The 114,717-nt window shown below is 39.6% G+C and overlaps 6 protein-coding genes and 1 long non-coding RNA gene across 15 annotated transcripts; 4 read left to right on the top strand and 3 right to left on the bottom strand.

Annotated features, from left to right (window-relative positions):
* Positions 1-2,335: 2,335 nt before the first annotated feature.
* On the bottom strand, positions 2,336-10,195 carry LOC131298003 (uncharacterized). Of its 3 annotated transcripts, XM_058323253.1 has the most exons (5): positions 9,744-10,195; positions 8,900-8,986; positions 6,495-6,674; positions 4,562-4,677; positions 3,166-3,819 (listed from the first exon to the last, which is right to left on the bottom strand). In XM_058323253.1, exons 3-5 carry the CDS (start codon positions 6,646-6,648, stop codon positions 3,541-3,543), a joined length of 549 nt encoding a protein of 182 aa, XP_058179236.1. In that variant the 5' UTR covers positions 6,649-6,674; positions 8,900-8,986; positions 9,744-10,195; the 3' UTR covers positions 3,166-3,540. The 3 variants fall into 3 exon arrangements, 2 of the variants coding, with proteins under 2 accessions (XP_058179237.1, XP_058179236.1); XR_009190441.1 differs by lacking the exons at positions 8,900-8,986; positions 9,744-10,195 and adding an exon at positions 2,336-2,514 and having other exon boundaries at positions 3,164-3,819; positions 6,495-6,648; XM_058323254.1 differs by lacking the exon at positions 8,900-8,986 and having other exon boundaries at positions 2,877-3,819.
* A 2,553-nt stretch (positions 10,196-12,748) lies between these two features.
* LOC131336172 (uncharacterized) lies at positions 12,749-14,231 on the bottom strand. Its single transcript, XR_009202756.1, has 2 exons — positions 13,970-14,231; positions 12,749-13,129 (listed from the first exon to the last, which is right to left on the bottom strand). It is a non-coding gene; the product is annotated as an uncharacterized LOC131336172 (long non-coding RNA).
* A 3,111-nt stretch (positions 14,232-17,342) lies between these two features.
* Positions 17,343-23,878, top strand: LOC131336170 (uncharacterized). The gene is made up of 7 exons (XM_058371903.1): positions 17,343-17,810; positions 17,940-17,998; positions 18,128-18,190; positions 18,272-18,373; positions 18,758-18,823; positions 22,867-22,939; positions 23,094-23,878. Exons 1-7 carry the CDS (start codon positions 17,441-17,443, stop codon positions 23,570-23,572), a joined length of 1,212 nt encoding a protein of 403 aa, XP_058227886.1. The 5' UTR covers positions 17,343-17,440; the 3' UTR covers positions 23,573-23,878.
* A 3,196-nt stretch (positions 23,879-27,074) lies between these two features.
* LOC131336169 (uncharacterized) lies at positions 27,075-34,774 on the top strand. Its single transcript, XM_058371902.1, has 4 exons — positions 27,075-27,685; positions 30,756-30,980; positions 31,825-32,208; positions 34,083-34,774. The coding sequence occupies exons 1-4, from the start codon at positions 27,116-27,118 to the stop codon at positions 34,554-34,556; spliced, it is 1,653 nt and encodes a 550-aa protein (XP_058227885.1). The 5' UTR covers positions 27,075-27,115; the 3' UTR covers positions 34,557-34,774.
* Positions 34,775-45,768: 10,994 nt separating this feature from the next.
* Positions 45,769-51,504, bottom strand: LOC131336168 (homeobox-leucine zipper protein HDG11-like). Its single transcript, XM_058371901.1, has 10 exons — positions 50,660-51,504; positions 49,828-49,945; positions 49,462-49,656; positions 48,865-49,374; positions 48,529-48,630; positions 48,225-48,446; positions 47,914-48,094; positions 47,465-47,733; positions 47,005-47,094; positions 45,769-46,805 (listed from the first exon to the last, which is right to left on the bottom strand). The coding sequence occupies exons 1-10, from the start codon at positions 50,812-50,814 to the stop codon at positions 46,347-46,349; spliced, it is 2,301 nt and encodes a 766-aa protein (XP_058227884.1). The 5' UTR covers positions 50,815-51,504; the 3' UTR covers positions 45,769-46,346.
* Positions 51,505-61,610: 10,106 nt separating this feature from the next.
* Positions 61,611-82,380, top strand: LOC131336167 (bifunctional D-cysteine desulfhydrase/1-aminocyclopropane-1-carboxylate deaminase, mitochondrial). 7 transcript variants are annotated; one of them, XM_058371893.1, is made up of 11 exons: positions 61,611-61,989; positions 62,116-62,181; positions 64,304-64,498; positions 64,576-64,686; positions 67,455-67,546; positions 70,145-70,237; positions 72,923-72,980; positions 73,064-73,177; positions 73,398-73,495; positions 81,740-81,763; positions 81,939-82,380. In XM_058371893.1, the coding sequence occupies exons 1-11, from the start codon at positions 61,648-61,650 to the stop codon at positions 82,141-82,143; spliced, it is 1,398 nt and encodes a 465-aa protein (XP_058227876.1). In that variant the 5' UTR covers positions 61,611-61,647; the 3' UTR covers positions 82,144-82,380. The 7 variants fall into 7 exon arrangements, with proteins under 7 accessions (XP_058227876.1, XP_058227881.1, XP_058227879.1 ...); XM_058371898.1 differs by having other exon boundaries at positions 81,676-81,763; positions 81,939-81,963; XM_058371896.1 differs by lacking the exon at positions 73,064-73,177.
* Positions 77,502-80,436, top strand: LOC131336166 (uncharacterized). The gene is made up of 3 exons (XM_058371892.1): positions 77,502-79,643; positions 79,733-79,851; positions 79,942-80,436. Exons 1-3 carry the CDS (start codon positions 78,599-78,601, stop codon positions 80,335-80,337), a joined length of 1,560 nt encoding a protein of 519 aa, XP_058227875.1. The 5' UTR covers positions 77,502-78,598; the 3' UTR covers positions 80,338-80,436.
* Positions 82,381-114,717: the final 32,337 nt, after the last annotated feature.

Here is a 114,717-nt window from a genome sequence, read left to right as displayed (position 1 = left end):
CTCACTCGCAACAAACAAGTGGGTCTCATATACACAGTCCATGGTCCAAAATCCAAATACCCATTCCAGTCAACGAAAGGTCAAATATGAATTTATTAAATAATAGTCGCGAATTTTTAAATACGGGTCTCTACATATGGTCTTAAGTGAGAACATGCTAAGTAAATAATTTAAGTGCGCTCACCTAGGACCTTGGTGCAGGACAGGCAAGAGGAAGGCTGGACCCATGAGACGGTTAAAGTTAATGGATGTGGGATGAAAGGATCTTATGGAGAGAATCCTTAGATTTCATGTAAGCGAATAGATAGTAACTAAAAAGACAATGTGATACTATTCTGTACCTTTTTTATCAATTGTTATATTGTTGAACTGGCTAACTGTAAAGTACGGGGTTAGTAGGGTTGGTATTATCTACTGAGTGTCAAAACTCATTTTAGTGTCGTTGGGCATGGCGTTTATGTCAGGTATTCAGGAGACCAGATAGCAGAATCCTTCACATGAGAAGCAGTATCAGGGTGAGGATCTCTCAGCTGAGGAAGGGGAGTTTGTCGAGCATTGGACGTCTTACCCTTAGATGCTCTGTTAATTTAATGTATTGTTATTTAATTTTCAAAAGTGTTATCACATTTGTCGAACTCTGTTTTATTTTGTCGTGGTGTAAGACATAATTAAGTAACTTTAAATTTAATATTTGGGACTTTCCCTTCTAAACTCTGTTTAATGCTTATTATTTCTTAAATAAAATTTATAAATTATCAAATCAGTTAAAAAAGATTTAATTAACATTTTCAAAAAGTGGGGCATTACAGGGTAGTTTTGTACCATTATGGGGGAGGATTAGTGGCTCAAACCATTTTAATTCAAACAGTGGTGGTAATGGCATAAAGTTCCTTCAAACTTCACTCTTCTCTGGCAAGAATCGGAACTTTATAAAGTACTTGTCGTTTTTTTCCTGTTGATCTTTATCTTTTATCCAAGGTTGGACTCGAGAGGGTGGAGGAATAGTTCCATTCCAATCTTTAGAGAAGAAAAAACATAGTTGTTGGGTTCAGTGTTCCAAGGAGAGGGAGAGACAGAGCGATCGAGTTATAGAGATAGAAATTAACAACAAATCCTGAATTACTCAAGGCAAGGATTTGTAATTTTTGACGACACGCAAAATTATGGGATAGCATGGAAAATTTGATAAAATTCACTCATAATGTACACCTATCCTATGGCATGCTGCCACCTCAGTGGGGTCAAACCCCACCGCCCTTGCACGGTTGTGTAGTTCAATATCCGCAAAATTTTTAGTTCAGCTAAATAAGGTCATGAATTTGGTTCTTCTTCTTATAGAAGTAAACTAGTGTCACCATTCGTGCGTTGCACGAATCGCGTGCTCATTATAATGTGTCGACTTTGAGTTTTTCCTATGTGTTCGTTAGAAATTTATTAATGGTATAAGAAAGCTACTCCCTCCGTCCCAATTTGTTTGTCCAATTGTCGAAATACGTGTCTTTCAAAAATATACTTATATCTTACATTTTATAAATTTTTTTTTTGAAGATTTTGTATAATAAAACTAATTGAGATCTATCAAACAAGATCCTTATTGCATATTAAAAACATTACGAATTGAAAATTATACCCAATTCTTTGAGAGGTCAAACGCTCCCAAAAAGTCAAAAAAAGAACAAACAAACCGGGACGGAAGGAGTATGTTGTAGGGCAAAACTCTGCTCGGAAGCTTAACCCAAAGAACTCTCGATTCCTATCACCTTAATCAAAAGCGAAGATTAAGGTGTTGACTTCTATCTTCCTAATATAAGACTTGTTATAGAGAAAGATACACAAATAAAACAAAACCAATCTCCGAAAACCCAAAATTAAAGAACAAATCTCTATCGCAACCAACTTCATCATCAAAGGTAGAAACCAAGTCTTTGAGCCATGTCTTGCAAGAACAGCTCCCTCGTCTTCAGACAAGAAGTATGAACACGTTTGTAAGCATCCTTTGAACAAGTCAGACGATGAATAGAACATTCTCACCCACACCAAAGGAGAAAATATCACAAGCTTTCTTCATATGGCCACGAACAAAAGAATTCCAAATTTTTTCCTTCAAAAAGAAATAATGTTGCATCAAACACAAGAAGAAACCTAGTTCAAGGATCTCTAGAAAAGAAATATGATTTATATAACAATGGTGAGGTCTAAAGAAAGCTGCACTTTTGTTTCACATTATAAACTATCAGGAAGCCAATTATGAACACCACAGGATTCTGATGCAGGTGATTCACAAAAATAGCACAAACCCCTAAAATGAAACTAATGCAAACAGTAAGAAATCTCACCAAAATGCTTGCCGACATATGCAGCTCACCAGGTTGCAGCTACCGTCCTTTTCCACTGGTTTGTGACTCTTTGGACAAGGTTTTGTGTGTATAGTAATCCAATTAACTGTCTCAAACTCATCACGACACTTCTTGGTCCACAGCTCCCGCATTAAACATGAATAGGGTGAGTGTGCAACTGAAATAGATTGTAAACCACAAGAACATTCAACCTCGCTAAATTCATCATCTTCAACACGAATTGCATTCCCACAGTAGGGAGTACTTGGGCACCATATAACCATTTTATTATCCTCGATATACAACTCAAGCAGAAAACGATCAAATTTCCCCTCTCAATCACGATGCCTCATCCTAACAAGATTTCTGATAATAGCTTCGTCACATATAGTGTTAAATTTGTGAGCCATGCACCTAATATGCTTACTCTGACCCTCATTTATCTTCACAATAAAATGCTCCATCCAACCTAAAAGCAAGAACCCAAATATATGAAAGATAAAACATAAAACCCAACATAAATTATACGTTTCAGAATGATTTTTCCCAAAGAAGTTATATTTCTAAACAACCTAGTAGTAAACACACTTCCCAACAAAAAGTTAAAAACCCCTGAGGAAGGTAATTCCAAAGTATCAAATAGGTAGAACAGTAGCAGGAGCATAAATACAATAATTGGATCCTAAGCTTCATCTAAAATCTGCGAGATCTGTGGGCCTGTGCATTAAGGTGGCCCATAGGCTAGTCCATGGTTTCAGAAACTTCCTTAGATAACTACTATAAGGTAATAAAGCTAGCAAGCCAACAGACAAAAGAACCAAGCTAACAGTTGTTGCAAAAGTTGTGGCCACACTCTATTTTTATCACTGCAGCATCAGGTACATCCTCCATGCAAATATTGCATGCCACAGTGGCAAATGGAGATGAATCAAGATCGTGTTTTTCAACTACAGTTGCACCCGCTTCATCGAACAAGAAAGAACTTCTTGTTATTTCCTCATCTTCCTATCTATGCCTTCTCCACAAGCACCGCAAACAACTTCTCCACATCCCAGCAATAATGAATGAGTAGAGTCCAAGCGTGAAATTCTCCCAGAGACGGAAAATTCCTAATACATGACTAAGCTTACAGCCTTAATCCAAAGAGTGCCAGGTTCCAATCAATTTAATCAAATAGAAAGATTAAGATCTTCATATCTAGCCTCTAAATACAAAAGTCACGATCGGAAGAATACACCTCCAAAACAAAATCAATCTGCCAAAATACTGACGTCGATAACCAATTTGTATCCCAACTTGTTCCAAGTTCCTGAGGCATCTCTTCCGAGCCCAGCCATCTTGTCTTCAAACACTGGTCAAACGGTAAATAGGGAATACGCTTGAAAACACCGCGCCAATAACCGACGATTGATTGAAAATTCTCTTCGACGCCAACAGGCAAGTCACCATAAGCTTTGTAATTCATTGGCAGCACCCTATACTCCTAGATAACAAAAGAAACATTTGTACAATCTCAATAAGCAGCAGGGAAAAACTCTAACCAACAAAAGCAAGAAAGCGATCCCACAATTCTACTAAGACACAAATCACCCTCCGAAAATTGCGTACACATCTTAGGTAAATTGGCCGGCCAAATCAAGATCCCCAAAAACATATTTCGTCTGAATGATTCCTTATTTTTTAATAGCCTAGAACTATCTCAATCTGATTGGACCGAAGCTTTTTCTTAACATTTGCTCTATGAGTGATCCAACGACATCACACCATTTGCGGAATTTCGAGAAACCATTTTGTTTTGGCCTTTGATCTTATCAAGATCCCACACAAATGGGGAAAGGTGGCATATCCATGAAAACTGCAATAGCACATGTGATTTCAAAACAATATGCAAAACAATATGCAATTCGCTACGTGAGGAGCTGTAGCTCACCTAAACTAATTCTACCCTAAAAAGCATGGACACAGGTACGAGGTGCGGCTATGATATGATACGCGTACGACGACAGATGTTTTTTTTCAAAAGAATGAACCACGAGACGCTGAACAATACGTCTAATATAAAAAGTAAGGCAAAAACATATTATACATATAATTTTTAATTCTTCTAAAAACCCGTGCAAGGAAGTATTAATAATTTTAGAAATGTTAGCAAAAAGACAACCAAAAAAAAAAAAAAGCACAAAAACAAAACCTGTAAGCTGAAAGAAACCAAGAATATGCAATACCTTCCTATTCTTCATCTTTAAGCACTTTAAACACGATAGGCTAAGCAGCCGCTTTAGCTCGCTCACATGGAAAGAATGATATATACGAATCGGTAACTCGACATACCTGAAATGACCTGAAAGGTAACAATGACAAAACTTTAGCAGTCTTCCACATAACCACAGGCTGAAAGCATGTGAATGCATTTCTCTCAAACTTTTCATGTTGATGCTTTTCAAGCTGAAAGTGAAATCTCGATCTCAAGTGTTAAGTTTTTTGAAAGGAACAGAAAAAATGAAATTCATTTCATGGTGAAGTAGCTTGAACTACTGTTAGTTCTATTTCCCCAAAGTTTACGTAGTTTTGTTTCTCTCATACATGGCAAGCCCTTTGTTTGAGCCTTTATAATCTTATTGAAGGCATACTCTAAAAGAAATGAAAGAAAGCCCCTCATCAACAATTTGGGATGGAACCATAACAGGAATAAAATTTGGTTTTGAAACTTGCAAGGAAATTGTAAACCCATACACTCTCTAGCATCATTTGTTCAGAAAGGGTTAGCGGAGTTAGTTAGTTAAGCCATGCTACATAAAAGCTTTTTGTTTCCTCTGTTCCAAAAAGTAATTCTCCACCTTGTTTCTAACCATCAAGCAGCTACAAGGATTGAATCAGTCTGTGGTTTGCTCTACTTCATAACCAAATGTTCTAAAGTTACCATTTGATCGATAGTCTTATTTACATAATCTTCTAAAAAACTTCTAGCGAGATCATATGAGAAATCAAATTTCTTTGGACTTGGAAAAAGTTTTTAACAATTAGATTTTGCTTACATCAGCTATGAAGTGATCTCGTATCAACCTTACTAATTCGGAGCTTATGTGTTTTTCTGCCAATTCTGAATAGATTTTCGTAATATTCCTTATCTTTTTGTGTGTCTGTGTGCGCGCGCATTAGTGTGCATCACCCAACAATGACTTCCCTATAAGCCATGCTAGTCAGATTACAAATTCATTCCTTGGTTTGCCACTTGAACGTGGAAAATGTGAATCATTGAAGCTATCAAGTTTCACGTATTTTCTTGTTTTTTATTGGTAAATTACACTGAAAAGTCCACGAGAAATGCATTCACATGCTCTAAGCCTGTGATTCTGTGGAGCACTGCCAAAGTTTCATTACTCTTTCCTTTCAGGTCATTTCAGGTATATCAAGCCACCGATTCCTATATATCATCCTTCCCACGTAAGCGAACTAAAGGGGCTGCCCAACCTACCGTGTTTAAATTGCCTAAAGACAAAGAATTGGAAGGTACTCGATATTCTGAATTTTTTTCACCCAACAGGTTTTGCGCATCATCCAACAATGACTTCCCTATAAGCCATGCTAGTCAGGTTACAAACCCATTCCCAGGCTTACCCCATTAAACTTTCATCTCAGGTTACGAAACTAATGAAAAGTAAAAGAAAAGCTAATAAAATATGAACACATTAAGTTTTCACATTTTTTGTTGTTTATTACCGGTAATTATGCCGAAAAATCCGAAAGGAATGGCCCAGATATTCTGAGTTTCTTTCAGCCTAGAGGTTTGTTTGTTTACTCATCTTTTTAATCCTTGAACAAAAACCAAAGGGCAGCGCGTTCCCTATTCTGTGCTACAGATAGTGCTTGAACCTACAGAAATGATCACAAATTGTTGATATCAAAGAGTACAGAGATCATGGAATTGGTCCCCACACATCTCTCATTTTTTTGGAAACCTGATTTCAGAGCTGAAAAATGTGGCCTCTTTGGGGTTTCCCCCAAAGCATGAAATTGATTTCATAAGGAGCCAAAAATCTACGACCAATTAGTCGGAAGCATGGTTTTCTTTCCCCAAAAGTCTTACCGCATAAAAACCACATATCAATCAATTGACCAGACCTCAACCCAAAAGGAAATAAGGGGAAAAGGACTCACAGGATTTGCTAAGTTGTGAAAGCACCGACAACTCTATCGAACATATTGGCATCATCCTCGTATTTGCAATTGGCGCCGAAGATGACCCAGCAGCTAAGCTTCTCCCTAACCTTCCACTCCAAATCTTCTCCTCTTGCAGCTGATCGGGCGTCATCTGCTCTGAGACGCCTAACCGGCCGTCTGTCGGCGAGATGGTGTTGGACGGATGGATGAAAATGGGAAATGGGAAGAAGATGTGAACAAATGAATTGGAAGTGACAAAGAACCTGGATTCCAGGCAGGATTCCCGGATGTACAGTAACCTTAGGAGGCAATTTTACCGAGAAGCCCCCAAACCCAACACCACTACATGACAAAATAGTGTAGAAAAATCGGGACGCAAACGGAAAACATCAAAAGTCCGAAAACCCGTTAAAGTAATTCGTAAATAGCCCAAATAGTGTCTATGGCCCACCACTTTTGAGCACGAAATGACAAAAACACCCGAAACCCCAAAGAAGTAAATTCAATTGGCTAGTTTTTGAACTCGGGGGCATTATCGTCCGGAGATGGCCAAAGTGTAAGCCACATTTCGGAACTATGTTCCTTTATAGGCGCCTTGCGGAAACATGAAAAAGAGGAAAGACAGTGGTAAAATACATAAAAAATCACAGTGCATGTCAGTCTTTGTTCAAATCCTTCTCTTGTTTGGAACTTCTGAAATCAAAGAAGACAAGATTTGGACACCACTTCACAGTGATTCAAAGACTCGTAAAAGTTAGGGCATCTTTGGTGTCCATGGCTTTAAGCAAGCAATGGGGGTACTTGAAAAGGACAACTTCAGCACCAGAACAACATGATATTGTTCAACAAATTGTTCTAGATGAAGACTTTTGGAGAAAATCTGAGAGAGTACCTAAAATCACAAAGCCTATTTATAAAATGCTTAGGTTTTCGGACACTGACCAACCTATCATTGGGGAGGTGTATGAGCAAATGGATACGATGTTAGGAAGGATCAAAGACATTCTTTCTAATGATCCTGTTGTTTGTGACCTGATTCATGAACTTGTTGTGGCAAGGTTGGACAAAATGAACATACCATTGCATTGCTTAGCTTATGTCCTCGTTCCTAAGTACTACACCAATTCTTGGCTTTCAAATCCCGCGCCTGGTGGTGTGAGGAGGAAACCACATGTTGATTCTGAGGTTCAAAAGGGATATCTTGAGGAAATTGAGAAAATGGTTGTTGATCGGAATGAGGCTGCTGTGATAAGGCTGAATTAGCGATTTTGTGAGCAACAAGGGGTTTTTTCTCAACCTTAAGCGGTCAATGCATTGTCATGGTGGCATCTATATGGTAAAGTTGCACCAGAATTATTTTCTTTGGCTCTGAAAGTTTTGTCTCAAAGTGTGAATACCTCATGTGCTGAGAGGTGTTGGAGTACCTATTCCTATATTCACGCTGTGAAGAGGAACAAGTTGAATGTTGATCGAGCAGAGAAGTTGGTGTTTGTGCATTACAATCATAGATTGCTTTCACGGTACAAAGATGATTATGAGAACTTCAAGAATTGGGATGCAAATCTTGAAGAACCGAACATTGAAGAGGATGTTGCGGCTATGGAGGAACATGAGAGGGTTTCCCTTTCGGATAGTGAAGATGAGCCAGACTCAGTACCAGTTTCTTCACAGCTCACTATTGTTTCAAGTGGTTCAGCTCCACCATGTTCTACTTCATCTATGCTTGGTTCTTCAACTGGTCCATATCCAAGTAGCCAAGTATCTCCCATGGAGCAAGGAAAAGAGCAAGCACAAAGGAGGATTGAAAAAGCAAGAGGGAAGAGGCAGAGAAAGTGAAGATTGTTTTGTTTTGGGGAGAGATGATGTCATGAGTCTTGTTATTGTCTATCATGAGTCTTGTTATTTTCTGTCATGAGTATAGTTACTGTCTGTCATGAGTCTAGTTACTATTGTTTGTCATAAGTCTTTTGTTTTTTTTGTTTTTTTTTGGGTGAAAGCTTGCCAAGGGTTTTCAGTATCAACGATGGGAATGAGAAGTTAATTTGTTTTTGTTGGGATATGTAATGGGGAATATCTCTATCAATGGGAAGTAAGGTGTCTTTTTTGTTCAATCTATAGTTTAAAGCTACTGTCATGTTTTTAATATTCATCTTTTAAATATTTATTTTTATATTTCTACTGTATTTTATATAGACGATCCTAATATAGACGCTTCTAACCTTAGGAGCTTCCACATATCCCCGCACCCGCACCCGCTTTGTGCAACTTAGGATGAACCAATTGATGATTGATAGGTAATCTACAGACTACACTAAGCCAGACCACCGTCGAGCTAAAAAATACTAATAATGGAAGCGAACGTGTGCAAGGATGCACAATTACTCAGTTATCAGAAAAAACACCTGACAATAAGCCTCCTCAAGAACTCTCCAAACCACGGCACTAAGGTAAAGCAATAGTGATGATCACCTTCATGAAAATCAACCGACCTAGTGGCCAAATGTACATTAATTTCCGAGAATACAACATAAGAACATATTGTAAATCCATCTGCTAATTCTGGTGATACCGTCCAACCAGCAATTTTTCAGGACAACTCAAGAATGAGACAATGTAATAAGTTAAAACTAAGACTATGCAAAAAGATGAAAATTTAACAACAATTTCCTTCTTCGTGAAAAGTGAAAACACTTCTGACGAAAAAGAAGAAGGATTGCTCATGCGAATATTTTTCACTGTCTGATACTCTGATGCAAGGATTTACTGGAAAAAGGTATGCTCATCCTATATTTTTCCTACTATTACTTTACCTAGGCTTTAATCCAACTACTTCGGTAATCTGTACTGTTTTGGCTCTCTTTTTTTAATTTTTTCAACGTACGCCTACTTCTGTATCTATTTCTTCTTTTCTTCCTTCCCAATTTCTTCGAAGTGTTCAAAGTCCTACCTAGAAACAAATTGGGTGGTTTAATCTTGAAAAAAATTAGTAAACAAATTGGGGGTTTCTTTTGTCATGTCACCAAATACGAAAAAAGACCAAAAAACCTAATATGGGAAAAAGAGAAAAAGAGCAGAGAGAGAAGAGAGAATTGGGAAATCCTGTGAGGTTTCCCCCACCGTGTATGTGTGTTTCCAGAATTCACATCCTCTTAGAACCCTAATTTCAAAAAAAATCTCTAATTTCATGACAGCACAGAGCCCTAATTTTTGAAACACACAGCGGGAGAGAGAGAGAGAGAGAGATACCTTGATGTGGCGTCGATTGTATTCGCCAATGCTGGGCCGAGCAGATTTCGGCTCCTGCGGCGGTGGTCGGAGGTGGAGGTGGAGGTGGAGGTGGAGGTGGAGGCGGCTCCGCTAGTTGTGCTCGCCGATGCTGTTGGTCGATGGGAGTGGCGAGTTCGTCGCCCTCTCACCATCTCTCTCTCTCTCTTGGAGACAAACGAGCTGGATTCCAGGAAAAATTCCAGCGTGCACAGGGGCCAGGTGAGGTGATTTTACCAGAAAGCCCCCAAGTCCAAACCACTATGTGACAAAATAGTGTATAAAAATCGGGACACAGAGGGAAAACATTGAAAGTCCGAAAACCCGTTAAAGTAATCTGTAAATAACCCAAATAGTGGCCATGGCCCACCACTTTTGAGAGCAAAATTACCAAAATACCCTTATGCAAGAAGTAGCAAACTAAAATCTCAGATGTTTGAAGCCAGGGGCATTTCTGTCCGGAGCTGGCCAAAGTGTAAGCCACATTTCAGAACTACATTTCTTTATAGGCGGCCTGTGGAAATGTAGCGTATATTGACCAGTTTAATTATTTTGGTTTTTCCTAAGGGTTAAAAAATTCTTGTGGGATGGATTAAATCTATTCGAGCTAGTGGTGGTTTGTGGATGGCTTGGGTTGATATGTTAAAGGTCAAGTTGATATGTAAGGATCACCATCTTCTTCTTCTTCTTCTTCTTGTATTTGGGTCGGATGGTCATGAATGGAATCTTGTCTTATCGTAATTTTTTTGAACGGCAGAAAATTTGTATTGAACTTCACCATGAGAAACATCTCCAACCCATAACTGGGATAGCTGGGGAGTGGGGGACAGATGCCCAATTCACTGGCAGAGCACCCCTCGAAAAAGCAGAAGACAAATGCTTGGACCCCAAGAGTAATTACAAATAAAGTAGGGTCGGCCCAAGAGATTTGGATGCCCAATGCTAAATTGTGAGATGGTACCCTACGTGTTTTTAGAATTACACAATAATGATAGAAATGTTTTTTTTATATTACTACTTTAGACTTTATAATGCATGTTAATTATTTTGTTACTAACGGCCAAAATGGTTGGCTAGAATTCTGTTTGACTTGGTTTCGAAACTTGGCAGTTACAATAGTATTATTTTTGGGGGAAAAATCATTTCAAAAGATAAAGCTGTCTATCTAGTAGACTCGAACTCAGACACTCCACATAGACTAAAATCAAATCAACTTACCATTGAGCTATAAAATGAACAATTAATATATATACTAATTTACAAGTAATATTAGAATGCTCCTAAAATTTGAAATTTTTTGGATACCCAAGTTCCATGCCTTTTGAGTTTAGGGCCAACTGGGCACATTCCATGGGGTACGTAACACTTTAAGAGCAAAGATGGATAATATGTTGGGTCGTGACCCCGACCCTCTAATCCGCACTCTCAAGCACAAGCACACAATAAACCAAGCATAAACACAAGAGATGCGAGGGAAAACTCCGTATGTGTATTAATCACAAAACAAATACAATATACATAAAAACAAACTTCTCCGGCACGTCACAACCCGACTGCCATCACTCCTCTCTCTCTCTCATTCCAATGGCTCTCTGACAGTCTCTTCGGACATCTCCGAGGAGCTCCGCGCCCCCACTGGGAGAGCTCTCCGCTCACACTCTCTCTGCCCTCTCTCACAGTCTCTCAGCCCACACACGCACACTGCCCCTTGGCAGTCAATACAAATACCAAAACGCAAGGGGGAGTAATCCCCTGCACTCACATCCACCCTACTTGGGTGTACCCAACACAACACAGTAGTGCTGTTGTTGTCACTTTCAATGATGGCATCCGATCGATATGTAGTTCACTTCTAGCAACTGTCTCGCCATCCTAGCCGCAAGAGCTTCTCCCAGCCACCCAAGAGGTCCTGCCATACAAAATCCTCCTCTGATTAACAGTACTACCTCTAGCTATAGCTGCCTTAGCCACATCATTAATTCTTCAAAGCTACTCCACATCACAATTGGCTTTAACTGATCGATCCTTGAAGTGTAGGAGAGGGAGACCAGCATGCAGGTGGGTCTTAGGCTTAATTTGGGAACTCTCCTGAGTCGAGGATTATTGACAGGGATCAAGCTAGAAGATAGGAATATAGTCTCTATAGAGTGGGATTTTGTAACAGTCCTAAATTTTCAACTAGAAGAATAACTATTGGTTCGATCGCTTTTTTTCTTTCGTCTTTATTTATTTATTTTTGTCTTTGTTTACATTTGTTAGTTGGATTCAGCTCCTCTTTAGTCCATGCAAATGGATTGGAACGTCTAGTTGGGCTATTTGTGGGCTCTTACCGGGCCGGCTTTAATGATCCAAACCGTTCACGTTTTGGAGTTTGTCGAGAACATCAATTACATCGAAAATTAATTAACTTGTCTTAGAATGTAACAAGATTACAGTACCGAATCGGAACTCATTTAACTTATTTATCTCAAGAAAATTGCGTTATGAAATCATGTAAAAAGGTTTCCAATCAACCTATTTTTTGACCTACTGCATGTTTTAGATGAGCTCTAAAATATGAACCGTTTGAATTTTAAAATGGGTCCATATTGTGTCGTATCTGTATCGTATCTTGAAAGATGTGTCTCAATGTATTTTCTAAAAAATTTGATAGAGTTTCCCTTGTTTTTAGTCTAGCTTAATGTCACAACGTCTTAGTCAGCTGTAGCAACAAAAAAAAAGAGCAAAATAGCAGTTCAAGGCAAAACAGCATGCCCATTAATAAATGTTCAAGGCAGATAGAACTTTGCATGGCTTTGAAGAAGAAAAAAAAAATCAGGCCTTGCCTTTAGAGCTTCGGGACAATAACTAAGAAAACCTATGTAGATAAGCTCCAGGAAGCTGACACCACAAGAAGTAGAGCTATAAACCCAGAGTTATTTGAATTTCATAATGTATCACTCATTATCTCAAATTGTACCACTCTGAAACCAATGAAGCAACAAAAATGGAGTACAAACTTGTATATTTTCAAACAAGCCATGAAACATTGTCAAATTGAAACAAAGGCCATGAGCCGAACATCATCATCATTGTCTCCCCTAAGCTATATTACAAGCCAAATGAAAAAGAAAAATCCTAAGTGTTGCTAGCATCTCTTCTTGGCTTTGTGCTCTCCCTCTTGCATAGCTTTGTGCTCACCCTCTTGATGATATGAGGCTGTGCACTAACATGAACCAAAGTAGGTAGCAGATATGCTAAAGTCTTTTCAGCATCTGTCTCAGCAATGCCAATAAAATCACTTCCTTTTAAGGCCATTGGCCATCCTTGTGACTGATTAGGCGTTGGCTCAACAAAGCCCAATATGGTGATAGTCTACGAGCAATAACCTATCAATCATATAAGATCAAGAAGTTAATCAATAACACATCTTCAAAAGTTGGGGCAAGAATCTACACATTGAATCCAAACTCCAATACATGACAGCTGATGCATTAACAATCTTAATGCGCAAAACTAAGTAGGAAGAGAAATAATGCAGAAGGGTCTGAAGATTTTCTAATTCTATGTTATGCTACATCTTTAAATAACACAAATAGATTTTCCAATCCAGGAAGTCCTCTCAAGACCAACACCATTATGCCAACCAAAATGATTTTCAGCACATAATTTTCTCTTTTTTTCACAGCTTCATAACAGAGGACATTTCAACCCAATGATGTATAGCAAGCAAGTACATGTTCGCATTTTTTGCTTGCACCACGATAGCCAAAAAAACCAAAGATATCTACCACAAGAATCCAAGCAAACAGACTAACATACACTACAAAAAGCAAAATTATATTCAATGCATTGTGCCCTGCTCCCTTCCTTTTCACAGGTCATGTGATGGTATCCATATCAAATTCATCGGTCTACGACCTCCCTTTAGGCACTTCGAATATATTCAACCACGCCAAGAACAAAGCCATACCTAAACTTCCTAAACTCCCATTAGGCATGTAACCATACATAAGCAGCCTTGTGATTTGGTTCCAACAACAACCCAAAAAATTTCACAATGCATTAAATGCCCCAAAACTAAACAGCCAAAACTGATTGAAATTGGAACACTAATTAAAACCCTAATTTTTTGTGCCAAAATCCCCAATTTTTATGAATTGAAATTGGAACCCTAGTTCGATCAATACCAACGTTCGAGAGAGAGAGAGAGTTCGCGAGAGAGAGACCTTCGGCGGCGTACGGCGGCGGCGGTTGTGGTCGAGACCTTCGTCAGCGTTCTAGATCGATACCATTGAAAGTGGTTCGAAGCTCGTCGGCGTACGGTGGTGGTGCTGGTCGGCCGTCGTGGAGGCGTTTTCTCCATCGGTGTTGACAGCAGTGGTGGTGCTTGGCGGTGGGTTGGGTTGGATGTGGTGTCCCCCTCTTCTCTATCTCTCTGTTTTCTGACAAGGGGTGAGTAAAAAATCAATCAAACCACGAATCCAGTCCAAATCAATCCAAATCGAATGATTTGGTTTGGTTTTTTAGTAAGGCAGAAACTGCGTTAAATGGTTTGATTTGTGGATTTACGTTAATAATTTTGATTCCAAACCGATCCAAACCGTATAATTACATATCTCATTTAATTTAAATACACCAAGTATACATGAGAATTATATATAGTCAACTAATTTCTTAAATTAATAATCTATTCAATCTACCATCTTATTCAGTATTTATTTATTGTCAAAATTATTTAGCATAAACTTCTATGTATCACAACTTATTCCTATAATTAAATTTTCCATTTTACGGGTTGTACTCTGCCCGCGCTTAATTCTATTTTGATTAATGACTTTTCCTAGTTTTGTATGTTGTAATCCAGTGACGTTATCAAAAACAAAAAACAAAACTTATTCCTATAATTTTGGTACACCAAAAGTATGGTATATAAATATATAATGCCTCATTTAGTGAATAGTGGTTCCACGGTTCAATTAATTCCTAAATTTTCCTATATTTCTATAAATAAAAATCAATTGTCAGTTATCTCCGCAATTTTGAGTACTTTAAATAGCTTACGAAGATGATATTTCACTTTAAAGTAAATCATGGTTCGAAACCGAATAGTTATCTAATGGTTTGGTTTTATACTTTTTGTTGGTTGGTTTGGTTCTCCAAATTCATGTTCCGTAGGTAGTGGTTTAGTTTGGTTCTCGGTTTACTATAAAACCGAACCAATTGAGTCCATGCTCACCCCTAGTTTTGATTTTGAGAAAAAAAAATTTGGACTCTCCAAAACGACATCTTGTTGGAGAGGTAGTGGATGGTGTAGTGTAAGAGGTAGTGTACGTATCATTCCTGAAGAAAAGCACGGCAATAAAAAGAGTGTGCCACACATTGCATATACACGGTCATAACAAAAAGAAATGGTGTGCGACGGCAGTGGAGAAAAGATTGGAAGCAACTGGTTGTTTGCTATTCCAAAGGGGTTTTTATAGGTTTTGGAAGGCGTGTAGATTCAAGGTTATTGACGATCAAGATTATTGGGTGCAGTGTATGTATGACACGTTGTGAGGATTTATATCTTTTTGATAGGTATATTTATAACTGCATAATGATTATAGTGATTTGATTCATTCACTTGATTTTTATCCATTATGGAGGTTTTCTATGTATATCTCTTAGTTGTGTGATTGATTGATTGCATAGTTATCCATTATGGAGGTTTTCTATGTATATCTTTTAGTTGTGCGATTGATTGATTGCGTAGTTATTGTTGATAGTTTTTACTTAGTGATTCGCGTTCATACTGTTAGGGTTTTTTAAGGATTGTTAGGGATCCCATTTTTTCATATGTTCTTTAAGCGATCTAAAAGCGAATGGTTTGAATTATTGATAGAGACATGGAAAGTGCCCAAAAAAGGGGTCAAAACTGTCCATTTATTGGAGGATCGAATTCCAATTTATATCTTATAATTTAAATTTTTTTAGGTAATTTTTAAAAAATTGTTTGAAAAAAAAAATAATTGACAAGTATCAAAAAGATTTATATTGTATATTAATTAAAAAACATAGGGTAAATTTCACTTACCTCCCCTGAGGTTTCTAACAATGACAGACACCTCCCCTCACGTTTCAAAAATTGCACTTACCTCCCTTCTGCTTTACTTGTCGGCTGCAAATTCCCCCAGCCGTTAGTCAACTGTCACTAAAGGTGACGGAAAATGGTGAGGTCAGCCAAAAGTGAAGATTCATTTCTCATTTTGCCTTCATCTCTTGTCTTTAGCCTTTTATACCCTCTTTTTCATTCCAAAAAATGCAATAAACATATACCAAAACACCATATGTTGATGATATATGTTCAATGAATATCAACAATAGAAAATACATGTTCAACATTTTGGGCTAGCCAAAAGTGAAATTTTTTTTTTGTCTTTTCTAATTTTTTTAATTTTAATTTTGGGAAAAAAATTATTACTTCTTTTAGTTTCTCTACATAAGAGGAATCTATGAAGTAGAAAAATATGGACCAATTTAAAAATTTTAATTTAATACCAAATAAATAAAATAAACAAGATAAATCAACTTGTTTTAATTATTTTGGGTTTTTTTTTTCTAAAGTTTGAAAAATATGGTCCATGGTGTTTTAATTTTTTTATTCTACTCATTGAGACGAACCTAAAAATTAGAATGGGTGGTTCTAAGATACGTGGTGGTTGTTAATTATTCTACTCAAAGTTTAAAAAGGTTCACTAATGACGAGAAAAAAACCAAGAAAAATAGGATTCATAGATTTGTAATAAGCGAATGGGTGGTTTTAAGATACGGGGTGGTTGTTAATTATTATTCAACTACTTATTTGATTTTTTAGTTTCAGGCTACACATAAACATGTATAAATCTTTGGCATTTAAGTGAAATTAAGCTTAGTTTGGCATGAACGAACATTTATTTCTTTGTGTTTTAAGGAAAAAAACTTCCTTGTATTCTCAACTTGTATAAATATAAATAAGTCTCCAAAAATAACCCAACATAACTCTTTTAAACCCACCTTAAAAGCTCTGCGTAAGTATGTTAATTTTTTTGAGCCAACGAAAAAACAAAAAGAATATTTGGCATCTCAAATTAATTTTTGCTACAAAGACAAAAAAAAACTACTAAACAAGTTTTTTAACTCTATAACTTCTTTTCTTTTCTTTTTTGATTTTTTAGTTGTTAGGGAACTTTTACTATCTTTGGTTCAATTTTATACTTGTCCCTCGAATGATTAAAGAAATTGGTAAAGAATTAGACAAGAATAAATGAAAATAAAAAGTTTCAAAATTTTAATTTTTGAGATCCTATATAGAGTAGAGGTGACTAATCAAATGTTGAGGTGATTATGTTTATTTTTTTGAGTTATTTATTTAGTCAAATAGACAAAAGTATAAGAAAATTTGAGAAGGGGTAAAAAAGTAAAAGCCCAACTTCTGTCTGGAAAAGTTACCCGACAACTCTGACAGGGGAGGTAAGTGCAATTTCAGAAACGTGAGGGGAGGTGTCTGTCATTGTCAGAAACCTCAGGGGAGGTAAGTGAAATTTACCCAAAAACATAAGCAACTTTGTTCTCTCAGGTTCGAAAAATGGGGACGGAGAAGTACTAAAATGCAAGAATCAAATGGTTGTGCTTTTGCTTGCAGACTGTGGAAACTGGAACCAAAGTAGAAAATAGACTGAATGGAGGTACCTTGGGATGCCTTAGACCTAGACGACTCTGATCTCCCCTCTCTCCTCCGCCCTTGCAAACGCCAAACTCACCACCACCACCACCAACAAAAACAACCCCTCGACGATCACAATCACAACCCCGGCTCACTGTCACAGCAATCTCCGCGCATCATTCCGGGCCCCGCAGGTGCCGTCCAGGCCGCCATGCTCCGTAAGGCTCTCGCCAATCGAAACCCCGTTGCCGCTGCCGGCATTGATGACGATGATGCTCCAGTCACTACCCAGGAGTACATCAGGAGGGCGTTGGAAGACGGAGAAGATGACGATGATTTCAATCGCAACCCCTGGCTTTCCGTCCTAGAATTCCTCGGTCACCAAGGTAGAGGAATCATAGGTTGCCTATTTGGTAGCATTTCTTTATATTTATTTGGGCTTATTTGCTCGGATTCTTGGTAATGGTTTTGTAGACTCCTTGGTTGCTGAATTTGTGCTTGCGGATTTTTTTCAGGAGCAGTGGATTCTTTGGACTCTATCAAGAAATGCCGATACATTGACAAACTTGATCAGGTATTGCCAACCAAAAATGTGTTGCAATTGTGTGTCTATATAGATACATGAAGTCTTTATATCGAGGCATATCCTGCGTTAATATTAGTCTCTTTACAATTAGATATTATGCGAGTGGTGTGTGACCAGGTTGTTGCTATCATCAAAACATGCACACCAAACGGCCTCGGTGATCTGATTGCCACGCTGAAGGTATAACTGTGGCTGTAGGGTTATAGTTTAGATGTGATGTTGTTATGGCTGCAATTGATTGGGCTTTTGTTTTGTCATTAGGATCCTACGGGTACAATTGACGCTAGCATTCATCATAAAGTTCTTGATGACGTTGAGTTAGGAAAGCACATTTCAGTTGGTTCTGTCTTGATTCTCCAAAAGGTCTGCCTCTTGTTTGGACTTGTAGAGTATGTATTGCTTTCTAGATAATTAAAAGTTATTGATGTTTTTCTGGTGAACTTAGGCCCTTTTTATTTGTTCAGATAAAGATTGGACTATAAATCAAATGTGTCACATATCCGCCTTTTAGCGGGAACCTTTGGAGTCAGGATTAAACATCCGGATACTATATCTCCCAAATAAGGATATACTATACAATGGGATGTGTGGTATTATTGAATCCCTGAGGGCCTCACTATTTGTCATATGAGATTTACTTATCCTACGGGATTATATACCCCTTCCTTACTAATCCAGTAAGACAGGCCCTTATAGTTCATGCTATAATTATTTAACCACGCGATTAACAAGAGATGATATTTTCAGGTTGCTGTATTTGTCCCCTGTCAATCTGCACACTGTCTTAACATAACAGTAAGCAATGTGGCCAAGGTACATCTCTCACTATTCAATCTTCACCCACATTGCTTTCATTGGTAATTTAGGTGGCTAGCCATGGTTGTAGACTGACTGACAAGTACTATCATTTGCTTCATTTCTTTCAGGTTTTCATTTAGTTTTCTTGTGCCAAGTTATAATTGTAGTGCTTTTTGGAAGAAAAAACAAATATCTGGAGCCAGTTTACTTTTACACTTGAGATATGGAATAGAAAAGGCTTCCTTGCGATTGGCTTTCATTTCCCAATAAGTCTTCTAGATTGTTAGAACCCTTCTTTGGATCTTTTTATCCAAATTGGGGACTCATTTTTAGACAAGAAGTCTTTTTTGGTATATAATCTTTAAAAGCGGCTTTTCGTGAGAAGAGTCCTGGAAGCTCAAAGTGCATGAATTGGATGGCGTGTTTGTAGAATGTTTAGTGAAACATGTCGAATAACAAATCAAAGACATTCCGTAACTCTTTTTTGAAATTGAAATACATTCTTAGCGCCTCTTTAGCGTTCTTATTTTCCCAAATGGTAATATCTTGTGAGGCACCAAGGATTGTCGGTGCCTCATATATATTATCCCTTGGATAACATCTGGAAAGTTTTTATTCTATTAGGGGACAGAGGGAATTTTTCAAAGGCATACTATTGTCCTGGCAATGCCAATGTGAAAATCCATGTGGATATTTACATCGTATAATCATATAAAATGTGTTCGCACCTATATTAGATATATAGACATAAAAATTTATATTAGATTGCAGCAATGGGGCTTAAGGACAACAAACAATAGTAGCGTGACAGCTGGAACACACAGATTGTAGAGACCAACCTGTAGGCTTTGGTGGAAGATAAACTTGAATATGAACTATTCCATGGAATTATAGAGTGGTTGAGCCACTTGTGTCTATAGCTAATTTGAAGGTGGTCTGATTATATTGTGCAATCACACAAATCCAATGATTCAAAGATCTACAACTCACTTCTCTAATACTCCAACTAGCTCTTAAACTCCACTTTCCTTCTCTGTTTCCCAACTCTCCATCACAAGTACCCCACAACAGTTAAGCTTAAGTTCTCTCAATATGCCCCCAAGCTTAATCGTCTTCCTAAAATCTTCTATCCCTACCATATCTATTTGCCTCGTTGGACAACCATCTATTATCCTCCTTCTCCGTCATGCTAAACAACTATTGTTATCATTCTTCATCTTGTGGAACAACCTCATGTTGTTCCTTGCACCATATCTTGAGGCCTCTTTAACCTCACACTTGGTTGAAAATTTGAAATAAACATTAGAGGCTTTGAGGGTAGAAGTAAGTCTATAATCATCAAACGCTGAACTTTCCAGTATAGAGAGAGAGATTTAACCTAAAACAAAAAAGCTCCACTAATAACAAACGTCTTTGAGCCACTCAATCACGCGTCAATATCAAAAAAATTCACAGCCTTACCATTACAATATTCAATTTGAGCCACTTGTGGCGGCTCAATTTTGACAACATTTTTTACATTGCGGGATTCATGTTGTCCAGATGATCCTCCTCGTGTGGTTTAGTTTGAAATTGGACCACCTTCAAAATTTAACTGCAGACAAAAGTTGCTCAATCAGTCTATAATTCTGCCGTTTGAATTCAAGTTGATAATGTAAAAAAGAAGTATAAATATAACCTAGATTCCTAAATAGGTAACTCCTAAAATAACAAGTAAAACGTAAAAGCCTAAAATCTAAATAGAGAATTATAACGCCCTTGTTCGGTTGTGGGTTTGGAAAAAAAATTTCAAACCCAAATTCACTCATTACCTATATTTCCAATCATTACTTTCATTTCTCTCTCCACTCATTACCCCTATATCCAATCATTAATCTCATTTCTCTCTCTATCTTTCTCCACTCATTACCCCTCACTCCAATTATTACCCTATTTTCTCTCTTGACTCATTACCCAAAAATTAAACCCAAATTTTTTCCAAACCCACAACTGAACAAGGCCAACGTAAATCAATATCCTCCCGGATCACATACAAATAGTTCGTCGGGCCCATGGGGCACTCATTCTTATTTCGTATCACAATTGGCTTGTTGAGTCCACCTATTAATGTTCTATGACCAACAGTAGAATGACAAGGACAAGCAATGTGGGTGAATAGGTATGAAACTTAGTAGCAGGATCCTCCTAAAATGGGTGCGCTCTCTAGATGGGAGCTCGTTCCCCTTGAGACGAGAGATCGTTTCTGACAAAGATGGGAGCTTATCGGGCCGTTAAAGCAGTTATTCTCTTACTTTTAAGGGAGTTAGCTATTGTGGAAATAACATGAGAATCATATTAGTCAACAAGTTTTGCAAATTGAAAATATCGAACTTCCATATTCCAATAAATACACTTTAAGATTGGAAAAATTCTCAATTAGGCGCTCCCAACCTTAGGAGCTCGGTGCCTCCGCTCCTCTGCCCCCGCTTAAGCATAGATCCATTTATCTGGCCAAGTTGGTTGGGAAACAAGGCTTGGTTTGATTTTGAAATAATACTGATGATGCAATTCTGTATGCTAGACCTGGTAGGTAATGTACAAGCCAGACAAGACAGTCTTATATCAGTTTCCATTATTCATTTTCTATATTCTAGGTCTAAATGTTTTCGATGGTTGTGGTCATGAATTTCATAAGATAGTACTAATGCAGTATATATGTTACTAGCGAATTGCCCGTGCCTATGGCACTACCCACCCCCATTGGAGTTACCTTTTGAATCTTGATAGTGGCTCAAAACAACTAATATAACGGGCCTAACGGAAAATGCTTTTACGATCAAAGATAAGAAAGATATGGATCATTCGCAATCGTAGAAAATATGTCTTGCAACATTTGTACGAAGTCTTGCTTACTTTTGAGGCTATCGACACTAAGGCACTTTTGAGCCTAACCCCAAGAATCGAACTTGGCAATTGTGTGGAGAGCAAACTCACCAACAAACCCGAACCAAAATATAAATAACATAAACGAACCAAACAAATTAACTGGAAGCATCTCAACCACATCTTTTGACAAACAAAACAAAGTGCAAATCAACCACATCTTTAGACATTTCTTAATTGAAGACTATATGGGCACTGGGTGAGTTGGGACTAATTCCCCTTTGTTTTGTGTTTTTTTCCCCTAAACTCTATGAATCCCACATTAAGGATAAGGATAAGGATATGCCTTTTCATTCACTTGCAACTTGCAAGCCAATTTTTCATGTTCTTTTTTCTTTTTCTTTTTTTTTTGACCAGTCCAATTTTTCATGTTCTTAAATGGCCCCAATTTTCACGTGCATGCCTTTCATACTGGGTATGCACGAAAGTCGGCAGAATCAACAATATAAAACTAGGTAAGAAAGAGAGGAGAATCACCCTGCAACACCTACACAGTAAAAAAAACACACATCAAAATTCCAAAAATCCCAATAGACCCATTACCTTTTCTTTCACACCGCTTCAAAAAATCCCAAATAGTTTCTTAGACTCATTACATTTGCTTTCACGCAGCTTCCAAAAATCCGAAATAGTTTTTCTATTTACCCCAACATTATGGATCAAAGTAATGTTTCTTACCTTCCATGCAGCTTTCTTGGCCCATTCTTGAATATTGTCAAGTTAGCCGACGTCGAGACCTCGGTGACACCAGAGAGAGAGAGAGAGAGTAGTCATTCATTTTACATACTGAGATAGATGTGCAGATATTGTGTACAGCTCAACTTTCATTACAAATTATCTTTAATTTTTTCATCCATATGAAGTTTAGAACCTTGGCCTCCATCACTATATCGGATTGAACACCATACAAACTACGTAATAATCTCACCTCCCATGGATTATAAGTTCCAAATTCCCAGAAGAGTCAAATGTATATAAGCATTTTTTGACGGTAGAAATCATAGGCTCTCATTTTGTGCGGGAGACGACTATGGGACAGCTGTATGTGACAGCTGGTGTCTGGTTATTTTCTATTTCCAGAAATGCTCTCAGTGACTTCTTTGTGCCATTTCTGCTACGATGTTTTCTTGTTACAGGTCATCTCTAAGGACAGCGGACCTCTAATAAAACAAGGTTGCCCTGTATCAGTAATCAGACCTGTTCGTAGAGGTTGGTGATGGGTGCTCTTCCCTTCCTCTTTCCATCTCTATACAAGTTTTGGGAAGGATAAAAACACTTTTCACTTCAGTATTTTGTTATGCTGTTTGTTGACATTTAATGCTTAGCATACATTCTGACCAATACCCTCTCTCTTTCCTGGAAGGTGGTGAATACACAGGTAATGTTCCCAAGGTCATTTCTCTGGAGTCGGACAGAATTGAAGGCATCGTGGACAATGTCAGGCAATCTGGTAGTATGAGAAATCCTGCTCAAATTGATAAGCTAATGGACAAAGGAAATCCAACTCAACTGAGTGGGCACTGTGGAGATCAAAATGGTGCTCTAGGGGCTCTAGAAATCATGAAGAAGACAGCAAGAATAGATTGCATTGATGATGACCAAAGGGGTTTGGAATTTGGGGACAGAGTGAAACCTGGAGGCTATCAACCAAGTAGCCTCCAGCATAGTAGCCCTGTGGCAAAGTTGGCTGAGAGCCAGAATGATCAAGATAGTCAGATAATAAATGGAACTCAGAACCAAAGACAGACAGTGATATCAAAAGCCTTCATTCCCGAATGGACAGATGAACAACTAAATGAGCTTTTTGCCGCTGAAAGCGATGATGGCTACTCGATTTTCTGATGCCAAACTGGTCCTTGCAACTCAAGGGGAGGAGTATTTACCAATGTGCAGCGAAGAATCTTTTTGGTCAATCTTATTAGCTGAACACCATATAAAATACTGTGTTTTTTTTTTTTTTTTTTGAACGAATCTTTAATGCGGTGACAAATATATTGTAAAGCTTTTTTCTTGACGTTCATCATCTGGTGGTTAGTATTCCATTGTCAATAAATATTGGTTGGAATTTTTTGAATGTGGATTTCTATGCCTGAAGTTTGCAATAAATTTTGGGTGTTCTTTTTGTCTAAAATGCCCTTGGGTTTGTGCTGTGTGGGGTTTTGTTTGTGGGGCGTTATTGTATGGATTTTGAAGTTCTTATTTTGTTGGGTTCATTTGGTTTTGTATGGGAGAAGTTTCATGCATATAGTTACAACGGAGCTGAAGGGGCGTTTCTTCAGCAGAGGAATTCAACCACTATTTCTACAGTTTGAAAGCTGATTTGAATCTTTACTGTTTCCACGGCTCCAGACAATCCTCTTCCGGTTGATTCTTTGCCTTAGTTTGGGTGGTCTTCACGAGATTAGTCTTTGTTTTGTATTCTAAACTAAATAAATAAATATTTTTTCGCTCTGGATTTGGTTTCCTTTTGATGTTGTTGGTTTCCTTCTGAAATAGATTTAGCTTCTGCAATTTTGTTTTTTAAGTGGTTTATTGTTGAGTAAGGTATTGAATGAAGAAGGAGATCGATCTCATGTCGTTTCGTATTTGTGCTTCTGACGGGTAATTTCAAACTCTTCTAACTTTGGATCATTTTAAGGTTATTTCCTTGTGCTCTTTACAGAGCTGTTTTGGGTAATTGGCGCTTTGTCTTTTGTGATGATTGTGTCCAAGTTTTGACGTTGAAAGAATGAGAAGTCAAGTTTTGGTAATGTGAACAAGAAAAATCAGATGAAAATCACTCTGCACACATTTTCTGTGTCTTTTCTTTCTATTTCTATGATCCTCAGTATAATATAGGTGTGCGGTGTTTTGATTCTTACTAATATGGACTTCAACTAGTAATGATATTAGATTCCATCCCTAAGGACGACCATAACTAGCAGAAAACAAGTAATGAATTTCATTTATCGCATAAGTAGCCAAGCCTTGCTAGAGATGTTTTAAATATTGTAGCATTCCTTTTAGTTTTTACCCACATGGTACAGAGCATTTTGCCAAACTTGCAGGCCTCTTTTATAGAATACTCCACCTTCTGCATCTTGTCCTTTGTAAACAATGTGACCAATCAGAGTTAGGGATTAAAGCTTACAAACAAATAATCAAATCTGTGTATTTTTAGAAGCATTCCTTAATTGTTGTAGTATTTTTAGTTCTTCGTTAAAAGTTTATGATAGTGTGTGTTAGTGTCTGTCCGAAAATTATTCAACACTCCCGGATTATATGAATAGTATACTCCCTCCTCTCACATAACATGTGGGGCCCACACGAGAGACACATGTGGGACTCACATGTGTTGTGAGAGGAGAGAGTATACTGTTCATATGCTCTGAGAGTGTTGAATAATTACTCGTGTCTAAAACATTTTGAACGTTGAAGGCGCATTCATGGCTGCATGCCATGAAATGCATAAATTTGATTTCTTATATGCCAATACTTCTTTTTGAACAATCACTTAAAGATGGGAACACGGAGTTGAGTTTTGTTCATCTTCCACTTAAGAGGGTGAACATTACCCTCTTTCCTATTGGTTGAAATGGTGTGGATCTTACCATAAAGTGTGTAGATCCCATCACAAAGTAATATCATGCTTACCAAAAAAATGTATTGCACGGGTGAGACCTGCACCATTTCAATCACAAAGGTGATGTCATGCTTATTCAAAAGTGAATTGCACGGGTGGGACCTGCACCATTTCAACCAATAAGATGGAGGGGTAATTTTCACCCTCTTTCAAGGAGGATAATTTTCACCATTTTTCAAGGAGGGTGAACAAACAATACCTTAGATCTGAAAGTCATCCATGATTGAGCAGGATTTATTTTTTGCAATAATTTTCTTCTCAATAAATATAACCAAAGCATTTGTGAGAATTCATATTCCATCCAATGTTAAAAATGCCCTTTATGGTCTACTATTTTTTATTCCATGGAGGCCACTTTGTATAATTTTGATATTTAAACAAAAAATACTTAGATAATTATGAACATTTGGAACCACAGGGAGGCCGTAGCCTGCATAAGCCCATCTGTGCTTACGTCTTTGCCTCTATGACTCTTCAAATCCTACAAAATTGAATATTCAGCTTTCGAAACCACATTAGGTGGCAACATTTTTCATTTGTACTCTCTGTTTTATGGTAGTGTAGCGTAGGAATAGAAGTCGATAAAAATACGTTGGACAATTGACCTGCTATATCAGGGAAAGAATGTTTTTTTGTCATAACCAGTACAATAAGAGTATCGTCTTGCTACTTTTGACCCTAACTTTTCACGCCAGATATTGATAAAGAAATGAAAGAGTCGTACTAACTAGAGGACAACATAGTCGCTGAAGATGAGTCTAATGAGCTGTGTATCCTATAACTTTAGTTTCTCCATTGATTAATTCGTATTTTGGAATTTGCATGTAATAATTCTTGAGAGCTTAAACTCTGGAATCTCTGGAATTTCAATTCAGTCGTCATAAGACTATACTTTCGCTAATTATTACTCCGTATTAGTTGGTCTTCTAATTAATGAAATCATACTATTAAATTAATTAAAGTATTTTGAAACAATGTTTAAATAACATTTTCAGAAATCCAGGCGTTACACTCCAAACATAAGGTTTAAAAAAAAAAAATCATGCTCACATCACATGATATGCTTATTTGTTTGGGTTTGATTCCTTCCAGGACCATTTTGTCGCTCGACAGAAGGGATAGGGAAACATGTACTGCATTTGAACGTAAGGGCAAAATTGTCATATCCTGCATACCTTTTTGACTGATGTCATCCTATTCCATCACGTCAGCATTGGTTGGGTTCACCACCAAAGAATAGTAAAGTGTAATGCAATGATATTTTCAAGAGTAAAAGGGGTGACAGTAACATTTCAGAGGTTTCAAGGGGGTAACAATGTAATAATAATAATAATAGTATATCCAAAGGAAAGGGTGCCGCTATTCGCAGCCCTCTATTTACTCCCGTAGCCCACTAAATTTCGGTAAATGATTGTTGAAAATCATATATAACATTTCAGTAAATTGCTGTTGAAAACAAGATTATATTTCAGTAACTACATGTCGAAAATATGTTCAACTTTCGGTAAACAACTGCCGAACATGCATTTTCGGTAAACATCTGTTGAAAAAAATATTATATTTCGGTAATTGGATGCTGAAAATATATCTCAATTTCGGTAACTAACTGTCGAGTATAATTGAAAATTTTTAACGGGCTATGGGAGTAAATAGAGGGCTGCGAATAGCAGCGCCCAAAGGAAAATAGCGCTCCATAGCCCATACTCCTAAAAGCAGGGGTCTTTAGTAGTAATAATAGCTCCAAGGGGACAACTCCTGAAAAGATGCCTGGAGGGTTTGGAAATGGAGGAGACGCGGCGGAGGAAGTGGTGAAGAATCGATTTCTAGGGTTTCTCCTATGGCAATCAGTTCAATCAACAGTCCTATACTTCCTCTGCAAATCTCTCCTCCTCTCGCCCTTCGTTTCCAACCCCTTCACCCCCTCCATCCTCGGCTGCTTCGCCTTCTTCACCTTTCACCTCTCTCTCCTCCTCTTCTCCGCCTCTCTCTTTGCGGTGGCCTCGCCGCAGCCCCACACCCCGGCTTCCCCCTTGGAGCTCGTCCTCGGCCTCGTCCGAGCCGTCTTCGTCTCCGGCGGCCCGCCGCCTCCCCCTGAGTTCCGTCGCCGGGCCAGGATTTCCCTCACTTTTTTCCTCTTCGTCGCCTCGTCTGCTCTCTCGGGCTTCTTGTCTCTGATTTCTGCGTGCTGGAACAACTTTGGCGACTCTGTTGGTCAGAAATACTACTGGCGGTTACTGGGAACGCTAGGGTTTAGAGGCCTTGCCGTTGGGTTCTTTTACGGTCTTTGTTATCTCTACAAGAAGAGATGGGTTTTACAGTTTCCTATTATTCAGGTTGGACTTCTTTTTCTCAAGTTACCATTCTTGTGCTTTTTGTGTTTCATCGATCAATACTTCGTTTTCGTGGTTTTAGCTACAAAATAGTAGTATCCTGGTTATGAACAGTTTTCAAAGCACATGAAACCTTATCCAAAAGGTTATATCTGCGTTTTATATGGTCGCACTTGATTGCCATTGGTTTTTTTCTTTTGAACAGCTTGATTTTCATGTTATCCGTTATGATTGTTTACATCATTGAATTTGAGTAATCTAGTGCAGAAATTTCACCTACAACTTCTGTACTATTGCAAAAGCTTGTCACCATTTTACGCAAAACACTATATATGAAAATGTAACTTCTTTGTAACCTTTTTAATGATGACATTTTACGAAATATTTTCTCATTATAAATCATTTTTCTGAAATATGTGCTTCACTTTAATGGGGCGTGAGCGCTAAAGTTCCATGAATTGACAAATATAGATAGTTTTAGTTAACGATCAAATAAATGCAACAGAAAAGGGACAGGGTAATCATATTTTTGCTGATGTTACTTTCTCGGCTCTCTTTGCACTTCCTTTTTCTTTTTTTTGCTCTACTTGAAGTTTTCTGCACTCCCTTCTCCTATGTTCCATCTTGCCACAAGGATAGCATTCGATTTCCTTACTTGGTTTGGATGTTCCTCTTGACTTGTCCCTTGAGTCATTTTTGGACTTGTCATGGTCACCAAAATTTGTAGTTCTACTTCTGCTTTGAACATGAACCTTAGTCCCAACCATAGGGGCCTTCTTTTTCTTCTTTCCTTTTGAATGAACATGTAACGTTTCATCATGGCCATGGTTTACCATCCCATTAGTAGTGGAATTACTGATTGTCACAACTGTTGTTTGCAACAGTCAGGCAACGAGCTGAATAATGATAAGCACCATTTTCATTCTAGACAACCAATTGATAAGCCCTTGGAAGTCACTCATGTGCTCTGCAAACTATGATCATCTTTTTATCTCAAATTCACAAGCTTTCTGTTCAAATAATCTTTGTTTTGGTGCCGTTTTCCGCTTATACATGGCCTAAAGTTTCTTCCATAGAGTGTGTTCATTACTTTTAGCCACTTATGGAACATGCTTTGATCAGTTTGAATTAGGGCAACCGTTTTTTCTATTCATTATTACCTAGTTCATCGGTTGCTGCTTTCAGCTTTTTAGTGTCACGATAGATTGGCAGATAGAAATCTTTAGTGCTGGACATCCTCTACTTTTAGAATTGAATTTAATCATAGCACTTGAATGAATCAATTTGAAATTTGGATTTGGCTAGAGTTTATGAAACCCCTTCAACACATAGCCACTACACTGGTACAACTTGTTGGAAAAAACTGGGATGTTTTCTCTCATGGTGTATATAGAAAAGAGGCTAAATATTGTAAACCACAACAACCAACAAGGGATGAAAATTAAAGTAAACAAAATGCTACTTGAGACATTGAATTTTGATGGTTTGGAAGGTGCGTACAACAATGGACCATGGTCAAAGACTGATGCTGTCATCCACCATAAAATGATCAGGTTATCGACAATTTCATGTCTAGTATCAAATTAAAGGCATATAAATATCACCAAGGGGAGGATTTCAGCAGTATCAATGAAAGAACAAGTTTAGGTCTCACCAAAGTGGATATGCCAAGCTACTCCTTTGAAAGCGCTGTGAACAATCCGCTCGGATCAAATTGGAGAGTTTGTACCCTAGAAACCATCCAAATCACCAATAACTTCACGTTCTTCATGATCATTTGACTTATACCCTACCACATCTTCCTCCTTTCCTCCATCTGCATCTCCATTTTTCCACTTTACTTGTTCCCTCATCGTCCTTATCGAATGGAGGAGAAATCTAATGGAGAGAAGTCAAAGGCTGAAGGATGAATAGAGAAGGCGTTGATAGAAAAAATATGATGGCTTTTATAAACTTACCAATCCAAATTTCAGGCAATGATCCGGTCCATTGGTCGTCATTAAGGGCTTGATAGGCTTAAAAATGAGAAAAAAAATTAAATACAAATATCTTGAAGGTGGATACTTAAGCGCGCACTTGATGCACCTTGCGCTTGACCCCAAGGCCTGCCCTCTATGCGCCTCAACTGCGCTTCGCCATCCTTGCCTCGCTTCAGCATATTGAAGGGTTGTACATGCTTGGCTTCAGGCTTAGGCGTGTGCGTAAGTGCTCTTTTTAAAACACTGCTTAGATTGCTGTACATCGCGTATATTATGTGCCATGAGACAGTGGGGAAATCTTTTCTCGTCTGTAACAAAATCACAGTGTAACAGGCTGTGGTCATTAATTTTCACAATATCTTATCTAAAAAGCAAAGTTGCATTCATACTCAAATTACAATATCCATGTCGTCCTGAGCACTCATCTCTGATATTTTGTGAGTATATCTGTTAAATTTCTCTGCAAATTTCAGGCGGAACTTAATTATGATGAGATTTTAACCGTTTTTTTTTTTTAACATGAATCATGAATAGGACAATGATATGTCAAATGTCGAAATTTTGATAATCACGTTTTGGAAAGTGTCTAATAAGTGTCAATCGCATATTGACTTCTAAGCCACAAATACCCAAAAAAATGTCAATAAGTTACTAAAAGAGTGTCGACAGGTGTCCGCAGAATATTTTTTATTTCTTTATGGAGACAAAAAAGAAGTATAGGACACTTTAGAGTGCCCAAGAAGTGTCGGTGTTTGACAGGTGTCTGAGTTGGACACTTTAGAACGTCCAAGAAGTGTCTGGTGTCCGACAGATTCGATTTGGACACAATGACGTTACCTTGTTGAAGTGTCCCTGCTTCTTAGAAAGTGATAATCTGCTCCTACTATTATTGCTGGTCGTTTGTAATGTGTTTTATTGAAATAATACTCTTATTAGGGTAATGTGTCCCTATTTTGCAAACAAAGTACAAGGGGATTACAAATATTACTTTAGGTTCTTTTTTTCTTGAAATTGGTATGCGTAGCTTGAGCCCAATACATATTTATTATCATGCATGTATTGTGGCTAATGATTTTAGTTTCCCATTCCAACAGCGGCCTCCTTTCTTCAGCTTCAAGATGGGGCTCCCTTCAGCTTCCCTACAGGCTTTAAAGCTTTCTACTGCAGCTTACCTCTTCTCAGCATTGTTGTCATTGTTACTCCCTTATGAGTTCAAGGGTCAGGTCACAATGGGGAAAGTACTTGCGGAGCATATCATCTTTTACATGGCAGTTTTTGTGATTTTTCTCTGTTGGGAACTAAACCATCATTTACATCAGGTTAGTTGCCCAATCATAATGATATCTGTTGCGCACTTTTTTGCCTTTTGATAATCACGATTTTGAATATATTGTCTCGAGTGGCATGGCACACTATTTCTAGTATGTCATGTGTGAAACTAAACATGCAACAACAATTTGCTTCGGTTGACTTCTTTTTCCTATGGGTGCTTTCAAATCATATATTTAGGTTACGCTTCTGCAATTAATGTTATAAGAGAGTCTATACATCTTGCTCTCAGTGTTGTTGGGCCTGGTGCATGCTCAACCCCCTCATTTGGGTGTGACCTACATAGCAATCCTTGGATAACATGGTCTTTATTGGGGTGCAATTTTGTTCACCCTCTCCTTAAAAGAGGGTGAACATTACCCTTTTTCCTATGGGTTGAAATGATGTGGATCCCACCACAAAGTAATGTCATGCTTACCAAGCAATACGCTTTTTGGTAAGCATGACATCACTTTGTGGTGGGATCCACACCATTTCAACCAATAGGAAGGATGGTAATGTTCACCCTCTTTAGTGGAGGGTGAACAAAACTCAACTCGTCTTTGTTGGGTTTGACTTTTGATAGAGGTTTTTGAGGTAATGAGTGGAGATAGATAGATAGAGAAATGAGAGTAATAATTGTGGACAAAATTTTTTGGGAACTGTGCGCAGAGGGAGTGGTTGATTTTAGAGACCCAAAGCGAACAGTCATAATGTCTTCTAATTTTTTTTCTTTCTTGCATATAGTAAGCCTGTGTGTGTTTCTAGTTGGGATTGTACGTGTCATGCTTTTATCTCCATAGTCCACTTTTTGAGTTATTGCTGCACGTAATCAAACTACCGTTGCCTATATAGGTGCTACATACGAAAAGGTTCATATTTGCTCCCGCAAAAGGATCAGCCGCAGCAGAAACAAATCCAAGTGAACCTCTTCTTGCAGCATTAGAGGAGAGCATACCCAGATCTCTTATGCAATATCTTGCATATCTGGATCTATGCATGGTTTGTGAGAGTGATGTTGATGCCTGGCGCCGGGCTGCCTTCTTTGAAGAAACTGGTGAGACTTACAAACGAGTTATAGCTATATGCTTGAGGCCTCTGGAGCAGTTTGCTTCCAAGCTTGGAGAAGGTTTAGAAAGTAGTTCAAGTGGCAAGTCATTCCAACTAGACCACCAATTGCGATTGCCAACAGACTCGCAACTAAGTTCAAGGCTTCATGAACTGTTTAATGATTTCCAGGTACAAAATCTGTGATTATTTAGATTTGCTGATTCATATTTTATGACTTCCATACCTTGCCGTCTTTATTTTTTTTGCATCTTGTTGTTCAGATTAGCATTTTATCATTGTGTCGACTTGCTTTCTGAATGTCCTGTGCGATGCTTTAGGTAGGTCTGGAATGTTGTAAGCACATATTTAAGTTGTGTGCTGACGTAAATTGCTCAAGCAAACTAAAACTCGTCTGGGCCTCCGCTTGGGCAATTTCCATCAAAGCCCGATGGGCGACAATTTGCCATTAGCATTTGCCGGATCCTTGCTCGACCATTGCTTGCAGCCTGATAATACCATCACTCTAGTCTATCAACTCCAAATTTGCTTGACAGTCCTTACGGAACAAGTTGTTGGAAAAAACTGAACTTGATTCGTTTCATTCACTTAAGTACAGATGGAAATAAATTTCCAACTGAATAAAATGGGAAATATGGAAATATTTAAGCTGGCATATAATTTCCATTGCGAGTCAGATGACTTTTAAAGTTTTATTTAGTAACTGGACCAATGCTTATTTTTAATCACCATGCAAACGTATGTAACTCTACAATCTTGTTTTGAGGTTCAAAATGAAAAGGCTCAATTGATATCTGAAAATAAAAATATGTTGAGTAGCTTTGTACGTCAAACTGTTATTGCTCCTAAGTCCTACCAAACCAAATCCCAGTGAAGCCTTGTGCCTTAGTTATTGGATTTCAGGGACAAAATATTGTCCGCCATTCGCTCGGTCAATGTCTAGGTGTTCACTTATATTTAGTACATTCACATCCTTTTTCACAACATCCTCCCTTGTTAGTTTACGTCCTCCCTGCCTCATAGTATTTCCGTCAATAAAAATCTGTTTGCTTTTCTTTATTGATCCCTCTATTGGTTCTCGTTATATCTTTGTACGTAGAACCACCTTAGTGTTTTTTTTTTTCTATTAACTTATCTAAATTGGGGCTACTTCCAATGCACACATGTTTTCATTTGTAATTCTTGTTCATAATCTCATCTCACATCCACCTTAACATCCTTATTTCAGCTATACTCATTTTATTTGTGTATTTCCGTGGTTGCACAACACAATAATTGCCATCCCCAATTGTATTCTTGGAATTATAGTTCTGTAGAATTTTCTTTCAATTTTGTAGGTATGATTCGAAAGAGAAATACAGAAGAAGCACCTCTCCACTTGGCCAACCTTTGAATAAATAGATAACGCTGTCTGAAGTCTCCTCGTTATTTTTTACTATGGATACTAAGAAAACAAAAAAATGCTCACCTTTTTATATTAGAAAAAATGTTTACCCTTTTTGTTTCCCACGTAGGGAATGAACAATTTCAGTATCTTGTTATTTTGAAACTTTTTTTTTCATACCTACAACCTTGTGAGGCATATTTTTAACTTGAATAATCCATTAATTTCATTTTGTTTTTCTTTTACTTCTTTCCTTCTACTTCTAATAACTACATTTGTCTCCCCATTTTGAATGAACGATCGGTGGTGGGGGGCAGTTAAATGCAAAAAATAAGATTATGGATTATTGAAACCTATGGGGTCCCAGGGCCGCTACTGGCCCAGTGCTCCCACCTTTCCTCTGGTTGTTAACAGGTTGAGATAATACATCAAAGCACAAGGGTGCAAACTTCTGCCAGCATTGTTGCTTTGTACAGAATTTACTAATCACTTGTGCTGACAAGATGGTGCAGATTTACCTTTTTATTATTACAAGGTCTTGTAAAAAATTAGTCTCTAGCTTTATGTTGGTAATTTATATGTTGTATGTTTTTTCCGATCCAGCCTTTCGTAAATGCCAGATTAGAAAAAGCTAATAATCCGTGCCAAAATTTTTATGCAGCTATGTGTATGGTGTGCCCGGATCGTTGCCTCTCTAACTATACATTCGCACAAGGAGGACCGATTTGGAGTTGCTCAACTCTCTGGTAGCAATTCTGCTGTCATCTCAACACTCCTGTCTTGCTTGCTTGCTGTTGAAACATTCATGGGTAAGAAGAACAGTTTGCAGTCCTCGCTGGGCTCTGCTGGTATTAAGTGGGCCACAGCGAGCACAGGAAGGAGAGACGCAGCTGTTCTAGGCCTAGCAGCGGGGAAAAGAAGAGGTAGCCCTCTCTACTCTAAAGCATATTGCATGGCTGACGTTCTAAGGACTTCAATATATTACATCGTGTCTGGGTTTCACGATGAGATGCTGACTAGTGCCAAAGCAGGGCTTCTTGACAAGGAATGGATAACTAGTTGCAAGCCTGTTTATGGGACCCGTGAGCTCCTCTTGCACAAGTTACGCCTTTTCCTTGATTTCCAAGCCAACTAATGCATTTTTTTTTACCTAGGCTTTTCTCTGTTTTAGTTTGCATCTCATATTTTGATGAGGTGTTTTTTGTTTTGGGGAAATCCAGAATTTTGTTGCGGAAGTTACCTTTTAGTTTTTCCTTCTGGTGCTGCAGGTTGTGCAATTAATTTCCCCATTTTTGTTTGGAATATAATCAAAACTAAGAGTCTCTAATATCACACTGAATTCTCGTGACAAAATTTGTGTTAGATACTGATCTGGAAATATTTCCACAGATCCGGGAGAGTAAAAACTTATCTGGGATTGTGGAGGGGAAACTAATATAACCAAATAAAATAAAATAAAATAAAATAACTAATCTAACAAAACTAATGTTACTACCTTGTTTTATTCAGGCTTACAAGATTTCAAGAAAAAATGTGGGTCTTTGTCGAGATAAAAAGTCATTTGTTTTGTTTGGTAGATAAAAATAATGGCATATAGAATTAAGGGAAAATTTCACCCAGGCACTTGACTTTTCACACAAATTACACATAAACACTTGATCTTTCTTAAATTTCATATAAACACCTGAGCTTTATAAAAACTCATCAATTCAACACCTGACCTTTCTTAAATTTCATATAAACACCTGAGTTTTCTAAAAATTCATCAATTCAACACCTGTCATCACCCCTCTGTCTAAAACCAAACGGAATGGTTAAGGTGCTCCAAGCAAGTTAAGTGCTCCAATTTTTAATTTGTTTGAACCAGTGCGAAGATCTTATTTTTTCTGATTATATTATCCTAAAGAATCATAATTAATTTTTTACTCTAAAGCTCTCGTTAGTCAACTCTAAGAAAGTCGTAGAATCAAATATCTCTTAGGGCTAACTAACGATAGCTTTAGAGTCAAAAATTAATTATGACCTTTTAGAATAAAATGATCAGAGAAATAAAATCTTCACATTGGTTCAAACGAATTGAAAATTGGAGCAATTAATTTTTCAACCATGTATAGACCGTTTATATATTATAAAGTATGGTTAAAAAAATAAGTGCTCCAATTTTCAATCTGTTTAAACCGGTACGAAGATCTTATTTCTCTAATCATTTTATTCTAAAGGGTCATAATTAATTTTTAACTCTAAGACTATCGTTAGTTAGCCCTAAGAAATATTTGATTTTACGACTTTCTTAGGGCTGACTAACGAGAACTTTAGAGTAAAAAATTAAGTATGGTTCTTTAGAATAAAATGATCAGAAAAATAAGATCTTCACATTGGTTCAAACAAATTAAAAATTGGAGCACTTAACTTTTTTTGCTTGGAGCACCTCAGCCATTCCGTTTGGTTTTAGACAGAGGGGTGACGACATGTGTTGAATTGATGAGTTTTTAGAAAGCTCAGGTGTTTATATGAAATTTAAGAAAGGTCAGGTGTTGAATTGACGAGTTTTTAGAAAGCTCAGGTGTTTATATGAAATTTAAGAAAAGTCAGGTGTTTATGTATGATTTGTGTAAAAGGTCAGGTGCCGAGGTGAAATTTTTCCTAGAATTAATTTCACTTCACTTTGTTTTCCTTTGTTTTGAAAAAGCTCTAAGGCTATTTTAGCGCTTTTTTTTTTTTGAACGGCGAAAAAAGATTTTATTAATCTTTGAACTTGAAAACAAATGTCAAAAAGAGCAAAGACAGAGACAACAAGTGCTCTTTCGAGACCCAAGCCCTTGATTGGCAAGATGCCAATCAAAGAGAAACCCCAAGAGACGAAGCTCAGCACCTAAGAGGCCTTAATGTCAAGATAAAAACAATAAATGCACCTGAGATGCAACCCACATTGAAAAATGCCTAAAAACCCAAGTACAAGGGTTAAACCCAACAATTAAAGTCAAATACACACCCAAACCCTAAAAGCAAGAGCTAGAATCTGGATGCCAAGCTGCCGTCGCCACGAAGCACAAAAAGCCGTGAATCTACCGTATGTCGCCAATTCCAAAAATGATCAGAGGATCGCAGGCCGTAGAGGCCACCAGGTCCGCCACACCTCGCAACCAGAAAAACTGAGATGTGCCCAAATGAACCCATCTCACTCAAGAACCCAAAACAACCCTAAATCTAATAACAAAACCCTAATAGCTTCACCACCCCAAATCTGCCACCACCAACCATCACCGGAAAAACCGAAACACCGCGGAAAGAATCTGGATTCAGAAGTGCAGCGGACACCAACAGTCTCCACCGCCTTCCTTTTATTTCACTTAGATTGGTAGAGTTGTAGTGGTATGGCCGAAGATGATTCAAAGAAGGAAAATAGCTATAACTGCTACTTGAGTTAGTATTAGGTTTTAGCCTAGAACTTTTCCCTAGTGGAGTTTGATTGGTTGGTTGGGTTGTGGTTAGAGTGAAATAAATACTACTAGTATATACGTTTTCCTATTGTATGATAACAATTGTTGTTTTTTAAGTAAAAATATGAATTCAACTTCACTAATAGGCGTGCGAAAAGATACTCCATTATATTGGTATACTAGCACATGCCCGTGCCTGAAGGCACGGCTGAAAGAATGCGGCATGGGAATTGGCTTTTAGTGTCGTTACTCTTCAGCAAAATCGTGCCTATGGACACACACCCTTATAACTTGATCCCAACACAAATCGATTTTTAATTAGTGGGGACCGCTTCGACTAATCTAAAATTCAACAGCTCCATCGAGAGTCAGTCACACTCACACTTGAAGTGAAATTAACTACAAGCAATGTCATCTTAGCCTAAACGTAATGTGATTGCACATTCAACAAATCGTATACAATAGCAATTACAAAACCAGACACAACACCAGTGAGAGACCCATCTTCGTCCTCTAACCTATTAAAACACAATCAACCGTAATAAATTTCAAACCCCAATTTATCATGACTTACATTCGAATCCTCCTTTAGATTCTCACCCGTTCTAAGCCACTTCAACGCATTCGTATCTCTTTCCACTTCTTACCATAATCAAATCCTCTATTCTCATCTCCCTCTAGTAATAGCAGGAGGACCTCACATCTTGCAATATTTCTGCATGAAAACTGAAACCCATTGCATGTGATCCTTATGGACCTGCCCACCTCCATAGCTCTCTCATGCAGTTTCTCCCATCTACAACACCAACCCCTGCTTCATAACCTAATAAAAAGAAATTAACAAAACTAAGAATATTATCAAAATAAATATTTTATTTATCCTACCGCATATTAATTTGACGCAACATCAAAAAAGCAACAAAGACACAATCTTCAATTAGAATTGGAATTCCCATAAGAAACTGGAATAGAGATCATGTTGGTAATGAATCTAATGAGACAAAAAAATTATGTTTACCATAGTATTAGTTTCAAGCAATGAGTTTCACTCCATCCACTACTCGTCACTTCATAGATTAAGCTAAGCCAAGCAAATTTGAGCCAGTATGTACATAGATGCCTATGAAAAGGTGTTTTGGCACTTTTGGCGTACTATGGCGTGGCAATGGAAAACACAGCTGGCAAAGCATTTTGGTCATTATATTCCAACTAAATGTATAAAATATGAAGGCAAGCAAATTCAAAACAAAAAGGTTCTAAACGGTATCATACCACCAAAAGCTAATCCTTATTAGACCACCAAAACCTCAGCCATATGATTTCTCTTACACCAAAAAAAACCATTTGTAAAATAAATTCATGTATGATATTAAAACTTCGAAGTCATGACTGAATGTAAATGTAATATAATAAGGAACATCTCTACCTAATTAACTTACCGTAATACAATGGAGTCTTCGGTCAAACTACAAAATTAATGCTGAAAGCCATGTAAGGAAATATAGAATCTCAAGACCAAAACAATTCAGTCTTAATGTACACTCCAATCACTTTGTATTTAAAAGAGTTCCAAAATCCTAAGCAAGATGTGGGCACAAAACAAAATTAAATTTCGAATTAATACGAACTATGATTTCAAACTGAGTCGTCTCAATACCTACATTAGGAAGCATTTCTCTGACAAATCCTCTAAAGTTAGTTGCCAAATCTGTTTATTTCACCAAAGCCATGATCAATAAAATATCCCTCCTACTGCAGTACACTAATTAATTCATGGCCTTTCATATGGCACCCATTATAGAGGGCCTTGCTATGAAAAAACATAATGTTTAATTAGTTGGCGACAAAACGAAACTATATCAATAAAATGCAGTGCACTATAATAGTGATTACATAACATAAACATAAAAATATCTCACATACCTTGTTTAAAGATAAGTTTTCGGTATATACATCTGGATTGGGTTTCACTGGTAATGGTTGTTGAAGACAAATGCTAATGAAAAAATTGGAGTTACAATTGGAGATCTCTTGGAGTTGCAATAGGCAGTTCCTAAACGTGGTTTGAAGGGGATAAAACCCTACGGAGGATTTGTGGATGCTTTTCCGAAGGCCAACTCTTCATTTTCAAAAAAGAGAGAGAGGGGGGAGGGGGGGCGTGGGTTTTGGGGGTGGGGAACCAGCAGGTTTTTTAAAAATACTAAGGAGTACATTTTACAAAACCAGTGAAACCAAAGATGTCTTATTTCTAAGTTCATTTAGTATATAACTTATATTCAACAATGTCCACCCCACAACTTACCAAACGAAAGAAATATTAGAGGAAGCAGAATAAAATGATAAGAAATATTGGCATATGAAAATTCTTTTCATCTCTCATTCCCAATGAGAGGTTCCAGGAGACACAAAGCATTCAGTTGTAGCTTTACTTCAACTCCGTTCTTTTTAGAACCTTGTATACCAAAACAAACATAAATTTAGTGATTCATCACAGTGAGAGTTCACAAACATAAATCAAAAAATAAAGTGGGATTGCACCTAGAGAGGTAATATGTATTTAGAACAAAAACACGTTGTTTGTTTGACTTCAGAAATTTCAAATTGATTCTCACCTAATTGCCCACTGATAGTTGTCTAATGCTTTCATTGAATATTCGGCATAATTTCACACATTTTTAAGGCACAAATAGATCTTGTTGCTCTAAATATCCTACTTTAAAGATGAATCATCCGATTTCTAATTTGGATTTGAGAGGCTTCGTTCCAATCATAGTCCGATTTTAGATGTTTGACTTGCCCTTTTCAGTACCCAGTCTGGCTACTTTTTTCCATGATTTTAACGAACACTTTTTTATGCCCACAAAAAAAAGAGGTTTCATTTTTAGCACAGATATCACAGCAAATTCCATATACTTTTAGCCCCCACCCCGAAATTAATTATTAGTCTACTTGAATTACCTGTTTGGTTGGTAAAAATTGGGATACACATCCATTCCACCTCCGATCCTGTGACCTTGCCGGACCCTGTAAACCCTTTACTCTCTCTCATTTCTGTTTTGAAAAAGAAGAAGGAAGAAAGTAGCTGATTGGAATTACCACAGAGGGAAAAAACCATATTCATTAGATCAGCCTCCCCTCCCTTTTTTGAACATCACTAAGTTTTGCAAAACACTCTTATTATGAGAAATTCATCAAAGATGCCTTTTATATTAAAAATCACATGCGAGTACACTTATCAAGTCTCCAATAAAATAACCAAACAAACAAACCCTTTGTTAAGGTTAATCTTAACAAAGATAAAATTACGGAAGAAGACCACTGGCTATACTCCAATTAAAATTGCGAAAGATAAAATTAGAAAGGAAATAGAGCTATTGCTACATAATCAAGAACTTAAATGTTTAGACAGCCAGTATGAGTTCTTCACCAAGGCTTTGTATCACACATAGCGATCACGTCTTTTTATCAAAGATGTGTTTTTTTTTTTTTGTCTACATTCAAAAAATAAAAAAGCAGATTTAGAAGAAATAAAAAATCTCACCAAACTAATCGTCTACCTTCAATATAGTAAAAATTCATAAGCACGCGAATGGATAAATGTAAACAAAAACTTTAAGTGTACCTCAATTTTCCTATAAACTTGTTAGGTAAACCTGCTGCAAAAAAAACTCAAACATCATAAATTAATTTAGAAATAATCCCTACGTAATCGAGTTTTGATGCGATTAAAAAAAAAGACCTGAACAGAAAGACCCAAACGGGAGCACCGGAAGAATAGAACTTTGTTGCCATTGACGTTGTTGGATGAACTCATATTCATGTTGCAAAAATGTGAACAAAAAACCCTAACTGAAGAGGTAAAGGACCTCTCAATTTTTGAACCACGGTTTAGAGAGAGAGAGAGAGAGAGAGAGAGAGAGAGAGAGAGAGAGAGAGAGAGAGAGAGAGAGAAGGTTTCAAATTTTGAACCAAAACGAGAAGGGAACAAAATTAGGTTTTGGAAAAGGAAATAAAATTAAATCAAAATCATACCTCATTACCGATTCATCTAATTCTATATCAGGGAAACATTTAAGACTAAAAAAAGAATATAGAATGGAGGGCAGAGATTTATGCAGAAAGAGGGGATAAATCTAGAGCGTTGGTTGTCTATTGAATTCAAACACAGCTCTGTTTTATTATATAGATGTTTTTTTTGGATAAGCTTAAATTTTATTTTTTGGATAAGCTTATAGTATTAAAAAAAAAGAAGAAGCTTAAGCGTGCACTTTCGAAAGGAGGGGTTCTAAATTTGGGCGGGAAACATTCTTAGTCCCGGTTTTGCCATATAATAGACTCTTTAACAGATTCCTTAAATAAATCCACCGGCTTGGTATTTTGCCTAATCTGAGAATAATCATTCTACAACCACAAATCCTTACACAAATTCACTCACATTTTCATTGTGTCCCACACACACATCTTCAGTGTGTAAAGTGTTGTGTGAGTATGTGGTTATATAATTATTGTTCTGAAAAATTGCTATGGAGCTAGTGTACGCCATGTAGGCATAGCCTACGCCGGCTTATGCTGATTTACTATGTGCGCACGCCATGTAACACACGAACATGATGCTTTCTAGGTAGATTTAAGTTAAGGAGTGTTCTGTCATTCTTGTACGTACATAGATGTTTACTATTTTTCCCAATGAACAATGAATAAATTCAAGGTTAGGCGAGAAGGTGTGCCTTACACCTTCCCATCTTGTAACATAAGCCCATCACAAACTTTGGTTAAAGCAGACCGATTGCATCGCGTCTAGCCGTGTGATGAGAGTCCCATTGACACTCGAGATGTCAAAATGGAAATTCGCTAAACAAGCGTGATAGTTATACTCCGTAATTTGCTGAACAAGCGTGTTAATCATGATCTGCTGAGTGAAATTCGCTGGATAAGCGTGATTGATTGTTATAATCCACTGAAGAAGCAATGGATGATTCTTGAAACCCACAGAAAAAGGCGGAAGAAAGCCCGCGAAAAGTGTTAGAGAGCGGAAGCGAAGAAATTAAAAACAAAGAGGGCCTCTCGGCACACCCCAAAACTGCATGCGAATGCCCACACACATTTAAAATATACAGAGACGAGTTTATTTTGTACATCTCCAGACACCATCTCCTTACCCCACCACAACCATCTCTGGCACCCGTTGTTGGCTTGGCAACCAACTCCGGCACTGGCGTCAACGACTTTCCCGGCCAACTTTCCGGTGCAATTATTTTCCTGATGAACTTTCCTTTGCCGGCGACTTGTTCGGCTAACTTTCCGATGTCAACGATTTTTGCGGTGAACTTTCCGATGCTGGTGACTTTTCCGATAAAATTTCTGGCGCTGGTAGTTTCTCTCCAGCGAACTTTCTAGTGATGATGTGGCGGGAGAGGGTGATGTCTTGTTCTCTTTACAATTCAAAAAGAATTTTTCAAAAATTCCTCCTAGATTTTTCCTACTTTTAACATTTTTCTCTCTATCTCTCCACTTATTAGCTCTACTATTTTTAAAAAAAAATTTCAAATACCAATCCAAATATAGCATAAATGTTTGTATTTTAATGTGAAAGATCAATTTCTTTGTCCCATAAAAAAAAAAGTGGACCTCACACTTTAGAAACTACTACAAATAATAAATTCTAACCCTTGCTCAAAATGTTAGTGGAATGAGCCTTGATCCAAACATCTACGGTGGATTGTATAGAAAATTTTGTGAACTATATGTTTATTTCTTCAGTGATTACTATAGGATACTACGTACGATCACGGACCCGGGTACCTTGCTGAGCGGCACCCCTGCCAAGCAGGTGCCGAGCGGTCAATCCGGCCGTTCATCTCGGAATCAACGGCTCGGATCGAAACATCTTTTTTCTTTTCCTTTCTTTTTTTTAAAATCCGTTCAGTACCTTTACATCTGGGCCGTCCAAAACACTTTTGGACGGCCGAGATGTGCTCGGCACCCCTGCCAAGCACTCCTGCTTGGCAGAGTCTCCAGGTCCGTACGATCACTCGTTGTTGTGGTAAAAGTTATTTCTTGAATACTTGCATTTGATTTTGAAAATTTCATTATCGGCCTTTTACTCTAGTTTCTTAAAATCAATTAAGGGCGAAGTTCTACTCAGCTCCTGAAATGTCAGGGTCAGCCCTGTCTAGTCGAACTTGCCCAATCCAACTAAAAAGAAGGGAACGCAGAAACACACGTAGGAGCACCCCTTCATGCATATCCAAACAAAGGCCCGAATAGGCACGACAATGTCCTACGAGGTACCCACTATTTGGAGTGCCCTCTCAACCGATGTCACTCCCCATAATAAGAAGCAAAAGTGCAAACGTATGGCTGTTCAAGGAGGAATAATGGCGCGCGCACACACATATATACAAAATCTTTAAGTAAGAGCTTTCTAACCGTATTAAGTTAATGACGTCACTTTCCCGATCAATTTGCAATGATCCGAACCGCTCAATATGTTCAGAACATGATTTTAAGGGTACCAGCGAGAAATCAACAAAAAAAAAAGACCAGAAATGGCTTGATTTGAGCAGTTTTTGTTTGTATTTTATCGAACGGTTCAAATAAAAACGGCTCAAATCAAGCCTTTTCCGGTCATTTTTTTAACTTATTTCCCATGAATATCTTTAAAATTATGTTCTAAACACATTGAGCGGCTCAGATCATCGAAATTTGGTCGGAAAAGGGGAGAAAATGGGACGTCCGCATTTTATTTAAAATGAGGACGCCTTTACTTGAAAGGGTCTCTCTCTCTCAGTTCGGATCAAGTCCACACCTCTTCCGGTCCGCACCATCCGCACCTTCCCTTTTCCGATCGAATTTCAATGATCCGAGTCGTTCAATGTGATTAGAACGTGATTTTTAGGATACTCGCGAGAAATCGAAAAAAAAAAAAAGATCGGGAAGGGCTTCATCCGAACAGTTTTTGTTTGTATTTTATTGAACGATTCAATAAAAAACTGCTCAAATCAAGCCGTATCCAGTGTTTTTTTTTTGCCGATTTTTCGCGGGTACCCTTAAATTCACGTTCTGAACACATTGAGCAGCTCGGATCATCGAAATTCTATCGGGAAAGAGGAGGTGCAGACGGGAAGAGGTGTGAATAGAAACCGGACTAATATATATATATATATATATATATATATATATATATATATATTGTATGTATCTCTGGGGCACTGCTATTCATAACCCTTTATTTTCTCCCATAGCCCGTTAAAAATTTCCAATTATACTCAACAGTTAGTTACCGAAATTGAGATATATTTTCAGCATCCAATTACCGAAATATAATATTTTTTTCAACAGCTATTTACCGAAAATGTATGTTCGGCAGTTGTTTACCGAAAGTTGAACATATTTTTGACATATAGTTACCAAAATGTAATCTTATTTTCAACAGCTATTTACCGAAATGTTATGTATGATTTTTAACAACCATTTACCGAAATATAATGGGTTATGGGAGAAAATAAAAAACTGCGAATAGCAGCGCCCTATCTCTATGTGAAACTCTTGTTAAATTAAAAAATTCTCAATAAAGCCGCTAGTATAAGGTAAACTCATATTGGCCAAAGTACAAGGAAAAAGAAAAGGGTAGCTAGAGAAGTTTGGTATGGTGCTCCCTAAACAATGATCTTGTAGGTACTATGGTACACTAAGTCCCGTTCCAGAAACTTTCTTAAAAAATAAGCAGCTTATTTCACATTTTCAAACTTGAAAATAATGTAAATGAAAAATAATTTTTTAATTTTTTTTGCATTGTATAAAAGATCTCAATGAGATCTTTCAAACAAGATTTATAGTGCATATTTTTAGATTTCAATAAGTCCCTCATTTTTGAACTTGAAATTGTCTTCTTAAAAAATAAGGGCTTTTTTTTGAGTACTGGAACGGGGCCTAAACATCAATCCAATGACGACGAGGTGGACAATCGAATTCTAAACCAAAATTATTAGCCTGGAAGCCGCCCTCCCAAGAGTCATTTCCAAGACACATATATTCACTTCATTAACGGACCGAGAAAAACTAAATTGATGCAATCCAGAGGAGGTTAGAAATCATCTTTAAAAAAATACCTGCTTGTTAGGGGTGAGTATGGACCAGATATTGGAAGTGAAAGAAAAGAATAGGGTGGTGGATCAGTAGAGTATTAGATAAGGAAATAAAGTTTATTAAGTATATCTAAACAAATTATATATATATATATATATATATATATATATATATATATATATATATATATATATATATATATATATATCACACGGTTCGAATCGGTTTGGAACTAGAACCATTAACATAAATTCATAAACCAAACCGTTTAACACGGTTTCTATTTTTTTAAACCGAGACCTAACCACATCATTAAAAAACCAAACCAAACTATTCGGTTTGAATTTGTTTGAACTGAATTCACGGTTTTATGGTTATTTTGCTCACCCCTACTGCTTGTTGGTCCGATTCCGTACCAAGCCATATTGACGATACATGGCTTGTGTAGTGGTTACTACCAATTGAGATTGTGAAATGAAATCCATGACTCATCATTTAAGAGTTTTACTACTATTTTTCTGTCCAAACTTAATTCTCTGAGTTAGTGCAGTGGTCACTGTCCTTATTTATTTATTTCTTTTATTTATCTTTTGCCAAAAGACGGTTCATTGATTCAAAACCATGAAATATAACCGAATGCAATACACAATCATTAATCAACTGGTGTGAAGGAACAAAGCCCATCTAAACCATCAATTATGTGGTCCTACTTTTATGACTTTCAACTCTTTGCCTTTTCCTAATTTTTAGTCCTGCATAGAGGACCACATGAGAGAGAGAGAGAGAGAGAGAGAGAGAGAGAGAGCTGACATAATACCATACCAAATGAAAAGCAATCCATAATCAAGCAGAAGTCAATACCCGAACCATACATTATTCTTGCCGTGAAGAGGAAGGGATGAAATTAAGAAAATAAAAACGACCTAGGGGAAAAAAGGTGGAAGGGACCCACAGCAGGAAAAGCCCAGTATGGTGCGTTCTTGACTCCATCTCTTCAAAGAGACTAATCAAGTCTTGAGCAAAGATTTAAGAGGAAAAAAAAACAAAAAACAATGAAAGTAAAGAAATGATCGCGCGAGGTTCAAAAGGGAGTAAAAAGTTGTAGGACTGGTGGACTGCAATGGCTTCACCAGAGGAGACATGCAGCAGCAGCTAAGTCAGCTTCAGCTATAAGCTATTGATGATGTGGTGGGGGTCTGGGCATTTGAAACTCTCCAACTACCCCACATTCATTACTTGGCCCTCCAATATTCATTGTTATACTTTTGTATAGTACTAGATCTAGTAGTAGTAATAAGTAGAAACTGAACTTTTTTCTGACTTGTCTGTATGCTGTAATTAGATGGGGGAAGACAGTTGTGGAGTTAGCTGAATTAGCAGGCAGGCAGGCAGATTCATCATAAGGAAGCAGCACTAGTAGTAGTAGTTGGTGGGCAATTCAAGGCAGCTTTAATTTGGTGGACAGTGCTGGTGATAAGGTTGTTAACGGTGGCCACAGACTCGGGGCTGATCATCATCTTGTTAGCAGCAGCACAAGGCAAGCTGCTTACTAGTATTTGAAATACCACCGTAATAAGCGAACCGGAACCACCACCTCCGCTTCTAGTACTACTACTAGTGGATGCGTCGGTGGTAATTGCTCCGCCGCCGCCGCCATCTTCGCAAAACTGGCGGCCGCCGTCGGGTAAAATAGTGAAGCCGGAGGGCAGGAGCGGTATGTAGGAAGGGTCCTCACCGCTCATGGCTATGTTTATAGCCGGCAGTTCTACAGGGCAGTAGACCACGAGCGATCCTGATGAGTCTATGCAGCTCTCCTGCAGAATTAACATGTTGTTGCTTTGACTAGTGTTGAAACCCTGCACATGTCATTTTATTGGTTATCTCAATGTTAAATGTTAACTTAACAGAAAAATAGTAGTAATTTGGTGCAACACAAGTGTGTGTGTGTGTGTGTGTGTGTATATATATATATATATATATATATATATATATATATATATATATTATGCAGGTGAATCAATTCAACTATTTATGAAAACAGTTTTTTATTATTACCCGAAGGACAGATATGCAGTTCCCTGGGTGAGACCCATTTGCAATATGGGCAACTTCCTGTACACCATTTCCATTGACTAGAACATCCCACTACAAACAGAAACAAAAATGGTGCAATGTTAGCTGTTGGCGCCAGTAAATTTTGTCAATCAATGGGGGCAAAAGAAAAACGATTAGAAAAAAAAAATCAACAAGAAAATGAAGTTAAAAAATCATATTCATTGTTTTCTCCATTTTGTGTGGATTACCAGGGCAATTGAGAAGCTAATAAATAATAAACTTTTTGTCAATAGATCAAGTTCATAAATTATATTTTGGTTTACTCCCACTTTAGAAATGGACATAACCAAAAATATTTTGGGTAGTCACCAAAGTAGACCAACAATTCCTCAGACACAAAAAGAACCATGCAATATGAGAGTGTTGGGTAGGGCAAACGTCTGTCTGTATGTCTGCATACCTGAGGCCGAGTTCTTTCATCCCTGAAGAAGTTGAAAACATTTTGGGGCGAAACTGGAAGCCAAATGGTAGCAGCCGCACTAAGAACTACACCGCTGGGCTGCCCAGGATCAGTACTCTTATGAAGACTTGATCGCACTTCAATTTCATTTATCCCGAAGTGTGTTGTCCATTGGTGCCCGTTAGACGGGTTAATGCTTGCACAAAAATTGTTGACCATCCTCTGAGCCAATTTCATCATGCTTCTCTTGCCATCAGGTGACGGAATCACTAAGAACCACAAATGCATATGGTAATGGTTTTTCATAAAATCAAGGAAACATACTTCTATTCAAACCACTGCCTTATAATCCAAAAAACGTCACTACCACCATACGATTCACCATGGATTTTCCACATGTATGAAAATTCAGTTTGTGAAACATTTTCATGAAATTCCTATATACTCACCACCTCCAAGGTCACGAGTCGAATTTCCCGTCACCATAAGGCAAGCGAATCGCTCGCACATCCTTTGAAGAGTAGAAAGCCATCGTTCAACTCCGAAGGCCAGCCCACTGTGAATAACTTCTCTAAAAAGCCCATGTGTTGGGGCTTTGTCTTCAATTTCCACATGTTCCACCCAAGTTACCTACACAAGAGTTCAGAACTGATGAAGCAATAAATTTGCATCCTAACTTCTTTGGTAAATCATAGTGTACTTAATTAGGCATGCAAGAATACATTGCAATACATAACGTAGTAGAGTTTACGATTATAACCTTAGAGTAGCCATTGGGCAAATCTTGGATCAAGCATCCAGAAGGCAGTTTGTGACATTGAGGTGATTGGAAATTAGTTGATGAATGACTCTGATCTTGAGGGAGATCATATGATATATTAACTATAGCCCACGAGCCTTGCTCAATTTGCTGACAAAAGCGAAGGAGGTAGAATTGTCGAGTCGGAACCATTGGCGAAAGAACCTGCAGCTCTTCATACATCTGCACATTATGCAGAAGAGCATGTTCTCAAAAAGAGTAAAACCACTGAAAAATTGAAACTTAGTCTCTAGTATCAAATTACCAGTTGTAAGGAACCACTGTGGCTACCCAACATTCCTGATGATATCACTTCAAGTGTTCCAGCCTTTGATATGATGGTGGGAAATAGCTCCACCCATTTCTTCTGCAAATTAAACAATGAAACGGTCATTGTAACCACATGTCCAACATCAAAAGCAACTTGTTTCTCTATTTCTTTGGTTCCTCGACGTTTGTTAATTTTTAGACAAGTGAATTTATAATCGGGAAAGAAAAATCACTACGTACCAAGAGCCAAACCAGGCAATTCACTAAAACAAACTTATTCGACTGAAAAGCTGGTGTCAAACCAGGGAAAAAGAGTAAAGGGGTAGATTACCGAATCCATACACATGTCAACCAATGCCAAAGCATTCATTATGACAACTCCGGAATCTCTTGATGCTTCAATCCGAATGTTGGGATTTTTGGAGTGGTTATTAGCCCTGGGGAAAAGCCTCTCATAGTTATCAAAATCAAGGACATCTTTCCCTTCATTTGTGGAGGATTTGGTCCACAAGAGAGGTTCATTGTTGTGCAAAAGCCTAAGGAATTCCTCAAGTGCATTACTGGCAACATCAACCATGAGGGATTTATCCATGTCCGTAAGGCTTATGATTGGGTGATGAAAAGAAGGCAGATTCGGAGCGGTAGGATTAGTGGAGGAACAACCGGGTAGAAGATCGAGATCAAGATCAAGTGAAGGACCAGCACCACCAGACATTCCTCCAAAACTGCTAGTTGCCATCGACAGATCCAACATTGAGGATATTTGAATAGGGTGCACTGGAGGGAGCTGGGAAATTGGCCTCCCTATGTACTTTGCAGCAACGCTAGAAACTCTGTCAAGCTACCACAAAACAAACAAAAGGTAATGATGCACACCACTACCAGCACTTATAAGAAAAATGAGGATAGTAAATTTTAAGTATAATACCTCTTCCTTCAAGTGTGCATTCTCGATTCGCAATTTGTGTTCATCAAAGTAAGAATCATCTCCAATGGGAGGAGGAGGACCTCCACAAGTAGGGCATATCACATTCTTTAGTGCCTCTCTGATTGCTATGTTCTCGCAGCGTATTCTATCATTTTCGGCCCGAAGCCCACAGTTATCTGCTCGTTCATGTTGGGCCTAATTTTGATTACATCCATATCCAAACAGTTAAAAAAAAACAAAACAAAACATTCTACATGATCTTCCATAAAATGATCAGTATATAGTAGTGCAGTGCATATAACAGTAACAAAATGATTTTATCTGCTACCAAAATGGAGAACTCATAAATTACGAAAATTGAGGTACCTTCATTTGCGTCCTCCTATTCTGGAACCAAAACTTAATCTGGCGAGGAGCCAACCCCAAGTCTCTGCTTAACTGCAGCCTCTGTTTCTCATCTGGATGTGGAAAGTCCTTGAACATTCTTCAGTCACGTTCGTAAACCGTAACACACCAAAATCAACACCCTCGTTAATTACTAGAACTATTAAAGACATAAATCTCAAAGCAAATGCTAGTAAAAGAAACAAACTGGAGGGAGTAATTTAAGTAAAAACAACAAAAATAATTAAAAAACTAAAGCACCCCCATAAATGTTCATCTGGATAGATTGTTTGCATGCATCCACCCGCTACAAGGAATTTCCGTAAGAAACCGTAGCATAAAACTACTCTACTTTTTTTGAGCATTTCTATTATTAGTCATATGTTTTGATTATTGTTGCTATTATTCACAGAGAGAGAGAGAGAGAGAGAGAGAGAGAGAGAGAGAGAGAGAGAGAGAGAGTTTGTGAGTTAGGCGGCTCCAGCCTCCACGATTTGAGTTCAGCGGTGACGAATAAGTATAACAAACTTTTGTATACAAGACTCTATATAAAGTAATGTTTCTTATTTTAGTTAAAAATTTGTTGGGCATAATTTATTTAATTTTGTTGAGCAATACTATCTACTCTCTTACAAATTTAAGTGAATTTTATTTATCTTGACTTCGTACTAATGATTCAGTGCAAACAATTCCAAAAAATGAAAATCTAATTTCTGAACCCATGGTTGGCTTGAAGCCTGAATCAATGGTAGAGCCGCCCATGTGTGCGAGTGTGGACATATAAGAGGTGCAGAGAGTGGGAGAGAGTATTTACGCTTCAAGCCTCTGAATCTGGTAAGCAGTGTGGCGATGGTAGCGTTTCTTCCTCCGGTTAGGATCAGAGGCATCCTCCTCGTGGGGGTGGGGATGGTGGTGGTGGTCGTCGCTACCCGACCCATCGCCACTGCCGCCTCCGATACCATACTCCATATCGCTAGCAGCGCCCTAGATCTCGATGATCAGTAGCTAGCAAACTAACACCACCAGTACCTGATCAGACTCAGCCCAGAGTAGCAGTAGTAGTTGTTCTGCTTGTGATTCTTAATGTGATATTGGTAGCTGCTTCTGCTGCTGCTTTTGCTCTGTTTGTTGATCAAGCGGAAAATCTTCTGTAAATCTGCTATCATCACTCCCGCCATGATATGAATGTGATTCTACCACTACCACTACTACTCCTACTGCTGCTGCGGGTTTAATGATAATAATATATGCTAATTAATATTCCGATTTGGAAAGAGAACTAATCTCAAACTTTAAAAAAAAAAAGAAAAAAAAAAGGGATAAAGCAAGGGAGGAGAAGGATTCAAAGCTTTGGACAATAAAGAAGATAATATATTGGATTTGGATACACTATGTGATAGAATTAATAATTAATTTTGGAGCATGTGATGGTCGTGGATCATGATTCCCCCACCCCCATTTCTTCTCGTTTCTATTTGGGAGAGGGCGTTGCTGCTTCTGGCTTCGTAACGGCTGAAATTAAAGTAGGAGATATGTCGGCATGAATGAGTCCATGACTAAATGATACAGAGAGAGAGAGAGAGAGAGAGAGAGAGAGATTATATAGTACGTGGGTGAGTGCGTGCGTGCATGAAGGTAATGAAATGAAATTTCGGAAGGAAGAGGAGATGGTGGGAAGGGAGGGGGGTTGTAAATATACATAGAGAAATTTATTTACGGGGGAACCTTATTCACTGCTACGTGCAATCTTGGTCATCCATTTCAGTAATTAATGGTTGATATATACTTTTTCAATTTTGACCGGTAAGAATTAATTATTGGTCAAAATAAATTTCAATCTGGATCGTTTAAAATATTTTTGAACGCGCGCAATTGAGCGCCGCAAACTCTTTTTTTACTGTGTGTAAATTAAAAGAGGGTTGACGTTAGTTATGAAGAGATCGGTAGGAGATTGAATCCCCGTGTACCTACCAATACTCATATTGTTTTATGTTTGCTTGTTGTAACCGTCGGATTTAAAGTGCATTTTCGTGAGAGAGAGAGAGAGTATTGGTGTGTTTGTGGCTTCCTTTTCCAAGAGTAATCAATTCGATAGAAAACCCCTTCTCTCTCTCTCCTCTCTCTCTCTCTCCCTTCTACGAAGTGGAAGTAACGAAGGGAGTAGTAATATTTGTAGTTAATACGATCCAGTAGTAGTACAGGTGCAGGTAGCTACCTCATCTACTGTGCACTTATTAGTAGTAGAGTAAGTAATAATGGTGGAGCCTGGTTTTAAAGAGAGCAGCTGCCGGATATTATACTTCCCGCGCGCGACCGCTGGCATTGGCCATTCGGTGTGCTTCTCCTCTGCCTCTGCCTCTGCCTCTGACTGACTCCCACGTGCCCCTCAGCCTGCCCTACTATTATTTACTACAACAAAACTCTTCAACAATTGTGTTCGGAGCCGATCGATGCATGAGAATCCATGTGTATCGAACGACTCCGGACGCAATTGTATCGATAGATGTCGTCGAGAATTGTGTACGTAGCATTCCTCCTACTTACGTACTCCTTCCATTTCCACTTCACAGACATTGCTGGTTCCCCTCTTAATTGAGAGCTGTGACTAGAAAAATGAAGAAACATTGCTGGTGATAACACTTCTAGTAGTATAAGCTGACTTTTAAAATCACGCACAATCTCTAAAGACCTCACTGACACAAGCCGACACCTGCAAAGTTAGGATATTCCCGGGATGCCACTCGACCAGGGGTAGCGGATGCCACTCCATGCTACTAATCGCGGATGTCACTCAATTCGACCAAGTCACAAACTTGATTAAGGAGGAATCACTCACTCCAAGCAAGACACATTTGTACAATACTAATATTCAACTCAACCTGTTAAACTGTTTGCCTTCTCATGTCATAAGATCAACTATATATGAGGATTACAAAGATGGGACTCTTCAAGACTAATAATAAACACTCGACAATTTTCAACATCTATGATGCACGGACACCGACACGAGGACACAAAAATTCTAAAAAAATGGAGATATGGACACGGCGGGGGATACACCACGTGTATATTTGTTTATATATTTTTTAAATTTTTTTTTAAATTTAAATGACAAAATGTGGACAAAACGAAAAATCTATAGTTCCAATACCATTCAAACAAAATATGACATCCATAAGTTCAATACAATTTTATTGAAAAATTATAGTTTGACTCCGGAAAATTTTAAAAAAATTTGCAGTTTAGCCCCCAAAATTTTTAAATTTTTTTCAGTTTGACTCCCAAATTTTTTTAAATTACACTTTTAACTCCAGTCGTGTCCCTATCGGTGTCGCCGCTGTCCCTCTCAAAAATTTAAATTAATTTATAAGACACACCACCATACGTGTCCCTGAGTGTCCCCGTGTCCGACACTGCAATACGTCGATCTCTAGAGGTGTCGGTATTTCATAGTCCAACATAGACCTTTCAAATACCTAGAAAACTCTTCATCTACATGCAAGATAAATCTAGAACAATGTGTTTAATGTAACTAACTACATGCATGTGAGTGCAAAATTAATAGACTCTAAAATACTTTGACTAGAATTTAAGAACATTACTAGAAATCGAAAGGACACTTTGACCTAATTAAGATAACTCTTCAAGATTAGCATTATTATACTCATACATCATTTTTCCTTTCTTCAAAAGAACTCAACCTCGAGTTTAAATCCTCCCAAAGTACCTGATCAATCTTCTTGAGCTCTTCACTTAACACCCAAGCATCTTCAAAACTTGGCTTTCTTTGCCAGTGCACAAGGTATTGAATGTAAGTTCCATGGCGAGTCGTAACTGACCTCACATTAACACATCAATTGACTCCCCAAGCGAGGTAGTAACATCAATGGTGATTTCAGTTTGTTTCATAATAACCCATTCTTCATCTCCATGATTTAGAAAAAGCTTCTAGAATGTCATAATTTTAAATAAAGTAGGAGTGACAAGAGGTAGAATCGGGAGGTCCCAATACGTATAAATGGTTCAGTCACTTACATTGAACGTTGAGCTGATTGATAAACCTTCGGGTAACTCGATGCGATAAGTGTTCTATCCCAATTTCTTTATCACCCGAACAAGTCCAAACTTCTTTTGCTTGAGCTTTTTGTATTTTCCAGTAGGAAACATTTCTTTGTGCAAATAAACCATGACCAAATCACCTTCATTAAACTCCAAATTCATTTTTTGAACATTTGCACAAGACTTGTAATTTTCATAGGATTGCTTCAAATGCTCTCAAACTTGATCATGAACTAACTTTAAGTGGGGCTGCGAATTCCTCAACTTCCATTCTCACTTTTGGTTGATTTGACCATGGCAAGAGTGTATCACAAAAAATTCGAGTCTACGGAAAAGACGGAAAGATGCTGAATAAGTCAATTTTATTGATGTGTAAAATTAGGGTTACAATCTCTGATGTATTTTTTAAAGAAAATTAATCCTCTGATTCTTCTCTTCGGTTGTTGAAATGAGGGCTTGACAGTTTGATCTCGATTTGAACGGCGATATCTTCTGCGGTCTATGCGAAGATGACGGCGAATTTGATGGGTTTTGACTAGAGGGTTTTGAAGCTTCTTCTTAAGTTGAATTGCTTGATCTTCTCCAATTTAGGTGAAAAAGATGACGGATTTGTGGATATTGACTTGAGGGCTTTGGAGCTTCTTCTCAAGTCGGTATTTGAGATCTTCTTCGATTTGGTTGAAGGAGATGCGAATTTGCAGATGTTGACTTGAGAGCTTTAAAGCTTGGTCTCAAATTAGTATTTGAGATCTTCTTCAATTTGGTTGAAGGAGACTGAAGATTGGTGGACTTGGCTTGAACGTTCTTCAAGGCTTGGATACTTTGAACTAAAGAGCGTCTGGCTTGATGTGGACTTGAAAGATTCTGAAGAGCCTTCGCAGCTTTAATCTTCAGAACTCCAGAAGCTTGGAGATTTGACTTGAATGTTCTTCAGAGCTTTGAAGTTTTGATCTGAAGAACCTTCTTATTTGATGTGAACTTGACTTGAATGTTCGTCGGAGCTTTGAAGCTGCTTCTTATTTGATGTGGACTTGACTTGAATGTTCGTCGGAGCTTTGAAACTTTGATTTGAAGAACCTTATTGTTGGATGCACACTTGAAGACTTCTGAAGGGCTTGAGGGCTTTGATCTTCAGAGCTCTGGAGCTTGTGTGCTTCAATGTGCTGATGATAAAATATGAGAGGAGAGCACCTCTATTTATAGAGATGTAGGATGGAGAGTCATGACCAATATCTGTTTCTTTCATATTTATTTCCCTTTAATTATTTCTTTATGTAGTGTAAAAGAAATAATTAAAATTCAATAATTGTCCTTCTCTTTTATTTTAAGAAAAATAATTATTGTGAAGAGAAACACAATTATTATTTTACCAAGTAGCTTAATTTGATTGGCCGAGATTAATAAAAATAATAACTGCGTCACTTTGACATGTAGCACCATTTGATTGGCTTATACGCATCATCTTGACTTTTGACCTCGAGACACATGGCAACATTTAATTGGCCATTTACCGTGTTCTATTTACTAGGTCTCGCAACACGTGGCAACTTGTGATTGGCAGTAAATTTTACATGTCTACAAATACCCCCTTGAGACTTGCTCATGCACGAAAGTGAGTAGGTCTCGAAAATATTGACTTGATTTGATTTGATGCCAAAATTTGTGTATTCGGCAATGATTTTTGCTTGAGACTAGATGTTGACTTGATTTGAATTGATGCCAAAAATTTGTGTGTTCGGCAACAATTTCTTTTGCTTGAAACTTGAAGTGAATTTGGTTTCTTCAAAATTTTACCTCACATGTTGAGCTAAATCCATAGTCTTGCATGACTTGAATTTATCTTCAGAGGCAACAATACGTGAGAGTCCAATTTATTTGTGGACTAAAGTTTGATAGCCCAATAATGTAACCCACAAAAAACTTGTGTTCGCGAGTCAACTCAGCGAAATCAGCTTGCTAGTAGATTGCCTATCGCAATTGAACACCAAAGCCTAAACATAGGAAACTTTGGCAAATTTTGACCGCTTGAATTTTTCGAAAGCCTACAAAATTAGTGGGCTCACTAGGATAACCTTTCACCGACTCTCTTCCTTTGCTTGGAGAGAAATCAATTTGGATGAATTTGATTTAGGATAGGAATCTATATTCCTTCTTCCATTAGAAGTTTTCTTCGTGCTCTATAAATTAAGAGCAATAGAAAATTAGAAGCGCAGCTTTCCGTAACCGCTTGCTTGGTTTGATGTCCAGAATAATCAGTCTGGTTAGTTTTCCTCCCTTGTCTTCTAGCTTTTGAAGCGAATGTATAGGCTAGGCCTTCGTTTACTTTTCAATTTGCAAGTCTTCACCACTAGAAAGAATTTTAGTCAACTTTGTTGCTTTTAATTTAGTAATCAACTCCTTTTGTCTCTTCCTGGTTGTCTTTATTTTGACATGTCATGAAATTGAAGCCAATATTTTCTTATGATCAGCGTGTTGAAGCCAATCTTGCTAGGATGGTTCTGCCAAGAAGTTGGAGTGACCACAGTAGAAGCAAACGAGAGCGAGGGAACGACTCTACCTTCTACCACCAATCTTGGAGTTTGATGGGTTCAGGAAAAAGTAGGCCGAAGCATGTAAGCTACTCTATCTTTTGCAATCTTCCATGAGGTTGGAGGGATCACAATAGGAGCACACCAAAGTAATGGAATGACTCTATCTCCGGTCAGCACCCAAGGAGTCAGAGGGGCTTAGCAGAAGCAAACGAAGGCAAGAGAGCAACCTTCTGCCATCACCAACAAAGCTGGAGAGTTCATGCCAAAGTAAGCTGAGGCAAAGAGCATCTCTTCATCCTACCATCCTCCATGAAGCTTAAGGGGGACACTTTGATGTGGCATCTAGAGTCTTGATTTAAGCATAGAAGATGCGTTAGAGAGCATGGAGTCCCAACTTGAACTATGAGATTGAGGCTATACCAGTTCTCTTGATAAGCTAAAAAAAAACAATCCGTCCACATGATCCACCAAATGTCGCTTGCTTTCTTTGATTTGGTTTGATAAATAAAATTTAACATTTAGTCTTCTTATCCTTTGAAGAATAAAGTAAACACATTTTTTGGTTACGACTGTACTTGAAATTTCAAGCTGCCTACGTACCTCAAAATGGGATCAAGCCAAACGAAGTTCAAAAGGGGTTTTTTTTTAGACGACTGAGCTCGAAATTCAAGCTGCCTACATACCCTTGGAAGGGATCAAGTCAAAACATAGTTCAAAATTTTTTTTTTGGTTTTTTTTTCTTTTCAGTTTGCCATTCACAGTTTAAACTCATGCGGGCCAGGAATAACATGCAGTTTAGACTCATGTGTCTTGGAGGGTTGCAGAATCTTCAAACTTGCGAAGACAGAAGAAAGTTTAGGCTCGTATCCAGGAGCATATTTGAATTTGACGTTCTTTGAAGAATAGCTTGTTGACTTGGAGGAGCTATGAGATTTGAAGGCTCAAAGATCGTTGAGACCAAGTATGATGTTGCTTCATCTTCGTCCTCTTTGTCATTGTGTTCTGATTTTGGTGACCCAACAGAAGAATCAGGCTCTCCACTTGCTTTCAATTTACTTGAAGAAGAGTTTTCTTGGCGCCATTGATCTTGTTGTTCTTGAAAAGAGACGTCTTCTTTTTTCAGAAATTGAGATGCTAAGCTCCATGTCATGAGCTCGTGTGGCCAACTCTTCAAAAGTCTTTGGTTGTATGCCTTGCAAAATGTATTGAAGGCTCAAACACATCCTTTTGGTGCATATCTCAATGGCCGAGGCTTCTGACATGCGATCTTTGCAATTGAGGCTCAAGCTTCTCCATTTATTAATGTAGTCAATTACTGACTCGCCTTCTTGCTGGTGAGTGTTGTTGAGTTCAGTCATGTTGACAATGCGCTGTGTGCTGAAAAACCTATTGAGGAAATCTTGCTGCAATTGGTCCCAACTGTTTATGGAGTTTGGCTCCAGGTCTATGTACCAATCAAAAGCATAATCTTTCAATGATCGTACAAATTGTTTGACAAGCAGATCTCCATCCGTTCCAGCACTACTACATGTCTCCACAAAGTGCGCAAGATGCTATTTGGGGTCTCTTTTGCCATCAAATTGTTGGAATTTTGGAGGTCAATAATTTTCTGGCATCTTTAATTGTTCGATCCTCCGTGTGTACGGCTTGGCGTATGATCGAAAAGTTTGAGATCCCCTTGCATCTTTTTCAGCAATTGCCCCCATGATGAATTCCTTCAATTGATTGGCAGGTATTGATCCATCAATGGAGACTTGCATCTTTTTACTTGAAGTCTCTGGGTTTGTTGAGACTTTGAGTACTTTGTGTGAAATACCTTCGCGCGAGACTAAGAAATATCTTCTGGCGTAGCTTTGTGCGAGGTTTTGAGAATGTCTTGCTGAATAGGTTCAAGCAAAGTTTTGAGGACGATGTGTGGAGCTACTTTGGTCACAGATTCAGATGACTCATTCTCGTTACACCCTGACATTCCCACTTGATCTACCTTATCAGAAAACTCTTTATATTGAGTTTCTTGTCGTTGATTGTACTTCACAAGCTTATCAAGAGTCTTGGTCAACGCCGCAAGTTGTTCCTCAAGAGTAAACGATTGCACCATCATGACTGTCATGACTTCGTTGTCAGTGTAGTCTAGAGACTTGAAGTGCAGATCTTCACAATGAGGGGAAGGTGTAGATTTCTTGCTTTTTGTCGACCTTTGAAAGATGGACGGGTGTAGGAACACTTGCTCGCTTTTGTTGGTGTCGACTTCTTTTGCCCCCAACATTCCTGAGAAGTGGCTTGATTTGCGCGACGTCACGGAAAATGTACTCTTATTTCCTCTAGACGTATTTGATGTGTAACCTTCAAATTTGATTTGGAAAGAGAAGAGATGAGAGGCAGAGATTGTCCCATTGGGCGTGTCAAAATCTATATCACACAAAATTCAAGTCTACGGAAAAGACGGAAAGATGCTGAATAAGTCAATTTTATTAATTTGAGAAATTTAGGGTTACAATCTCTGATGTATTTTTTAAAGAAAATTAATCCTCTGATTCTTCTCTTCGGTTGTTAAAACGAGGGCTTAAAGTTTGATTTCGATTTGAACGGCGATATCTTTTGCGGTCTATGCGAAGAACGGCAAATTTGACGGGCTTTGACTTGAGGGCCTTGAAGCTTCTTCTCAAGTTGAATTACTTGATCTTCTCCAATTCGGTTGAAAAAGATGGCGGATTTGTGGATATTGACTTGAAGGCTTTGGAGCTTCTTCTCAAATCGGTCTTTGAGATCTTCTTCAATTTGGTTGAAGGAGATGCAGATTTGCAGATGTTGACTCAAATTGGTATTTGAGATCTTCTTCAATTTGGTAGAAGGAGATTGATGAATGGTGGATTTGGCTTGAATGTTCTTCAGGGCTTGGATGTTTTGAACTGAAGAGCGTTTGGCATCTTTAAAGATTTTGAAGGGCCTTTCGCAGCTTTGATCTTCAGAACTCCGAAAGCTTGCTTGGATGCTTGGATTTGATGATGGAGATTTAACTTGAGCATTTTTCAGGGCTTTGAAGCTTCAGAACTCCGGAAGCTTGCTTGGATGCTTGGATTTGATGATGGAGGTTCGACTTGAGCGTTCTTCAGGGCTTTGAAGCTTTGATCTGAAGAACCACCTTATTTGATGTGGACTTGACTTGAATATTCTTCGGAGTCTTGAAGAGCTTTGATCTGAAGAACCTTCTTGTTGTATGTAGACTTCAAGACTTCTGAAGGGCTTGAGGGCTTTGATCTTCAGAGCTATAGAGCTTGTGTGCTTCAATGTGCTAATGATAAAATATGAGAGGAGAGCACCTCTATTTATAGAGATGTAGGATGGAGAGTCATGACCAATCTCTGCTTCCTTCATATTTATCTCCTTTTAATTATTTCTTTATTTAGTGTAAAAGAAATAATTAAAATTCAATAATTATCCTTCTTTCTTTTATTTTAAGAAAAACAATTATTGTGAAGAGAAACACAATTATTATTTTACCAAGTAGCTTAATTTGATTGACCGAGCTTAATAAAAATAATAACTGCGTCACTTTGACATGTGGCACCATTTGATTGGCTTATACGCATCATATTGACTTTTGAGCTCGAGACACATGGCAATATTTGATTGGCCATTTACCGTGCCCTATTTACTAGGTCTCGCAACACGTGGCAACTTATGATTGGCAGTAAATTTTACATACAAAGAGATCTGTCACTAGTTTATGATTTCTGCCATAAACAACTTGAAATGGAGTTTTCCTTGTTGATCGATTAACGGAGCTGTTATAAGCAAATTCAGCTTGTGCAATGACACGATCCCATTGCTTTAGATGCTCTCCCTTAAAACTCCGCAACAAATTTCCAAGAGACTTATTCACCACCACTTTTTGATCATTAGTTTAAGGATGAGAAGCAAACTGTAATCGAGTCCCCAACAACTTCCACAAAGTCCTCCAAAAATGACTAACAAACTTCATGTAGACGAACGATTTTCCTAAAAAATAAAGCAACAATATGAGGAGCATCTGTAGAGTTCTTGCAAGGTGAGAAATGGGCTATCTTTGTGGTTGTAGAGTTCTCTACAACCACAAAGATACAATCAAGATGCCGTTCAAAAAAAAAAAAAAAGATACATTCAAGACCATGCTGTGTTTTAGGCAAACCAAAAACCAAGTCCATCGAACGGTCCTCTCAAGGCACATTTGGAATTGGTAGGGCTTGATACAAACCAGTATTGCCCTTTGACATACCAAACATCTTTGAATAAAGTGAGCAATATCACGCTTCAATGATGGCCAAAAGTATCGCTATGTCACAAGAGCTTTAGTTTTGTCACACCCAAAATGTCCACCAAGTCCTCCACTATGTATTCTTCAATGACAAACAACCTTAGAGAACCTTCAGGTAGGTATAATTGGTTTTTTTTAAAAAGGTAGCCATCTATTAACATGAAGTCCTTCCTTTTTCCATCTTTCAAATTTTGTAGCACCTTAGAAAAGACTAAAGAGGGGATCACTAGTATAATATTCGGGCAAAAGATCAAAACCAATGATTTCAAATGAAAGAGTTGTCAGTAAGCTAGCAAGCTGTGTTTTCTACTAAAAGCATCAACTACTTTGTTGGACAAACCTGCCTTAAGTTGGAGAATAAAAGAAAATTTCTCTGAATAAGAAACCTTGCATGTCTTGAATTCAGCTTCTTTTGGCCCTTAAGGAACCTTAAAGCTTTAGGGTCAGAATAAAGAACAAATTTCGCACCAATAAGATAGTGATCCCAAAGTCGAAGGGCCTGGACAACAACATACAACTCTTAATCATAAGTTTTTCTACTTCATCTTTGCACCACTGAGCTTTGCACTAAAGTAAGCAACCGGTGTTCCTTCTTGCATAAGAACATTACATATGCCCACGTTAGAAGCATCACACTCCATTTGGAAAAAGCTTCGAAAAATTTGGTAGTGAGCTTCGACAAGCTTGGATTTCAATAGCTGAAAACTTTGCTTTTTCAGTCCTTTGAAATTCTCTCTACGGAAGTTAGTGGAGTTTGGAGTTTAGGCAATACTCCCTCCTAGTTTCTAAAGTAGGGGGACAAGTATATTTTCTCAAATCACAGCGGAAGTAACTGCATTTGTAAGAAACCTCAGGGGATGTCAATGAAATTTACCCTTTTAGTTTTTGCAACCGACGAGAAAGTCGAGAGAAAACGAAATGTTGAAGTGCAGCCTTTGGTGGGGTGGCATTGGCAAGGTGTTCCCCTACGCCAACGCCAGGCCGGCAATAACCGTCCCTCCGAATCGGATCAGTGGGGCTTTGAAAAATTTCTCGATCAGTAGAGCTTTGAAGTTGAATCCAACCCAAAAACAACAACAAACCGTCTTCCTCTTCGCTTGTCGGAGAAATTGTTCAGTTACTGCAATGGAAGAAGAGGCATCAACCAAACACCACAACTCCTCCTCCCTCTACGGTTTTCTCTCCAAGAAGCCGTACGATCCCCCCTCATGGGCCTCCCATCTCAACCCTATTCCCTCTCACATCTTCTCCCTCGGACACGTATGCATCTCTCTCTCTCTCTCTCTCTCTCTCTCTCTCTCTCTCTCCTGCTTCTGATCAAACATACATTGTATGTATGTACATGCATATGGAACTGTAACTTGAGGTCTAATTTGTCCTTGCTAGGTTCCTACTCCGATTCACAAATGGAACCTTCCCAATTTGCCCAACAACACCGAAGTTTGGTTGAAGGTAACTATTTTTTCTACCCTTTGTACATTATACCTTCTGACTGACTGTAGTATTGGACCAGACTAGGGATTGTATAGTGTTAGGTACTCCCTCCGTCAGCCATTTGTTTGTCCAAGCTTAAAAATCCAACTAGTTTAGGAAACACAATGATCACATTTAAAGAGACACCTAAAAGGTACAAATTTCCACATTTACCCTTCAATTTTTTCAAAAAGTTACTTGGTAAAAAGGGAAATTCGAATCATTTAAAAGTCAACTGGTTAAATATTTGGGGACACTAAGTTCAAAAGTGGACAAACAAATCGGGACGGAGGGAGTAGCTATTTATTTTTGTAAACTTAATTTATGTGCGGCACATAGGGGTAAATTCTGATATAAGAAGCTGAAAGGAGTTTTGTTGGATAGAGAAAATAAGAAGTCCTCATTTAAGTACAAGGATGTTTTTGCTCCTCTTTTGCCGTTGGATTTTAGCTGCACTATACAGCTTTTTAACTAATAAGAGGAAAACGGATACTTGAAGAGCAGCTGACAATCCATTTTACATGGATTCTGGTGTTGATGTTGTGTGTGGGTAAGTGTCTAGGTGGATGAAACTCCGGTATGGATCTCGTGTGTGGGTAAGTGTCTAGGTGGATCCATGTCATTCCCATCTTAAGGAGACGATAAAAGATTCATAATCCTTAGTGTCTTAGGGAATTTCATGCATAAGACATGCGTTCTATGCATAGTTCATGCCAATTCTGAACACGAAATATGTTTGCTAGGTGAATGTCCACCTAAATATGTTGGACATGGATCCCATAATACCCCTGCAGAATGCCAAGTGTCAGACGCAGGTGTTTGTAACTTAATATATTTAGAAGATCCATGTACAATGGGTGACCATGTTGCATGCAACGGTCACAACGATTGCTAGTTACGACCCAATACGAACTAATCACCATCTATTGTGGTCCAGATTTTGTGACTTCAACCTTTGGGAATAACTACCTTAGATTGTAATGGCCTAACAGGACCACAGTCAATCAAAACTAGACCACGTTAGATTATCACTTAGATCAGATTGGACTTATTGTTGCTTATGGTTCCGGTATCCCATTTTCACCTATTAATTGATTTATTGAATTGAATTTGTGCAACTAAAATCTGACGGCTAAAAAAAATTCTGTATTCGGTGTACGTATCAAAGACTGAGTTGCAAACAACTTTTCAGTCTTCGGAAGGCCAATATCAAATCCAACAGAAAGGAGTTCTTGTCCATGAGTGACGAGTATTGTTTTTAGGAGACGGAAAATTAATTATAGAAGGATATTTGTCTTGGGGATTCTGTAGGCTTGTTATAACAAAATATAGGCTTGATATGCTGTTTGATGCTTAAGCAAAGTGAACTATTGCACTTTTCAGGAATTTGAGACCATTACGAATTAATTCTGCAAAGCTCTAAATAGAGAGTCACACCCAGTTCCTTTGCTTTGTTTTTACTTAAACATGTTGTGCTTGTTTTGGGGTTCCCACCTGAACTTGGCTCTTCAAACACATGTAGTTTGAGTTTTGAATAGAGGATCATCCTTTTTTTGACCTTTGCAAAGAGTTTGCTAATTTGTTTCTTACTTCTTTTTTTTTTTTCTTATATATTTTTTATACTTTGGCCATATCCAAAGAAAAAGGACTACTCAAAAGTGTATGACAACAGATGGTCAGCACTTGAAGATTACTTTGAAGAACACCAAAAGAGTCTTTTTATCTAAGCTATTCTATAGGGGTATGAGCTGCCATCATGTCAAAGCATTAGATGGGTTTTTTGATTTCCAAAGATTTCTTGTGCCCAATTACAATATTCTGCTCCTCTATTTGGCATGGATGGTAGTACATATTTGGTTCATTTTCTGGTTTGCACCATCCGCGATAATGTTCATCATGCATGGGTCAGTTTAATGAACATGGTTGGTTTCAATTTGGCAGAAAGATGATTGTTTGGATCAGTACGGCTTAGTTTCCGTTCTATGCAACATGTATTGTAGTGTGCTTTTGATAAGTTGGATTCACGAGAATTTCTTTAGTTGAAAGAGATGTCTTTTCACTCTCTTGGATTTACACTGACAGAAGAAGTGCTCTTTTACAGCGTGATGACCTTTCAGGGATGCAATTGAGTGGTAACAAGGTCAGGAAACTGGAATTCTTGCTTGCAGAAGCTGTGGCTCAGGGGGCAGACTGTATTATTACAATTGGAGGCATCCAAAGCAATCATGCCCGGGCAACTGCTGTAGCTGCTAAATACTTGGATCTAGATTGTTACCTAATATTACGCACCTCAAAGGTGACTTATTTGCTACATTAGAAGAAAGTTTGAATGCATTGGAAGCACATTTCTGCTATATCTCTCATATGTTGCAGGTTCTTGTGGACAAAGATCCTGGATTGACAGGCAATCTCTTAGTTGAGCGTTTGGTTGGGGCCCATATTGATCTCGTTTCGAAAGAAGAATATGCAAAAACTGGTAGCTTGGTAAATATTCTGATACCATTATATATACCTGTAAATAACTTGTTTTGTATCACATATTACCAAGGTTGGAATCTGATATTAAGTACATGCTGGCCTTTGCTGGCAAGTGAGAACTAAGGAGTGTAAGACGGTTGGACTAGGAATCCAAAAATGTGATGATGATTGTTCAATATTACTCTGAGTGCTAACCTGTGGTTAGAGGAAAGTATCTTTGGTTGGCATACATGCTACAAACATCTAGCCTTGTACCCGCCTGACAAGATGGCTGTTATTGTTTGGGTCTAGTTAACGATTGAAACTGATATTCATGGGGCAAGTGTCTAAAGCATTCGATTATTCTGTAGTCTGAAAAAGCGAAAAGTGGGGATAGGCAGAGCCAGGGTTGCCACAACGTATCCTGTAAAATATTAGAAAATATGAAGACTGACGTCTCCTATAAAAGTGTTACTTTTTCTTGAAACAGAATTAAGTGGTGCGTACATGCGACTACTACATAATAAATGTAATTTAATGGGTAAACTTGGGTTAATTTCACTAACCTCCCCCGAAGTGGAGAAAGACCTCCCTTGAGGTTTCTGGAATATCATTGACCTCTGCCTTCTGTTAAGTTGCCGTTGGATTTTTACAAAAACTTTTGACACAAGCAATATTTTTGCGCTTTATTCCAAATTAACCTCGTAAACTTATCATTGCAACCAAACACCCTTCATAACCAAATACCTTTCCTCACCTGGCATCCAAACCCTCTCTCTTGTTTGTGCCTCCATCCCTATCTGGAGTTGTATTGCTACAAGAAAAAATAAATGTGCTTGAACATGAATTCTTTCCACTAAACTTGAAACCAATATTTTACATATAGTCCATATTAGTAATAGTGTCCTTAATTCGTTCCTCTCCCATTTTTTTTTGGACAATATGGGTTTTCGCGTCTGTTTCATATTGGGGTCCCGTTATTGTATCTGTATTTCTTTGATGACAAATTAAGAATCCATGCAGATTTATACATATTGAGTCCTTGTCCTTTTAGACGTAATGATTTTAGAAATGATGCTTTGGAGGATTTAAGCCAGGTCTGATGATGGATAGATTCTCAGTATGTTATTCAATGATTGGCGCAATGGAATTCACAAGAGACTAGTTAGCGTATAAGTCCAAACGAGATAGAGAACTCGTAGCAACGAGCAAACCTTGCGCACAAGGAAGAAATAGAGAAACTCTGAAATAATATTGATAAAAGCTGCATAAACTCTAGGTTACAAACCCTTATATATGCCAAAACCCTACAAATCCTAAAAATAAACTTGGAAAATAAAAAGTCCCAGAATTTGGGGCTTTTCCTAAAATTGAAAACGGGAAAGAAAAACAAGGGCTTTGTTCGTTTGCCATTTTAGTTTTGTTTTAGTTTTGTTTTCCAATCATTACCTTACTTCTTTCTCCAGTCATTACCCTATTTTTCCAATTATTACTTTCACATCTCTCTCTATCTCTCTCCAATCATTACCCCTATCTTCAATCATTACTCTATTTTTCTCTCCACCCACTACCAAAACTAAACTAAACTAAACTCTCAACCAAACACAACCAAGACTTTCTCAAAAGAATCAACTTAAAAGGAATTATGGTCTAAGAGTTTTTAATGAAACAAATCTTTCCTAAAATGACAAAATAACACAATTGAAGGCCTAAACGAAGGAATTAGGCCGAAAAACAACAGGGCTCACAAACTTAGGGTGGTGAGCCTTGACCGGAGCGCAAAAATAAGTCAGCCCCACCAAGTTTGGGCCTATTCCGAGGTCGTCCGAATTTTGCCAAATTGGGTAATCTGAAATTAAACACCATATGGGCTTCTGGGGCTTGGCCCGGTCCAGCTGATCATGGAATTGGGCCTCCACGTGTTCTACATCAATGATGTATAATTTTATGTGGGACACATTGGTTAATTGTCATCTCCTAAAATTAGTATATGAGTCCGGGCAACCGCTACACTCTTTGGCATTGGTTTTGAGTCATATGCTTTGATGTGGTAATAGAACTAAGCTTTCGGAGGGTTTTTGGGCAACATTCTCTAGATTGATCCCCTCTTTTTTGGCGTCATATTTGCACTTTGTTTTGTGGTGGTCGCTATGTTCTAGATACTTTATCTCCCTGCATGCCAGTTAGGAGTCACACGTGGCTTGCAGTGTTAGGGCTTGTCTCACATCATTTAAGTATCACATCTAAACCAAGTATGAACTTGAGTGAACTCTTCACTCGTTGCTAATTGGTTTTGAGTTGGGTGTTTTACCAATTTATTTTATTAGCTTTGATGGGATACGACTATTTTGTGTACAATGTATTGGTGTTGCGGTTATGGACTATTTTCCAAAATAAAAATAAAAAAAATAGCAGTGTCGTGTGGCATTTTGCAGTTTAATTGTTTGTCAAATATTACCTAGAAGTATGTTATAGTTGTTAGAAGGTGTAGGGAACCATGAATCATGTGCATGATTGTGTTTAATTTGCAAGATTTACATCTTCTTTGCTTTTCACAATATTGTTTTATAGGTTTCCTGAGTTTCAGATTTGTTGTAGGTCATGAAAAGGAAGACATACTAAAACCGGAAATTTACATTTTGTATGCTTCATATGCTGCCAATCATTGGTTATTAAGATCGTATGACACTTCCTATGCTAATACTGCTATTCATCTGCATAATCTTGTTAGATGATCATTGAATCTAATTCTTTTGTCATGTGTCTAAAAGTTTTCCTCTTGCCTCCAATCACAGGCTCTTACAAATTTGCTGAAAGAAAAGTTGATAAGCGAAAGGAGAAAACCATATGTCATCCCTGTTGGTGGATCAAATTCCCTTGGAACCTGGTGAGAAATGGCATATGCCTTGAATTTCTTTTTGTGCCCTATGACTTTTGGTGAGAAATGCAAATCAAATGGCTTGAATGATATGGCATAGATGACAATAGCCATCTTGGGTGCCAAATTTGGCATCAAATTTGGTGTTGATGTTTTCTGGCATCTACAAATTGCAATCGGTGAATTTGAAATAAGCTAAAACAATTGCCAAATTATGACTTTGGGATCCTAAATGACGATGGGTGGACTTGCTCTTACACTCAAAAGTCAGAAAGCTAAAAAAGTAACTTTGCTCAATTGATACAAACTAATTTTGGTCTCAACTACTTATTTTCTAAACAATTATAGATCATAAATGTAGATGATAATATGGAAAATTGCTAAAGTCAATCTTTTGCTGAATGTTGCACAATAAATGATTTTGATAAATTTCAGCAAGGGTTTTCCGAAACCAACATAGCAATTGAGCCAAATCTTTGTATGAAAATTGCCAAACCAATAGAGATGCTTGAGAAACGAAAATCAGTTCTCCACTCCAAGACTGATGTCTGCTATAGCCTATAGGTCATTCTGTATTGGGCATTGGCTTGCATGCTTCGCACGCGGCTGCCTCACTAGTAAAGAAGAAATGGAGGTGCTATCATGTACTCTAAGAAGCAATTGTTCTTAGAAGATGAAATGCAAACTAAGCGATGTTCTAAAAATCTCTAGACGCTAGTTGAGCAGAAGAGGGGCGCCTAGCGCCTAGGCCAATATCAGAACTTCTGTCATCAGGTAACGATTGTGGTCACTTGACTAAACAAACTTGATTGACTGCTGTGTAGGCTCTGATTTCTGATTTGGATCCCCAAATTGTTAGTTCGTACCAAAAAAGTAAGACATGCGAGGACCTAAAAATATTGGCATAAGAGCAGAGGGAAGAATTATTTGTTTTGGTGATCTTATGGGGTTTAAAGACTCTGTTTACATGAAACAAGATATCACAATTTGCAGGTTTGGAACCCTTTACCCTTTTTTTTTGCCATGCTTACAATGCTGAATTTCAGCAATGTGTCCTAGAGACTTGGGGATGATTGTAGGCTGCCGTGTTTTAGCTTTGCCTCCCATTTGTATCTCTCTAGTCTCCCTACTGGTATTGATGGTTCTCATTCCACAGAGCACGTCACAGATCTTGAGGGAGGCATTTCTTGTACGAAGGCATTCCTCAAAACTCAAAAGTCTTCACTTGTCATATTTGTGTTTGTTTTTCATTTAGAATTCACTTTTTATGAGCTTCTAGCATAGTAAAACAATAAATGCAGTATAAGTGCAAAGCCGACTTGGAAAATCTTGGTAAAAGCTTAACGAGGCAAATATAAGTAAATCAACTACCGGGGATCCTTATTTGTGAAATTGGGACTTAAAGAGGGTTGTGCAGTTGTGCTTTACGAGGGAAACATACCTCGGCCGAGGTCGCGTACGCGTATGGATGACTTGGCACTCTCGGGAGTATTATTTTTTCTCAATTCTTTTTTTGTGGCGGCACTTTATGGCTAGAGCGCGCTGGGGACGTGCTAGTACATTCTTTGGAGACTAGCAGGTCACATCAGGAGTGTCAAAGAAAATAGTAAGATCTAGTCGAAGCTTAATAAGGTCTTTTTTTTGTGACACATGACATCTGATAGATCATAGAGATATGCATGAATAATGAAACACTTTCTCTTGAAACACTTTTCAGAATGTCGTAATGACAAGTTCGAATGATGTAATGGCATAAGTGAAATAAAGGCATATGTGCTGTTTTTATTATAATTAGAGCTTTATTGTTTTAGAAACTTTGTACGTATTACTTAGATCACTGTTAGTAGAAGATAAAAATACGTAAACATACTTTTTGACATGTCACCAAAGTTTTGTGCCATCTATTTTTCTGAAATATTTGTGGCGTAGTGCCAATTTCATTTTGTGTGTCCGTGTCGGTGCTACATAGCTTGCACACGTTGCGGGACTTGACCCCTGAAAGTGTAAAGGGTACAAAATTCAAACCACACTTCTCAATTTTAGGGTGATTTAAAAGTCATTAGAGGGGTTGGAAATAAATTTTGAAATTGCAGGTCCTACTATTTGTTAAAAATTATCAATTAGAAAACCATTGATTTTTTTTGTCATGTTAAAAGTATTAATAAAGAAACTTTGAAATTGTTATTGGAAAATCATGAATAAGTTGGTTTCGGAAAAATCAGTGGGGCAATTGGCCCTAGTGAACCCTTCATGGCCTGCCTGGGTCATCCAGGATCCCATATATGTAAACTTACTTCACTAAAGCTGTCAGCAATGTCTTTAAGATGGAAACGCTGATTTGTTGTTTGCTTTGTATCTTCGGACTTTGTGCGAGCCTAATTTTCTCATTACTTATTGCTGGTATATTCAGTAAAATCTGTACAGAGTCAGAGAGTTGATACTTCTATACCTGCATTTGTCTGTCTAATAAAACTTATCTCCTAGAATGGAACCACATAACTGTAGAGTTCCCCAGGTTATCATTTCATGGGGTATGCACTATGTTACGACATATTCAGTTTATGTCGTGGGCCTCGTGGCATTTATAAGTGTTTTGATTTTGTTCAGGGGATACATTGAAGCAGTTAGGGAAATTGAGCAGCAGCTCCAGACTGGGAATGGCAAAGCAGAGTTTGATGACATTGTTGTAGCGTGTGGCAGGTTTTCTTCTACTCCATGTATTAATTTTTATAGCTAGAAACATGTTCTTGTAAGGTTTTGAATTTCATTTAAGCTGTCTATGTCATAATTTACAATGCTATTAGGGAACAACCTTTATTCATTTTATTGATGTCAACTCTTCCTCGGTCTGAGGAGGAGATACGTTTGCAACACTAATAGCAGAATCTTGAGCTTAATTCTGGTAATAATCAGCAATATAAATGACCCTTCCTAAACTTCGTTGTAACTATTTTTATCCTTAATTTCATCATCAAATGTAGAAGGAACCTCAATACTAGCGATCCATAGGTATGAGGTATGGTTCGGCCCTGGTGAATGTTATGCCCTAAAATTATTGCAGCTGTTTGTAGTAATTGATGTTAGGGGCAGAGGCTACCTAGCCATTTCTCTTGACAGTATCTTTCGAAACCTTAATAAGTTTAAAATGTGGATCAACTGATGATGAAAAGATTAAGATATCATCAATATAAACAATACAATGATCATAGTAAGGATTTAATATTTCATTCAACATATTCTGAAACTCAGATGGAGAATTTGTAGGTCCCAAAGGCCATATTCCACTCATAATACCCAAAAGGAACTACAAACGCAGTCTTATACTCATCATTTTCATCAACTTGGATTTGCCAATACCCGGACTTGAGATAATATTTGGAACATATTATAGTTGAATGTTAACAATCTACGAGATGGTTTTTATTAGGAATAGGCTGGTGAATCCATTTGACTACATAATTGAGAGGGTTAAAATTTTTGGTTGGTGATACAAGGTACTCCATCTCTATTTTTGTTGAAATTAAACGCACTACATCTCTTACGGGACATTTTACGTGTGAGGTTTGTCCAAAAGGATTTTCTCCTGATTAATATTTCATTTTGTAAGCAATTACTTTGATTCTCTGTACAAATGATGAACTCTTGAAATTCATTTTTATTTGAAATGGCTTCCTGTGTCACTGATGGAGTGATAATGAACATTACGACGTGGAATAGTACAGAAAGTACCAGTCTGATCCACTTTATGAAGGGGCAGAATCTGATTTAGGAAAGGTGTTCTCAAAATAGCTTCTTGTTGAAGGTTCCTAACGAGAAGAAAGGTTGCCTGAAGACAAATACCTTTGTTACATATTAATGCTTTATAAATATTTGCTTGAAATTGATATCCATACAGGTACCACTAGCAGCATTAGAGCCCGTATGTTTTTGTTTTTATTTTTGTGAAATATTTGGTTGGAACTAGCACATGCTGAATACAGTTCATGTCTGCCCCACTTCAACCACAGCTACAGGTTTTCTGGATGGTACATCATTAATTATTTACAATATGACTTCTAATATGCACACTTCGAATGAGTTAGGTTATTTAATTCAAGTAAGATGAATCTTTTTCTTTGTGAGGTTGGGACTGAGATTGGGCAGTTAGGGTCTCTGAACTTGTTAGTCTGTAAGTTATTTGGGTGAGATCAATCCCTTGATGCTGCTATGACAATTCATCTGATGAATTTCAGTTTGCAGGGTATTAATCTCCCTCTTCAGGAATAGTCACTGGCCTGTTACTGACTTGCTCCATACATTTAAAATTTAAATAAATACTTCCTATATGCTATAAAAGGAATGGGTATCAGGAGATTTTTCTGAGGGTCTGGAAGTGGAAGAAGGTTCTGGTATGGAAGAGGATAGACAAACCTTTATAATCCCTTAGTTCAGGGCTCTGGCTTCCTCTTGGTTGGGCACTTATAAGCATTATGCCCATCTTTTCGTACTTTTATAACAACAAGCTTCAGATTTAGGTTTTCTTTCACGGAAGGCTTTCTTCTTCAGATTATAAGAATCCTTCTTAGAAAACCTTTTCTTCTTTCACCTGTAGTTCTTAAAAGTTTTGGTGACAGATTTATAGTTTCGGGTTTTCTTCGGGAAATTCTTAGGATGATCTTTTTTTTTTTTGGATAAGTAATTCTTAGGAATATCATAGGCAAATTGTTGACAAACTTCACCTCTCTGTACCATTAGTTTCTGTTTTTCATTTGTATAGCAATTTTAGATCATTGCAAATAGATAAACCAACCTGGACACAAACAGTAATAAGGTGACCATCAGTAAAATTATTCCAGGGAATGGCGTTCACATCATGGAGAGATTGCAGCTTCTGTCTAACTTTCTCAGTAAAAACAGGAGGAAGTCCATCAATAAACTTAGCCTTCCATTGTTCCGCATTAGTAGCATGCCGTTGCATGATTTTGGTGATTAAGACATCCTTGTACCATCCAAAATGGATTAAAGAAGTATACCTATGGTTCTGAAGAGTCTCTCTATTACTCTGTTGCCGTTGAGGAACAGAGCGAATAAAATGGAGGAGATAGATTGAAGTAGGGTGTAAACAACATCCTCTTTTATTATAGTTTCAGGTTCTTGAGACATTGCATTTATTTTTGGTTTCGATTTTAGTTGCAGTCAAAATATCATCTCTTTGAGCTGGGGATAAAAATTATTTCACCAACCTTTGATGCCTCTGATAAAGCCAGCTACAAAATACCTTGACTTTACAGTTGCTAATTACTATTCTTTTGTGGACTATAAGAACCACAATTATGGCACAGATAATCTGCAGTAATTAATTGACGATGTTTGTTATATTTATGTTTTCCATTGCTTGACTTCTAGTGGGGGTACAACTGCTGGTTTGGCAATTGGATCATGGCTGAGTGAATTGAAGGCAAAAGTATAGTCCTTTTTCTCTTGAGTTACACATGTTCTCTTCTTATCTTGACAATTTACTTCATTAATAAGTCGGGTTGGTCTTAGGTTCATGCATTTTCTGTATGTGATGACCCTGATTACTTCTATGAGTATGTTCAAGGCCTACTTGATGGACTCCAGGCAGGTGTTAGCTCGCGCAATATAGTGGACATTAAAAATGTGAGCAAATTTGTTCTGTTAGCTGATATAAATTTGGCTCAAGACATCTTTCTGCTGCTTTACTTGTTGTCAATTAGGTTGAAGGAATTATCCACTGAGTGGAAAATAGCAATTTTATGATAGTATACAAAACGTTTATGAGCATAGGCCCCCAATTCCCTTTCTCCTTGGGATTCTCTTGGTATGTCCTAAAAAGGATTATTTTCTTGTTTCTGAACAGGCAAAAGGTCTCGGTTATGCAATGAACACCCCTGAGGAACTTAAATTTGTCAAGGAAGTCGCTCAGACAACTGGGGTTGTTCTTGACCCTGTTTACAGGTTTGATGTTATACCTTTATGACAATTTCTTGTAATGTACTACTAGTCCTATATCTGCTGCCAATAATTACAGTAATTTATCTGTGAACACACTTTAAAGTTCTATCAGAGGTACTACTTTTCTTTTCGTTCTTTGAAATCTGTGAAAAAACACTTGGAAGCGCGTCGAATATGCCTGTTGGGTAGTTGACCTGATACACAACATTTTCAGAAAGGGTATGAGATACATATCTATGTAGATTCTGACGAAGAATTGAATTGGATACCTTTTTCTTTTCTTTTTATGTTCTTCATCTATTGAATCCTTGATTCAGAGTCATTGCTCATCCTATTTATATACACCATCTGTCCCCATTTGTTGGTTCGTTTGGACGCTTTTTGTTGTCCTAAAAAGATTGTCCCTGTTCAAAATAATGGGCAAAAGTTGATGAGTTTACTCTTTTATCCTTCACTTTTTAAATTCATTACTAGCAATAAGAAAAGGCAATGACGATGTTTCTAAAGGACTTAAAGGTAAAAAGAGGAAATCCAAACGCTGATGCTGGAAATTTGTGGGTATCTGGAAGAGCGTTGCCACGCGGCGAGGCACATAGTTCATCCACAATAATGACTCCTCCTGTGCAAGCATAAGACCTCCACATAGGGGCACCTCTATGGAAGCTCCAAAACATATCCTATGATGCTCAATGACATTGTCAGCCATTTCCATACAATAAATAAGGCTGTAATGAGCCTGACGACTCTTCACAATACCCAGGTCGGGAGCAGGGCCTGGGTACTGCGCTTGGAACCTAAGAAGGCATGTGGTTTGGAGGCTAGAGTAAGGAGATTGTCAAGGCTCGCCTCCATGAGGCAAGCTCCACCTTGACCGACCATAGAGAGAGAGGGGCATCGCCTACGTCAGCCAGCATCTGCCTTAATCATCATCATCATTACCAATTTACCACAACCACCCTCATTACAACCACAAACACAGCCATGCTTATTCCAACCACCCTTGACACCCAGCAACTAACTGCTGGCTCTCCATCTCCTGGCCAGTCCATCCCTCTGGCACGCCATCTTTGAGGCCTCCATATAAGGATGGTTGATACACTACCAAAATGGACAGACACTACATCGAATACACATGCACACCTATACAGTGCATACACTCTCTGGTTAACCATCTCTGCATTGCCACCCGCTCTCTCTACGGCCGACCTGAGCTCTCTCCTCCACCTCCGGTGGTCCTGAGCACTGTTATAGTGACCGCCATATACCCGGAGGGCAACCTCAGGTACTCTTCCAACCACTCACATCCAGAAAGTTCAATAAGCCTCAGCTTGTGTTTCAGACCTGAAAACGTGGAAATGCATAATGGTTAGTAAGAATATATGCAATCTGGGCTGATGATGGGAATCTTGATCAATAGTTGTTTGTGTAGAACTTTCTTCCTTGTAAAGTTGAAGTCCCCTTCCACATGCTTTGTCCTTGCATGGAAAATAGGATTATTAGAGGCCAAAGATAGTGCACGAATATTATCACGCCATAAAATTAGGGACTGAAAGAAGATGGAAGATAGACAAATCTTTGAGCAGTTACTCTAACCAGACCACTTCAGCTGCAGCATTACCTTAGGCGTTGTATTCAGCTTCTGTGGATGAACGAGCCACTGTGGCTTGCTTTTTAGCAGACCAGGAAACAAGATTAGAGCTTAAGAACACTGTTATTTCCACTGGATCTTCTGTCAATAGCATCCCCGGCCCATTCAGCATCAGAGAAAAGCTGATGAGCAAGTTTCCTCAAGTCCTTATTCAAAGTACCTTTGGTGTACCTAAATATTCCGATAGCAGTAAAATGGATTTGAAGAGGGCTATGCATGTGTTGACACATAGCATTTAAGAGAACTTTGGTCTAGGTAGTGTAGGGTACTGAAGAGACCCTACTATGGTATCGCAGAATTCAGGGTTAGCATAGAGATGATCATCTGACATGGAGAGGGTTTAAGGAGGAAATTGATCCACATGATCTTAAATGTTTCATACCAGATATTTTAGACAAATCCGGAGCACACATTGCTTAAGAGAGGATCACGCCATCGGAAGGTACCACTCAATATCAAGAAAGTAGTGATGATTACCTTAATCCTTAGGAGCAAATGCAGAACCCAAGGAGGTAACAATGCTGTCAATAAGATTGGAATTGCTTCCTGTGACAGGAAGATCATCCACATGTACTAAAATCTTCACTAGATCAGAGCTCTTTTTAAGCATGGAAAGGGAAGAATCTGCAAGACTATTTGATGTAGCGCAGCCTCCTTTTACGAAACTATTTGCAAGAAGAGATCACGAACTTGCTTATGTTAAAGATTCTCTCTTTGAAACATAAACACAAATAGATATGAACTAGAGGTACTCCCTCTTCGAACACACGATAATGAGAAAACTCTCAATTTTCATTAATTCAATAAACAACTCCCTCAATCCTAAGGCTTACAACTTAATTTATAATAAACTAGAACTACTAAAAAGGAAATCTAAATAAGGGAAAACTAAATCTACGTCTTAGAGAGCAAGAAAACAATAAAGAGGAAATAGAATCAACCTAATTAAGAAAACCCAATATCCTAGGCAATTTATGCTAAAACGGAAAGATTCCTAGTAAAATACTAATTGCAAAATAATAAACTAAAATTCCTATATTTCTTAAAAAATTAAAATATCGGCCTGCATCATTCTCCCCGTCTTGAAGAAACTCGTCCTCGAGTTTATAAAGTTGGATTCATCGTAATTTGTCCGCATCAATCTTGTACCTCAAATTAATTTTTTCAAACTTGGCTTCAAATAAAAAATCTTGATCATTAATGAAAGGGACAATTTGCTGTTTTAAAAACGAAATCCACAACCTCCTACTTCCTTTGTCTTCAATAAATTTCTAAAAAGGATCTAAAAATTCAATTTTCAACGCCAACATCGTAACAACTTTTTTTTGCAATATTTTGTTATTTTCTCCATTTGTAATTTTCTCCACCGGTTCTTCATAAAAAACTGGCGGTTTACTCCAATCCACTACTGGATCTGGAATAATATTTGCTATTAATGGTCACTCAATAGTAGCTTCATTCACCATTGTCCTCCCCCTCGTCTGATGATTATTAGCCAAAGGTTTGGTGATAGAAACATCATCAGACACCTCCTCCTCTTTCGGAAACCAAGGTTGAACTGGACGATGGCGAGGTGGGATTGCAACTTCAAAAGCCTCCATGCATTGGGTAAGCAACCCAATCGCCGCCAAGACTTGCTGCAACCTTTCCTCCATTCGAGCATCTCGAGCAACCTCATCTCGCTTATAGACTTCATCAACACTAGTTGTATGACCTCCTCTTCCACCTCGACCTCCAGCACGTCCTCCGGCCATAGTCAGGATTGGAACGAGAGCTCTGATATCAACTGATGCAGCGCAGCCTCCTTTTACGAAACTATTTGCAAGAAGAGATCACGAACTTGCTTATATTAAAGATTCTCTCTTTGAAACATAAACACAAATGGGTATGAACTAGAGGTACTCCCTCTTTGAACACACGATAATGAGAAAACTCTCAATTTTTCTTTAATTCAATAACAACTCCCTCAGTCCTAAGGCTTACAACCAATGTTCTAAAAGGCGGAATTAATCGTCGATTAATCGGAAATTTGTCATCTCCAATAAAATTAATGCCTAGTCGGCTGGATTTGGCGCTCGGGAGGTTAATCGCCGATTAATCGGTTAAAAGGCGATTAATCGGTTAAAAGGTGATTAAAAGGGGTAAAATCTGTATTTTTGGAAAATGAAGAGGGGTAACTGTAACTTATATCTCATACCCAGTTAAAGGGATTCAATTCCTTCGAATCCAGTTTAGGGCTTTGTTACCCAGACCCAGTCTCGATCGATCTTGGACTTGGACTGAAGCCGACGCCGCTTGCCTTCGCCGCCGCTTGCCATCGCCGCCGCCTTCCATCGCCGTCGCACTACTGTAATTTCTCTCTCTCTCTTGAATCCTCGATCCCTCTCCCTCGCTCGTATGGTCTCTCTCTCTCACAGTTTCTCTCTCGCACTGCTGTAACTCATTTTTATTTTGTAAGTCCATAGACTCCATACCGGCCGGCCATGTCTGGACAGTGGCCAAAGTGGCAAAGTGTTTTTTTTTTTTAAATCTTAAAACAAAGTGTTGTCAGTAGTATTGTTTGGTGTTAACAATTAACACAAAGTGTAAAATCTTAACTCATAATCATGTTAACACTTAACAATTTCTTGACTTTCTTCTCTGTTTTTGTTTTTTTGTTTTTTTTTTTGTGTGTGTTACTGTGTAGACTATATTGATATCAAATGTCAATGGATCCCACTCATATTTCATCTTCAGAGGCCTCTAATTCTGAGCCAGTATTGAAAAGAAATTCGGATGATGTTGGATGGGAGTATGGAGTTATTGTGGATGTTAAAAATAAGGACCGCCTAAGATGCATTTTGTGTGGGAATCAGTATACTGGAGGCGTTAGTAGGATGAAAAAACACATAGCTCAGGTTAAGGGAGATGTTGCCGGATGCACTAAGGCAAGCAAGGAAGATATATTAACGTGTAAGAAGGCACTTAATGAGACAACAGCTAAAAAGAAAGAGAAGAAGTAAGGAGGCATTAATCTTAGGGGGGAAGTTAATATAGTACATGAAGAAGGTGATGAATTTGAAGATGATGAAGTTGAGCATGTAGGTTCAAGGAAGAGGCCCCATGTTCTTGGTCCCCTAGATAGATATACAGAGATCAATCCTGGTTCTTCTGACACGACTACGAGTGGATTCAAGAAGGTAAAACAACCAAACATAAAAGATTCAATTTGGAAGAAGAGGAGTCATGAAGTGAGTCAATACTTGGCTCGATGGGTGTACGAAGCCGGTATTCCATTTCATGCCATAGACAATGATAGTTTCAAATGTTTTGTTGAAGCGGTTGGCCAATTTGGACCGGGATACGAACCTCCAAGCCAATACCAACTAAGGGAGCCATTGTTGAAGGAGGAGGTGGATAGAACAAAAAAATTACTCAAGAGGCAAGAAGAAGAGTGGGCTTTGACGGGTTGTTCTATCATGACGGATGCTTGGACCGATCAAAAGAGGAGAAGCATTATGAACTTGTGCGTAAACTGTAAGCAAGGGACTTGTTTTCTTTCTTCAAAGGAAGATTCGGAGGCATCACACACGGGGGTGTATAGCTTTGAATACGTTGACAAGTTCATTGAAGATATTGGGACACAAAATGTAGTTCAAGTAGTCACGGATAATGCATCCAACAATATGGCAGCGGCGGATTTGCTAAAGATCAAGAGGCCTAACATATTTTGGACCTCATGCGGCACCCACACAATAAATCTCATGCTTGAAGGAATCGGTAAGCAATCCAAGTTTAAAGGAATTATTGATAAGGCCAAGGCGTTCACTATTTTTGTTTATGCTCATCATAATACATTGGCAATGATGAGAAAATATACGAAGAGGAGAGACATAGTGAGGCCGGGTGTTACTAGATTCGCGATAGCCTTCTTGACTTTGCAAAGCTTGATGGAAAAGAAACAAGAATTGCAGGCAATGCTTAGTAGTGACGCATGGGACAAGAGTAAATGGGCGAAGAGCCCAAAGGGGAAAACGGCATTTGCCACCGTGATGAGTACGGCATTTTGGAATGGTGTAACCTTATGCTTGAAAGTGTTTGGTCCGTTGGTTATGGTTCTTCGACTTGTTGACGGGGATCGGAAGCCCTCAATGGGATTGGTATATGGTGAGCTCAAAAACGCAAAAGAAGAGATCAAAGGGGCATACAAGCAAGTTGAGACTAACTACCGGCCAATACTAGATGTCATTGATGGGAAAGACAAGGGTCGGTTAGATAGTGCATTGCATTTGACGGGTTACTTTTTGAATCCTTTTTACTTCTACAAAGATCATACCATTCAAGATGATCCTATCATTATGGATGGGGTTCTTACTTGTGTTGAAGCTTTCTTTCCCGATGATGTCAATGTTCAAGATGAAGTCATCAATAGAGAGTTGTTGAAGTACAAGAACAAAGAAGGTGGATTTGGAAGACCATTAGCCACAATGGGATGTGCGACAAACAATGACTCTTATGATCCGGGTAAATAAGTAGTTACTTTCCTTAGTATTTTTTTTTTTTTGCTAAGTTACTTAGTAATATATTTTTTTTGTGCTTTCTTTCATGACTAGTTGGATGGTGGTCTAACTATAGCAATCATACACCCAATTTGAAAAGAATGGCCACTCGAATTCTCTCTTTGACTTCAAGTTCATCGGGGTGTGAGAGAAATTGGAGCACTTTTGAGGGAGTAAGTACATACACACACTCTCTCTCTTTCTTTATATATATGCATCGGACAAGAATTATATTAACTTAGGATTTTTTCTTTTTTGTATAGATACATACAAAGAAAAGGAATAGACTAGATGCGACAAGGTTGAACAATCTAGTGTATGTCCAATTCAATGCCAAACTCATCAACAATAAAAGAAAGGGGAAGGATGTGTTATGTGCTAGTGAAGCAACACATGCGCAAGGATGGATTGTGGAAGGTGGTGATGTTGATGAAGAAGACCCGGTTTTGGGACTTACATGGGAGATGATCGGGGAAGCTACGGGAGCGGATGAAGTCCTCCAACATAGAAGAAGTACTAGAAATGTGGGAGTACGAGAGCTACATGAGGAAGATTTTTTGTCGGAAGATGATCCCGAAGAGGAGGTAGATGAGGATTTTGAGTTTGAGTCCGATGGAGACCAAGTTATGGATGGATATGGGGAAGAAGAGGATGAGTAAAGAGTAATTGGCTAGTAATTGCGTACTTGATTTTATTTGGTTTGTAATTGACTAGTAATTTCGTATTTGGTATGAAGTTGAACTATGAACATTGAACTTCTCATTGTACTGACTAGTTATTTCGTAGTACTTTACTACTTTTTCATAAGGGTTGTCATTGGGGAGTGTGTGTGGGTGTGTGTGTATATATATATATAAAACTGATTAATTGCTACAGGCCGATTAATCGGCGATTAAAAGGCCTTGAAGCTTGAAGGTGGTCGACCGAGCGACGAACGCCGAGCGACTTTTAGAACATTGCTTACAACTCAATTTATAATAAACTAGAAATGCTAAAAAGGAAATCTAAATAAGGGAAAACTAAATCTATGTCTTAGAGAGCAAGAAAACAATAAAGAGGAAATAGAATCAACCTAATTAAGAAAACCCAATATCCTAGGCAATTTATGCTAAAACGGAAAGATTCCTAGTAAAATACTAATTGCAAAATAATAAACTAAAATTCCTATATTTCTTAAATAATTAAAATATCAGCCTGCATCACTATTACACAAGACTTGATCAATTAAACACTTGGAAAACACGTCATACCAGTCTCAGGAGCCTGTTTAAGACTATAAAGAGTTTTGTGCAGTTTACACACATTGTGGGAAACTGAGAGCTCAAATACCCTTGAGGTAGGCTCAAAAAACCATTTTCTTGAATATGGCCATGAAGAAAGTGTTGTGGATTCCATCCAAAATCACATACGCACACAATCGCACAAAGAATAACCAAGCGAAGCACACAGAAAACACCACACGAAGAATTACGTGGGTTCCCCAATTGGATATTTCACGACTCACACCAGCTTTCACAACATATAGATCGGCTGCTGCGTATAGCAAAATATATATCTGGAGGTTTTTCATTGCCAATTAGTGTAATACACCCTTGTTTAGGTTTTGTGGGCGGAACCCCCGCCGTGGGCATTTGGGACATCCAGTTGCTTGATGGACCGTCCATAGTGCAAAGTGAGAGTCAACAAAACCCTGACAGTTGGTTGTTTTGCTACTTGGCTAAAGGTTTTTGTTGAAAACCCTGGGCTACAAATCTTGCTTTGAATCTAGCAATTGTACCATCCAACTTTCTCTTGATTCTGAAAGTCCCTTTGCAATAAGAAAAGGCTTTAGGCCACTTCAGCTGCACTTGACAAACTGGACAGTCTCTCAACCTCTTTTAAGTTGCATGGTATTTCGCAATTAGTGCAAGTATTATGTGGAATGCAAAGGCCAGTTTGGACATCTATGCACCATGTCAAGTTTATCATCACTATTTTCATTGGGCAAATTCTTTCAGAAAATTGCATGGTTTTGTTGAATTGAATGATTGTGCGCCTCTGTGTGTGCATGTGAATGGACAGACATTGGTGGTCTACTAATTACAGGTAATTCTCATGTTTTCTTTGTATTACAAGGTTGCTCACAGCGAACTTTTGTCAATTTCATTGCAAATATTACTCGGGCGTCCTATACTCATTGATTTAGGAAAAAGGATTTAGCCTTCCATCATGAAGTCACACTTTTTTTTTTATTGAGCGTACGTATTGGAAATGTTTTCAGTGGAAAAGCAGCTCGTGGGATGATGAAAGACATGGCTGAAAATCCAATGAAGTGGGCGGGAAGAAAGATCCTATTCATACACACTGGTGGGCTCCTGGGTTTGTTTGATAAGACCGCTGAGATGGCGTCGCTAGTGGGGAATTGGCGTGAAATGGATGTGCCGGAATCTACCCTTCGGAAGGATGGCAGTGGAAAAATGTTTTAGGCTAGCGACTGGAGTGGTTGCGCCTCTGCAATTGTTTGAAGTGCATCCGAGCCTCAAGATGTTCTATATTGTTGGAGAATGAACAACTTTGTATTTGCAACAACAGTTCGTGTTTGCCTTTTCTTCTCTTGCTATCTGCAATTCATCAAAACCTTGATGGTGATTGACTATCTAAGAAATAGTATCTCTACAAGCGGAGTTCATAAACTAAAATTAAGTGACAACTATTTCTTGTCATCGTGATCCCATTGAGCTGTTGATTATTGGAGACATGGTGGCTCCATCCTGACTCAGCCTCTATCCTTGCACTGTTCCAGGAGTAATCTCTTGGGTTCCTTTGCATTGAAGCCATTATGTGGTGTGGGTTTACAACCGGGGTTGTATTGGCCTACAAATTGAGCCTTTGGATCTGGGTTGTAGTAGTCTTTCCAATGTAGCTCTGAGAGTTATAGAGAGAGTGTAGTGAAGAGAGGAGTTCACCTGTAAAGGTTTTCTCCGGTTTAGTGAGTTGGTCTGTTTTTCCCTCCGTTGCCGATTTTGGGAACCACGTTCAATACTCTGGGTTATCTGTGTTCTTCAGTGTTTTTGGCTTTGGTTTGGATTCTTGGGGCACAGCATAAGCAAGGTTAATTCCCCTCCAAGGCGTAGTCTAAGTGTTAATCTTGTACTTAGCAGGTGCGCAAAATCTATTGCCATCCACAATTTGTGAGTTTCGTAATCCATTACAAAAAGGACTTTTTTGAATTTCTTGTGATTACATTTTGGTCCAGTACCGAAGAATCACATCTTCAATTAACAGACAGGAAATTCGTCTAGCATTAGGCTTTAAAGAATAGTTAACAGATAATCTTGTACTATTGAGAAATGTTCATCCAATAAGGGGTGGAGCTGGCCAAATCGGCGGGGACTCCGGCACCCCTCAAATTTGGATATTTCGTTTGTAAGAGGTTTATAAGTATATTTACGTAGTTATTATATAATGCGAATTTAGTCTCTAAAGTTTGAAAATATAGCCAAGTTTAATCTTCTCAGTAATAATTTTACTTAGCTCTTCGAAAATTTCTTACTTTTTTTAGTAAGACATTGTGTATGGAATGGATCTTTTGTGTATGTCAATGTATCTATGTGTATGATCATGTGGTAATCATATCCTAGTGTATCTCTCTATTTAAGGTGTAGATTAAGCAAATTGTTATCATATTGTATCTCTCTATGTTAGGCGTAGATTAAGCTATACTTTTTGTATCTTTTCTAGATCTATGTCTTCTCTATTTATACCTAGTATTAATGCTGCACATTGTATCAACTTATTCAATAATAAATAAAATTTTGCTTCTCCTTTTTTTCACTCTGTCACATGGTATCAGAGCTGGCTTAGCATTGGTAACGCCTCCGGAATAGGCCTCAGCCCCATCGCCTGTCATCTCTATTCTATTTGTATCTGATCTGATATCTACTTCTCATCTGCTTTTGTCCGTTATTTGCACCTGTTATCTGTTTCTCTCCCACTGACACCCTTCGGAAAGTCCTCGATACTCGCCGACCATTGGTGACCATTTTTAGGCCATCGGCGCCCCTCAAAATCCTCAGATCTGCTGCACAAGTGTTATTTTCAAACCTTTTTCTATAACAGAGGTCATGACCAGAGCTTCCTCTCTCCTCGTCGATCACCGACGACCACTCCTCACTTCTCATTGACCACCGCCGTACTCCTTCAGGCCACCAATGACTTCAAACTGTTTTAGGCTGAAAACTCTCTTTCGAACCTTTGCGCACCGATTTGAACACTACTAATCAGTGATATTCAGCACTGTTTATGGCTGCCTTGGACACTTTTTTGTAGCAGAATTATTACGTGGTAATCTGGGTTCTGGTTCTCTACTTTTGTAACTCTAGGTGTTGGATTTTTTGTGTTTCTGAAGAATAGTACTATTCTCTCTCCCGCTTTAATCATGGTTGACAATAAAATTAGGCCATTAGCATCCGTTTAACCGTAACAACTACGCTTATTGGTCACATATGATGAAAAAATTTGTTGCTGAAGGAACGAGGTTCAAAGTGGCTAGTATGGCATCTCCCACACAATTTGTTTTTGCCACTCTGTCTGCTCTGCCTAATCAATATTTAGCACCTCTTCTGATCACTATAGCATCCCATCTCGTTTAGGTCATGGGCAACAAGCCTAAGCCCCTAATTGCTATGGATGAATGCAGTGTGTCACCAGAAAGGGTCATTGGAAGCATGCGTGCCCTAAGCGTGTCTAGCCAAAGGGACGCAATGCTTCTTAGTTTATTATGTCTTGTTTGTTGATGATTTTAGTCAGTATACATGCGTTTATTTGATGACACACAAATCTGATTTCTTGAAGGTTTATCGGACTTTTCATGCCATAGTTCAAACTCACTTTTCTGCATCAATTAAAATTCTTCGGTCTTACTTAGGTGGGGAATATTTTTTTCTCTGAGTTTGTTACATTTTTAGACACACATGGAACTATCCATCAGTCTTTTTGTTCTGACACTCCTCCCCAAAATGGTAGGGTTTTGTTCAGACACTCCTCCCCAAAAAGGTAGGGCTGAAAGAAAGTATCGTCATCTTCTTGATATTGCTAGGTCTCTACTGTTGTCATCCTCAGTGTCTTCAATTTTTTGGAAAAAGCTGTCCTTACTGCAACCTATCTTCTGAATTAGATGATCTTCTCTTTGGTAGCTATCCTTATGAGCGGCTCTATGGTCCGGTTCCTGTATTTGGTTCTATTTGTTTTGTCCTTCTCTCCAAGAAAGATTGCACTAAGCTTAGTGCCCGTTGCGTCCTATGCGTCTTCTTGGGGAATGACATTAATCAAAAGAGCTATCAATGTTATGACCTTGTGACCAAAAAGCTATATGTCTCTAGGCATGTCACATTCTTAGAGCGACTACTATATTTTACTCTTCCTCCCAAAGCTATTCTTGTAGCCAAAGAGGATTTGATTCGTATTGACCCATTTCCTATAGATGTGCCAACAAAAGAGTATACTTCCACTCTCGAGGTGTTTGATATTCTTGTAGCTCCTTCACCAACCTGTTGAATTTTGGCTCGATTTTGGAGTTCGCAGATTGGTTAGTCCAGACCAAGGCCTTGGTGGTCCGAACCAGCGCTTGTTATGCGTTTCTGGAGCAATTTGTTATTTTGGTCCGGACCAGCGTACACTTGGTCTGGACCAGCTGGCACAGATCTGCGTGTTTGGAGTTTGGTTTTAGAGTTTTTTAGGGGCTCCAAAACCCAATATGGTTAGGACTTGTTAGGCAACTTGTCTTTAGGTATAAATACACTTGTTATGCCTCTTTATTGGTGTGAGAGCAAATATTAGACATTTGATTAGGGTTTGAGAGAGTTGCCTTCTTGTTTTGCTTTTGGTAGGAGAGTTCTGTAGACTTCTTCTTTGTAGCTCTTTGAGCATTCGTATTTGATTAGTGAAGCCATCGATCGACTGCCCGTGGACTAGGCTTACATCCCAAAGTAAGACTGAACCACGTATATCTGTGTGTCTCTCTCTCCTTTTGTTTGATTTCTCTCTTCTTCTTTCACGTTTGGTTTGCTTCACACATCTATTTTTCTTCGATTCAATATTCATAGTCACTGTCTGTTTGTTCAGCTTCCGCACAACAAACTGGTATCAAAGCGTAGGTTTTTGACCTAGGCTTCGATTTGTTCTGCTTGATTCTTTGGATTTTTGGTTTAGTGATTTAGGAAAATTGGGTTGAAGATGTCTGAGGAGTTGTCCAAGAAATCGGTACCAACCGGGTCCGGCACCGGTTACGCGGTGAGGTCTTTGGTTTCAAATGATAAATTTGAAGTTGAAAAATTTGATGGGATCAACAACTTTGGTATGTGGCAGTGTGAAATTCTGGATGTTTTGGTTCAACAAGGGTTGGATTTTGCTTTGGAGGACAAACCAGAGGACATGAGCGATAAGGATTGGGATAAGTTTAATCGTCAGGCTTGTGGTTCCATTTGGCTATGTCTCGCAAAAGATCAAAAGTATTTTGTTATGCGGGAGACGAAGGCGAAGGATCTTTGGAAGAAGCTCGAGGATAAGTTTATGACCAAGAGCGTATAGAACCGCCTCTACTTGAAGAAGAAGCTCTTCTGTTTCCAGTTTCGTGCAAGTAGTTCTATGAACGAGAACTTGTCTGATTTTAATAAAATACTTGCTGATCTTAAAAATTTGGATGCCTATATTCTCGACGAGGATAAGGCTTTGATTTTGTTGAATTCTCCTCCTACTTCGTATGATCACCTTGTTACTACTTTGTTATATGGTCAGGAAGAAATTCGTTTCGAGGATGTGTCGAATTCTCTAGTTAATAATAAGCATCGTTTAAGAGATAAGCAGACCCATCAGGACACATTCCGTCTGGGTTTGGTTGTAGGGAATAATACTCGGCCCCAATCGAGTAAAGTTCCCTCTTTTGCGAATACAATGGGTATTGCAAAAGACGAGTGTGCTTATCATAGGCGCGCGATATCGTAGGTATGAGCGCCTAAGTAGGGCGAATTAGCGCTTTAGAGGGCGTTTTATTTCATTTTCTACTTGATGCCGTGTTTTGTCTTGGTTTTGTGTTTCTGATATTTTTCACAGGTAATAAGGCGGATTTAGCGCCAAGGTTGGAATGAGTGGCCTCGGGGCCGGTTCATACGTTACCGGGATGTCAAAGCAGAGGCGTAAGAGTTGGGTGACGTCGGTTTGCACATCGGGTGACCAAACCCCATGCAAAGCTCGGAGAATGATTTTTAACACGCACGGTATCGATACCGAAAACTCATGTATCGATACAATGAATTGCAAAATTGATCCAGAGGCTCAACAGAACAACGGGTATCGATACCGAAGGCTCCACGGGGAAATTTTGGTTTTGACGTTTTCTTTTTCATTTATTTATTCCAATTAATCTGGGTTTTCTATATAAACCCCTGGGAACTCTATTTTTAGGGTTGGGACTTTTGATTAGCAGCTTTATTTTCACGTTCTTTTTTTCCAGAGCTTTTTACTTTTGAAGTTTTCAAGTTTTGTTCAAGAACACATCTTCCGGTAACTTATTTTATGTTTCGTTCTTAATTAAAGTTTCTCGTGGATCTTAACTTAGTTTTAATATCTTGTTTAAATTAGATTTCAAACATGATGCAAGTTAAGGTTTATTTTTCTTTCTTTTTATTTTTAATAATGAGTGAGTAATTTTTCTGAGGTTTGGTCGCTGGGTAAAGGCGCGCCGCGACCCAATTAGGATTTGTCTCGCAATTTTCTGCACATTAATGCAATTAAATAAATTTAGTTGGTGAAAACTACGTCCGTTGGACGATCCGAGGCATTGCCAGGGCTCATGTGAGCGGGAACGGGGGACCAAAACCTGTTCGCCGCTGCGTACGGGACCGGCAACCTCAGGATTCGCATTCTTCGGGGTTTCCAATTCTCCCTAAATTTAATCGTTTTTTTTAGAACTATGAAAAACGAGCGGTTTCTAATTGGGTAGCAAGCGCCGGATTCCCTACGACTGCGCCTCTCTTTTTATTCTTTCAAGCAATCTATCAGTAGCATTAGTTAATCAATCAACCAAAAGATAAGGGGTGGCTACCTAAGAGCTATTTTAATACTATAACCCGAGGTTCCACAACACACACATCACCGTTCTTAGTGGATTCGACTCCGGTTTTACAGGGTATTGTGCTACATCGGTCTCAGCCCTACGCTTGGGGCAACCCATTATTTTAGGTCTAGGAATCGGTCAAGCATTTTTGGCGCCGTTGCCGGGGATGGTAATGTGTGTTAAGAATTTGGGTAGTATTTTTATTTTATTTTATTTTTAGTTTTTATAGTTGTTTCGAAACAACATAGGTAGAGGTAAGCAATCCTCCATTGTAGGAAAGCAATCACCTCTAAAACCTAAGTACTATCGAGACAATACCAGGCGTCTCGTAGCCATTGAGAGAGTGCCGAGAGAAACCGTGGATCAAGAATCTTTTAGTGGTGATTCTTTTGATATCAGGGGCCTTTTCGTTGATTTAATAATCGAGCCCCAGATGGCAGAGCCACCAATGTCGATGCGTAATCACATGCATCCTGCGAGGACCACTCCTCTCGGTCCAATAGTTTTGCCAACCGAGACGGTAGAAGCACATAATGCTTTCACCATAAAACCTGGTACGCATAATGCCCTTCCCCCTATTTTATGGGAAGGAGAATGAGGATCTGTATGAGCACGTCCGTCATTTCGAGGGGTTGGTGCGCACCCTGGCCACCACTACTCAGTGGGAGAATGCTTGTCTTAAGCTTTTCCCAGCATCGCTAAAGGATAATGCTGATAAGTGGCTGCGGATGCAGAAACCACAGTCTCTTAGGACGTGGGCTGCTGTCCGAGATTTATTTTACAAGACATATTTCTCGGAAAGTAAATTGAAGTACCTGACTCACCAAATCCAATCGTATAAGCAGAAAGAGGGCGAGTCATTTTTAAGGTGCTGGGAGAGGTTCAAGGACTTGCTTTTGTCTTTGCCACACCACGGGTTTGTCAAACCCCAATTGGTGTCATTTTTTTACTTGGGACTGAACGTTGCGATGACCTAACAACTTGAGTACCTCTGTAAGGAGGAGGATTTCCTTGACAAAACCCCGGACGATGCGTGGGACTTCCTCGACGAGTTGGCTGAGAAACACCGAAGTTGGGAACCTTCCGATCTGGGTGATAGGGCCATGGCTGCACAGGGACCCAGTGGGTCCGGCATATTTCCTTCGAGCGTGCGAGAGCATAATGTCCAGTCTCAATTGGACAAGATGGCTAGGCAATTAGGGGACTTGAACCTTAAGCAAGTCCATCAGGCAAATGAGGTGAGAGTTGAGAAGGTGTGTGCGTCATGTGAATGTCCGGGGCATCTTGTCACTGCTTGTCCTGCGTTTCCCATTGTCAAAGACGCATACCATAGTAATCAGGCTGAGATGAACGCACTTAACCAGCGTTGGGATCCGTATTCGAATACCTACAATCCAGGGTGGGCCCAAAACCCACTTTTGAGTTGGCAGGATCAAAAAGCCCAGGTGCAACCATAGACACCACCTCAGCCATAAGTTCAACAATTTCGGCCTCCTCAAGGCCACATGACCCAGTTTCGTTACCCTCCTCAGCAGCAGCAGGGTTTCGGTCCTTCATCTTTCGGACCACCCTCTGGCATTAATCATCCCCCACGGGATAAGCAGACTGATGAGATGATGAAGGCTTTCATGCAGTCTCAGTTAAGCTTCACTGAACAAACGAAACAGGCAATTGGTGACATTAGGACCCAATTGACCCAGTTAATGGCGGCAGTTGGACAAGTCCAGTAGGAGAAGAGAAAGTTCCTTTCTCAACCTTTAGTCAATGCCGCTGGTACTCATTATGTGGGCGATTCTTCTAGCCCAAGTAATCTGAATCTCAGTCTGGAAGAGGCTAAGGCGATCACTCTCTAAAGTGGGAAGGTGACCGACAAGGACTTACCTCCAAAGCAGAAATCGATGCCATCCCCTGTGCCGGTAGCTGCACCAGCAGTCGTTCCAGACTTGGAAAGTGTTCCCAAGGAAGGGGCCGAGTCTCCTGAAGTGGTAGTGCCTGCAACTGCGGCCTCCACGACTCCAACGCCACCTGTTGCTCCATATTCAAATCGCTTGGTGGTGAAGCCTAAGGTCAATGTGAACTTTCAAATACTTGAATTGTTCAAGAAAGTTCAATTTCCTATCTCTTTGATGGAAGCCATTGACGCAATTCCTCAGTTTGCGAAAGTCTTGAAGGATCTATGTACGTCGAAGCGGAGAACCAAGAGTCAGGACAAAGTGCTTCTGACGGAGCAAGTGAGCTCCATTCTCCAGGCTAAGATTCCCACCAAGTGTAAGGACCCTGGTTGTCCTACCAGCCTTATAGCTATCGCGGCCCAAAAGTTTGAAAAGGCTTTGCTGGATTTAGGAGCAAGTGTCAACTTGCTTCCCTATTCGGTATATTTGAAGCTTGGGCTAGGCGATTTGAAAGCCACATCGGTCACGCTACAGTTGGCTGACCGGAGTGTGAGAATTCCCAAGGGAGTGGTGGAAGATGTTCTGATTCAAGTGGGTGAGTTTCTTTTTCCAGTCGACTTTATTGTCCTGGATACTTGCCCAATACCAGAGGTCTTTGAGAAGACTCCTATCATCCTTGGCCGTCTTTTTCTAGCCACCTCCAGTGCTGTCATGAATTGCAAAACTGGACAAGTCCAATTGTCATTTGGGGACTTGAAAATGGAGGTGAATGTTTTCAACATGGATAGCCGGGTTGAGGATGATGAGGAGGTATACGAGGTAAGTTTGATCGACACGCTAGTACGAGAGCATGTCGATAGTGTGTTGTACAAGGATCCTCTGGAGATAGCCTTAACCGCCGAAGAGGCGTCATTCTTAGATTCTCCCGAGGTAGGAAGTTTAATGGAGATCCTTGCAGTGGAGGATGTGTGTGGTGACGCTTGGAACCCAGTTCTTGAGCCGCTGGGTGCCCCACTTCCTAAAGCTCTCCCATCGTCTGTCCAGCCGCCTAAACCTGAGTTAAAGCCTCTGCCGGACATGCTTAAGTATGCCTTCCTTAAAGGCGATGATACTTTTCCGATAGTAATCTCCTCTTCTCTCAAGGTGGATCAAAAGGTTAAGTTGCTTGCCTTATTGAGAAAGCACGTGGGCGCAATAGGCTGGACAATAGCAGATTTGCAGGGAATTAGTCCAACGGTGTGTACACATCGCATTTTTCTAGATGAGGATGTGAAGCCTTCTAGGCAACCTCAGCGTCGTCTGAACCCCAATATGAAGGAGGTGGTTCGAGCTGAGGTGTTGAAGCTTTTTGATGCGGGTATTATTTACCCAATAGCCCAAAGTGAGTGGGTAAGCCCAGTGCAGGTGGTGCCTAAGAAGGCAGGAGTGACCGTCGTGAGAAACGACGAGGGCGAGCTAGTGCCGACCCGTGTTCAAACTGGGTGGCGAGTTTGCATCGATTACCGGAAGCTCAATGCGAGCACCCGGAAAGACCATTTCCCTCTCCCATTCATTGATCAAATTTTGGAGAGGGTGGCTAGCCGGGCGTTCTATTGCTTCCTGGATGGGTACTTTGGCTATAATCAGATTGAGGTAGCCATGGAGGATCAGGAGAAGACCACCTTCACGTACCCTTATGGTACGTTTGCCTACCGTTGCATGCCCTTTGGGTTGTGCAATGCTCTCAGAACCTTTTCAAGGTGCATGATGGGAATTTTTAGCGACATGGTAGAGAAGATCGTGGAGGTGTTTATGGATGACTTTTCAGTTTTCGGGGATTCGTTTGACGAATGCCTCGAGAACTTGGGAAAGGTTTTGCAACGGTGCGAGGAGAAACAGCTTGTGCTTAATTGGGAGAAGTGCCACTTCATGGTGACCCAAGGAATTGTGTTGGGACACATTGTCTCATCTAAGGGTATTGAGGTGGACAAGGCGAAGATTGATTTGATCACAAATCTTTCCACTCCAAAGTCTATAAAAGACATTCGGTCTTTCCTCGGTCATGCCGGTTTCTATAGGCGTTTCATTAAGGGATTCAGTGCTATCTCCCGGCCGTTGTGTCATTTGCTGTCAAAAGACACCCCATTTGTGTGGTCTGAGTCGTGTGAGGAGGCATTCCAGACATTGAAGCGGAGTCTTACTACTCCGCCGATTGTTCAGCCTCCGGATTGGAGTTTGCCCTTTGAATTGATGTGTGACCCCTCCGACTATGCAGTCGGAGCGGTTTTAGGGCAGAGGCGAGGAAAAGATCCCTGCGTCGTTTATTATGCGAGCAAGACGCTGAATGAGGCACAAATGAACTATACCACCACCGAGAAAGAGTTGCTCGAGGTGGTATTTGCCTTAGATAAGTTTCGGTCCTACTTGGTAGGGTCGCAGATTGTGGTTTTTACCGATCATTCGGCTTTGAAGTACTTAATGACCAAGTCGGATGCGAAAGCTCGCCTTATCCGGTGGATTCTTCTGTTGCAAGAATTTCACATTGTCATTAAGGATAAGAAAGGGGTTGAGAATGTAGTGGCCGACCATCTGTCTCGTCTGGAGTTTGAGGACCCCACCTCTCATCTTCCCATTGTGGATACTTTCCCTGACGAGCAGTTGTTTGCTACTAATACGTGCCCATGGTTTGCAGATATCGCCAATTATTTGATGACTGGGCAGATTCCACCCCATTGGTCCACAGCTGAGAAGCAACGGTTTTTGCGAGAGGTTCGGCAATATATTTACGATGATCCATATGTGTTCAAATATTGCGCGGACCAGATTATGCGCCGGTTTGTCCCTGAAGCTGATCAAAGGGGAATTCTTGAGTTTTGTCACACCAAGGCGTGCGGAGGTCATTTTTCCGTGAAGAAGACCGCCGCTAAGGTCAGTGAGTTGGTTTCTATTGGCCGAGTCTATTTAAGGATGCGTATGTTTTTTGTAAGTCGTGTGACCGGTGTCAGAAATTAGGTAAAATTGGCTCGCGGAATATAATGCCCTTCCAAAACATTTTTGTGATAGAGGTCTTCGATTGTTGGGGCATTGATTTCATGGGCCCGTTTCCAGGGTCATACGGTTATGAGTACATCCTCCTGGCGGTGGATTATGTTTCCAAGTGGGTTGAGGCTATCCCCACTAACACCAGCGATTCTAAGGTCGTGCTAGAGTTCTTGCGAACGAACATCTTGTCAAGATTTGGCATGCCACGTGCCATTATCTCTGATCAGGGCACGCATTTTTGTAATAGGTCTTTTGGGGCCTTAATGAGCAAGTATGGCATCTCTCACAAGGTGTCTACTGCTTATCACCCCCAAACTAACGGTCAGGCTGAGCTAGCGAATCGTGAAATTAAGGGGATTCTAGAGAAGACCGTGAACCCAAATAGGAAAGATTGGTCACTTCAGTTGATAGATGCTTTGTGGGCCTACCGCACTGCTTACAAGACCGTGTTGGGTGCTTCACCCTACTGGCTTGTTTATGGTAAGGCCTGCCACTTGCCCATTGAGATGGAGCATAAGGCCTATTGGGCCATTAAGTCGCTTAACGCACGTTTGCCAGAGGCGGGTGCCCATAGGAAGCTCCAGTTGTGTGAGCTTGAGGAGACTAGGAATGATGCGTATGATAGCGCGAGTATTTATAAGGCTAAGGTAAAGGCGTATCATGATAGAAATATTCAGCGCAAAACCTTTAGTGTTGGTCAAAAAGTGTTACTGTATAACTCGCGCCTCCATCTGTTTCCTGGTAAATTGAGGTCCTGTTAGGACGGTCCCTACGTTGTGAATAAGGTTTATCCGAATGGTTCAGTTGATATTTGTGACCCTAAGAAAAATACTATTTCCAAGGTTAATGGGCAGCGTCTGAAACCATTTTTGGAATATGGGGAAGTAGGGGAACCTGATGAGGTTTTGGTTGATCCTGTTTATTCGGACGATCCTGTTGTGTAGCCGTTATGGCTACGTTCTGACGGGTAGCTTTTGCGTACCGTTTTCTTCACTGAGAAGTGGACCCGCCTCCTAGCAATAGGGGTACCCATCATTGACTTGGGTTTTATAGCTTCGCACGCCGCTAGTAAAATAAGGATCGTGTACCCAGCTCCGGTTAGTAAGGGCAATTTTGTGTCGATGACATGGGATTTTGCTCCATTCTATTGTTCTTGGCACAATCTATGTATATTTTGTCTTTAATTTCTTCGTTCTTTATTCTTGTCTTTTGTTTAGTTATTTTTGCAAAGAAAAAAAAAATTAGAAAATTGAAAAAAAAAAAATATAACATCATGGTCTTGCATAGCCACCCGTTCCTTGCCCACCTGTGAGGGATGGGGAGAAAAGTATGACACGTTGATCGCGTGAAGATTTGGTGGAGTATTTCTTTTTTTATTTTTGATTTGGGAGCCCGAATACCACGCCCGGGCGGTACTAATGTCTTTTGCAGGTTCTAATGGTTGGCCCGCAGACTGGGTGATAAGAAATTCCTCGAATATCGGCCGAGGTCATGGTGGTTGGCTGCCACCTATAGGTCCATTTTCTTCTTTTTTGTGTTTATCTTCTGCTTTGTCTCCATGCTTTGGGGACATAGCATGCTTTTAGTTAGGGGGAGGGGTGTAACGTCCCGAATTTTGGGTACGTTAAAAAGACAATTTCATTGAAATCCTCAAAAAAGAGTCTGGCTCTTATTACAACAAAACTCCCACAAGAGTTCAATATTTACACAAATGAAGGGGGTTCTAGGGTTCCTAACTACAGCTCTACCTGCTCCTTCATCCTAGCCAGCTCCAAAAGCCTCCAAGGTGTACTGTTTATCTTGATAATCTACAAGGTCTGACACATTATACCAGCGTCGCCACCGATATAATATGTCAGGGTCACCAAAAAGGCAACACTGTGAGCTACAAAAGCTCAGCAGAAAAATCCCATACCCGCTAACCCATAACTTACAAACAACAGGTTATACAATCATCGATTTCCACATGATACATGTATACACAGCTAACAATGACACATCCACATTCGTTAATCAACTATCGTTGGTGTCCAAGATTTTCTGTGTTTCTCCTACGTGCTTGACCGATTTCTAGACCTAAAATAATGGGTTGCCCCAAGCGTAGGGCTGAGACCGATGTAGCACAATACCCGGTAAGACCGGAGTCGAATCCACTAAGGACGGTGAAGTGTGTGCTGTGGAACCTCGGGTTGTAGAATTAAGAATTAGCTCTTAGGTAGCCACCCTTAATCTTTTGGTTGATAGATTAACTAATGCTACTGATAAATTGCTTAAATGATTAAAAAGAGAGGCACGGTCGTAGGGAATCCGGCGCTCGCTATCCAATCAGAATCCACTCACTTTTCATAGTTCTAAAAAAATGGTTAAATTTAGGGAGAATTGGAAACCCCGAAGAATGCGAATCCTAAGGTTGCCGGTCCCGTACACAGCGGCGAACAGGTTTTGGTCCCCCGTTCCCGCTCACATGAGCCCTGGCAATGCCTCGGATCGTCCAAAGGACGTAGTTTTCACCATCTAAATTTATTTAATTGAATTAATGTGCAGAAAATTGCGAGATGAATCCTAATTGGGTCGCGGCGCACCTTTACCCAGCGACCAAACCTCAGAAAAACTACTCACTCATTATTAAAAATAAAAAGAAATTAAAATAAACTTTAACTTGCATCATGCTTGGAAACAAAAATTAAACAAAGGATTAAAACTAAAAAGAGAAACACGAGCAACTTTAATTAAGAACAAAACGTGATATGAGTTACCGGAAGATGTGTTCTTGAACAAAACTTGAAAGCTTCAAAAGAAAAGAGCTCTGGAAAGAAAGAACGTGAAAAGAAAGCTGCTCCTAAAAAGTACGAACCCTAAAAACAAAGTTTTCTGGGGTATTTATAATAAAACCCCAATATTCGGAATTAAAGAACGATTAAACAATAAGTATTTTCGTTGCGGCAGTCGATTAAACAATGATTAATACCGTTGTGGCCTTCGGTATCGATACTGGAATTGGGAGCATCGATGCCGTTATTCTTTTCTTCCGTGGACCAATTCAAAATTTCATTGTATCGATACATGGGATTTTAGTATCGATGCCCAAGTTCCTGTTAGCCTCTGGATCACTCTTGCAACTCATTGTATCGATACAAGCCATGGTCGTATCGATACCGCCCGCTACAGTGGCCATCTTTCGATCCTTGCATGGGTTTTGACCACCCGACATGCAAACGACGTCACCCGATGTTTACGCCTCCGCTTTGGCATCCCGACAACGTATGAACCGGCCTCAAAACCACTCATTCCAACCTTGGCGCTAAAACCACCCTATTACCTGTGGAAATAATAAAAACACAAAACTAAAGCAAAGCACGGCATCAAGTGGAAAATGGAATAAAACGCGCCTCTAATGCGCTAATTTGCCCTACTTAGGTGCTCATATCCAAGATATCACGCACCTATCACACCCCCCAACTTGAGCGTTGCTAGTCCCGAGTAACGAACGAATAGAAAATAAAAATAAAAACAAAAACTGAAATGGTAAAAACGGGGATACGAGGGTTATGCAAAATTAATTAGGCAGCCGAAAGGTTTCCGTATCACTCTCTTGCAACTCAAATACATGCAGGCCTTGGCAAAAAGATGAACAATATTAGTGCCGAAACAACAATAAAGATAAAATGCCCCACGAAGGCAATGTTGCTACACACGCTCACCAGAACTCTCAAACATCCCATGAAAAGCGTTTGGCGAACTACGTGGGATTGAAACAAGGTCACCACGCGCCAATCAAAAAATAACGCTCGCAAAGAATAACAGCTCAAGATACCACTCATGATTCCACAATTTGAGCGAAAATAAATAAATCACATGCATCTACGAGAGTTAACAACGTGCGTAAGATCTACTAAGGTCTTAATAAAGCTAATAACGACCATGGTTCCGAATAAAGGGAGAGATATGCAAAATTAGGCGGCGGCCTATAGTAGTGAAAGGTAAACTACCCATACTGGCCGCCACCTTACCCTTAGCTAACAGCATGCACCCATTGGTGCCAACTAAACCAAGTCCAACGAGAAAATTAACCAACATACTAAATTATTATAGACCCAAATACTAGAAAATTAAAAACAGTCCACCGACACTGAAAAACATGAAATACCATATAAAATAACATCACAACCTAGCCTTATGCATCATGGAAAACCCAACTCAATCTGAATCACTCCCAGCGAAATCATCGCTAACCTCCAGCTCCGGGAAAGTAAGCGGCTCATATGGAGTAGAAGACTGTCCTGTAACACGGTTGTACAACCACTGATTCTGGTGGGCTTGTGTACGCTGATTCTGCCAAACTTGACACACCTCTTTTTTTATCTTCTTCTGGCCTTTGGCTAATGCCGCCTGAAGACAAAAAAATTTCCTCAACCAAGTGGTCATGTTGGCATTTGCTGGGGGCTCAGTCAATAATGCCCCAAGCCTACCAATAGAATGGGCTGCACTCTTTCGAAGGATAGAACTATCAATATCACCCGGTTTACCCTCATCATTCTTAAAATACTTTGCAGCTAACCCCTCAATGGCCCTACAGATAGAGGAAATTAGACACGGGAATGGCATCCGAGTGTTGGTTGCCGCATCTCTGAACTCAATGATTTTTATGAAAATATATTAGGCCCAATCGCACACTGTGTCCTCCTCCATGAATGTTACCAGCATGTTCCCAGTGGTTTCGGAAGGTTTATTCTCGGTTGCCCGAGGATCTAGGTTGTAACATACCAACTGATTGACAAACCGAAACGACGGCTTAAATTTACCGGGCCGGTGAGGAATCATCCCGTTCTTCTTCTTTTCATAAAGTACCTCATACACAACATCCTGAATAAACTCCGAATTAGGAGCCAGGTAGTTCGTTTCTCCCGGGGGTCGAGCATAAAGTAACCTTGTTGCAATAATCCCCGGGGTCAATGTCATTGGTAACCTACCAATCCTAGAAGTAACACAAGCCTCGGGGTGTAATTCAGTCCCGGTTTCAGGCACAACCATATGCTTATAAAATTCCTCAACTAATTCTATGTTAAAACCAGGATTGGGTTCGAACCAGAAAGACAAACCTTGTCTGACGACCGCTTGAATGACAATGTCGTTCGGTAAGAAACTATCCCTGATTATGTGTCTCTCCGCTTTGATTCCCCGGCCTTTGCATGTTGCCTCCCACGCCACCTGCTCATCCCGGGCGATCTGATCTCGGTTCCTCCTTCGTGGACGGGCCGGACCCTCCGCCGGAGCGGGTTCTTGCCCCAAATTTGGATTAGTTGCAAGACCGGAAGAACCCACGCCCTTTCCTTTCTCTACCACAGTAGCCTTCTTCTTGGGTGCCATGTGAATGATGGGTTTAGTAAAAGGTTAGGGTTTTTGGGTAGGATAAGATTTGGTTTTTTTTTTTTTGGTGGAGTTTAGAAAGAAGTATGTAGTAGAGGTGGGAAAAAAGGGAGTTTTTGTGGAGTTTGGAGAGATTTTGGTGGTGGAAAGTGGGTTTTTGGAAGATTTTGGTGGAGGTTTGGGTAAAGGTTTCGGTGGTCATGGAGGAAAAAGGGAAAAGGTTGAGAGAGAAAAAGGGAGATGAAGATGAAAAGAAGAAGAAAAGTGAAGAGAGAGAGAGAGAGTCCAGCCGACCCTTGGTCTTTTTATGGTTTTCTGCAGCTTTTTTTTTTTACCGAACGAGCCTCGGTATCGATACTTAAATTGAATGTATCGATACAGTGGAAACTGATTGCTTTTGGCCGTTTGTCACTTTTTTTTCTTTTTCTTTTGTTTTGTGTTGTTTTTTTTTTTTTTTTTTTGGCTAAGGGTATTATATATATATATATATATATATATATATATATATATATATATATATATTTATTTATTTATTTATTTCTTTTGGCAAAGGTTTTGGTTAAGGGTTTTGGGTAAGGATTCACACACACGACACCCATCAAAAATTCTTCAATTTCACCCCAACAACAACGATGCTTCGAACAAGACACCCATGATGCACAAAGCTTGACCCCCCCAAACTTGAATCCAACCCACACACCGGCTTCCTAAGTTAGACTCAGGAACTGACTCGAACTGGTTTAAAATTGGAAAAAAGGGACACATATGTGGTCTAATCATAGAAGAACGCCTTGTTTCATCCCCTATGCACGTTACCAACTCTCATAAATGCATGTAAAATATTAGGCTACTCAATTATGAAATAAACGCCTACTATTTTACGCAAATGCGAGAAAGGAAAAAACAAAGAACACGGGAATATTTTTTTAGGATGCAAAATTAACCACGTGGGGACATCCACTCAATGTTAACAATCAGCACTAACATGTTCATGAAACGCCAAATATATGCATGAGTCCAAGTTAAACAGGCACAAAAAGTTCGGCTAATTGTAACATGCTCGCCTAATTTTTGACAATCAAGCATAACAAACTATCCCCAACAAATAAAAATAAAATAAAATAAAATAAAAATTACCCCTAGCAACACCACAAGAACGTGTACAAAGTACACCCCTCCCCCCAACTAAAAGCATGCTATGTCCCCAAAGCATGGAGACAAGCAGAAGATAAACACAAGAGAAGAAATGGACCTACGGGTGGCAGCCAACCACCATGACCTCGGCCGATGTTCGAGGAATTTCCAATCACCCAACCTACGGGCCAACCACTGGAACCTGCAAAAGACATTAGTACCGCCCGGTCGTGGTATCCGGGCTCCTAAAACAAAAATAAAATAAAATAAAATAAAAATAAAAATAAAAAAGGAAATACTCCACCAAATCGTCACGCGATCAACGTGTCATACTTTTCTCCCCATCCCTCGCGGGTGGGCAAGGAACGGGTGGCTATACAAGACCATGATGCAATATTTTTTTTTTTCTTTTCCAATTTTTATTTTTTTCGTTTTTCTCTTTTTTTTTAGAAGCAAAAATAACTAAACAAAAGACAAGAATAAAGAATGAAGAAATTAAAGACAAATATACATAGATTGTGCAAAGAACAATAGAATGGAGTAAAATCCCATGTTATCGACACAAAATTGCCCTTACTAACCGGAGCTGGGCACACGATCCTTATTTTACTAGCGGCGTGCGAAGCTATAAAACCCAAGTCAATGATGGGTACCCCTATTGCTAGGAGCCGGGTCCACTTCTCAGTGAAGAAAGTGGTACGCAGAAGCTACCTGTCAGAACGTAGCCATAGCGGCTACACAACAGGGTCGTCCGAATAACAGGATCGACCAAAACCTCATCAGGTTCACCTACTTCCACATATTCTAAGAATGGTTTTAGACGCTGCCCATTAACCTTGGAAATAGTATTATTTTTAGGGTCACAAATATCAACCGAACCATTCGGATAAACCTTATTCACGACGTAGGGACCGTCCCAATGGGACCTCAATTTACCAGGAAAAAGATGGAGGCGCGAGTTATACAGTAACACCTTCTGACCAACACTAAAGGTTTTGCGCTGAATATTTCTATCATGATACGCCTTAACCTTAGCCTTATAAATACTCGCGCTCTCATACGCATCATTCCTAATCTCCTCAAGCTCACACAACTGGAGCTTCCTATGGGCACCCGCCTCTGGTAAACGCGCGTTAAGCGACTTAATGGCCCAATAGGCCTTATGCTCCATCTCAACGGGCAAGTGGCAGGCCTTACCATAAACAAGCCGGTAGGGTGAAGCACCCAACACAGTTTTGTAAGCAGTGCGGCAGGCCCACAAGGCATCTGTCAACCGAAGTGACCAATCCTTCCTATTCGGGTTCACGGTCTTCTCTAGAATCCCCTTAATTTCACGATTCGCTAGCTCAGCCTGACCGTTAGTTTGGGGGTGATAAGCAGTAGACACCTTGTGAGAGATGCCATACTTGCTCATTAAAGCCCCAAAAGACCTATTACAAAAATGCGTGCCCTGATCAGAAATAATGGCACGTGGCATGCCAAATCTCGACAAGATGTTCGTTCGCAAGAACTCTAGCACGACCTTAGAATCGCTGGTTTTAGTGGGGATAGCCTCTACCCACTTGGAAACATAATCCACCGCCAGGAGGATGTACTCATAACCGTATGACCCTGGAAATGGGCCCATGAAATCAATGCCCCAACAATCGAAAACCTCTATCACAAAAATGTTCTGGAGGGGCATCATATTCCGCGAGCCAATTTTACCTAATTTCTGACACCGATCACACGACTTACAGAAAACATACGCATCCTTAAATAGACTCGGCCAATAGAAACCACACTCACTGACCTTGGCGGCGGTCTTCTTCGCGGAAAAATGACCTCCGCACGCTTCGGTGTGACAAAACTCAAGAATTCCCCTATGATCAGCGTCGGGGACACACCGGCGCATAATCTGGTCCGCGCAATACTTGAACACATATGGATCATCGTAAATATATTGCCGGACCTCTCGCAAAAACCGCTGCTTCTTAGCTGTAGACCAATGGGGTGGAATCTGCCCAGTCACCAAATAATTGGCGATATCTGCAAACCATGGGCACACATTAGCAGCGAACAACTGCTCGTCAGGGAAAGAATCCACAATTGGGAGATGAGAGGTGGGGTCCTTAAAACCCAGACGAGACAGATGGTCTGCCACTACATTCTCAACCCATTTCTTATCCTTAATGACAATGTGGAATTCTTGCAACAAAAGAATCCACCAGATAAGGCGAGCTTTCGCATCCGACTTGGTCATTAAGTACTTCAAAGCCGCATGATCGGTAAAAACCACAATCTGCAACCCTACCAAGTCGGACCGAAACTTATCTAAGGCAAATACCACCGCCAGCAACTCTTTCTCGGTGGTGGTATAGTTCATTTGTGCCTCATTCAACGTCTTGCTCGGATAATAAACGACGCAGGGATCTTTTCCTCGCCTCTGCCCTAAAATCGCTCCGACTGCATAGTCGGAGGTGTCACACATCAACTCAAATGGCAAACTCCAATTTGGAGGTTGAACAATCGGCGGAGTAGTGAGACTCCGCTTCAATGTCTGGAATGCCTCCTCACACGACTCAGACCACACAAATGGGGTGTCTTTTGACAGCAAATGACACAACGGCCGGGAGATAGCACTGAATCCCTTAATGAAACGCCTATAGAAACCGGCGTGACCGAGGAAAGACTGAATGTCTTTTATAGACTTTGGAGTGGGAAGATTTGCGATCAAATCAATTTTCGCCTTGTCCACCTCAATACCCTTAGATGAGACAATGTGTCCCAACACAATTCCTTGGGTCACCATGAAGTGGCATTTCTCCCAGTTAAGCACAAGCTGCTTCTCCTCACACCGTTGTAAGACCTTTCCCAAGTTCTCGAGGCATTCGTCAAACGAATCCCCGAACACTGAAAAGTCATCCATAAACACCTCCACTATCTTCTCTACCATGTCGCTAAATATTCCCATCATGCACCTTGAAAAGGTTCCGGGAGCATTGCACAAGCCAAAGGGCATGCGACGATAGGCAAACGTACCATAAGGGCACGTGAATGTGGTCTTCTCCTGATCCTCCATGGCTACCTCAATCTGATTGTAGCCGGAGTACCCATCCAGGAAGCAATAGAATGCCCGGCCAGCCACTCTCTCCAAAATTTGATCAATGAATGGGAGAGGGAAATGGTCTTTCCGGGTGCTAGCATTAAGCTTCCGGTAATTGATACAAACTCGCCACCCGGTTTGAACACGGGTCGGCACTAGTTCGCCCTCGCCGTTTCTCACGACGGTCACTCCTGCCTTCTTAGGCACCACCTGCACTGGGCTCACCCACTCACTATGGGCTATCGGGTAAATAATACCCGCATCTAAAAGCTTCAGCACCTCAGCCCGAACCACCTCCTTCATATTGGGGTTCAGACGACGCTGAGGTTGCCTAGTAGGCTTCACATCCTCATCTAGAAAAATGCGGTGTGTACACACCGTTGGACTAATACCCTGCAAATCTGCTATTGTCCAGCCTATCGCACCCACGTGCTTTCTCAACATGGTAAGCAACTTAGCCTCTTGATCTACCTCAAGGGATGAAGAGATCACAACCAGAAAAGTATCATCGTCGTTAAGGAAGGCATACTTAAGTGTGTCCGGCAGAGGCTTTAACTCTGGTTTAGGTGGTTGGACAGACGCTGGGAGAGCTTTAGGAAGTGGGGCACCCAGCGGCTCAAGAACTGGGTTCCAAGCGGCGCCACACACATCCTCTACTGCAAGCAACTCCATTAAACTTCCTACCTCTGGAGAATCTAAAAATGACGCCTCCTCGGCGGTTAAGGTTATCTCCAGAGGATCCTTGTATAACACACTATCGACATGCTCTTGCACTAGCGTGTCGATCAAACTCACCTCGTATACCTCCTCATCATCCTTAACCCGGCTATCCACGGTGAAAACATTCACCTCCATTTTCAAGTCCCCAAACGACAATTGGACTTGTCCAGTTTTGCAATTCATGACAGCACTGGAGGTGGCTAAAAATGGACGACCTAGGATGATAGGAGTCTTTTCAAAGACCTCTGGTATTGGGCATGTATCCAGGACAATGAAGTCGACTGAAAAAAGAAACTCGCCCACTTGAATTAAAACATCCTCCACCACTCCCTTTGGAACTCTCACACTCCGGTCAGCCAACTGTAGCGTGACTTGAGTGGCTTTCATATCACCTAAGCCCAGTTTCAAGTATACCGAATATGGGAGCAAGTTCACACTCGCTCCTAAATCAAGCAAAGCTTTATCAAACTTTTGGCCCGCGATACCTATGGGGATGGTGGGACAACCAGGGTCCTTACACTTAGTGGGGATCTCAGCCTGGAAATGGAGCTCACTTGCTCCGTCAGAAACACTTTGTCCTGACTCTTGGTTCTCCGCTTCGACGTGCACAGATCCTTCAAGACCTTAGCAAACTGAGGAATTGCATCAATGGCTTCCATCAAAGAGATAGGAAACTGAACTTTCTTGAATAATTCAAGCATTTGAAAGTTCACATTGACCTTAGGTTTCGCCACCAAGCGATTTGGATATGGAGCAACGGGTGGCATTGGAGTCGCGGGGGCCGCAGTTGCAGGCACTACCACTTTAGGAGACTCCGTCTCTTTTTCCTCCTCAGGAACACTTTCCAAGTCTGGAACGACTGTTGGTGCAGCTACTGACACCGAGGGAGGCACCAATTTTTGCTTGAGAGGTAAGTCCTTGTCGATCACCTTCCCACTTCTGAGAGTGATCGCCTTAGCCTCTTCAAGACTTGGGTTCAAATTGCTTGGGCCAGAAGAATCGCCCACATAATGAGTACCGGCGGCATTGACTAGAGGTTGAGAAGGAAACTTTCCCTTCTCCTGCTAAACTTGTCCAACTGCCGCCGACAACTGGGTCAATTGGGTTCTAATGTCACCAATTGCCTGTTTGGTTTGCTCAGTAAAGCTTAACTGAGACTGCATGAGAGCCTTCATCATCTCATCAGTCTGTTTATCCCTCAGGGGATGGTTAATGCCGCGGGGTGGTCCAAAAGATGAAGGACCGAACCCCTGCTGCTGCTGAGGTGGGTAACGAAACTGGGTCATTTGGCCTTGAGCAGGCCGAAATTGCTGAACTTGTGGCTGAGGTGGTGCTTGGGGTTGCACCGGGGCTTTTTGATCCCGCCAACTCAAAAGTGGGTTTTGGGCCCACCCTGGATTGTAGGTATTCGAATACGGATCCCAACTCTGATTAAGCGCGTTCACCTCAGCCTGATTACTATGGTATGCGTCTTTGACAATGGGAAACGCGGGGCAAGCAGTGACAAGATGCCCCGGACACTCACATAACGCACAAACCTCCTCGACTCTCACCTCATTTGCCTGATGGACTTGCTTAAGGTTCAAGTCCTCTAATTGCCTAGCCATCTTGTCCAATTGAGACTGGACATTATGCTCTCGCACGCTCGAAGGAAAAATGCCGGACCCACTGAGTCCTTGTGCAGCCATAGCCCTATCACCGAGGTTGGAAGGTTCCCAACTTCGATGTTTTCTAGCCAACTCGTCTAAAAAGTCCCACGCATCGTCCGAGGTTTTGTCTAGGAAATCCTCCTCCTTACAGAGGTACTCAAGTTGTTGGGTCGTCGCAACGTTCAGACCCAAGTAAAAAAATGACACCAATTGGGGTTTGACAAACCCGTGGTGTGGCAAGGACAAAAGCAAGTCCTTGAACCTCTCCCAGCACTTTAAAAATGACTCGCCCTCTTTCTGCTTATACGATTGGATTTGGCGAGTTAGGTACTTTGATTTACTTTCCGAGAAATATTTCTTGTAAAATAAATCTCGGACAGCAGCCCACGTCCTAAGAGACTGTGGTTTTTGCATCCGCAGCCACTTATCCGCATTATCCCTTAGCGATGCTGGAAAAAGCTTAAGACAAGCCTTCTCCCACTGAATAGTGGTGGCCAGGGTGCGCACCAACCCCTCGAAATGACGGACGTGCTCATACGGGTCCTCATTCTCCTTCCCATGAAACAGGGGAAGGGCATTATGCGTACCAGGTTTTACGGTGAAAGCATTATGTGCTTCCACCGTCTCGGTTGGCAGAACTATTGGACCGAGAGGAGTGGTCCTCGCAGGATGCATGTGATTACGCATCGACATTGGTGGCTCTGCCATCTGGGGTTCGATTATTAACTCAACGAAAAGGCCCCCAATATCAAAAGAATCACCACTAAAAGATTCTTGATCCACGGTTTCTCTCGGCACTCTCTCAATGGCTACGAGACGCCTGGTATTGTCTCGAAAGTACTTAGGTTTTAAAGGTGATTGCTTTCCTACGATGGAGGATTGCTTACCTCTACCTATGTTGACTCAAGACAACAAAATAAACTAAAAAGAAAATAAAAATAAAACTAACTACCGGAATTCTTTAACGCACTATACCGTCCCCGGCAACGGCGCCAAAAATGCTTGACCAATTTCTAGACCTAAAATAATGGGTTGCCCCAAGCGTAGGGCTGAGACCGATGTAGCACAATACCCGGTAAGACCGGAGTCGAATCCACTAAGGACGGTGAAGTGTGTGCTGTGGAACCTCGAGTTGTAGAATTAAGAATTAGCTCTTAGGTAGCCACCCTTAATCTTTTGGTTGATAGATTAACTAATGCTACTGATAAATTGCTTAAATGATTAAAAAGAGAGGCACGGTCGTAGGGAATCCGGCGCTCGCTACCCAATCAGAATCCACTCGCTTTTCATAGTTCTAAAAAAATGGTTAAATTTAGGGAGAATTGGAAACCCCGAAGAATGCGAATCCTAAGGTTGCCGGTCCCGTACACAGCGGCGAACAGGTTTTGGTCCCCCGTTCCCGCTCACATGAGCCCTGGCAATGCCTCGGATCGTCCAACGGACGTAGTTTTCACCATCTAAATTTATTTAATTGAATTAATGTGCAGAAAATTGCGAGATGAATCCTAATTGGGTCGCGGCGCACCTTTACCCAGCGACCAAAGCTCAGAAAAACTACTCACTCATTATTAAAAATAAAAAGAAATTAAAATAAACTTTAACTTGCATCATGCTTGGAAACAAAAATTAAACAAAGGATTAAAACTAAAAAGAGAAACACGAGCAACTTTAATTAAGAACAAAATGTGATACGAGTTACCGGAAGATGTGTTCTTGAACAAAACTTGAAAGCTTCAAAAGAAAAGAGCTCTGGAAAGAAAGAACGTGAAAAGAAAACTGCTCCTAAAAAGTACGAACCCTAAAAACAAAGTTCTCTGGGGTATTTATAATAAAACCCCAATATTCGGAATTAAAGAACGATTAAACAATAAGTATTTTCGTTGCGGCAGTCGATTAAACAATGATTAATACCGTTGTGGCCTTCGGTATCGATACTGGAATTGGGAGCATCGATGCCGTTATTCTTTTCTTCCGTGGACCAATTCAAAATTTCATTGTATCGATACATGGGATTTTAGTATTGATGCCCAAGTTCCTGTTAGCCTCTGGATCACTCTTGCAACTCATTGTATCGATACAAGCCATGGTCGTATCGATACCGCCCGCTACAGTGGCCATCTTTCGATCCTTGCATGGGTTTTGACCACCCGACATGCAAACGACGTCACCCGATGTTTACGCCTCCGCTTTGGCATCCCAGCAACGTATGAATCGGCCTCAAAACCACTCATTCCAACCTTGGCGCTAAAACCACCCTATTATCTGTGGAAATAATAAAAACAAAAAACCGAAGCAAAGCACGGCATCAAGTGGAAAATGGAATAAAACGCGCCTCTAATGCGCTAATTTGCCCTACTTAGGTGCTCATATCCAAGATATCACGCACCTATCACTACACGACTCGTCGTAGACCGTGTCAACATTTTCATTTACAAATCAACCTTTCAAAATCATTTGTTTAACACACCCAACCTCGGTTCCGCCGTTCCGGGTTCCCGAGTATCCTCACAATGGTTCCGCCGTCCCGGGTTCCCATTGACACACAAAAATATTTGCATTGGCTCCGTACCGCGGATAACCAAGCCATACCTCACCATGGTTCCGCCGCTCCGGGTTCCCATGGGAACACACACATTTCAAAACCCTCGGTTCCGCCGCTTCGGGTTCCCGAGTATCCCACAATGGTTCCGCCGCTCCAGATTCCCATTTGGGGTTTTTGAAATCTAAACCCTCGGTTCCGCCGCTCCGGGTTCCCGAGTATCCCCACAATGATTCCGCCGCTCCGGGTTCTCATTGGGTTTTTCACAAATCTTACTTTTACACGCACACAACTCACATAATGCCACCAAAAACCGGTCATTATGTAGTTTCAAAATATTTCCTTCCTCGGAAAACATTTCCTTTCATTAATCACACCCTAGGTGCCATGTTTCTACTTTCTCGATTCTCTTGTCTCGTATACATGCAAAGACTCCGCGGTAGGACAAAAGTAAGCATGAAACATTCTAACAAGATCATCCGACTCAGTACTACTCATCATACTCAATCACCACTTATAGCATAACGCCACATGTACGGATGCCCTTGGAGTGTATCACTTATGCTTTATTCAAAGCACAACGCCACATATACGGACGCCTTTGGAGTGAAATCACTTATGCTTTACCACAAGTAATACAAGCAATTCATATATGCATACTCATAATCATCTTAAAGATCAAAATACGAATACTTGGATTCACATGGTAAATAACCTACGTATTCATCGAGTAAATATGGTACCTACATTATACTTAGGAATAGGGATAAGGAATTCCTACATATACTTAGAGATAGTGGACAAGGGATTCTACCTTACTTCTTGGCGGTAGGGTGCCTACGGAAAGTACGTCGGTGGTCGGACGGAGTAACTTCCTACGGTATGCCTTCGGGAGCTTCGAAAGAGAATGGTTTCTCTCGAAATTTCTTCTTGACTAACACTACTCTACTTTATGGATCGAAAGGTGGTCGGGTGGCGGTTTAGTGGTGGTCTTGGATGAGTTTCTTGAAGAACTCAAGAACATGAAGAACAAAAGAAAGAACAAAGAAAGAACAAAGAAAGAACAAGATTTTTCTAGAGAGAGAAGTTGCTAGGTGAAGGTGTGAGTTGAATGAGAAACATGGGGTGCTATTTATAGGCAAAGACTCCCATCCCTCCTCTCTTGGCCGGCCCCCCTCTCTCTCTTTAAGTCTCATTTTTTTATTCCATAAAATCAAGCTTTTGTAGAAGATCAAAGGCTAAATGGTAGGCTTGCATGGCTAGGTTAGTCCTTGGATGGATTATGAAAGATTTTGTTTGGAAAGAAGGAGACAATGGTACAAGATTTTGGTCTAAACAAATATAGAAGTACAATGGGAGATAGATTTAGGCTAGGAAGAAAGATATCACCAAGGATTTGAAAAGATGAGAAAGATCATGGAAGGTACAACCAAATTTCTCCCTTTCTTCCTTCCTCTCTCTCTCTCTCTCTCTCTCTCTCTCTCTCTCTCTCTCTCTCTCTCTCTCTTTCTCTCGGCTTCCCTCTCCCTCTCTCTCTCTCTCTCTCTCTCTCTCTCTCTCTCTCTCTCTCAAGTACACTTATATATATATATATATATATATATATATATATATATATGCATATATAATATAAAGGTACAAAGTATAAGATTCTTCCAAATCCAAAAACTAATAAACAATCCTAATTAGACACATGTTCCTAATAAACTAATAAACTAGTGTATTAATGTACTTTAGGAAGATCAACTCCCCAATAAATTAATCCAATTGGGTACAAAACCCCAATACAAAATAATAAAAGAGTACTTTAAGAATCTTAGGCCTTAAAGGCTACTAAGTACTTTACATAATAAAATATTATGTACTTTATCACATGAGGTTTAAGAAAAAGACTAGTTTAATAAACCCATGTACTTAGTTGAAACATTAAACCTTTTACCCAATGGATAATAAATTTCCTAACTTTTATTGTCCAATGGACAATAGTAACTAGGAAACTTTTTATATTAAAATAATCAAAAGTTGTCTTTTAAAGCATGTGACAAAAGACTTATATTTAAATATAGGTATGGTACCAAGTACCCCAATTAAATAATAGGCTAGGATTTTCCCCATTAGTTTATAGTAGAGTACAAGTACTAGGAAATCTAGGGTTTAGATATACCCCAATATTTTAATGCATAAAATCACATGGGAAATCCAAATCTTGATTGTAAAATAAAACTTGTACCTTGTTAGAAGATTTGAGCTTTTACCCAATGGGTAATAAATTTCCTAGCGGGTAAAGACCAATGGATAAAAGAAGTACAAGTACTTTTATATTTAAAATAAGATTTTGAAAAGACTACATGTACTTTTAGCAAATATTATAATGAAAAACTTATTGTCCAATGGACAAAGATTACCATAACCATTATGGACCAATAGGTAATGGAAAAGGTTCAAAAGGTTCATCTAGTAAATAGGCGAGTTTGGTTGCTCGGTTCCTCCAAGTAGTCGGTTGGAATCTAATTCGATTGGCCCCGAAGGATTAGAATCTAAATACGACGGATTACTGGAAGTAAAAATAAGTAATTTAAATAAAATTCAAATATTGAACGAAATTTTTATTGACCAAAATTCAGGAGCGTTACAAGGGGTGTACTTTGTACACGTTCTCGTGGTGTTGCTAGGGGTAATTTTTATTTTTTTGTTGGGGATAGTTTGTTATGCTTGATTGTCAAAATTAGGCGAGCATGTTATAATTAGCTGAATTGTTGTTCCTGTTTAACTTGGACTCTTGCATATATTTAACATTTTGTGAACATGTTAGTGCTGTTGTTAACATTGAGTAGGTATCTCCACGTGGTTAATGTTAAGCATTCCCATGTTCTTTGTTTTACTTTTCTCGCAATTGCGTAAAAATAGTAGGCGTTTATTTCATAATTGAGTAGCTTAATATTTTACATTCATTTATGAGAATTGGTAACGTGCATAGGGGATGAAATAAGGCGTTCTTCTATGATTAAACCACATATGTGTCCCTTTGTCCAATTTTAAACCAGTTCGAGTTATTTCCTGAGTCTAACGTAGGAAACCGGCGTGTGGGTTGGATTCAAGTTGGGGAGTTTAGCCTTGTGCATTATGGGTGTCTTGCTCGGAGCATCGTTGTGGTTGGAGGTGAATTTGAGGAATTTTTGATGGGTGTCATGTGAACAAAACCCTTAACCAAACCCTTAGCCAATTTCCTAAAAAAAAAAAAAACGGCTAGAAATCGAACAGTCTCGACTGTATCGATACGGAAACCACGTGTATCGATACCGTGACCCGTTCGGTAAAAAAAAAAAAAAAAAAGCAGAAAAAGTTAAAAAGCAAAAAGGGCCGTCGGTACTTCCTATTTTCTTTCTTTTCCTTTTCATCTTCAACCTCCATTCTCTCTCTAACCCTCCATTACCCCATACCCAAAACCTTCACCATACCACCGAAAAATCCACTTTCCACCACCAAAATCTCTCCAAACTCCACAAAAACTTCCCTTTTTCCCATTTCTACTACATACTCCTTTCTAAACTCCACCAAAAACCCAAATCTTATCCTACCCAAAAACCCTAACCTTTTACTAAACCCATCATTCACATGGCACCCAAAAAGAGGGCTACAGAGGCAGAGAAGGGAAAGGGCATGGGTTCTTCCGGTCATGCAACTGATCCGGATTTGGGGCAAAAACCCGCTCCGGCGGAGGGCCCGGCCCGTCCACGGAGGAGGAACCGAGATCAAATCGCCCGGGAAGAGCAGGTGGCGTGGGAAGCCTCATGCAAAGGTCGGGGAATCAAAGCGGAGAGACACATAGTCAGGGATAGCTTCCTACCGAACGACGTTGTCATTCGAGCGGTCGTCAGGCAAGGTTTGTCTTTCTGGTTCGAACCCAATCCTGGTTTTAACATAGAATTAGTTGAGGAATTTTATAAGCATATGGTTGTGCTTGAAACAAGGACTGAATTACACCCCGAGGCTTGTGTTACTTCTAGGATTGGTAGGTTACCAGTGACATTGACCCCGGGGATTATTGCAACAAGGTTACTTTATGCTCGACCCCCGGGAGAAACGAACTACCCGGCTCCTAATTTAGAGTTTATTCAGGATGTTGTGTATGAGGTATTGTATGAAAAGAAGAAGAACGGAATGATCCCCCACCGGCCCGGTAAATTTAGACCGGCGTTTCGGTTTGTGAATCAATTGGTGTGTTTGACCTAGATCCTCGGGCGACTGAGAATAAGCCTTCGGAGACTACGGGGAATATGTTGGTGGCATTCATGGAGAGGATACTGTGTGTGACTGGGCCCAATATATTTTTATTAAAATTATAGAATTCAGAGATGCGGCAATCAACACTCGGTTGTCATTTCCGTGTCTGATTTCCTCTATTTGTAGGGCCACTGAGGGGTTAGCTGCAAAGTATTTTAAGAATGATGAGGGTAAGCCGGGTGATATTAATAGTTCTATCCTTCGGAAGAGTGCAGCCCATTCTATTGGTAGGCTTGGGGCATTGTTGACTGAGCCCCCGGCTAATGCGAACACAAATACTTGATTAAAGAAGATTTTCTATCTTGAGGTGGCTGTGGCTAAGGGCCAGCAGAAGTTAAAGAGGGAGGTGCGTCAGATTGGGCAGAATCAGTGTACACTGGCCCACCAGAATAAGTGGTTGTACAACCGTGTTACAGGGACGGGACAGTCTTCTGCTCCGTATGAGCCGCTTACCTTCCCGGAACTGGAAGTTAGTGATGATTTCGCTGAAAGTGATTCAGATTGAGCCGGTTTTTTCCATAATGCATAAGGCTAGGTGGCGGTGTTATTTTATGTGGTATTTCATGTTTTTCAGTGTCGATGGACTGTTTTTGATTTTCTAGTATTTGGGTCCGTAATAATTTAGTATGTTGGTTAATTTTCTCGTTGGACTTGGTTTAATTGGCACCAGTGGGTGCATGCTAGTAGTTTAAGGTAAGGTGGCGGCCAGTCTGGGTAGTTTACCCTGCGTTACTATAGGCCGCCTCCTATTTTGCTTGTCTTTCCCTTTTTACTCGGAACCACGGTCGTTTTTAGCTTTATCAAGTCCTTAGTAGATCTTATGCACGTTGTTAACTCTCGTAGATGCATGTGGTTTATTAATGCTGCTCATATTGAGGAATTTTGATCATTTTATCGTGCTGATTATTCCTTGTGAGCGTTATTTTTGATTGGCGCGTGGTGACCTTTGTTTCGGCCCCACGTAGTTCGCCAAGCGCTTTTTGTGGGATGTTTGAGAGTTCCGGCGAGCGAGTGTAGCAACATTGTCATTGTGGGGCATTTTATCTCTGCATATGTTTCGGCACTGATATTATTCATTTTTTTTTTGCCAAGGCATGCGTGTGTTCAAGTTACAGGACGGTGATATGGAAACTTCTTGGCCGCCTAATTATTTACAATTTTGCATAACCCTCGTATCCCCGTTTTTGCTATTTTAGTTTTTAATATTTGTTCGTTACTCGGGACTAGCAACGCTCAAGTTGGGGGGTGTGATAGGCGCGTGATATCGTAGGTATGAGCGCCTAAGTAGGGCGAATTAGCGCTTTAGAGGCGCGTTTTATTTCATTTTCTACTTGATGCCGTGTTTTGTCTTGGTTTTGTGTTTCTGATATTTTTCACAGGTAATAAGACGGATTTAGCACCAAGGTTGGAATGAGTGGCCTCGGGGCCGATTCATACGTTACCGGGATGTCAAAGCAGAGGTGTAAGAGTCGGGTGACGTCGGTTTGCACGTCGGGTGACCAAACCCCATGCAAAGCTCGGAGAATGATTTTTAACACGCACGGTATCGATACCGAAAACTCATGTATCGATACAATGAATTGCAAAATTGATCCAGAGGCTCAACTGAACAACGGGTATCGATACGCCCCATTTTAGTATCGATACCGAAGGCTCCACGGGGAAATTTTGGTTTTGACGTTTTCTTTTTCATTTATTTATTCCAATTAATCTGGGTTTTCTATATAAACCCCTGGGAACTCTATTTTTAGGGTTGGGGCTTTTGATTAGCAGCTTTCTTTTCACGTTCTTTCTTTCTAGAGCTCTTTACTTTTGAAGTTTTCAAATTTTGTTCAAGAACACATCTTCCGGTAACTTATTTTATGTTTCGTTCTTAAATTAAGTTTCTCGTGGATCTTAACTTAGTTTTAATATCTTGTTTAAATTAGATTTCAAACATGATGCAAGTTAAGGTTTATTTTTCTTTCTTTTTATTTTTAATAATGAGTGAGTAATTTTTCTGAGGTTTGGTCGCTGGGTAAAGGCGCGCCGCGACCCAATTAGGATTTGTCTCGCAATTTTCTGCACATTAATGCAATTAAATAAATTTAGTTGGTGAAAACTACGTCCGTTGGACGATCCGAGGCATTGCCAAGGCTCATGTGAGCGGGAACGGGGAACCAAAACCTGTTCGCCGCTGCGTACGGGACCGGCAACCTCAGGATTCGCATTCTTCGGGGTTTCCAATTCTCCCTAAATGTAATCGTTTTTTTTAGAACTATGAAAAACGAGCGGTTTCTAATTAGGTAGCAAGCGCCGGATTCCCTACGACCGCGCCTCTCTTTTTATTCTTTCAAGCAATCTATCAGTAGCATTAGTTAATCAATCAACCAAAAGATAGGGGGTGGCTACCTAAGAGCTATTTTAATACTATAACCCGAGGTTCCACAACACACACATCACCGTTCGTAGTGGATTCGACTCCGGTCTTACCGGGTATTGTGCTACATCGGTCTCAGCCCTACGCTTAGGGCAACCCATTATTTTAGGTCTAGGAATCGGTCAAGCAGCTTACTATCACGACAAAGGTCATTGGAAAACGGATTGTCCTATCTTAAGGAGTAAGAAGGACTCCAATTCCAATTATGCTTCTGACGAGGATATGATGATTTGAAAGCTTTGGTGAATCTCATGCCTGTTAGCCACTCGAGGGAGTCGAAGTGGATTTTGGATTCTGGTCGTGGCTGTCATGTGTGTCCCAATAGGGATTGGTTCTCTAGCTTAAAAAAGTTAAATGGCGGTGATATTCTTGTGGGTAATGGCCATGCTTGCAAGATTTTGGGGATAGGTACAATCAGCTTGGTTATGCATGATGGATTCATTTGGACATTGGATAACGTTCGGTATGTACCAAGTGTGAATATAATATCATCTCTCTGGGTGCCTTAGAGTCCGCAAGTTTGGTGATCACTTTAAAGAATGGAGCTCTAAAGGTTTCATTTGGCATTCTGGTTGTGATGGAGGGCGTTAGGCGCAATAATCTGTATTTTCTTGAAGGGAGTACAATGTTGGGTGGGGCAGCCACTAGCGCTTTGGATATTGGGGAATCTGTTTTGGACACTAACCGCTTTGGTGCACAAATGATTTGATGATTTGGGGAAGCAATCTGGGGTTTATTTTGGGGAGCATTGTGTTTTGGAGAAGCAACTTGGAGTCAAGTTTGGCATGGCAGTCGACCGCTTCATTGGAGCACTTGACTTTATTTGAGGGTCTGCTT

This window comes from Rhododendron vialii, chromosome 8a, assembly GCF_030253575.1.
Source record: "Rhododendron vialii isolate Sample 1 chromosome 8a, ASM3025357v1".
Classification (NCBI taxonomy): domain Eukaryota; kingdom Viridiplantae; phylum Streptophyta; class Magnoliopsida; order Ericales; family Ericaceae; genus Rhododendron; species Rhododendron vialii.
Note: the sequence above shows the minus strand (reverse complement) of the source record. Positions and strands in the feature narration are given on the sequence as shown.

Bases quoted from the DNA above. Each gene is read 5' to 3' on its own strand.
- LOC131336168 (XM_058371901.1), bottom strand. From the start codon at position 50,814: ATGGAGTATGGTATCGGAGGCGGCAGTGGCGATGGGTCGGGTAGCGAC. The intron at 49,657-49,827 runs GTACCTCAATTT...AATCAAAATTAG, and splicing joins ATAGGAGGACGCAAATGAAG to GCCCAACATGAACGAGCAGA. The intron at 48,447-48,528 runs GTAATTTGATAC...CATAATGTGCAG, and splicing joins ACAGTGGTTCCTTACAACTG to ATGTATGAAGAGCTGCAGGT.
- LOC131298003 (XM_058323254.1), bottom strand. From the start codon at position 6,648: ATGACGCCCGATCAGCTGCAAGAGGAGAAGATTTGGAGTGGAAGGTTA. The intron at 4,678-6,494 runs GTGAGTCCTTTT...GTTACCTTTCAG, and splicing joins TTCACAACTTAGCAAATCCT to GTCATTTCAGGTATGTCGAG. The intron at 3,820-4,561 runs GTATTGCATATT...TTTGTTATCTAG, and splicing joins TAAAGATGAAGAATAGGAAG to GAGTATAGGGTGCTGCCAAT.
- LOC131336170 (XM_058371903.1), top strand. From the start codon at position 17,441: ATGGAGGTACCTTGGGATGCCTTAGACCTAGACGACTCTGATCTCCCC. The intron at 18,374-18,757 runs GTCTGCCTCTTG...TGATATTTTCAG, and splicing joins CTGTCTTGATTCTCCAAAAG to GTTGCTGTATTTGTCCCCTG. The intron at 18,824-22,866 runs GTACATCTCTCA...TTCTTGTTACAG, and splicing joins CAGTAAGCAATGTGGCCAAG to GTCATCTCTAAGGACAGCGG.
- LOC131336169 (XM_058371902.1), top strand. From the start codon at position 27,116: ATGCCTGGAGGGTTTGGAAATGGAGGAGACGCGGCGGAGGAAGTGGTG. The intron at 27,686-30,755 runs GTTGGACTTCTT...CCATTCCAACAG, and splicing joins TACAGTTTCCTATTATTCAG to CGGCCTCCTTTCTTCAGCTT. The intron at 32,209-34,082 runs GTACAAAATCTG...ATTTTTATGCAG, and splicing joins AACTGTTTAATGATTTCCAG to CTATGTGTATGGTGTGCCCG.
- LOC131336166 (XM_058371892.1), top strand. From the start codon at position 78,599: ATGACGGATGCTTGGACCGATCAAAAGAGGAGAAGCATTATGAACTTG. The intron at 79,644-79,732 runs GTAAATAAGTAG...TTTCATGACTAG, and splicing joins CAATGACTCTTATGATCCGG to TTGGATGGTGGTCTAACTAT. The intron at 79,852-79,941 runs GTAAGTACATAC...TTTTTTGTATAG, and splicing joins ATTGGAGCACTTTTGAGGGA to ATACATACAAAGAAAAGGAA.
- LOC131336167 (XM_058371893.1), top strand. From the start codon at position 61,648: ATGTTGAAGTGCAGCCTTTGGTGGGGTGGCATTGGCAAGGTGTTCCCC. The intron at 62,182-64,303 runs GTAACTATTTTT...GCTCTTTTACAG, and splicing joins ACACCGAAGTTTGGTTGAAG to CGTGATGACCTTTCAGGGAT. The intron at 72,981-73,063 runs GTATAGTCCTTT...GGTTGGTCTTAG, and splicing joins TGAGTGAATTGAAGGCAAAA to GTTCATGCATTTTCTGTATG.